The sequence below is a fragment of the Arachis stenosperma genome, chromosome 7 (assembly GCF_014773155.1).
Source record: "Arachis stenosperma cultivar V10309 chromosome 7, arast.V10309.gnm1.PFL2, whole genome shotgun sequence".
Classification (NCBI taxonomy): Eukaryota; Viridiplantae; Streptophyta; class Magnoliopsida; order Fabales; family Fabaceae; genus Arachis; species Arachis stenosperma.
The window spans coordinates 90,715,031-90,847,621 of record NC_080383.1 but is presented as its reverse complement, the minus strand read 5'-3'; the positions used below and the strand labels follow the sequence as shown (position 1 = coordinate 90,847,621).

General features: G+C 32.7%; 16 protein-coding genes, 1 non-coding gene and 1 pseudogene across 29 annotated transcripts; 11 read left to right on the top strand and 7 right to left on the bottom strand.

The window, feature by feature from the left end:
• Positions 1 to 10,670: 10,670 nt before the first annotated feature.
• LOC130941991 (protein ANTI-SILENCING 1-like) lies at positions 10,671 to 13,853 on the bottom strand. Its single transcript, XM_057870652.1, has 9 exons — positions 13,535 to 13,853; positions 13,181 to 13,267; positions 12,743 to 12,892; positions 12,563 to 12,589; positions 12,142 to 12,234; positions 11,699 to 11,777; positions 11,244 to 11,538; positions 11,049 to 11,165; positions 10,671 to 10,947 (listed from the first exon to the last, which is right to left on the bottom strand). Exons 1-7 carry the CDS (start codon positions 13,775 to 13,777, stop codon positions 11,324 to 11,326), a joined length of 894 nt encoding a protein of 297 aa, XP_057726635.1. The 5' UTR covers positions 13,778 to 13,853; the 3' UTR covers positions 10,671 to 10,947; positions 11,049 to 11,165; positions 11,244 to 11,323.
• Positions 13,854 to 13,942: 89 nt separating this feature from the next.
• Positions 13,943 to 15,033, bottom strand: LOC130940130 (protein ANTI-SILENCING 1). Its single transcript, XM_057868178.1, has 3 exons — positions 14,601 to 15,033; positions 14,057 to 14,225; positions 13,943 to 13,956 (listed from the first exon to the last, which is right to left on the bottom strand). Exons 1-3 carry the CDS (start codon positions 14,943 to 14,945, stop codon positions 13,943 to 13,945), a joined length of 528 nt encoding a protein of 175 aa, XP_057724161.1. The 5' UTR covers positions 14,946 to 15,033.
• A 2,491-nt stretch (positions 15,034 to 17,524) lies between these two features.
• Positions 17,525 to 22,655, bottom strand: LOC130941990 (uncharacterized). Its single transcript, XM_057870651.1, has 7 exons — positions 21,957 to 22,655; positions 20,947 to 21,254; positions 20,025 to 20,759; positions 19,648 to 19,776; positions 18,900 to 19,103; positions 18,243 to 18,443; positions 17,525 to 18,111 (listed from the first exon to the last, which is right to left on the bottom strand). Exons 1-7 carry the CDS (start codon positions 22,219 to 22,221, stop codon positions 17,989 to 17,991), a joined length of 1,965 nt encoding a protein of 654 aa, XP_057726634.1. The 5' UTR covers positions 22,222 to 22,655; the 3' UTR covers positions 17,525 to 17,988.
• A 12,050-nt stretch (positions 22,656 to 34,705) lies between these two features.
• LOC130940128 (receptor-like protein EIX1) lies at positions 34,706 to 35,513 on the top strand. Its single transcript, XM_057868177.1, has 2 exons — positions 34,706 to 35,346; positions 35,453 to 35,513. The coding sequence occupies exons 1-2, from the start codon at positions 34,706 to 34,708 to the stop codon at positions 35,511 to 35,513; spliced, it is 702 nt and encodes a 233-aa protein (XP_057724160.1).
• On the top strand, positions 35,278 to 37,768 carry LOC130942069 (receptor-like protein EIX2). The gene is made up of 2 exons (XM_057870747.1): positions 35,278 to 37,305; positions 37,527 to 37,768. Exon 1 carries the CDS (start codon positions 35,644 to 35,646, stop codon positions 36,922 to 36,924), a length of 1,281 nt encoding a protein of 426 aa, XP_057726730.1. The 5' UTR covers positions 35,278 to 35,643; the 3' UTR covers positions 36,925 to 37,305; positions 37,527 to 37,768.
• A 1,184-nt stretch (positions 37,769 to 38,952) lies between these two features.
• LOC130940551 (receptor-like protein EIX2) lies at positions 38,953 to 42,394 on the top strand. 4 transcript variants are annotated; one of them, XM_057868721.1, is made up of 3 exons: positions 38,953 to 39,021; positions 39,235 to 41,772; positions 42,000 to 42,394. In XM_057868721.1, the coding sequence occupies exons 1-2, from the start codon at positions 39,002 to 39,004 to the stop codon at positions 41,753 to 41,755; spliced, it is 2,541 nt and encodes an 846-aa protein (XP_057724704.1). In that variant the 5' UTR covers positions 38,953 to 39,001; the 3' UTR covers positions 41,756 to 41,772; positions 42,000 to 42,394. The 4 variants fall into 4 exon arrangements, with proteins under 4 accessions (XP_057724704.1, XP_057724707.1, XP_057724705.1 ...); XM_057868724.1 differs by having other exon boundaries at positions 38,999 to 39,135; positions 42,000 to 42,391; XM_057868722.1 differs by lacking the exon at positions 38,953 to 39,021 and having other exon boundaries at positions 39,097 to 40,922; positions 41,202 to 41,772.
• Positions 42,395 to 47,792: 5,398 nt separating this feature from the next.
• Positions 47,793 to 49,253, top strand: LOC130940127 (receptor-like protein EIX2). The gene has a single exon (XM_057868176.1). The coding sequence runs from the start codon at positions 47,793 to 47,795 to the stop codon at positions 49,251 to 49,253; it is 1,461 nt and encodes a 486-aa protein (XP_057724159.1).
• On the top strand, positions 49,096 to 50,827 carry LOC130941972 (receptor-like protein EIX2). 2 transcript variants are annotated; one of them, XM_057870633.1, is made up of 3 exons: positions 49,096 to 49,546; positions 49,730 to 50,390; positions 50,611 to 50,827. In XM_057870633.1, exons 1-2 carry the CDS (start codon positions 49,282 to 49,284, stop codon positions 50,371 to 50,373), a joined length of 909 nt encoding a protein of 302 aa, XP_057726616.1. In that variant the 5' UTR covers positions 49,096 to 49,281; the 3' UTR covers positions 50,374 to 50,390; positions 50,611 to 50,827. The 2 variants fall into 2 exon arrangements, with proteins under 2 accessions (XP_057726616.1, XP_057726615.1); XM_057870632.1 differs by having other exon boundaries at positions 49,096 to 50,390.
• Positions 50,828 to 52,752: 1,925 nt separating this feature from the next.
• Positions 52,753 to 56,434, top strand: LOC130941296 (receptor-like protein EIX2). 4 transcript variants are annotated; one of them, XM_057869747.1, is made up of 3 exons: positions 52,753 to 53,003; positions 53,169 to 55,703; positions 55,927 to 56,434. In XM_057869747.1, the coding sequence occupies exon 2, from the start codon at positions 53,425 to 53,427 to the stop codon at positions 55,684 to 55,686; it is 2,262 nt and encodes a 753-aa protein (XP_057725730.1). In that variant the 5' UTR covers positions 52,753 to 53,003; positions 53,169 to 53,424; the 3' UTR covers positions 55,687 to 55,703; positions 55,927 to 56,434. The 4 variants fall into 4 exon arrangements, with proteins under 4 accessions (XP_057725730.1, XP_057725729.1, XP_057725728.1 ...); XM_057869746.1 differs by having other exon boundaries at positions 52,753 to 54,833; positions 54,921 to 55,703; positions 55,927 to 56,433; XM_057869745.1 differs by having other exon boundaries at positions 52,754 to 52,998; positions 55,927 to 56,432.
• Positions 56,435 to 58,536: 2,102 nt separating this feature from the next.
• Positions 58,537 to 60,999, top strand: LOC130940126 (mitochondrial-processing peptidase subunit alpha-like; annotated as a pseudogene).
• Positions 61,000 to 70,898: 9,899 nt separating this feature from the next.
• Positions 70,899 to 74,101, top strand: LOC130940858 (plastidic ATP/ADP-transporter-like). Its single transcript, XM_057869125.1, has 5 exons — positions 70,899 to 71,816; positions 72,176 to 72,430; positions 72,785 to 72,928; positions 73,018 to 73,365; positions 73,452 to 74,101. Exons 1-5 carry the CDS (start codon positions 71,040 to 71,042, stop codon positions 73,812 to 73,814), a joined length of 1,887 nt encoding a protein of 628 aa, XP_057725108.1. The 5' UTR covers positions 70,899 to 71,039; the 3' UTR covers positions 73,815 to 74,101.
• A 238-nt stretch (positions 74,102 to 74,339) lies between these two features.
• LOC130940859 (root phototropism protein 3-like) lies at positions 74,340 to 78,255 on the top strand. Of its 3 annotated transcripts, none has more exons than XM_057869127.1 (4): positions 74,340 to 74,718; positions 75,611 to 75,921; positions 76,005 to 76,433; positions 77,533 to 78,255. In XM_057869127.1, exons 1-4 carry the CDS (start codon positions 74,592 to 74,594, stop codon positions 78,076 to 78,078), a joined length of 1,413 nt encoding a protein of 470 aa, XP_057725110.1. In that variant the 5' UTR covers positions 74,340 to 74,591; the 3' UTR covers positions 78,079 to 78,255. The 3 variants fall into 3 exon arrangements, with proteins under 3 accessions (XP_057725110.1, XP_057725112.1, XP_057725111.1); XM_057869129.1 differs by having other exon boundaries at positions 75,585 to 75,921; XM_057869128.1 differs by lacking the exon at positions 74,340 to 74,718 and having other exon boundaries at positions 74,865 to 75,921.
• Positions 78,256 to 78,485: 230 nt separating this feature from the next.
• LOC130940857 (uncharacterized) lies at positions 78,486 to 81,729 on the bottom strand. Its single transcript, XM_057869124.1, has 7 exons — positions 81,461 to 81,729; positions 81,195 to 81,310; positions 80,972 to 81,090; positions 80,717 to 80,879; positions 80,380 to 80,606; positions 79,921 to 80,245; positions 78,486 to 79,770 (listed from the first exon to the last, which is right to left on the bottom strand). Exons 1-7 carry the CDS (start codon positions 81,617 to 81,619, stop codon positions 78,768 to 78,770), a joined length of 2,112 nt encoding a protein of 703 aa, XP_057725107.1. The 5' UTR covers positions 81,620 to 81,729; the 3' UTR covers positions 78,486 to 78,767.
• Positions 81,730 to 82,931: 1,202 nt separating this feature from the next.
• Positions 82,932 to 90,011, top strand: LOC130940887 (pleiotropic drug resistance protein 1-like). Of its 4 annotated transcripts, none has more exons than XM_057869166.1 (23): positions 82,932 to 83,373; positions 83,465 to 83,585; positions 83,699 to 83,787; positions 83,873 to 83,957; positions 84,049 to 84,208; positions 84,313 to 84,389; positions 84,594 to 84,650; positions 84,769 to 84,859; positions 84,932 to 85,233; positions 85,322 to 85,603; positions 85,701 to 86,178; positions 86,276 to 86,379; positions 86,976 to 87,132; positions 87,221 to 87,337; positions 87,426 to 87,580; positions 87,664 to 87,996; positions 88,072 to 88,362; positions 88,436 to 88,519; positions 88,599 to 88,732; positions 88,854 to 89,081; positions 89,170 to 89,341; positions 89,422 to 89,676; positions 89,754 to 90,011. In XM_057869166.1, the coding sequence occupies exons 1-23, from the start codon at positions 83,042 to 83,044 to the stop codon at positions 90,009 to 90,011; spliced, it is 4,362 nt and encodes a 1,453-aa protein (XP_057725149.1). In that variant the 5' UTR covers positions 82,932 to 83,041. The 4 variants fall into 4 exon arrangements, with proteins under 4 accessions (XP_057725149.1, XP_057725148.1, XP_057725147.1 ...); XM_057869165.1 differs by having other exon boundaries at positions 86,973 to 87,132; XM_057869164.1 differs by having other exon boundaries at positions 84,769 to 85,233.
• Positions 90,012 to 93,141: 3,130 nt separating this feature from the next.
• LOC130940796 (pleiotropic drug resistance protein 1-like) lies at positions 93,142 to 99,485 on the top strand. The gene is made up of 17 exons (XM_057869035.1): positions 93,142 to 93,770; positions 93,869 to 94,202; positions 94,304 to 94,434; positions 94,553 to 95,227; positions 95,319 to 95,635; positions 95,745 to 95,905; positions 96,036 to 96,136; positions 96,247 to 96,397; positions 96,501 to 96,575; positions 96,666 to 96,793; positions 96,886 to 97,218; positions 97,336 to 97,626; positions 97,724 to 97,807; positions 97,896 to 98,029; positions 98,122 to 98,349; positions 98,446 to 98,872; positions 98,964 to 99,485. The coding sequence occupies exons 1-17, from the start codon at positions 93,327 to 93,329 to the stop codon at positions 99,225 to 99,227; spliced, it is 4,278 nt and encodes a 1,425-aa protein (XP_057725018.1). The 5' UTR covers positions 93,142 to 93,326; the 3' UTR covers positions 99,228 to 99,485.
• Positions 99,486 to 100,294: 809 nt separating this feature from the next.
• TRNAD-GUC (transfer RNA aspartic acid (anticodon GUC)) lies at positions 100,295 to 100,366 on the bottom strand. Its single transcript has one exon. It is a non-coding gene; the product is annotated as a tRNA-Asp (tRNA).
• A 14,060-nt stretch (positions 100,367 to 114,426) lies between these two features.
• LOC130941575 (gibberellin 3-beta-dioxygenase 1-like) lies at positions 114,427 to 116,285 on the bottom strand. The gene is made up of 2 exons (XM_057870129.1): positions 115,672 to 116,285; positions 114,427 to 115,323 (listed from the first exon to the last, which is right to left on the bottom strand). The coding sequence occupies exons 1-2, from the start codon at positions 116,154 to 116,156 to the stop codon at positions 114,681 to 114,683; spliced, it is 1,128 nt and encodes a 375-aa protein (XP_057726112.1). The 5' UTR covers positions 116,157 to 116,285; the 3' UTR covers positions 114,427 to 114,680.
• An 8,620-nt stretch (positions 116,286 to 124,905) lies between these two features.
• Positions 124,906 to 127,965, bottom strand: LOC130941998 (katanin p60 ATPase-containing subunit A1). Its single transcript, XM_057870661.1, has 7 exons — positions 127,653 to 127,965; positions 127,061 to 127,568; positions 126,689 to 126,886; positions 126,121 to 126,365; positions 125,786 to 125,944; positions 125,554 to 125,641; positions 124,906 to 125,404 (listed from the first exon to the last, which is right to left on the bottom strand). The coding sequence occupies exons 1-7, from the start codon at positions 127,772 to 127,774 to the stop codon at positions 125,123 to 125,125; spliced, it is 1,602 nt and encodes a 533-aa protein (XP_057726644.1). The 5' UTR covers positions 127,775 to 127,965; the 3' UTR covers positions 124,906 to 125,122.
• Positions 127,966 to 132,591: the final 4,626 nt, after the last annotated feature.

Sequence of the window (132,591 nt, the reverse complement as noted above, 5' to 3'; positions counted from 1 at the left end):
AAGAATGATGGGTGATACCTGCAAAGACATTCCGATACTTAAATCAGCAAGGGATTAAGCAGGTTTAGAGAGTATTGGAACTTAGAGATACCTGAGAGGTGTCAAATATTTATAGTGGTGATCCAATAACCACCGTTGGAGTTGTTCCACTTTTGGAGGTGGATAACCATCCCTTTATCTTAGGGTAGTTGGGATATGTCTCCTGAAAGTGGGTTGAGAGATTTCTGGAGCAATTACTTATTTGAATAAGTGTTACCTGCTAGTTATCCATCGAGCCCGACTTCTTTTGAAAGGAGTCTGTGTCGAATCCAACTTCTTTAGAGAAGGTCGGTGAGCAATGAAGGCCAACTTTTGGATTGGGCCTTTTTGGTTTATTTGGATCTAGCCATAGTGTTGGGTCAGAGTATGAACAGTGCTCCTACTCGAGTCCGATCTCTTTTGCTTATGAGTTGGATTCGAGTATTTAAACTCGGGTTTGTAGCCGACGTGATTTTCTAAAACCGACGTGGTTTTAGATTCTTCAACCATCGTGTCTAATCAAACGTCGCGTCTAATCAAACGTCGCGTCCGTTGGGGTTTCGTATTTACACTTAGGAGCAGTTACATTGGTAACAGCGCGTTTCTTTAATGATGCATCGATTTACAATTATGCCCCTGCTGTGTTATAAATACTTTTTCCTCTCGTTTTCTTCGTTTTCTTTCATCTTCGAAATCTTCTTGCTCTTTCTTACTCACAAGAGAAACACTTTGGCCTTTTCTCCTCGGGGTGCTTTTGCTGCCGCATCTGTTCTTCCTCAGTTTCGCAGATAAAGGTTAGTCCTTTTCTCCTCCTCTTCTACTACTCCTATTTGTCCTTTGCATGTTTAGAGGAGGTTTACATGCTCTTTATGATTCCTTGTTTGTAATGCGCAGTGTTAGTATTTTCGTAAGTCTATTGGCCGATTTAGTGATTCCACTCCTTATTTTGCTTTTCTAGAGAGAGGCAGTTTTGTCTTTGGAAGTCCTGTGTTTGATGTTTTTTATTTTTCTTTGTAGGTCTTTATCGCTTTTATACCTACTTCTTTTGTTGGCAAAATGTCTTTTCATATTCCTGAGTCCCTTTCAAGATGGGTAGACGATACTGTTCTTGAGGAGAAGTCTTTAGTGGATACCGACTATCTTTCTAAACTTCACGTTCATCATAGGATCTGTAGTCTAGAGGAGGATGAACCTAAGTATGAACTGTTGGCCCTGGGTCCTAGAGACCGAATTTGCTGTGGGAGGGTTGCTGATTCTGACCCTCACTTTTTCTTCATGTATGATTGCTTTTTTATCCGTTTCGGGGTTTCTTTAGCTTTTTTCGACTTTGAAATGGGGATATTGTCTCATTGCCGAGTTGCTCTGACTCAACTTCACCCCAATTCTTGGGGTTTTATGAAAATTTACCAACTTGTCAGCCGAGAGCTAGACTTTCGAACTTCCACAAAGATCTTTTTCTATATTTTTCACCTGACCAAACCATTTAGTGGACAAAATAATAAGCAACAGTGGATATCTTTCCGGGCCATCCAAGGTCAAAAATTTTTTTCTATTTTTGACTATTCTTTCCATGATTTTAAAAATTTTTTCTTTAAAATCCAAGATGTAGAGGGTCACCATCCCTTTTTTCTTGATGAGAACAACAGTCCCCAGTTTCATCTTTACTAGTTGGAGGCCTCTCCTGTAGATAAGTATGGCTTGGATGACTTGGACGAGGTTGAGGAGGCTGTATTGTGGTTCTTCTGAGAAGTTTGGGGGAGAGCCCCTAATTTGAATACTAAGAAGTTTCTTCTGGGTTCTCCAAGTTTTGTGCAGACCCAGCTAGGTAGTTTTCTGTAGTCGTTTCTGAAGGTTCTGACTTGTGATATTTTTCCGACTTGTAGACTAATTTCTTGTTTCTTCTTTTCAGAGATGGTGAAGAGTGGATCTAGTGCTTCCTACCAGAAAGTCCAAGATGCTAAGAGAAGAGCTCGGGCCTAGGCTGATGCTGCGAGGGCTGCTGGCGTTCCTCCTCCTCCTCCTCCTCCTCCTCGTGATCTGGGGACCTTTTCTCGCCCTATTATGGTAATCTCTGCCTCTGCCTCTCCTTTTCCTCCTCCTGTCCCTCCAGTCTGACCTCCCTCCGAGTCAGAGAAAAAGAAACGCAAGACCTCGGAGTCTAGTTCTTCTCCTTCTGGGGAGGCCAACTTTGATGGTCCTAAATTCGTTCGGAAGCACATCTTTTCTCAGAGCCAAATCGACATGGATGATGCTTCCCTTCAAAACCATCTTCAAATTATGATTCGGGGGGGTGTTTGGACTGCTGGGGTTTGTACGGCTCTTCTTGATATTCAGGACAAGACTCATTTGAATTCTTTGGGTTATTCCCAAAGGACTGTGGAGGAGCTTCAGGGGAGGATTGTCCTGTATCAAAAGGAAGAGAAGAGGCTTTAGGAAGAGGTTGCCTGGCTGAGGGAGGAGCGGACCCGGCTTCAGGAGAGGGAGAAGAAGCTGATGGACCAATGTGCCATGGCAGAGGGCCTGAAGGAGAAGGCAGAGCAAAACTATGTTAAGCTCTTCACTAAAAATATTGATCTTCAAAAGCAATTGGATTTGAACCGAGAATCCTATCAGGACTTGGAGGATTCCGTAGCGGAGAGCTCGGAGGAGGCTTGGAGGATTTTTAAAAAATAGGTCGGAGTTATTGCTCCTGACTTGGACCTTTCTCCCCTCCACCCCGACAAGATTGTTATTGATGGAGCTATTGTCTCCCCTCCTCGTCCTGCGACGGATTCCGAGCTGAAGACTCGCGGACAAAGGCTTATTGAGTCTTCTCCTCATGAGGAGCAACAGGAGGGATTCTTGCCGACGTCTTCAAAGGCTCCGATTTCCACTGTTGAAGAGATCGCTCTGACCTTTCCAACTCCTGCTTCTGATCCGAGTTCCTCTCCTTTAGATGCCCCCAATCTACCTTCCCAGTGATTTAGCTATGTCAGGGCTCGACTTGTGGGTCCTTCTTTGAAGAATTTTTATTTTTTATATTTGTGACGGTTGCTCTTGACTCTTTTTTCGACCTTTTCAGGGTTGTTAACAAAAAATAGCGTTTTTAATTCACCCTTTTTTGGATAAGGGTTTTTAAGAAATATTTTGCGTTTGTATGCTTTGCTGTGATGTTTATAAGGTTTTTATAAAAAAAGCCTTTTGGTTTTGAAAAAAATCTTTTTTCCTAAGTAGGCTGTTTTTGTCTAAGTTACTATAAGAGTTTTCGAAGACTTGAAACAGCCTTTGCTTTTTGAGGGATTTTCTTATCTCTTTTTGTATTTCTCACAAATTCAATTTTTGCTAATTTGAATTGTTCGCATGATTTAGGTTATTTTTGTGATGCGTTTCCATTCTTCTCGGGTTTCTGACTAGTAGGTTGAAATGTTCCCGAGTTATCATGATCGTCTTTTGTAACCTTTTTTCACAGACTTGTATCTCGTCATTTTATCCTACCGACCACTTAGGTCGGGCATGAGATTTTTACATTTTTTCGAGCTTAAATCGATGCGTTTTGTAGAATAAATGGTAACAGTAGTGGCATTATAGAGAGATAAAATAAATCTTTCTTTATTGATGGAGGTAGTTTTTTATCTTAGCTACTAAGGGATTTTAGGAATTATTGACTCTTAGCCTCCACTTTGATACCTCGTTAAAACCTCCTTCAGGAAAACCCTTTTTTGGAAAAAAACTATGAAGTCGGGAAAAAGAGTACATCAAGGAGTGGAGTTTGCTTATAGCTATAGTACCTCTTTATGTTACAAGCATGCCACAATCTTGGGAGCTCAGCACCACTCAAATCGGATATTTTGTTATATCTCTTTCCTAGGACCTCACTTATCTTATATGGCCCTTTCCAATTAGCAGCGAGCTTTCCCTCACCCGACTTGTTAACACTGATGTTATTTCTAATCAGAACCGAGTCGTTTGAGGTGAAAGTTCTTTGAATGACTTTATTGTTGTACCTGTTTGTCAGCTTTTACTTTAGCACTGTTTCCCTTATCTGGGCTTGTTTTCGGACTTCAGGGAGTAATTCAAGTTCTTTGTGTGCTTGAATGTTGTCGACTTCATCATAGAACCCCACCCTTGGACTTTGCTTGTTGATTTCCACTGGTATCATGGCTTCTATGCCATAAGCAAGTCAGAAAGGGGTTTCTCCTATTGCAGACTGAGGCGTAGTCCGATATGCCTATAGTACTTGAGGGAGCTCTTCAGCCCAATCTCCTTTTGCATCTTGTAACCTTTTCTTTAACCCGGCCAATATGACTTTGTTGGCTACCTCAGCTTGCCCATTTGCTTGTAGGTGTTCCACCGAGGTGAACTGATGCTTGATCTTCATGCTGGCTACCAAGTTTCTAAATGTAAAGTCGGTGAACTGGGTACCATTATCAATGGTGATGGAGTGGAAAACTCTATACCTCGTGATGATGTTCTTATAGAGGAACTTCTGACTTCTTTGAGCTGTGGTAGTGGCCAATAGTTCTGCTTTGATCCATTTCGTAAAGTAGTCTACTCCCACTATTAGGTATTTTACTTGTCCAAGCACTTGAAGGAAGGGCCTGAGTAGGTCTAATCCCCATTTCGTAAAAGGCCATGGAGAAGTTATGCTGATGAGCTCCTCGGGGGGAGCGACATGGAAGTTTGCATGCATTTAGCATGGCTGACATTTCTTTACGGACTCGGTGGCATCTTTTTGCAGGGTCAGCCAATAGAACCCGACTCGGACTACTTTCCTAGCCAAAGACCTTGCTCTGAGATGATTTCTACATATACCATTATATATTTCTTCTAATACCTCTGTCGTCCTTGAGGTCGGGACGCACTTCAACAATGATGTGGATATTCCTCTTTTATAGAGGATATTTTTCACCAAGGTGTAGTTCTGTGCTTCCCTCCGGATTTTCTTGGTCTCTTTTTTCTCTTTGGGTAGGATGTCGAATTTTTTGTATTCTATTAGTGGGTTCATCCATCCAAGATCTAATACAGATACTTCAAGGACATTTTGTTTAGCCTCTATTTTCACAATAGAGGGTTCTTGGAGAGTTTGTTGAATTAGGCTTTTATTATTCTTTCCTGGCTTGGTACTTGCTAACTTGGAGAGGGCGTTTGCTCTGCTATTAAGATCCTGAGTTATATGTTTACCCTTGGTTTTTGAGAACCGCCTAATGTGCTCCAAGGTTTTGTCCAAGTACCTCTTCATATTGGGGTCTTTAGCCTGATACTCCCCATTGATATGAGAGGTCATCACCTGAGAGTCGCTGAACACAATTACTTTGGTCGCACCGACTTCCTCTGCTAGTTTCAGCCCAGCGATCAAGGCTTCATATTCTACCTGGTTGTTGGAGGCTAGAAATTCAAATTTGAGGGAGACTTCTATTTGAGTACCCTCTTGATTGACCAATATTATGCCTACACCACTTCCGACCTTGTTGGAAGAGCCATCCACATATAATTCCCATGCTGTGGAGGCTTCCTCTTGATCTCCTGCGTATTCTGCTACGAAGTCAGTAAGGTATTGAGCTTTTATTGCTGTCTGAGTTTCGAACCTAAGTTCGAACTCGAATAATTCTATAGCCTATTGAACCATTCTGCCCGCAATGTTTGTCTTTTGAAGTATTTGCTTCATGGGCTGGTTCGTTTGGACTTTTATTTTATGAGCTTGAAAATAAGGCCGTAGCCTTCGAAAGGCTACTATTAAGGCATACGCAAACTTCTCGAGTTTTTGATACCTTAACTCGGGGCCTTGTAGGACTTTGCTGGTGAAGTATACTGGATGCTGCCCGACCTCATCTTCCCGTATCAGGGCTGATGCTACAGCCTTGTAATATAGGACGAGTTCCTCTCCAATTTTAGATCGGGTCAGAATTAGAGGTTGGCTTAAAAACCTTTTGAACTCCTAAAATGTTTCTTCGCATTCAGGGGTCCATTCAAACTTGCATCATTTTCTTAGTATGGAGAAAAGTGGTAGGGATCTTAACGCTGATCCTGCCAAGAACCTGGAGAGAGTTGTAAGTCTACCATTTGGCTGTTGGACCTCCCTCAAACAAGTCGAGCTTTTCATTTCCAGGACTGCTCTATACTTATCGGGGTTAGCTTCTATCCCCCTTTGTCTTAGCATGAATCCTAAAAAATTTTCAGCTTCCACTGCAAAGGTGCACTTTGCAGGATTCAACCTCATCCCATGCGTCCTTATAGTGTTGAAGACTTGCGATAGGTCGGTCAGGAGGTCAGCCTCATCCTTGGTTTTTACTAGCATATCGTCTACGTATACTTTCATTAGACTCCCAATGTGAGGTACTAACACTTTATTCATCAGCCTTTGATATGTGGCTCCTGCATTTTTTAACCCAAAAGGCATAACCACATAGCAATAATTCGCTCTAGGCGTGATGAAAGATGTTTTTTCTTGATCCGACTTGTACATCAAAATTTGATTATATCCCGAGTACGCATCCATGAACGACAAGTACTGATATCCCTAACTGGAATCTACTAGGGTATCAATATTTGGAAGTGGATATGGGTCCTTTGGACACGCCTTGTTCAGGTCGGTGTAGTCGACACACATCCTCCACTTGCTATTATGTTTCTTGACTAGCACCACATTTTCCAGCCATGACGGATATTTGACATCTCTAATGAAGCCAGCTTCTAGAAGGGCTTGTATTTGTTCTTCCACCACTTGATCCCGTTCAGGTCCGAGCTTCCGTCTTCTCTGCTGAACGAGTCGTGATCCAGGGTACACAGACAGTTTATGCGACATGAGTTCAGGACCTATCCTTGGCATGTCGGAGGCTTTCCAGGCGAAGAGGTTGGAATTCTCTTGTAGGAGCCTTATAAGCTTCTATTTTAAATCTTCCTTCAGGTTGGTTCCTATGTTGGTATTCTTTCCTTCCCCATTTCCGACCAGTACCTCTTCAGTCTTTTCCCCGGACTGTGGTCGTAACTTTTCTTTAGCTCGAACTCCTCCGAGCTCAATGGTGTGAACCTCCTTGCCATTTCCTCTCAGGTTTAGGCTTTCGTTGTAGTACTTTCTTGCCACTTTTTTATCTCCCTTGATGGTTGTGATTCCCTCTAGTGTTGGGAACTTCATGCAAAGGTGGGGGTAGATACCACCTCTCCAAGCTGATTAAGTGTCGTTCTGCCTATTAAAGCATTATAGGCCGAGCCCACGTCGACGACTATGAAGTCGATGCTCAGAGTCTTGGATTTCGTCCCCTTTCCAAAAGTTGTGTGTATGGGTATGAATCCTAGTGGCTTTATTGGTGTGTCCCCCAACCCATATAAGGTATCAGGGTAAGCTCTTAACTCCTTTTCGTCCAATCCCAGCTTGTCAAATGCTAGTTTGAACAGGATGTCGGCCGAGCTCCCTTGATCCACCAGGGTTCTATGTAGACGAGCATTGGTGAGGATCATAGTAATCACTACCGGATCATCATGTCCGGGAATGATGCCTTGCCCATCTTCTTTGGTAAAAGAGATGGTCGGGAGGTCGGGCAACTCGCCTCCGACCTGGTAGACTTCCTTCAGGTGCCTCTTGCGAGATGACTTTGTGAGACCCCCTCCGGAAAATCCCCATGAGATCATATGTATATGTCTTTTTGGGGTCTGTGGTGGTGGGTCTCTTCGATCCTCCTCATCTCGCTTCCTCTTGCCATGATGGTCTGACCTTTTCATGAGATATCTGTTAAGCCGACCTTCCCTGTCTAGCTTTTCTATCACATTTTTCAGGTCGTAACAATCATTTATCGAGTGCCCATATAATTTATGGTACTCGCAGTACTCGCTATGACTTCCTCCCTTCTTGTTCTTGATGGGTCGAGGGGGCGGTAGCCTTTCAGCGTGACAAATTTTCTTGTAGACGTCGACTAGGAAAACTCGTAGGGGAGTATAAGAGTGATATCTCATGGGCCTTTCAGGCCCGACTTCTTCTTTTTTCTTGGACTCTTTCTCCTTCTCTTTTGATGAGTGAGTGTGCCCAGGTCGCTAGCTTGGCTCTCGTAGCCTGACGTTTTCTTCCATGTTGATGTTCTTTTCAACTCTTTCTTGTACATCACTCAGGGAAGTCGGGTGCCTTTTGGAGATGGACTGGGAGAAAAGACCTTCTCGAAGTCCATTTACTAGGCCCATGATTACTGCTTCTGTAGGTAGGTCTTAAATTTCTAGGCACGCCTTGTTGAACCTTTCCATGTAATCTCTCAAAGGTTTTCCGACCTTCTGTTTTACTCCCAAGAGGCTCAGTGCGTGCTTTACTTTATCCTTCTGGATTGAAAATTGCATGAGAAACTTTCGTGAGAGGTCGTCGAAACTAGTAACCGACCTGGGAGAGAGGCTGTCGAACCACTTCATCGCTGCCTTTGTCAAGGTTGTTAGAAAGGCCTTACAGCGAGTAGCATCAGAAGCGTCGGCTAAGTACATCCGACTTTTGAAATTGCTCAGGTGATGCTTTGGACCGGTAATCCCGTCATATAGGTCTATATCGGGGCTTTTGAAGTTCTTTGGAACTTTTGCCCTCATTATGTCCTCATTGAACGGGTCTTTTTCCCCGAACAGACAGTCTTCTCGGTCACTATGAGAATTTCGACCTTGGAGATTGGATTCCCACCTCAAGAGATTTTCTTCAAGCTCTTTTCGTCGCTCGACTTCTCTTCTCAGGTTCCTCTTTGCTTCTCGCTGTCGCTCTAGTTCTTGTTCTAACTGCTCCAGCCGTCCCTAGTGGCCGTAGAGTAATCCCATGAGGTCGGCAGCGTAAGGCTGCCCCCTTTTTTCTGGTCCGTACACCTCAGAGGGAATTCCCCTGAGGTCTTTTTCACTAGAGGGCCTTCGTGGTGCTGGGCACCTGCTCCGTGCAGGGATACTATAGTCCTGTCGTTGTTGGCTACATCTAACTGCTCTTGCTCTAAATCAGATGCAGTGTGCCCATTCGAAGGCTGGTCATCCGCCATTATTGGATGATCATTCAGGTTCTCCGGAAACGGTGCCAATGTTACGTGGGTAATCTAAAATTGGTGATTTGAGCTTGAAGGATTGGCCCAAGTATTATGAAAAGGTGGTTTCCGACTTGTTGGCGTTCGGGAGTCGCCGTCCGAATTGTGTGTTTGAAGGAATGGGGGTGATATCTGCAAAGACACTCCGATGCCTAAGTCAGCAAGGGGTTAAGTAGGTTTAGAGAGTATTGGAACTTAGAGATACCTAAGGGGTGTCAGTGTATTTATAGTGGTGATACAATAACCACCGTTGGAGTAGTTTCACTTTTGGAGGTAGATAACCGTCCCTTTATCTTAGGGTAGTTGGGATATGACTCCTGGAAGTGGGTTGAAAGATTTTTGGAGCAGTTACTTATTTGAATAAGTGTTATCTGCCAGTTATCCATCGAGCTTGACTTCTTTGGGAAGGAGTCTGTGTCAAATCCGACTTCTTTAGAGAAGGTCGGTGAACAATGAAGGCTAATCTTTGAATTAAACCTTTTTGGTTTATTTGAATATGGGTCATAGTATTAGGCCAGTGTATAAATACTTTTTTTATTTTTCTTTTTTATTTAAAAGGAATATTAGTTAATAGTTAAGGCGATTGCGATTCATTAAATTTAAGAAAAAAAAATACCAACACACACTCAGGTTATAACTTAGTTATATACGATGAATACAGAGTAAATATAATGCACAAGTGAGCTCTGCCAAATCTATAATCTATTAATCTTAACTCTAGCCTCTAGTGCCACTTCTTTTCTCTATGCCTATATTATTTTATATTTTTGGGTATTTAAGTATTTAACTCTATGACTACTTGGCTAGTAGTAACATTGAAAATTGGAATATCATATTTTCTCACTGCGAATGAATTACGTTGAGGTTTGGTTTGGTAAAGTTTTTTTGAAAAGATGTTTGTATTTTTTAAAAATTCAAGTTCTTCATTTTGTGTTTGGTAAATCAAAACTAATTTTTAAATTTAATGCTTATATTTATGTCTATTATAGTATTTTAAAATTTTAAAAGTTATTTTACCAAATGCAATTGTTATTACTTGTGTTTATTAAAAACTATTTTTAATTGATTTGATTTACCAAATATAAATATTACAACTTTTAAAAAACTATCTTTTAAAAGTTAACTTTTATAAACTATTTTTTGAGAAGTAAAAATTTTATCAAACAAATCCAAAGAAAGGTGGAAGCCCCAAACCAAAAATGAAAAATTGAATTAGCCCAATATCTGTTCTGTTGTGGCTTTCTCTTGGGCTTTCCTGCTGGCCCATCTCATAGTGTTGTACATTGTATGTTCATTTTGACTTGGTTGACCAAAATTAGATTTGGATGAGTCATGAGTGGATGCGCAACAAACTGAAACTAATCACCAATGACGGCAGTGGTGGCGGCTGCAACAACAGCAGTTTGAGAATGAGATGACACAAAACACAATGACCTTAAACTCAAGCAGGTAACTCCCCTTCCTCTTTCTAGTTTCCATGCACGATGTATAACAATGTGTACTAATTTCTTTATATCAGGCTTCTTGTTTATTAACTTTTATTTTTTCTGATGTTTTTCATATATCTTGATTCAGCTGAAAAATGCTATGCTTCTAACATAGTGATAGAAACAAACTCTTAAAAAACAAGAATTTGCATGAAGAGAATGTGTGTGTATATATTTACACTTAGTTGTTCAAAAAACAATGAATGTAGTGTCACGCCATCCAAAAAACATATAGCTGATATCAAATCGGTTAGACCCTACAAAAAATGGTGAACACTGTATGCTAAGAAGAATTTCTTGTACTGCAGAAACATGATTAGTACAACATGGTTCTGTCAAACTCAAATTTGTTAGTTGGTTAATAGCTAGGAGGTTTCACCAAAAATTCTGTCCAGTTTAAGTTTGTTCTTCACATCTTCTATCTCTTTCCTTTGTTTCTGTAAAGGAAAAATGTTAAAGCATCTATTCATTATGAACAAAATGCATGGGCAAGCAAAACAGAAAAAATATAGAGCTTTGGAATGTTATGCTAAACCACCTTAGACAATGCTTCCCATGAGACATCATATTTCTTGTATTGTAAGAGCCAATCACTAGCCATCTCATATTCAATTGTATTGGCTTGAGCACAATGTGATGTTGATACTGCATTTCTCTATAAAAAGCAAAGAACATAAATATGGATAGAAAAAGGGAAAAGATAAATCAATCGGCAAATTGAATTTTATGGTACCATTTCTGGGCGCAGCCTTTCAGGTGGGATTCTGTCAATGGTCAAATGACCATGGAATTTGCGTTGCTTGTTGGGTTCTGTTAGAGTTCCGTTTCGGGCACTGACAACCCTGCAAGTGACAGAGTTTTAGGGGTATGCTTTAGGAAGAATAAGATGATATTATCATTATTACAATCAAGACAAATAGAACAATGAATGAATTGCCTTCCATCCCCAAGAACAAGGCATCTCCTATTAAACTCAGACATTGCATACTCAGCTTTATCTTTTGTCTTGAAAATAACCAGTGCTCTACCTGTCATCCAATGATAAAAAAAATCAAATCAAATCAAATCATAAGTTAAGCATCAAAAAAGGCATATTATCATATTATGTATGGGGAGTTTTTTTGTAACCAAAATGAAAGACCAATAATAAAATAAAAAAAATGGTTATATAGTTAAATATGTAAATACCATAGTAATCATTGGATTTCACACTCTGTTCTATTATCCTTGCGTCAACCTTCATTCGGAGAGCAGACCAAACTATGTTCTGAAAAATTTGAAGAAAAAAAAACGAGGACCATCATTAGAGAAAAACTGATAATATAAAATCGACACCCAACTTTACTCCTAAGTGGGAAAAAAATAACTCCCATCTCACTTCAGTTTGTCTGTCATATCCATTCTGAATCTATACATAATCCATTTCCACACACAAGACATAGCAGACTTTAAAAATATGTCATAACAAACTATATCATTTGCTCGTTGGAATTTCCATGAAGTTGGTTAGAAGCATAATTGGTTGAATCAGTCGTCAACAGTTTAATGAGCAATATTGACATTGAAGCGAGATCCCTTCTGTAGAAATATCCAAAAAAAAAAAAGGAGTTGCAAATCTGAATAATATATACCTCTACGTCAATGGAGGCAAAGGATGGATCCAGATTACTAAGCAAGACCAGAGTACCCATCTCCTGTGCGTCCCGCAATCTTTGGTCCCAATCCTAGAATTATTTTTTTATGAAAAAAATGCACAACATTGATTTCACATTATATCTGTATGATACAAGTATACGATACAAACTGTTGTGATGTGTTGATAAATTGTTTGGACTGAATTAAATCCAGTAGCACCGGGTGCAAGATACCAAGATTTCCAAAAAGGAAAATGTGAACAAACTTCCATAAATTCTGTTTTTGTGTTCTTTAGGAAGAGATACCAGCTCCTTCTTTATTATCCAATTAAGAAAAAGATATTTTCCATGTAAACTTAAATGTGCCAAAAGCCTAGAGCCAGGAATCTGTAGCAAGTATTAGAAAAGCAGAACCAACCGTTTTCTTAAACCACCTCCTTCTTTCCTGCAGAAACAACAAAAATGAGGGGGTGATTATTTCTCAGTCTCAACACACCAAGCAGAATAATTAATATGTATCTGATTTGTTTTTCCCAGTCAAGGATTAATCCTTCACATAAGTAGATGAAATATGATAACAGTTACGGATGAGACTTACAGCATCTGGTCTTTCAGTCACCTCAATAACTCCCCCAGGTGTTTTGACTCTGCTCTCGTCCTGTCTGACTTTTGCCACTTCCTTGTCAAATTCCTTGTCCTTAAGGGATTTGTTAGGTTGACTAATGCTCAAACTCCTATTGATCTTCCCCTTTTTAAATGGAAAAGAATGTGATAATGATCCCTTATCATTCAACATTTAAGGAGTGATTAAGGAAGGACTCCCATCATTTTATCCAAATAATGAGGCAAAAAAGAACTTCAATATCATAATATTTACTGATGAATCATACTATTACAATATTTGTGTGGTTATTTTTCTCAACTCAACAAACAAGCAGATAACAGATGTTATAGTGTATCTAATTTCATTTGTCCCATCTGGGTTAGTCTTGTAAGAAAGACATTTATGATGGCAACTATCACGGGTGACACTTACTGGATCTGATCTTCTATTAGTGACCAACTTCTCATCTCCAAGCTTCCTCTTCTTATATGGAAAAGAATGCAATGATCTCTCAGCATCCTACATTAATGAAGAGTAAGTAATAATACTATCATTTTTTACCAAATAATTAAAATGAAGAGGAAACGTGAAGAATTTTGATGATAAACTAATTAATGATCAAAATGGTGAACCTTCCAGATTCCTACAATATTGTCATCAGTATGTTACTCAACAAGCCAAGCAAGCAGATACTGAAGCTATGGTGCGTCTGATTCATTCCATCCATTTAGGATTGATCCTTCAAGAAACAAGTTAAAATTATGTTTGTCATGGATGAACACTTACTGCATTGGGTCCTTTAGTCACCTCAGTAATCTTCCTGCATCTATTGACTCCTTTATCCTGCCTGAGTTTTTCCCCCTTTTCATCTAACTCCTTCTCCATTGGGAATTCGCGACTTGGACTAAGGGTTGGATTTTCATCTTCAACCTTCCTCTTTTTGTATGGAAAAGCATCTGGTGAACTCTTTGGCACAACATTCTCAGACGTTCTCACTTCAGCATTATGTTCAACTTGCTTGCACAACATGCCAGAAGGATCACTCCTAGTGTTGATCAAAGTTTTAGGTCGTGTCTTTGTCCTAGCCTGGAGAGGTTTACTCGGATTACTCTCCCATTTTCCGTTAAAGAAACTTCTAACTGCATGACAGTAACACAATGAATTAATGTAAATAGGAATGTTAATTTTATGCAACTACAGCCTGTGTACTGAATAAATTTAATAATTGTTCCACATTAATAAGCCAAACAGTTTGTAGTTTCTACATATGATTTTTGCACATAAAAATACCAAATGTAAATAACTAACCTTCAATTCCATCTATAAAATCTGGAAAGTTATCAAGTATTGCACGCCTTCCAACATCAAAAGCACAATTGAAAAAGAAATCAGCTGTCTTCAACTCTATTTCAGATGGTTCAGTATTTCTCTTGTCCCTTGATGTGCAAACCACATTGCATTTTCTAATAATTGATTCCTGAAAACAAATTTGGAAATGAGAGGTATAAAAGTAGCACACTTTACCATAAGAATGACAGAGATTATTTCCCCAACTTCATCAAGTAATATTACATAGTGCATGGGTTAAAAAGTTTTCAGAGCAACAACAACAACAAAGCCTTGTCCCACTAAGTGGGGTCGGCTACATGAATCAAACGACGCCATTGTGCTCTGTCATGTATCATGTCTACAGACCGTTTACATGACAAATCATATAAATAGAGCCTAATCTCTTATCAACATAACTGCAAGCAAATGCAACTTCTTTCACTCATTTCTGTTGATAATACTATACTATAGACAATATAGGGAATTCAGAATTTGAGATAATGAAATAATAGTACAAAGTTACCAGAGGAGTGACATTGGAAAGACCTTTGCCTGCACCAGATGCCAAGAACAACTCATTCCAACGAGGCTGATAATCCCCCAAGAAGTTGCGAACCTCGGAGGGACGAAAAAACCAGACAACTTTGAGCACCTTCTCATGTGTTGGTCTCTCATACATCTTCACAAGCTTACCAACAGAAGTTTCAAAATGCTGATCAAGGTAAAAGTAGGCACAGTCATAGAGAAAATATTCAACTCCCTCATAAACAAAGGAATCATAGAACCTAAAATCTTTATTTTTCTGACCATGTCCCGTCTGATTTCCCCACTTAAAATCAATCAAATCTCCAACCTTAGCACCTGACATGGCTACACTCACCAATGCTCAGAAACCTGATATAAATGAGTAAAATTACATATTAGAAGTAAAATGCTAATGCCAATAACTTAGGGATTAAGAAGGCAGTTATTTTTAGAAGTAAATACGAGTCCAGAAGTTGTAGGAAGGGTTTCCATTTCCAATAATAGTAAATACGAGTTTTGAGTATCGTACTCCATTTTATAATGAAGTGAGAGCGAAAATGGAGAGTATTAAGTTGAGGTTACGTTTGAAGGTGATCGGAGCAAAGAAAGGTAGCAAGTGGCAGCAACAGACTCGGAAGGAACCGACCATTTTTGCGCAGAATGATGAAATTGAAGGCGCTGCCTGCCGAAGCTAAACGACAACGTTTTGGGTGATTTGTTGTTTCATATGGTTACAGAAGCATGCAGTATGGGACCAATGGCAATGCGTTTCTTATTTTTTCTACACACTCAAATGAATGGGACTCGGTGGTCAAGGTCAACGCTCCTCTAGTCAAAACTGTTTTTTGCTTGTGTTTTCTTTCCGCCTAATTTCTTTCTTTCATACAAGTAGGATGAATGTTATATTTTAATATTATAATTTTTTTGTATTTTTTAAGAAAATTCTATTAAAGAGTTAATAGAATATTTATACAACGTGTAAAATGGGTTATATAAGTTATAAAATAAATATCATTCATAATATTCAGAATAATCATTCGAGTATTAGGGATAATAATAAAAAACTTAAGTTGATTTTGGTATTATCGAACTCTTAACCTTTTGGATCTAGATTTCTAATACCATATTATAATACCACTCATTCCAAAAGCTTATACTGATAAAAAAAGTAACACTAATAATTATATCTCTAATACTTTCTAAACCTCTATTATACATATTGTATAAGGTGGAAACTCAGGTACAGTCAATTTCACATGGAGTTGATAGCTGAGAGTCGTTAGATGAAAATTTAGTCAAATCAGTCAAATCATCTAATAGCTTTCAACTATCAACTTTACGTGAAATCGACTGCACCTGAGTTTTCAGCATTGTACAAATATTTCATTAACTCTCTACTTCTTCTTTTTAAAATTATATATAACAAAATATGAGATATACACAAATCGGATATTTTAATTTTTTTTATTTTTAAATATAAATTGAAGAAATCGAGTACAAAAATAAAAAGGTTCAATTTCTATATTTTTTAGATATGGAACGATTTGATTTCTACTTTGTATCGTCTTATATTTTAAAGAAATATCATAACAGTCTACAATTTAAAAAAAATATAATTATTAGTCTAATATCAAAAATAAAAAATGACATGCAATTTTTATCTTGTACGTGATAAAACAACTCAACCATTTGTATTTTCACTTTTACGGAAAGATGATTTCGAATTTGATACTACTTGATACATGTATGATCAACCATGAGATATGAATACAAAAATTTGACTGCTGATTCTCTATTTTCACAATTTTTATTTGAAAATATGGTGGTATTTATGTAATTATAGAGTGTCTTTCTTCCATTCTCATCACAGCCAAAGATTAAAAAAAAAAAAACGTATTTTCTCTAAATTTATCTCTCTTTATTTGTTTCTTTGTGCCACTTTTATTCTTTTTATCCTCTGAACTCCTTTTCAATTAGTAGTTGTTCTCCTTGTACTGCCTCCTGCTAATTGCTATGCTGCTTCCTGTCACTATGTTTAGGGTAAATTTTTTTTTCTATGCGTTTCTGATTTTGAGTATTTTGGTTTCTCCCAAATTTTTTTTTCTCTTTTAGCTTTGCGCTGCTTTTTTTTTTTGAAAGACTAAGTTTTGTTTTACTTTCACTCTTATTGCTAATAATTACATGTAATATTATTGATATTAATTACATGTAATATTGTTGATATGTCTTTTTAACTCATATTTAATAGTAGTTGATATTTATTAGTTTCTGACTCATTTAATAGTAGTTAGTATTTATTAGTATAAGATAATGGGGAATTTAAAACTAAAGATAATAAAAAAATGGTCTAATAAAAATAGAAAGACTTTTATGGACATACTGAATAAGTGAGCGAAGAATGGGCAGTAAGAGGGGGTGAAGAGTGAAAAAAGGACAATAACACAGCAGTTTGGGAAGAAATAAATAATAAACTGGTTACAATTGTTGAAAAACAATTAAGAAGAATGAAATGAATTTATGTATGATTATGATATTTTAAAAAGAATAAATTTATGTATGACTATTTATTCATATAATATTATTTTAAAGATTTCAATATATTAAAAACAATCAAACCAAACATGTTTTCAATGTTTTCATTTTTTAAAAAACAATGATCAAAACAAACATTTTAAAATATGAAAATTTGAAAACAAAACCAGTTTTCAAAAAATAAAAACAAAACGTTTCCTCGTACCAAACACTACCGAATTCTTCCCTTTTCTTGTTTTTTAATTTTCAGGACTCGAATGGTTCTATTGGGAATAATATATGTCAACTACATTAGCAATTTAATTAATTGTATCAGTTTAATATATTTATCATAAAATTAGGTTTAAGTTAACAAATCATACACACATCAAAAAAAAAAAAAAAAAAATCTAGTATGAAACATACATGATACATTAGCTTCATGATGAGAAGCAACTGCGCTAAAATATATTCATGATGAATCTGATAATAAATTAAATTTACAAATGTATGCTATCCTCCCCCACCGTCTTTGGCAGTGGGAAATGAGAAGCAGCTCGAAAGGACATAAATATCGACAGCTAAGAAGAAAAACAATAGCGCGAGCAGGGAAGGGAAGGAAGATACTTAGATACAGGTTAAAAAACTCCTAAAGCTACCACGTCAAAAACACCAAAGAGAAGAGATTCCTTTTTTATCCACTTCTCTTTGATATTGCTTGGAAATAAGTGAAGAGGAAACCAAGAAAACTGCAAGGGAAGGGAAAAGGAATAAAGACAGTAAAAAAAAAGTAAAAAAGAACGGGGTCGGGGAAAACCAAAGCCACCAAAATGGATTGACCTATGTATATTTTCATTCAAATCGGAAGAGACCACCTATTGGCTTGGCGAGTCATATACAGAGAACAATCTACTAATAAACGGCAATACAGCTGCAAGCAGCGCATTCGGACACTCCTCATGGGGTAGATGGCCACACCCAGATACTGCAACTAGTCTCTGCAGGGGGAAAAGTATCCGCATGAATTATTAGCAAACTTCGAAAAAGGATGAAGTCGTATGTCTTGAGAAGTAACAAGTGAAGTTCAAACAGGTTGCAACCATTAGGATATAGGGACCAAGATACTTACAGAATTTACAAATTTTGATGCCATTGCTTGGCAGGATTTCAGAGGGACGAGGGAATCTTCAGCACCAGCTATGACTAATACCGGAATGTCTTCCACAGATTCAAGCAACAATTCTGCATTTTGTGCCGTAAGGATGGTTTCAGAAGACAATTTTCCGATCTCGTGAAGTGCTTCATCCCAGCCTTCGACATATAGTGGAGCCTAACATATGTAGAAGCATTATGAGTGAAAGTAAATTAAATATGTCTCCGGAAGAGATAATATAAGCATTATGAACAAACACCTAGTTGGGAAGAAAAAGAAACATAATATATAACAATTTCAGAGCAGAGTTTTCAAATTTGGAAATTTTACCATGACTTGCCAGGATAAGAAAAAGGTTTGCGAAAGAAAAACAATTGAATAAGGCTCTTAAACCTCCCACCAAAGTCCTTCCATAAAAATGTTTAACATAAAAAACAAGAACTAAAGGTTTTTATAAGTATTCTTAGGCATTATAAGTCTCTGATAGTTCATTATACAATATTTATATTTGGTTAAGTAACAAGTTTTCTTTCCATACAAGTGACTTGCTATGAGTTAGCTAACAAAAGCGAAAACATATAATGATGCACCTTAATAAACTTTTGTTGTCAAATCTAACAGCTAACAACATACCTTGTAGAGAGTCAAAACTTCTGCCGTCAGTTTGGTAGCATCATACCATGAATGACGATTCACCACTTGAGTGATTTCTGCTCTTAGAAGAGGACGAACCAAATGTTTCTTTCCAAGCGATGTATGTAGAAGGATTCGAGCAAAGGAAGGGACTACTTCCCTTGACAAGCTCACATTTAGCAATACAACCCCTTTCACAGTAACCTGAAAACCAAAGAGCGGATATGAACACATTTAAATCTATGCAAAGTTACTAATCATTTAGCAATACAACCCCACTATTCCCTATTGATCAGGACCAAAGAACAAGAATCAGTTAAATGAAACGCCATTGTGATCAACATCACAAAAATATGTTATTAACCTAGAAACACACATTAGGTGTTGCTGAATTTCCAGAAAAATATTGTAGTTTTGAAAGAAACCTTGAAAGAGGCTTTGCTATTATCTTGATACATTGTCAAAGTAAAATATTTTACCTAACCATCCAATCATGTGTTCCCATCTCAATAAACACTGGACTTTCACACTCACTGTCACTATATATATCATTAGTAGAAAGCGTATTTATTTCTTTTTAATTTACATTTGATAGTTTATCAAAATTAATCTCTTATAACGCTTCACAAGTCCATTAGTCTTGCTTTACTTTACACACAATTCAGATAAAAAGCTCAGCTAATCAAAGTTATCTAATATGCAAAAGAAAGTAGAGAGAGGAGGGGGAAAAAGAAGGAAAAGTACGCACATTGAAAGAATTCATCGTTGTTTGAACTCTTTGTGCAGCCATCAAAGCAAGCAATCCTCCATCATCATGACCAATTAGCACAACTGAAGAAAATCCAATCTCAGAACAGAATGATAAAAGCAGGTCAACCTGGAAAAACAGAACTCCATCAGATACGTCATACTTAGTTTCCAGAGAGAGGAGGAAACTGAAAAGGCCATTAACTGAATATAAACTGAAAACTAGCCCTTGAAAGTTAAAAAGTAAACCCACCTCTTAAATGGGAAGCAATCTGTTTATAGCTCTGGTTTCATGGCTAATACTTGTTCAATTAAAACTAGAGCGTATAAAACAAATAATTCCTTCTAGTAAAATGACTAATGATAAATAGTAATCACCTGATTATCAAGTTTATAAGGATTTGGAAGTTCTTTTTTCTCCCAATCCTCCCGTCGTAACCTTGAAGTTAAGCCCCAGCCAGGCCTATCAAATGCAGCAACAGTGCAATTACTCTGCTGAGCTAAAGGTCCCAATACATGCCGCCAAGAGAACACTCCTCCACCAAACCCATGGATTAAAACAATGCCTACTTGGCCAGCTGCCTTTAAACTTTGCTCCAAATGCAAAGGATTTGATTTCATTGTTTCACTGCCTTCGTGAATTTCATCTAAATGCAATGCAGGGATATCATCAGAGGTAAAGAGAGAAGTTTCAGGACCATCTAAAAGAGGTGCATATAGAGAAGAGCCATGGAATTGATTGCTATAGCTCCTGCAGAGTTGTTGCTGGATTTTTGGAGTCGCAGACAGTAACTGTCTATTGAATTTCTGCAACCCTCCAGCTGTTGATGAAGTGCTGCAAGAAGTACTAGATTCAAGGAAGGACGATGCTGAGGACAAGCTAATTGAGGGTGAACCAGGCAGGCTGAGCTTATAATGGAGGGTAAGCCCTTGGCAGCTGATGAATAAGCTGTCTGAGTCAGCAAGTAATCTGACAGGCAGTTCTTCATCGCGAGCTGGTCCAAAAGGTCTGCGCCTCATCTCAGTGTCACTTTTGGGGGTTTTTCCCCCAGAAGCAGCAGGAGATCGTGGGACCTTTTGATAGCTAGAGAAAACATTTTTGCATGAAAGGACCTGCATAATTAGCAAAAACAAATAAATAAATCATTTTCTAACATAGGTGTGCCATAACAAAGGAAACAACTCGAGGCTTGTGAATCCAGAAATTTGCTTGTGCTGGAGAATAATATTGCTTTAGAACTACGTAATTCCAAAGAAATCAAACTACAAAAAGAGCATAAAAAGAACTTTAAAAACTTACAGCTTCAGGATCAACTCGATGAAACAGAAGCTTTCTCCTTGCTCTGCAGCTGGTTCTATAGGCAACCACAGTATGTCCAAGGGCAAACACAACTGATGACAGAAACAAGACAGGCATTCCCCATGATTTCTTCAAATGAAGTCTCTTCCTAGTAAGCGAAACCGAAGCTTCCGCTTCAATCTGGGAATTTACACTGAAAATGCAAGCTTTCACTGAAAGAAGGACAATCGAGAGTAAGGAGGACAGAGTCACAGTTCCAAGGTAAGGACCGTGGGAGAGACCGGGAGCATCACAAATGGAATAAACACCTGCACTCACAGGAAAGGGATAAAAAATGCAAGCCCAACATGAGAATGGAACTTTTGTAAATGAACAAATTAACAAAGCCCAATATAAGAAACATCGCCAATTCTGCACGCAAACAATACAAATAATGCAAAATATACAAAGTAATAAAGAAAACGTTTAACCAAAAACCAGGTGAAATAAGAACTTGTAAGTTCAAATTTAACCCCCACAAAACCAATACTTCTATTTTTTTTTTTCTAGAAGGAAGAGATAGACGAAAATAGGAAAGACAAATTAGTCTGCAATTCCTGGTGTATTTCAGCTTTATTATTTATTTGATATATAATAATAATAACAATAACAACTGAAAATATGATTTAGTATGTAAACTTCATGATATTATTAGATGAAGTGTAACATGCTCTTTAATCTGCCAACGAATTTTTCTAACAAAATATATACATGCACCACGGAAGAAGCGCCAGAAACGATACAAAGAACAATCTGAATGGAAAACAAACAAACAAATTGGAGTTTGATAGACAAAGCAAGCAATGTACCTTCAACAATGTATCTTCAACAAAACAGATGAAAAGAAAAAGTGTTCTGAATAAAGTAAGGTTTAAATAAAATGAATGAATCCTTGAAACACCAGCAACAACATAGGGATCTGTATTATCATCATAGCGAAAGCAGAAAAAAGGAGAAGAAACGAATCATACAGATAATGATGACGGATCTTATGATAGAAACGAGAGGAATATCCGTCAAGGAACTCTTGAAAGCGTATAGTCTCAAATGCTCTCTAAAGCTGTAGCACCTGATGCACGTGAAGCTGGATATCAACGTGCAAGGAACAACCACGTCCACCATCGCCACCAGCACCGGCAGCGACGACACGAGAAGAGACGCCACCAATGCCGCCACGAAGAAAACCGTCCGAACGCACCTCCGAAGCTTCTCGAAGCACTGCCCTCCCCTCGCCATCTTCAACAACAACCAAAATTGAACAGCAACGGTTTCCGCCGCAGGCAGTTACACTTTGTTCGAGAAATTAAATACCAATTAAAATCTCTTAATTAATCAATTAATTAATTAAAAGACTTCAAGATCTCCGTTTCCGATGTCCAACCTAAACCCTATCTCAGCTAAAATAAACGGTTTCTTCTGCAGCGGTGGCTCGTCGCCCATTTCCGGCGGCTGAAGTTCGCCGGAACGATTGGATGTGAGACGAGAAGTGTCCACAACGCCTAGGGTTTTCCAGTGGGAACGAACGCAGAGCCAGAACGAAAAAAAAAAGAGAGAGGGTTGAACGATGCGAAAAAAAAAATGCCCTCTCTCTGATTTGAGTTTTGAAATTCCCTTTTCCCTTTCACCTTCTCCAACGCCTCTTTCTTCTATCTTCCTCCTCCTTTTTTCGTTGCCTCCTTCTCTTTATATTTTTTATTATTAAATTTTGGTGACCCCGTTATTTAATTCCAAACTTATATCATATATCAGTTATTTCTTAAAAAATTTAATTTGAATATATGATGTATAAATACTGACACAAGTACAGAATACTATATAATATGGGATATGCAAATACACATATAAACGAATTTAAAATTTTTATAAGATTAAATACGCTAACGTATAATAATATTTAAATATGTCTAAATATATTTAAAAAAAATATTTTTACTAAAATATCGTTAGACACAAGAAACATACGTATTAGATAAAATTAAAAAATATCTATTACGGAGATCCACAAATTAAATAAGTGTTCATATTTCATAAATTTAAATGCGTCTAGAGTATAGGATAATTTTAGATACATATTTAATTATATAATATTATATTAATAAAAATAATCACTTTTAAAAAAATAAATATAATTAAATTATTATATAAAATATTTTATAGTTGTGAGTATATCTAACTTAAATTCTTTTAAAAAATAAATGCTCCTCTCAATTATATATTAAAAAAATTAAATTATATTTTATATTGTATGCCTAATCGCCTATGCATACGCCATTAAACTTAAATAGTTAGGTTAGATTGGTAAAATATTTACTCTTTAAAATCAATTTATCAAATTTAAATTTGAATATTAAAATATAATTTTTTAAAAATAGTAATATTTGATAAATTAAATTAAAATATTTTTAATAAATACAAATAATAATAATTATATTTAAATAAATAATTTTTTAAATTTAAATAGACTAAATTAAACATATATAATAATAAATTTAAATATTTAGTAGTATATAAAGTTGCATATATTAAAATTTTATTTTTTAAAAAATAAAAATTAATTTTTAAAAAATATCTTTAAATATTTTTAAAAATATTCATAATTTTTAAAATTCAAAATATATAAATATAATTTTTTATTTATCAATGCAAATACAAACTGAAGTGTTTGTAATTTGAAAAAGTACAAATACCGCTCTAAAAATCTTTATCAAAATTAAGCCTTATTATATATTTAATTAGGAGTTAAATTATAATAATTTACGTTTTTATAGTCTTATGAATATAGACATTTTGTAATTTAATTTAATCAAATATAAAAGTTTGTTATATACTTATATAATAATCATATACAGGTAATTAAATTCATTAAAGTCATATTTAAAAAAAAAATTAAAACCAACAGATAAAATTTAAAAGATAAAAATTAAAAATAAAAACTAAATTAAATCTGTGTATTATATTTGATATAAAATATATTAAATTGAGTTATTTTTTAATATTATTTTCGGTTAAAATTGTGTCTCTAAATTAAAATATTTAACTTACTAAACACAATATTTAATTTGAGTATCTCAATCTAAGTCTAAGAAAACAAACACAATTTTAAAAAATAGAAAAAAAAATCTAAACTTTCGGGATCCTTAATCTGTAATAATTAATAAATACTGGCATTGTTGACACTTGACAGCCAGGAAATCATGATTAGTTTAAGACTTAAAGTAAAACGGTGTATTATTTGACGTTTTCTTTTGTAACATTAGAGATTAGTGACTCTCAGCCGCTGCAAACTTGGCACCTTTTAGCACGTTAATAATAATTCAATATTTTTTAGGTGAAAATTTATGTGCAGTTGATTTTACCAGAAATTGATATTTGAGAGCTATTAGATGATTGAACTGTTTTAACTAAATTTTTATCGAACGGCTCTCAGATATTAATTTCACATAAAGTCGACTGCATCTAAATTTTCACCTATTTTTTCGTGTTTATTCCATGTCCACCCTACATACCCCGTTCATGTTTTACCAAATTTTTGGTTACACCAATGCTTGTCAAAAAAAATAGTGAAAAGTAAAAATGTTTCGCCATTTTAGTGATTTTATCATTTTACAGTTAATATGTTTCCAATAATGTCAAATATAAATGATTAACCAAATTAAAGCATAAAACTAAATGTAATGATATATATTTGTATTGTTGTAATGTAATAATAAATATAATACTTTATCGAATGATTTACCAATTTGGATTGTGAGGTGATAATATTAATTGAGAGAAATTAAAAGGAGATAAATTGTGTTTCAAAACATAATGCAACTAAATAAGCACATTTAAAAAATACACTACTTAATCAAAAAGTGTGTCAGGACTCAGGAGAAGGGGTGTGAATTAACAAATACATTGTGGCAGTGGTCTTCTTGAGCCCAGTAACGGTCTTAATTGATTATTTTAAGCCAAGCATGCATGTTAACAAAATGTTTATGCATTTTAAAATTAACCAATATTGTTATTTTACGTGAACGCCGTTATAATTAGCTTTTTGCATGAAATTAGCATCAGAAACATATTATTATTATTTGTTGCTATTGAAATTGACGTTCTCTTTTCACCAAAAGGAAAAAAAGAACTTGACGTCCTAAGCTAAATTGCATTTCGTTGTTAAGTTTTTTTTCTTAAATTGTATAGTATATATAGTAATTCCATATATATAAAATTGTAGTTGAATATTAAAAAAAGAAAGTTGAATAGTCTCAAGTAGTTGGTATGCCTTGTCTTACATATTATATTCCTTCATGATTAGTCTGTACTGCAATATAACGAGACTGAGTAAAATTTCTCATATTGGAATAAAATATTTGTTATATTATAAAATTATTCATCTCAAAAATTTAAATTGATAAAAAAATTAATATTAATAGTCATATTCTCTAAAAGAAAGTTTTATTAAAATTTGATCAGCACTTATTTAGTAAAAGAAAAGTAAGTAATCACACATGATTAAAAATACTAATAATAGCCGATTGATAACTACAAATCACAAAATTTACTGACTCTAATATTATGTCATAAAACTATTCATCTTATAAATTTAAGCTGATAAAAAAATGTAATATTAATGGTTATATATCTAACATAATTTATAAACTTTTTTGAGTATTAAATTTTGTTTGGATTGAAAATAAAAATGAAAGAATTAAGAGTATTTTGTTAGGACATAGAATAAAGAAGGGAGCAGCGAGTAGTCCGAGAATGTAACGGTAAAGGCTGAGACAGGTGGTCCGGTGTGATGGACCGAAACATAATATAGATCCGAACCAGACCCCACAGCCATCAGCCTATGGCCCCAACCTAGTACAGTCACTATCACCTCTCGCACCCACACCATTTGCTTGCCACCTGTCACTTTCATCTTCTTTCCTTCCCTTTTTTTTTTTTAATTAGAAGAATGTTATTTCAATAGTGTGGTGTTTATCTTTGTTTTAATTACTAAAGTATCCTCAAGCGCATGTTTTAACTTTCTAACTTTCTTTTCGCGCACAACAACAGACACAAGCATGCGCATTATCACAACCATTTCTTTCGTCTCACCACCCATCACGTGATACCTATATATATATATATATTAATTCTCTTATTAGTTGTTAGCTAAGGTATTGACCTTTAATCTCCATCTTTTGATGTTGATCCAAGCTTTTGCAATACGAGAAAGTATAGGGAGTCAATAAAATATTTGTATAATAGAATACAATAGAAGTTTAGAAATGTTCGATTCGTTAGAATATCAGATGCTTATTATTTTTAGTATGCGGATGGTTATTCCATAGGGATGGCAACACTATCCGAATCCGCGGATACTCACCCCGCCCCTACCCGTTCGGAACGGGTAATTACCCGCACTCGCACGGGGGCGGGTCGGGTTTAGGTTAAACCCGCCCCTACCCGCCCTGGTATATATAATAGATATATAAATATATATTTTTAATATATAATATATGTAATATATATAAAATAATTAGTCAAATGATTAATAATATTGTATCATATTTAAATTTTTACTTTAATTTATGTTATGTATATAAATAATAGTTATATTATTTTTAAAATTTTATTTTATTTTTTGGATTTAATAATTATAAGAGCGGGTAGGGACGGGGCGAGTTAGGGTTTAACATTTTATTATCCGCAGGTAGAGGCGGGGCGGGTTTAATGCGGATTTTTGTTGAGCGATGCGGGGTCGGGTAGAGCAAAAATACGCCTCTACCCGCCCCGTTGCCACCCCTATTATTCTTGTTCTGGATAATATGAGTTTATTGTATTTAAAAAATTAGTAGTATTTTATTTTGAATATTCATTTTGTAATTCATATTGGACCAAATAAATAACTCATTGTACACATTATACAAATACTCCATTAATTCCCTAGCGAGATTCTTGCAACATTCAACACCAACATTATTATCATGAATTACGATTATGATTTATGGTTTACTATCAAGTAATAATGAAATGAATCACTTTGTCACGAGGCCAATCATTTTGTTTAGCAGTCTTTCCTTTTAGAGCGATTGAAGACATGGAAAAAATAACAGTGCATGAGTTGGTTATAAGGTAATTGCAATTTACCCGCTCCAACATGAATCAGAGCTATGCAGCAAAATGACACAAAGCTGAAGCAAGCCGAAAGGGAGAATCCTAAAAAGGGCATTGATGTACCTCCAACAATGTCACAAGCCTTATTTATTACATTGTAAACACTTAATGCAGTTAGCTCTATTTACACAAAGAATAATACCACTCTTAACTCCAAAAAAAGAACAATGCTATTCTAACCTCATTAAAAGGTATTAGAAAAATTTCAAGTATATCAATACACTGATATTTCAATCATTTTTAATCGTTGATTTTTATTTTAAAAAATATATAATATATATAATTAAGATCAACAGTTAAAATTTATTGCTCAACCAATATACTTGAAAGCTTTTCAAAAATATTTTACTAGTATTAGGTTTTGTTTGATATTCCTCTTCCCTTCTCAACAAATTTAACTATTCGATTTGCTTAATAACACCTAAACGAAATTAACTCTATATTAAAGAAAAACGCAAACATTCTAATAATCAAGGTAGAGAAAATCGAGATTTTTTGTGAACTTGAAAAAGTAAATTAAGTACATAAAACGTAAAATCTTAACAAGATTTAAATCGTAAAATCATCAAATCTAGTATAAATTTCGTAAAATCGATTGACTTATTTAAAATCGTAATATTGGAAGATTTTAAAAGTTAAATCGAGATTATAGCTATACTAATAATAATGCATAACACATCATTTTCGTCCATATAAAAAAATTAATCAAATAATTAATCATGGGCTATTGAGTTACAAAATGAACATCCCTCATATTATCTAATAACCATTTTGGGATTCACTAAAGTTCGAACTCTTGACCTGTTAGATCTAATGCTCTAATACCATGTTATGATACCATTCATTCCAAAAACTTCAGCTGATAGAAAAAAAATAACACTAATGATTATATCTCTAATATTTTATAAACTTCCATTTATTCCATTAGTTTCTCATATTTTCCCTAATGATAATAATGGAAGGGGATGGAATTGATTGTTGCATTGTGTAGGCAAGGCAGAGAGTAGGGGGGAATAGGAAGCATAGCAAGTACCAAGGAGAGTTGTTGTGTCAATGGGGGCATTCAACCGATTCTTTTCCTTTTGTCATAATTATTTTTAGGTCCATACACGGAAATGGAAGAAAACAACGAGATTTGGTTTCCCATTTGGTTGTCCAATTTAAACGTCATGGGGAGTTCTGCTTCTCAAAACAACTCCTCTCTCCCATGTGACTCTTGTTTCACCTTCTCAAAACAACTCCTCTCTTCACCTTTTTTATCCCTCCCTTGTTACTCTTCAGACAAAACGGACCGTCTAATTAAATGTCACTTTCTCCCATCACACAATATTATCTAAATCCACAACTATATATATATGTCAACAAATAAAGTATTTGGTGATGATATATATACTTGTATTTGGGGCACATTTAGTCATTCAAACCATGCTGCTGGCCCATATCTATGGTCCTATCTAGTGGCTAGGGTATTCAAATTCAAACCGATCTAAATTAAACTGTTCATCCAATTCAATCCAAATTAAAAACTGATTAAAATTGTACTAATTCGGATTTGATTGGATTCTAATTTTTACAAACCGCTGGATCGGATCGGATTTCGGATCTACTTTTCATAACCGATCCAATCTAATCCAATCCAAACCGCATAATATATTATAATATTATTATTTTATTATTATATTTACAATTATAATTATAACATGTTTAATTTATTATACATTTTTATATTATTCAGTATTATTATTATTTAACAAATATTTTATGTTCAAAATGTTATTTTATTTATTTATTTTAACTAACTTATAATTTTATTTCCATTGTTATGTTATCGTTGGATTTTAAAGATATTGTTAAAACTTGTTATGTTATTGTTAATTATTTAAAATTTGATGTTAAGACTTGTTATATGTATTTAATTTTTTTAATTTACAAAATCGCAAATCCAATCCAATCCAAACCACTTGAAATTGGATCGGATCAGATCGAATTTTTTTTTAAAGTCATCTAATTCAAACCGCACCGCAAATAAAATTAATGTTTGAATCGGATGAATTTTTTACTCAAAACCGATTCAAAACGCACCGCGAACACCCTCCTATCCTCTTGCTGCTTAGTGACACCATCCATTAATAATTTGTTTACTTGGAACAGGGAGGGATCCAAAAATAAATAAATAAATTCAATACACATTATTTATTTGTTTCTGTTGGGAATACTGAAGAGAGAAGAATCTATTTTCTACTTTATCTTCTGTTGTAACTGGCAAGGTAAGGTATGGTGTGGAAATCTCTCTATTTCCCTTTTTTTACTTTTTTTACACTATAGTCTACACTGTACTCACTCTACACTAGGGCCCAATAATACAATTTCAATGCCTGTGTATGTGGATTCCATTACCACCATATATAATAGGAAGGTTATCAGGTGTACCAAAAATATCGGTGTTCTAGTTGTTTTAACCGTTGATTTGAATTATAAAAAATATATATAATATATATTAATTAAAATCAACGGTTAAAATAACCAGAACACCGATATTTTCGAGTACACCTAATAATTTTCCTATATAATATGCTAGAAAATAAAATTAATACACTATCTAATAAGTTCTGATTAAATACCAAACTTGAATAGGCTCAATTTTATGGATATAGAAGACATGGGTGTGCTATTCTCAGATGTAGAATTATGGTGTACAAGACAAAAATGTAGGACAGATTTTTCTGAGCCAAAGATAGAACAACTCGAACTATATGAGTTCTTTGAAAATAAAATTTTACTTCACAAATCGCATGGTCCGATTTGCAGCTGATAAAATTTGAAATCTGAAACACACATCTCGAACCTTCTGTTTTGTTTGTTCTGGCTAAATTTGTTGAGTAAAACGCAACTCAGACTGTCCGTTTTCAGGAACATAACTCGCAGGATACGAGTTCTGGACATTCCTCTGATCTCATAACGAGGTAAAATACCTCTCTTTCTCATATGCGAGTCCAACACCTTCTTTCCTTCCATATTCAAATTAAAAAGCAACTTGAATATCACTATAAATTATTAGAAAAATAAAAATACAGTACTATTAAGCTTGGTGATTTTCATAAAATTTGTGGGAAACTGCATCTGCACAAAATTCAAGCCTTGTAGTTGTAGATAGCGAGCGAGGGACATTGATTTGATTTGGTGTCAGTATGTATTGTGTCATTGTTTGCTTCGGTTATTACCAGAGATTAATTATAACTGCTTAGATTCCCCGCATGATTCGATTGTTTTGTCCATCATAGTTAGCTCACTATTTCATAGTATTCAAATACTGTTTAGCTATCTCTTTCAAAAGTTAATTCTAGCATTACCCTCCCTTGCGTCTATTGATACAAATTAGAAGTTACATTTAAAAATTAAAAAATTGAACCCAATCATATGCTTAATAATTTATACACAGAATATTGAATTTCTAGTTTCGTCTTTTTTTAGGGTCTGAACAAAATATTTCCTTGAAGAAGCATTTTAAGTAGAATCAAAATATCATATTTCGGTGAAATTTAATTAATGAATAAATAGTTAAATTAGTTTTTAAAAGATTTTTTAAAAAAAAATACTATTTGTCTTTTAAATTTTCAGTTTTTAGTCAATTTTTTATTTAAATAATATTATTTAATTAATTTAGGGAGTTACTTATTTTTTATGAAAAGCTATTTATTTTTTAGTTTTTCTCTTTTTTAAAGGCTGAATAGACAATTTTTAAAGATACCTAATTGCATAGTTTTTTAATTAAATTTATTTTTTAAATATTTTAAATTAGTTATTTTAATTCTTTCGTCATTTTTGTAACGTCAAAATTTGTTGATGTAACATGTTAAATAATACTACAACACACATATAGTAGTTCTAATTGACGACTAACATGATAATTTTATAAAATTAGATCAAATCAATCCCAAATTGAAAAATTCCAATGTCTCAAATTCTTCTCTAAATTAGATTTTGATTTGATCTAATTTTATAAATTTATTATACTAATAGTCAATTAAGACTCTTATATGTGCGTTGTAATATTACATAATGTATGTGTCACATTAACAAATTTTTTGACATCGTCAACAAAGAAAATAACAGCAGGACTAATAGGATTAATTTAAAATATTTGAAAAACGAATTCAATTAAAAAAAAATCTTATGAGAACTAATTTAAAAAATAAGTGATTTTTGAGAGATAAATTTGACTATTTACTCTTAATTATAGATACATATAATTCTAATCCAACTCAAAATCTCTAAATTACAGTTAATAAAAAGGACAGAATATTTGTCCTGGTGTAATTATAAAGATGAAAACAATGATAGGCTTTGGTATGGGTAGGTAGGTTGCATGCGCTATATATATAAAGAGAGAATCATATCATGAAATACATAGAGAATCCCTGGCCTTATGTATTCTAGTTCCAAAAGAGATTATTCTAAGTCTTGCTGGAATCAAGCGATTTTTTGAGGGAAAGGAAAAGGAAAAGGCAAAGTCAAATGAGTAGTATGTAGTATAAAAGAATTTTTGAGGTGTCAGAATAAGGAGAGGTTGTTTTTCAACTCTGGCATATCTCTTTTCCACTTCCAAATTAAACTACAAACATGACTGAGCTGTACACATATTATAATCTAATTAGCGACAAAATTTAATTAAACACATATAGATATTGTACTTTTATTTAATTATTTGAAGGTTGACGTTGGGGAGTGCCGGGCCATGTACCTACCTTGCTAGCTAGCAACAAATTGACCACACAATAGAAGGATCTTTGTATTTTGTCCATTACAATGAAACAGTGATTTCCTTAATTAAAACACTTAGCTATCTAAATTAACCACTAAACTTTGGTTTTAACTTTTTATTATTATCTTTCCTCGTGATATGTTGAAGCCAAAACAAGGAGCTTATTAATTAGGATATGCAGGCAACTTGTACAAAGATTATGTCTTTATGGACAAATCTTTTGTAGATTTTAATAAAGAGTTTAATTTTAAGGTGAAAACTCAGCATGTCAAGTTGATATCTGAAGTCGTTAAATGAAAATTTAGTTAAATCATCTAATAGTTCTGAAGTATTAACTTCACGTGAAGTCGACTGCATTTGAGTTTTCACCTAATTTTAATGCAAAGACAGTGTAGTCGTGCAATAATTACAGTTGCTCTCTCACATGAATATAAAAGAAAAGTCTAGGGGCAAACAACTTTATTAAATTCTAGTCAGTATGTAACCAACAAAAAATGAGTAATCTTACATCATTAGATGAAATTTCACACCATTAAAAACATCATTAATAGCTACAAATCACAAAAATTGCTGGCTCTCTAGCACTCTTTGAATATAAAAAGTAATTATTTTTATTAATGTAACGTTATGCGATTAGATACACGTGTAAAACCATTTCATGTTGATAATACATTAATAATATGAATATGTGCCAAAATATTGACACCTATTAATAATTATTTATAAATTAATTTTTAACAAAATTATTTAAAATATACTTTAAATATAATTCAAGAATATATAAAAATGCGTTTAGTTTGTCTTTTTGTTTATATAAAATTTTAAAAATAGAAGATATAGAAAATAAAAATAGAGTCTAAATGTTTTTGCTAGTATTATGGTGGTCCCATGGAGAGAGGCTTTACAGCGAGCTGCATAGCTGCCACGATATTATGATATCTCTCTCCAGTCTCCAGCAGCCAGCAGTGCAGTGCAGTGCAGGCCTCTAGCTCCTTCCTACCACTTTGGATTCTTGTGGTTCGAACCGATTATATTATTCAAATATTCTTCATTATAATGTTGTTAGTAAAAGACACTTGTTACAAGCAATAAAATAATTGCAACACCAAGCTCGTCCGGCTTTCACTTTGTCAATAAGGATTCTCTGCATTGTCTTCATCATCACATAAGCTGTAACATTTTTCAGCTTTTAATTACAAGACAACATAAAAGATTATCAGTAGTAGTAACCTCATCAATTGTCTGGCGTTTTAAAATTATATGTAAATCTAGAACATGTTTGATAAGCTATAAGTTACAATGCAATTAGTCATTGATTACTCATGCAGAGATGCTCTTTAACTTGCTAAATAAAACACCAGTAGCTTAATAGTATTTTTCAGAGTTTTTTAGAAGTTCAATAACGAGTCATAATCAGTTGTTCATGCAAAGTGAAGAACTGAAGACCCCCTTTAATACATCTCAGAATTTTCTTACCACAAAATGTGTTATATATATATATGGTAGCAACTCTAACGAAAATTTTATGATTATTATAGTATGAAAATATTTTATTTTGACTATTGGATGATAAATTATAAGATTTGATTTTTATATGTTATAAAAATATTATCTTTATTTAAAGTATACACTTGTTTAAACAGACTAGTGAACTAATCACTAGACCAACCTAACTTTATTTGACACCTTTATTAGAGTAGTTGCCTATATATAATGCTAGAGCTCAACCCTTTTAGGATAAAAAAAAATGGGATTGTGTTGGTTCAAATCTAAGATAAAAGCAACAAACGTGTTGGTCTTCTAGAATTAAAGAGTGCTTGCCTTTATGTTTTTGGGAATGCATCTCATTTTATTTTATTACTTGCGGTTTACAAAATAAACTGGGGTTTACTCTTTGTTGTTTTAAACTACTTTTGGACGGGCCTAACTATTTTAGTTGGTCAGAAAGGAGAATGCAATTTAATGAACAAGCCTTATGTAAAAGCCCAATACAATAAGAGCCCAACATGATAATACTATCTCCTTTACTTTACACTTTACACCGTACAAGGTTACACCCATCATCCTGTGCTGTGAGTAACAAAGAAGTTATCATCCATAAGGTAGCGTTTGGTAGAGAAACAGAGACGAAAAGACTGAGACTGAGAAGCAGAGATTAAGAGACAGGGATTGAAATAAATTTCAGTATTCTGTTTAGTACAAAATAGGAGACAGGAATTGAAACAAGAATGAAACTCTAATTTAATTTGCACAAAGAATAAAATTGGAATTAATTAATTGAAATGAAAGTATTTTAGGTATAAAATGTTATTAAAGTTTTAGTCTTTATATCTAAAAATTTCAGTCACCTGTGTCCCTACTTTTTGGAAGTACTGAAATACTGAAATTTTAGAGACAGAGACAGAAACTTTAGTATTAGTCTCTGAACTAACAAACACGATACTAAGTCTCAGTCTCTCAGTACAGTACCTTAAAACAAACGTTACCTAATAAAATGGCGGCAACTACTAGAGGAAGAAACTGCCGGAGGAATACACAAGTCAGTCAAGTGTCCCTAAAATTCCACATTGAGAAACACACGTCAGTCAGTCAAGTGTCCCTAAAATTCCACACCGAGAAACACATGTCAGTCAAGTCTCCCTAAAATTTCACATCCATAATGGCTTTCCGACCACAAGAGTCAGAGATATGATTCATTTGGTCTTGCATGAATGACTTGTATCGTAATCGTAATCTTGCTATATATACGTAGCTTAACAAAGAAGCGAGATATGAACCATAATTACAATTTAGCTTTGCTTTGTTTAATCAATGGATAGCAATAATATAATTTGGAAGAGGAAATATGTGTTTGCAATGATGCTTAGCACATTATGCATGATGTGCAGTTGTTGCAACGAGAGAGATAAAGAAATCCTGTTGAAGTTCAAAGAAGGAGTCACTGATTCATCGGGCCTCCTATCTTCATGGAAGCAGGAGCAAGATTGCTGCCAGTGGAAGGGAGTCACCTGTCACAACATCACTGCCAGAGTCATACACCTCGCTCTCTCGTGTGATTATTATGATGCTAAAGAAGATGAAGAATATAACTCGCAGAAATGCCTTGCAGGTGACATCAATCTCTCTCTGTTAGACATGGAATACTTGCAACATTTGGATCTGAGTATGAATGACTTTAAAACTATCTCATCTGATTCCACTGTCAACTCTACAACTCTCAATTATATTGATCTATCAATCAACAAAAACCTTTTTATTACGAGTCTTGAGTGGCTCTCTCGGATTTCCTCTCTAGAATACATAGACCTCAGTAACATTAATCTTCACATGGAATCTAACTGGCTTCACTTTGTGACGGTGCTTCCATCATTGGTGGAGCTCCACTTAGAGGGCTGTAACCTTGAAAGCATAAGTCCATCTCTTGGCTATGCTAATTTAGCACATCACTTGAGGTTATTGATCTTTCCAGAAATTCTTTTCACTCAGAGTTGCCTAAATGGATATTCAATCTTAGTTCTCATGTCCTTAAGATTGACCTTTCAAGTAATCATTTTATAGGCCAGCTACCAAATACATTGCCAAAACTTCATTCCTTGAATTTGCTTTACTTGTCTGGTAATTACTTAAATGGCTCAATTCCACATTGGATAGGCCAACTTCAGTATCTTACCGCCCTTTCCATTGATGTCAACTATTTTTCTGGATCTCTTCCTACAAATTTGGGAAATTTGTCATCCCTAGAGTCCTTGATGGCAGAGGAAAATCTCTTCACAGGGGTTGTGTCTGAAAGAAATTTTGCAAGACTGAAAAATTTAAAATTATTGTATTTGGGATCACCAAATATCATCTTTGATTTTGATCCCAACTGGATACCACCTTTCCAACTTGAGGAGCTGTATCTAGGACCACTCTACCCTACACTTCCTCAATGGTTATACACACAGACATCTCTCAATGATCTCATCATTGGAAACTCAATGATCTCGTTTGAAGCTGATGATAATAATGACAAGTTTTGGAACTTTGCATCCACAGTTGTGTTTCTCCATTTGTACAACAACACAATAGAAGGGGACTTATCACAAGTGTTGCTGAATTCCAGCAACATAATTCTGTCATCAAATAATTTCAAAGGTGGTCTACCTCGACTCTCATCCAATGTTGTTTTCTTCGAGCTACACAACAGTTCCCTATCAGGATCCATCTCTCATCTCTTGTGCCATAGCAAGAAAAGCAACAATAGGTTGCAGTACTTGGACATTTCAGATAATAATTTATCTGGAGGGCTAACAGACTGCTGGATGAATTGGAAGTCACTGGTTCATGTTAATCTGGGAGGCAACAATCTTGTTGGCAACATACCCCCATCAATGGCCTTCTTGTCGAATCTCACTTCACTGCATCTACATGAGAATAACTTGTCTGGGGACATATCATCTTCATCACTTCAGTATTGTCGCTCCTTGTCCATCCTTAATGTCCGCGAGAATAGCTTCTCTGGAAACATACCAAAGTGGATGCCACTAAGTACAAAGATCCTCCAGTTAAGGTCCAACAAGTTTGTTAGTAACATTCCCTCACAGATATGTCAAATGCCTTTCCTCATTATTTTGGATCTTGCATATAACAGAATCTCAGGACACATACCCAAATGCCTAAACAACATCACATCCTTTGTTGACATGCATTATTCAACCAGTTGGATTTTCTATAATTTCTTTGATGGGGAGCTCCCATTTACAGACATAGACAATCTTATATTGCTTGTAAAAGGTCAACAATCGAATTATGATTCGAGTCTGAAGCTGATGCGCATGGTTGATCTTTCAAGTAATAATCTGACAGGAACAATGTCTCCACAACTGTTCAGCCTCTCTCAGTTGCATTTCTTGAACCTATCCCATAACAGGCTAACAGGAACCATACCAAAAGAGATTGGGAACATGAAACAACTGGAGTCTCTTGATTTATCCCAAAATGAACTTACGGGACAGATTCCTGAGAGTATCCAGTTTGTCTTTCCTCGATAACTTGAACCTGTCATTCAATAACTTGAGCGGCCAAATCCCATCAGGGACCCAACTTCAGAGCTTCAGTGAGCTTAGCTATATTGGGAATGCTGATCTTTGTGGACCTCCCCTTCCCAAAAACTGCTCAAATCATGGGGATGACACAAAGGCTTCGGGTGAGAATGATGATGATGATGGTGATGAATCAGATTTTCTGAGCTGCCTCTATATGGGCTTAGGAGTTGGCTTTGCTTCAGGCTTTTGGGGAGTTTGTGGTGCCATTTTCTTCAGTCGCAAGTGCAGACATGCTTACTTCAGATTTCTGTATGACTTGAGAGACCGATTTTATGTCCTGCTGCTCACAAATTTCAACTCCTTTCACTGATATCCAATTCTCTGCAGGTAACCTCTTAATTATGGCATAACTAAATATATAATTTGTATTTTATTATTTTTGTTACCATCTAACATACATATTTAAAAGGTAAATGTTTTCAGTTTTATTTTCTGTTATATATGGAAATGCACTCTTATGAACCAATTATATTTATTTCTTGGATTAACTTGCACAAATGACTTGAATGGGTAGAGATTTTAAAAAAAAAAAATTCTTATCTTTGCAGGTTCTTTTGAAGAACATAATACATAAGATCTCATCAGCTGCACCTGCTATAAAGATCCAGCAGATACTTCATGCAGTGTATTGCGCTTACAGTATCACTAGCTAATTATTGAATCCCAATGTCAGATTTATATTCTAAAATAAAGCGTAGATATAGTTTCTTGGTTTTGATGCAGAATATTGTTTCTCTAATTATTTGTGTAATATTGCTTACTGGTATGTGATGCATTAATTATATATATATAGTAGGTCACAAGGATTTGTTTCTAGTGTGATGGTTCTACATAGATATTCCAAGTGATGATTGTTTTCTTATTAATAGTTTGTGCTTTGCTATAAGCTACTGCTTTGTGTGTACAAGATAATAAGTTAACAACTAAGAAGGAAATAGTATCTCTTAATTTCACACCAGCTAAATGACAGGAAATAAAGAGTTAATATTCTTTGAATGTATGTATAATAATTTATCAACTCAGTAAAACTGTTGCAATTTGCAAAGCACTCCTTAATAAATTCTCATGGTTCAATATTCACTTATATTTATCTTTAGTTATCTCAATCAACTCTTGCAAATTTGGATTATTTCAATCAATTCTTATTTAATTCTATATAAAATGTTAGGAATAAAATAAAAAAATTTTAAGAATAATTTTGACAAAAATCGAAAATATTAAAAATAAAATTAAATAAATAAAAAACATTAGGATAAAATTAAATGAAATTAAATATTAAAAATATTTTTAAAAAAATCACAAAAGTTAAAAACAAAAATTATACTTTTATTTATTTATTTGTTTTTGTTAGGATAAAAGTGAGACCCACTTTAATACATCTAAGAATTTTCTTATCACAAAATGTGTTACATATATATTAATATAATGCTAGAGCTAAACCATTTACGTATAAAAAATGGGCTTGTATTGGTCTAAATCGAAGATAAAAGCCAAAAACAGTGTTGGTCTTCTAGAATTAAAGAGTGCTTTGCTTTACATTTTTTAGGAATGCATCTCATTTTATTACTTGCAGTGTACAAAATAATGGGTGATTTACTCGCTGTTGTTTTAAACTACTTTTGGACAAGTCACCAAAAACAAGAGTACTTTTGGACGGGCCTAACTATTTAATGAAGAAGCTTTCTGTAAAAGCCCAATACAATAAGAGCCCAACATGGGAATACTATCTCCTTTACAGTTTACAGCTTTTCACCTATCATTCTGTGCTGAGTAATTTGTGCATGCAGTAACTCGGTGGCCAACGGTAAATCCTTAAATGGAGCTCAGATTCTCCACGGATTAGTCCTTAATCTGTCGGGTTGGAGAACACCGTTTGGGTAAACCAAAGAAAAAAAAAATCCTGTGCTGAGTAACAAAGAAGTCATCATCCATAATGAATGGCGCTCACTAGAGGAAGAAACTTTCCACAACTGCTGGAGAAATACACAAGTCAGTCAAGTGTCCCTAAAATTCCACATCCATAATGGCTTTCCAACCACAAGAGTAAGAGATATGATTCATTTGGTCTTGCATGAATGGCACCTATCGTAATCGTACTCTTGCTATATATACATAGCTTAACAAAGATGCGAGATATGAACCATAATTATAATTCAGGTTTTCTTTCTTTAATTAATCAATGGATAGCAATAATACACTTTGGAAGAGGAAATATGTGTTTGCAATGATGCTTAGCACATTATGCATGATGTGCAGTTGTTGCAACGAGAGAGATAAAGAAATCCTGTGGAAGTTTAAAGAAGGAGTCACTGACCCATCGGGACTCCTATCTTCATGGAAGCAGGAGCAGGATTGCTGCCAGTGGAAGGGAGTCAGATGCCACAACATCACTGCCAGAGTCATACACCTCAGTCTCCAGTGTGATTATTATGATCCTGTAGAACTTGTAGAACATGATAATTATTATTTGCAGAAATGCCTTACAGGTGACATCAATCTCTCTCTATTGGATATGGAATACTTACAATCTTTGGATTTGAGATTCAATGACTTTGCAACTATCTCATCTGATTCCACTGTCAACTCTTCAACTCTCAATTACATTGATCTATCATACAACAAATACCTTTCTATCAAGAGTCTTCAGTGGCTCTCTCGCATTCCCTCCTTGGAATACATAGACCTCAGTCACATTGATCTTCACATGGAAACTAACTGGCTTCACTTTGTGACGGTGCTTCCATCATTAGTGGAGCTCCACTTAGACGGCTGTAACCTTGAAAGCATAAGTCCATCTCTTGGCTATGCTAATTTTAGCGCATCACTCCAGGTTATTGCTCTTTCCGGTAATTCTTTTTATTCAGAGATGCCTAAATGGATATTCAATCTTAGTTCTCATGTCCATCAGATTGACCTTTCAAGTAATTATTTTATGGGTCAGCTACCAAATACGTTGCCAAATCTTCATTCTTTGATTAGCCTTCAATTGCATGATAATTACTTAAATGGCTCAATTCCAGATTGGATAGGCCAACTTCACTATCTCACCACATTTGAAATTGATAACAACCATTTTTCTGGATTTTTTCCTACAAATTTGGGAAATTTGTCATCCCTAGACACCTTGACGGCACACAGAAATCTCTTCACAGGGGTTGTGTCTGAAAGAAATTTTGCAAAACTGAAAAATTTGAAATTCTTGTCTTTGGTATTACCATACATCACCTTTGATTTTGATCCCCTCTGGATACCACCTTTCCAACTTGACAAGCTGTACATTGGACCACTGCACCCTACACTTCCTCAATGGTTATATACACAGACATCTCTCTATTCTCTCATCATTGAAAACTCAGAGTTCTTGCTTGAAGCTGCTGACAATAACAAGAAGTTTTGGAGATTTACATCCACAATTCAGCATCTAGATTTCGACAACAACACAATAGAAGGGGACTTGTCAGAAGTGGTGCTGAATTCCAGCATCATAGAGCTGACATCAAATAATTTCAAAGGTGGTCTACCTCGACTTTCATCCAATGTTGTTTTCTTCCAACTATACAACAGTTCTCTATCAGGGTCCATCTCTCATCTTTTATGCCACAGCAAGAAAAGCAACAATAAATTGCAGTACTTGGACATCTCTGATAATAATTTATCTGGAGGGCTAACAGACTGTTGGATGAATTGGAAGTCGCTGGTTTATGTTAATCTGGGAGGCAACAATCTTAGTGGCAGCATACCCCCTTCAATGGCTTTATTGTCGAATCTCACGTCACTACATCTGCATGAAAATAATTTGTCTGGGGACATATCTTCTTCATCACTTCAGTATTGCCGCTCCCTGTCCATTCTTAATGTCCGCGAGAATAGCTTCTCTGGAAACATACCAAAGTGGATGCCGCAGAGTATAAGGATTCTCCAGTTAAGGTCCAACAAATTCATTGGTAATATTCCCTCACAGATATGTCAAATGCCTTTCCTCATTATTTTGGATATTGCATATAATAGAATCTCAGGACATATACCCAAATGCCTAAACAACATCACAGCTTTTGTTGACATGCATTATTCAACCAGTTGGATTTTCTATGAATTCTTTGATGGAGGGGCTTTCTTTATATACAGAGACAACCTTATATTGCTTGTAAAAGGTCAACAATCGAATTATGATTCGAGTCTGAAGCTGATGCGCGTGGTTGATCTTTCAAGTAATAATTTGACAGGAACAATGTCTCCACAACTGTTCAGCCTCTCTCAGTTGCATTTCTTGAACCTTTCCCATAACAGGCTAACAGGAACCATACCAAAAGAGATTGGGAACATGAAACAACTGGAGTCTCTTGATTTGTCCAAAAATGAACTCACAGGAGAGATTCCTGAGAGTATGTCCAGTTTGTCTTTCCTCAATAATTTGAACCTGTCATTCAATAACTTGAGAGGCCAAATCCCATCAGGGACCCAACTTCAGAGCTTCAGTGAGCTTAGCTATATTGGGAATGCTGATCTTTGTGGACCTCCCCTTCCCAAAAACTGCTCAAATCATGGCGATGACACAAAGGCTTCGGGTGAGAATGATGATGATGATGATGGTGATGAATCAGATTTTCTGAGCTGCCTCTATATGGGCTTAGGAGTTGGCTTTGCTTCAGGCTTTTGCGGAGTTTGTGGTGCCATTTTCTTCGGTCGCAAGTGCAGACATGCTTACTTCAGATTTCTGTATGACTTGAGAGACCGATTTTATGTCCTGCTGCTCACAAATCTCAACTCCTTTCACTGATATCCAATTCTCTGCAGGTAACCTCTTAATTATCGCAAAACTAAATATATACTCTCTATTTTATTACTTTTGTTACCATCTAACATACATATTTAAAAGGTAAAATGTTTTGAGTTTTATTTTCTGTTATATATGGAAATGCACTCTTACGAACCAATTATATTTATTTCTTGGATCAAGTTGCACAAATGACTTGAACGGGTGGAGATTAGAAACAAAGAAGTTTAATTTCTTATCTTTGCAGGTTCTTTTGAGAAAACATAATACATCAAGATCTCATCAGCTGCACTATCAAAAAGATCCAGCAAACTTGTGCTAGTTTAGCGTGTATCAAGTGTATTGTCATTACAGTATCATTAGTTTATTAATGTATCCCAATGTCACTTTTATATCCTAAAGAGAAAGTAGCGTAGATATAGTTTCTTAAGTTTGGATGTGATGCATTAATAACTAGGATTTATTTCTAGTGTGCTTGTTCTACATAGATATGCCAAGTGACGATGTTTTCTTACAAATAGTTTGTGCTTTGCCATAAGCTACTACCATGTGTACTAGATAATAACTAATAAGGAAATAAATATAAAGGGTTAATATTATTTAAATGTATGTATAATAAATTATTAATTCAGTAAAAGTGCTGCAAACTACTCCTTAATAAATTTTCATGGTTCAATATTTATCTTTTCTCTTTTTCTTTTGGTTTTACACAACACAGAACTCACTCACACACATTACTGTAAGTTTTATATTCCACTTCTTGAGTTTAAGTGTTTAACCTAGGATTCGAACTCTGCAGCTTTTTTAGCCGCCAACAAATTCTCAACTATGCCGTTAACTCAGGTTTTTTAACCTCATCAACTGTCACAACACGTTCTGGCGTTTTAAAATTATATGTAAATCTAGATCTAGAACATGTTTGATAAGCTATATAAGTTACGATGCAATTAGGGCTGGGTTTAGTAAAGGCTTTTTCAAGAGGTAGTACAAACACTTCACTTTGTGTTTAGTAAATTAAAATGTCTAAGTGTTTGTACTTGCAGCTTTTAAAAGTTAGGGTGCTTTTAAAAGTATCTAAGCAGGAACTTTTTTAAAATTGGCTTGTGCTTGTCAAATTTTATTTATTTTTCCGCACATATTTCTCGCTATTATATTGCCGTTGAAATTTCTCGTATATTTCTAACTTCTCATCTTAATCTTCACACATTCTAACACAGGCTTCATATATTTTTTATTTTTTAACCTAATCTTCACAAATTTCAACACAAATACATCTCTATCACATATTAAGTATGAACTTCTATCTATTTATATTATTTTTTTGTGCATTATTTTTATATTTTTTTAGTAGATCTATTATGTTTATTTGTTTTTTATCTGTTCTTTGAGATGTGAAGAGATTGACTTGATTTATAAAAATAAATCATAAAATTTTCCTTGTATGAACAAAATTATAATAACATGTATATACATATGTAAATATAGATATAATCATAAAAGTAGTTTATTTGAGATATGTATCCCATTTTTTGTGATAAGTAAAGGTTAGCCAATATATATAGGTGGGTAATGAAAATACCGAGTACTAACATTGAATTACATACAAATTTTATTATTGACTAATGATAACTCTATATATATTAGTACAATTAAGCTACTGGTGGCTCTCTCGCATTTCCTCCTTGGAACACATAAACCTTGGTTACACTAATCTTTACATGGAAACTAACTGGCTTCATTGGATGACGGCGCTCCCATCATTGGTGGAGCTGTACTTATACAGCTGTAAACTTGAGGACTCTTGAATATGCTAATTCTAGCACATCACTCCAGGTAATTCTTTTCACTCAGAGTTGCCATAATGGATATTCAATCTCAGTTCTCATGTCCTTGAGATCGACCTTTCACAAAATTATTTTATAGGCCAGCTACTAAATACGTTGTCAAATCCTCAATTCTTGGAAACTCTCATTGAATGATAACTACTTAAGTGGCTCAATTCCAGATTGGATAGGCCAACTTCAGTATCTTACCATCCTGTACATTTTTTAAAACTATTTTTCTGGATCTCTTCCTACAAATTTGGGAAATTTGTCATCCCTATACAGCTTCATGGCCACGGGAAACCTCTTCACAGGGGTTGTGTCTGAAAGAAATTTTGCAATACTGAAAAATTTGAAATTCTTGTCTTTGGGATCACCAAACATCACCTTTGATTTTGATCCCAATGGATACCACATTTCCAACTTGAGAAGCTGTCCCTTGGACGACTGCACGCTACACTTCCTCAATGGATATATACACAGACATCTCTCTATTTTCTCATCATTGAAAACTCAGAGTTCTGGCTTGAAGCTGCTGACAATAACAACAACTTTTAGAGATTTACATTCACAATTCAGCATCTAGATTTGTACAACAACACAATAGAAGGAGACTTGTCAGAAGTGTTGCTGAACTACAGCATCATAGAGCTGACATCAGATAAAATAAAATTTGATCATCTAATATTTAGTATTAGTTTAATTAAAATTTTGTATTATTTTTAATTATTTTATCAACATAATTATATAAATAACAAAATTTTATTAAAATAATTAATATCTCTAAAATAATATCGATTTCATTTTATAAACTAATTTTAAATTTAAATTAATTCATTTCTTGAAAATATTAAATGATATTTTATAAACATCGAATTGGAGATGCTCTTACTGGTATGTGATCTGTGATGCATTAATTATATATATAGGTCACAAGGATATAATTCTAGTGTGATGGTTCTACATAGATATTCCAAGCGATGATGTTTTTTACTAATAGTCTGTGCTTTTCCATAGGGCATAGGCTACTGCTTTGTGTCCTTGTATGCGTACAAGATAATAAGAAAATAAATAGTTAACAATGTTTGAATATGTATAGTAATTTATCAACTCGGTAAAAGTGTTGCAATTTGCAAAACACTCCTTACAAAATTCTCATGGTTCAATATTCATCTTACATCTATCTTTAGTTATCTCAATAAATTTCTGTGCTATTTTTTTCTTTTTTTTTGTGTGTGGATAAAGTATGTTTTTTATTGTTAAGTTTGTAATTTTTTAAAAAAATATTTTTAACATTTAGTTTCATTTAATTTTGTCTCTAATGTTTTTTATTAGTATCAAAATTATCCTTAAACACTAATTTTATATAAAACATTAGAGACAAAATTAAATAAATTAAAAATGTTAAAAAGCAAAATTGAATAAAATTAACCATTAAGAATATTTAAAAAAAATGTTAAAGGACAAAAACTAGTTTTTAAGGCAAATCACAATATTAAACCAAATGGTAGGAAAAATTATAGGATTTTACCAAAGAGAAAAGACGTGACAAGGATCACCAAAAATATGTTTCTATGTAATTCGAATTAGAAAACTAAGAATAATTTGAATCACATCAATTCGAATTAATAGAGAATTAATAGGGAAGTGTAATTCGAATTTGATCCCCACACTTGCAACATTAACATAAATTAATTGTAATATTGTTATCATAATCTGAGTAAATCTTTTGGGTTTAGGACGCATGGTTGCTTGCTTTCTTTCAATTCCAAATAATTAGTATAGTATTGTATTGCATTTTGGCAGGTATGCATATATAATATATTACTGGAAGAACCGCATGGTTTAAGTGTCTCTAACGTGCTTAAATGCAGGATTTTGTTAGCTAGCGTTTTTAGGTACAGCTTGGGTAAATAACTTAAATAAGTGCATGTTTGGGCGCCATTATTTTGTTAAAAAAAGATCTTTTTTTAATGAAAAAAGATCTTTTTTTTATTTTTTAACATGTTTGGCAAATTTCTAGTAGTAAAAATAAAAGCACTAGTAAAATCAAAAAAAGATCTTTTTTGAGAAGCTATAATTTACATCTTTTTTTAAAAGATCTTTTTTCCTTAAAAAAAAGATGTTTTTTATGTAATAAATAAACAAAAAAGTACTTTTATATTGTTATACCCAAACATAATTGATAGATAAAAATACCTTTTTACATGAGATATCCAAACATAAAATTACTTTTACTTCTCTATAAGATCTTTTAAAAAAAGATAACTCGAAAAAAGATCTTTTCTTAGAAGCTCACCCAAACAAGCCCTAAGTTCTTTTGGAAAAGGAGCTTAAAACATAAGGACTTTTATTAATAGTAGCTTATAAATAAGTTATTTTGTGTTTGGATTTTTAGTTATAAAAGTACTTATTTTAAAGTTATAGCGTTTGGATAAATAACTCAAAAGATAAATTTTTTTTACAAAAGAGAATGAATATTAAAATAACGATGATAACAAATACTTTCTAATATTGAACGTTAATTTTACATAACCTAATCACTAATATTGTGTATGATATGGTAGGTGAAAATAAAAAATAAATATAAAATGTGTGTCAATGTATATTTTATTGCTGTTTTTTATTTTTTATTTTTACTCCTATTAGAACTCTCTTCTCCTTTATTGAGGTCAAGAACTTGTTATAATTAACTATGAAAATAATAATAAGCTATAAAATTACATATGAAAAAATAAAATTAAAACTGAAATTTCATACCACACTTGAATACAAATTTAATAATAAAAAATAGTGATAAAATAATAAAAAAATATGTAGAAGGAATATATGCAGTAAGTTGTTTAAATGTAATATTGTCTGAAAATGTGGTGGAGGATCAGTACTTCCATCACATGTTTCATTACGTAAAAATGGTGAGACTTGGAACATTGCGTGAGAATGATGGTGGAAGGTCTATGCTTCTAACAGACCTTGTGTGAAAATGGTGATGAAGGGTCAGTATTTTTCATAGAGTCAAGAAGAAAAGTAGATTTTTTTGTTTTAAAATTAATTTTTTTTAAGTAAGTGGTAGAATGACTTCTCCAGAAGCAAGAAGTCATATATTTCTACTTCTTCAAAAAGCTGCAAATTAACTTTTCGAAAAATTAAAAAAAAATTTTAATATAATACCAAACACATAGATTATGATTTTTCATTATCTAAAAATAAAAAAAAGTTGCTTCTGCTACTTCCCAAAGAGGCTCTAATGTGTCGCACATTGGACGGAGTTGCTAGGTTAGAAATTTGATAACGGCTCTACCGGTGAGTCAACTAAAAACGTTGACTGGACACGTTTGAAGAAGGGAAGTAATAATGGAAGAATTGAAGCAATTACGGCTTTGTAGTCATTTCCCTCTTGTTCCGTGAAAGGCATGCATGAGACACAAAATTATAAGACTAAATCTCACTTCATTACTAATGCCCAAAAATATTTCACCATAAAATGTTCAGGGGCCCTGTTATACTTGCCTTGATGAAATATTAATTCTCCTAAAAAATGACAATAACTGTTTTTTCCCTAGTTGAGTATACTCAATTAACACAAATGCACATTGGAGTTACTTATTGACTTTAAAGTTTAAACACCACAAATACACATTTGACTTTTCGGAGTTTCAAAAAAAAAAAAAAGCATTTAATATATACTTCTGAGAATTATTTAGTTGAATTACTATATGATGATTTAATTAATTTTATCATACTTGATTACTATAAGGATTCCCTGCATTGCTTGATAAGCTATAAGTTATAATGCAATTAGTCATTGATTACTCATGCAGAGATGCTGACTTGCTCACGGCGATGCTCATGGTCCATGCAAGGAGACTAAATGGAGGTGGATGCTGCACCATATTTGGGTGCGGGTTCGGGTTTGAGTTCTCGTCTGTGTTTTTAACCTTTTTTATTATTTTTTTTAATAAAAGAAGAAAAAAAAGAAAAAGCATATGATCCACGCTCACTACAGAAGAAATTTTCCACAGCTGCTGTGGGAAAACACATGTCAGTCAACTCTCCCCCAAAATTTCACATCCATAACGAGTTTCTCACCACAAGACTAACACAAGATTCATCTGGTCTCTGTATTAATGACTTGTATCGTAATCGTAATCTTCCTATATATACTCATAGGTTAGCAAGAAAGCCTAAAAATCAGGTTTGGTTGCTTAAATTAACGAATGGATAGCAATAATATAGTTTGGAAGAGGAAGTATGTGTTTGCAATGATGTTGAGCACATTATGCATGATATGCAGTTGTTGCAACGAGAGAGATAAAGAAATCCTGTTGAAGTTCAAAGAAGGAGTCACTGACTCATCGGGATTCCTATCTTCATGGCAGCAGGAGCAAGATTGCTGCCAGTGGAAGGGAGTCACCTGTCACAACATCACTACCAGAGTCATACACCTCGCTCTCGAGTGTGATTATTATGATGCTGAAGAAGATGAAGAATATAACTCGCAGAAATGCCTTGCAGGTGACATCAATCTCTCTCTGTTAGACATGGAATACTTACAACAGTTGGATCTGAGTATGAATGACTTTACAACTATCTCATCTGATTCCACTGTCAACTCTTCAACTCTTAATTTCATTAATCTATCATACAACGAAAACCTTTTTATTCACAACCTTGAGTGGCTCTCTCGCTTTTCCTCCTTGGAATACATACACCTTGGTTACACAAATCTTCACAGGGAAACTAACTGGCTTCGCTGGGTGACGGTGCTTCCGTCATTGGTGGAGATCTCCTTAGAGAGCTGTAAACTTGAAGACATAAGTCCATCTCTTGAATATGCTAATTTTAGCACATCACTCCAGTATATTGATCTTGCCGATAATTCTTTTCACTCAGAGTTGCCTAAATGGATATTCAATCTTAGCTCTAGTGTCCTTTCTATTGACCTTTCAAGTAATCATTTTATAGGCCAGCTACCAAATAAGTTGCCAAATCTTCATTCTTTGACTAGTCTTGCATTGCAAGATAATTACTTAAATGGCTCAATTCCACATTGGATAGGCCAACTTCAGTATCTTACCACCCTTTACATTTTTGACAACTATTTTTCTGGATTTCTTCCTTTAAATTTGGGAAATTTGTCATCCCTAGAAAACTTCGTGGCCATAGGAAATCTCTTCACAGGTGTTGTGTCTGAAAGAAATTTTGCAAAACAGAAAAATTTAAAATTCTTGTCTTTGGGATCTCCAACCATCACGTTTGATTTTGATCCCCACTGGATACCGCCTTTCCAACTTGAAGCGCTGCACCTTGGAGAACTGCACCCTACACTTCCTCAATGGTTATACACACAGACATCTCTCAGTACACTTTTCATTCGAAACTCAAAGTTCTTGTCTGAAGCTGCTGACAATAACAACTTTTGGAGCTTTGCATCCACAATTCAGACACTCAATTTGTACAACAACACCATAGAAGGGGACTTATCAGAAGTGTTGCTGAATTCTAGCTTTATCACTCTGTTATCAAATAATTTGAAAGGTGGTCTACCTCAGCTCTCCTCCAATGTTGTTTTCTTCCAGCTAACCAACAGTTCTCTATCAGGATCTATCTCCCATCTCTTGTGCCATAACAAGAAAAGCAACAATAAATTGCAGTACTTGGACATCTCTGATAAATAATTTATCTGGAGGGTTAACAGACTGCTGGATGAATTGGAAATCGCTGCTTCATGTTAATCTGGGAGGCAACAATCTTACTGGCAACATACCCCCATCAATGTCCTTCTTGTTGAATCTCACATCACTGCATCTACATGAGAATAACTTGTCTGGGGACATATCTTCTTCATCACTTCAGTATTGCCGCTCCTTGTCCATTCTTAATGTCCGCAAGAATAGGTTCTCTGGAAACATACCAAAGTGGATGCCGCAGAGTATAAGGATTCTCCAGTTAAGGTCCAACAAATTCATTGGTAACATTCCCTCACAGATATGTCAAATGCCTTTACTCATTATTTTGGATATTGCATATAACAGAATCTCAGGACATATACCCAAATGCCTAAACAACATCACATCCTTTGTTGACATGCATTATTCAACCAGTTGGATTTTCTATGAACTCTTTGATGGAAGTGCTTTATTTTACTACACAGACAATCTTATATTGCTTGTAAAAGGTCAACAATCAAATTATGAATCAAACCTGAAGCTGATCCGCATGGTTGACCTTTCAAGTAATAACCTGACAGGAACAATGTCTCCACAACTCTTCAGCCTCTCTCAGTTGCATTTCTTGAACCTTTCCCATAACAGGCTAACAGGAACCATACCAAAAGAGATTGGAAACATGACACAACTGGAGTCTCTTGATTTATCCAAAAATGAACTCACGGGACAGATTCCTGTGAGTATATCCAGTTTGTCTTTGCTCGATAACTTGAACCTGTCATTCAATAACTTGAGCGGCCAAATCCCTTCAGGGACCCAACTTCAGAGCTTCAGTGAGCTTAGCTATATTGGGAATGCTGATCTTTGTGGACCTCCCCTTCCCAAAAACTGCTCAAATCATGGAGATGACACAAAGACTTTGGGTGAGAATGATGATGATGGTGATGAATCAGATTTTCTGAGCTGTCTCTATATGGGCTTAGGAGTTGGCTTTGCTGTAGGCTTTTGGGGAGTTTGTGGTGCCATTTTCTTCAGTCGCAAGTGCAGACATGCTTACTTCAGATTTCTGTATGACTTGAGAGACCGATTTTATGTCCTGCTGCTCACAAATCTCAACTCCTTTCGCTGATATCCAATTCTCTGCAGGTAACCTCTTAATATGTCATAACTAAATATATACTTAGTATTTTATTGTTTTGTTACCATCTAACATACATATTTAAAAGGTAAATGTTTTCAGTTTTATTTTCTGTTATATATGGAGATGCACTCTTACGAACCAGTTATATTTATTTATTTGATTAACTTGCACAAATGACTTGAATGGGTAGAGATTTTTTAAAAAAAAAAATTCTTATCTTTGCAGGTACTTTTTGAAGAACATAATACATAAGATCTCATCAGCTGCACCTGCCATAAAGATCCAGCAGATACTTCATGCAGTGTATTGCGCTTACAGTATCACTAGCTAATTATTAAATCCCAATGTCACTTTTATATTCTAAAATAAAGCCTAGATATAGTTTCTTGGTTTTGATGCAGAATATTGTTTCTCTAATCATTTTTGTAATGTTGCTTACTGGTATGTGATGCATTAATTATATATATAGATCACAAGGATTTGTTTCTAGTGTGATGGTTCTATATAGATATTCCAAGTGATGATTGTTTTCTTATTAATAGTTTGTGCTTTGCTATAAGCTACTGCTTTGTGTGTACAAGATAATAAGTTAACAACTAAGAAGGAAATAGTATCTTTTAATTTCACACCAGCTAAATGACAGGAAATGAAGGGTTAATATTGTTTGAATGCATGTATACTAATTTATCAACTCAGTAAAAGTGTTGCAATTTGCAAAGCACTCTTTAATAAATTCTCATGGTTCAATATTCACTTATATTTATCTTTAGTTATCTCAATCAACTGTTGCAAATTTGGATTATTTCAATCAACTCTTATTTAATTCTATATAAAATGTTAGGAATAAAATTAAAAATTTTTAAGAATAATTTTGACAAAAATCGAAAATATTAAAAATAAAATTAAATAAATAAAAAACGTTAGGATAAAATTAAATGAATTAAATATTAAAAATATTTTTAAAAAAATCACAAAAGTTGAAGACAAAAATTATACTTTTATTTATTTATTTATTTTTTTTGTTAGGATAAAAGTGAGACCCACTTTAATACATCTAAGAATTTTCTTATCACAAAATGTGTTACATATATATAATGCTAGAGCTCAACCCTGTCAGTATAAAAAATGGGCTTGTATTGGTCTAAATCTAAGATAAGAGCAAAAAACAGTGTTGGTCTTCTAGAATTAAAGAATGCTTTGCTTTCTATTTTTTGGGAATGCATCTCATTTTATTACTTGCAGTGTACTAAATAATGGGTGATTTATTCTCTGTTATTTTAAACTACTTTTGGACGGGCCTAACAATTTCTTAAAAGCCCAATACAATAAGAGCCCAACATGATAATACTATCTCCTTTACTTTACAGTTTACCCCTATCATCCTGTTCCTGTACGGCTGCCTTTGTTTTGTGTATTCTTTAATACACAGACACAGAGACATAGACACTGAAGACAACACAACAAGACACAAATTTTTTAAATTGTTTGGTATACAAATATAAATCAGAAGACACAAAGCACAATCTTATTAAATTTCAATATTACCCTTATTGCAAACTGTTATCAGTATCACGGCTACATAATCACTATCTCAACCAAACTACCACCATTAACAATCAGCCACCATCACAACAAAAAATAACTACCAATAACAATCTAAAACTAAATAACAAATTTAATCCAACAAATATCAACAAAAAAAATTCAATCTAACAAAATTTAACAAAAATTCAAACAAATAAAAAATTAAATTATACAAAAAAATAGTGCCAAAAGGGAGAATAGATCTGAAACATGGAACGGATAACGGATCTGAAAAGATGGTGAAAGACGAGAGAAAGATCTGAATCGTCGACGAGAAGGGAAGCAGAGGCAACAACTGTAAAAAGTGACTGCGGCGGCGGCAAAGAGACAACCGTGAAGAGACCAAAAAAAAGTGAGGGAGGAGAAAATGGAGGAAGGGATAGGGTGATAGTGGTGGTCTGGGTGGAAGAAAAGGAGGAGAGGCGGTGGTCTGGGTGGAAGAGAGGCGGTGGAAGGAAAGGAGGAAGAGACACGGCGGCAGACTAGTGGTACGATGGAAGGAGAGGCGGTGGTGGTTGGAGTGACAAGAAGAGAAGATGAGAGGTTAACCTCTCTGTATTAAGGGAAAATGGATGAAAGGAGACTGAGGAAGGAGAAGAATTTGAAGGGTAATTATGAAAATTAAATGTTAAAAATAGTGTGTTTATGTTTTAAGTTTAGTGTTTCACCCCTTCCTGATATACATAAATTTTGTGTCTTTATGTGCCTTTGTGTCTTCTCGTGTCTATCAAAATTTTGTGTCTTACTAACCAAACCAAGAACGCGTGCTTCCGTGTCTATGTCTTGTGAAAACACACGCTTCCGTGTCTATGTCTTGTGAAGACACACCCACTAACCAAACGCACGCGTGAGTAACAAAGAAGTTATCATCCATAATAAATGGCGGAATACACAAGTCAGTCAAGTGTCCCTAAAATTCCACATCCAGAGACACACGTCAGTCAATCTCCCCAAAAATTCAACATCCATAATGGCTTTCCGACCACAAGAGTCAGAGATATGATTCATTTGGTCTTGCATGAATGACTTGTATGGTAATCGTAATCTTGCTATATATACGTAGCTTAACAAAGAAGCGAGATATGAACCCTAATTACAATTTAGCTTTGCTTTGTTTAATCAATGGATAGCAATAATATAATTTGGAAGAGGAAATATGTGTTTGCAATGATGTTGAGCACATTATGCATGATATGCAGTTGTTGCGACGAGAGAGATAAAGAAATCCTGTTGAAGTTCAAAGAAGGAGTCACTGACCCATCGGGACTCCTATCTTCATGGAAGCAGGAGCAGGATTGCTGCCAGTGGAAGGGAGTCAGATGCCACAACATCACTGCCAGAGTCATACACCTCACTCTCGAGTGTGATTATTATGATGTTGCAGAAGCTCTAGTACATGATGATTATTATTTGCAGAAATGCCTTACAGGTGACATCAATCTCTCTCTATTGGATATGGAATACTTACAATCTTTGGATTTGAGTTTCAATGACTTTACAACTATCTCATCTGATTCCACTGTCAACTCTTCAATTCTCAATTACATTGATCTATCAAACAACGAATACCTTTCTCTCAAGAGTCTTGAGTGGCTCTCTCGCATTCCCTCCTTGGAATACATAGACCTCAGTAACATTAATCTTCGCATGGAAACTAACTGGCTCCACTGGATGACGGTGCTTCCATCACTGGTGGAGCTCTCCTTAGACAGCTGTAAACTTGAAGACATAAGTCCATCTCTTGACTATGCTAATTTTAGCACATCACTCCAGTATATTGAACTTCACAATAATTATTTTCACTCAGAGTTGCCTAAATGGATATTCAATCTTAGTTCTCATGTCCTTGAGATTGACCTTTCAAGTAATTATTTTATGGGTCAGCTACCAAATATGTTGCCAAATCTTCATTCTTTGACTAGCCTTAAATTGTATGGTAATTACTTAAATGGCTCAATTCCAGATTGGATAGGCCAACTTCAGTATCTTACCACATTTGCAATTAGTCACAACTATTTTTCTGGATTTTTTCCTACAAATTTGGGAAATTTGTCATCCCTAGACACCTTGATGGCACACGGAAATCTCTTCACAGGGGTTGTGTCTGAAAGAAATTTTGCAAAACTGAAAAATTTGAAAATCTTGTCTTTGGAATCACCATACATCACCTTTGATTTTGATCCCCTCTGGATACCACCTTTCCAACTTGACGAGCTGTACATTGCACCACTGCACCCTACACTTCCTCAATGGTTATACACACAGACATCTCTCATTGATCTCCAAATTGGAAACTCAAGGATCTCGTTTGAAGCTGATGATAATAATAACAACTTTTGGAGGTTTGCATCCACAATTCAACATCTCGAATTGCGCAACACCACAATAGAAGGGGACTTATCAGAAGCTTTCTTGAATTCCAGCATCATACTCCTGACATCAAATAATTTCAAAGGTGGTCTACCTCGACTTTCATCCAATGTTGTTTTCTTCCAGCTATACAACAGTTCTCTATCAGGCTCCATCTCTCATCTCTTGTGCCACAGCAAGAAAAGCAACAATAAGTTGCAGTACTTGGACCTTTCTCATAATAATTTATCTGGAGGACTAACAGACTGCTGGATGAATTGGAAGTCACTACGTTATGTTAATCTGGGAGGCAACAATCTTAGTGGCAACATACCCCCATCAATGGCCTTATTGTCGAATCTCACATCACTGCATCTGCATGAAAATAATTTGTCTGGGGACATATCTTCTTCATCACTTCAGTATTGCCGCTCCCTGTCCATCCTTAACGTCCGCAAGAATAGCTTCTCTGGAAATATACCAAAGTGGATGCCGCAGAGTATAAGGATTGTCCAGTTAAGGTCCAACAAATTCATTGGTAACATTCCCTCACAGATATGTCAAATGCCTTTACTCATTGTTTTGGATGTTGCATATAACAGAATCTCAGGACATATACCCAAATGCCTAAACAACATCACATCCTTTGTTGACATGCACTATTCAACCAGTTGGATTTTCTACACATTCTATGGTAGAACGGGTTTCTTTATATACAGAGACGACCTTATATTGCTTGTAAAAGGTCAACAATCGGATTATTATTCAAACCTGAAGCTGATGCGCATGGTTGATCTTTCAAGTAATAATCTGACAGGAACAATGTCTCCACAACTGTTCAGCCTCTCTCAGTTGCATTTCTTGAACCTATCCCATAACAGGCTAACAGGAACCATACCAAAAGAGATTGGAAACATGACACAACTGGAGTCTCTTGATTTATCCAAAAATGAACTCACAGGAGAGATTCCTGAGAGCATGTCCAGTTTGTCTTTCCTCAGTAATTTGAACCTGTCATTCAATAACTTGAGAGGCCAAATCCCATCAGGGACCCAACTTCAGAGCTTCAGTGAGCTTAGCTATATTGGGAATGCTGATCTTTGTGGACCTCCCCTTCCCAAAAACTGCTCAAATCATGGCGATGACACAAAGGCTTCGGGTGAGAATGATGATGATGATGGTGATGAATCAGATTTTCTGAGCTGCCTCTATATGGGCTTAGGAGTTGGCTTTGCTTCAGGCTTTTGGGGAGTTTGTGGTGCCATTTTCTTCAGTCGCAAGTGCAGACATGCTTACTTCAGATTTCTGTATGACTTGAGAGACCGATTTTATGTTCTGCTGCTCACAAATCTCAACTCCTTTCGCTGATATCCAATTCTCTGCAGGTAACCTCTTAATATGTCATAACTAAATATATACTTAGTATTTTATTATTTTTGTTACCATGTAACATACATATTTAAAAGGTAAATGTTTTCAGTTTTATTTTCTGTTATATATGGAGATGCACTCTTACGAACCAGTTATATTTATTTATTTGATTAACTTGCACAAATGACTTGAATGGGTAGAGATTTTTTTAAAAAAAAAAAATTCTTATCTTTGCAGGTACTTTTTGAAGAACATAATACATAAGATCTCATCAGCTGCACCTGCCATAAAGATCCAGCAGATACTTCATGCAGTGTATTGCGCTTACAGTATCACTAGCGAATTATTGAATCCCAATGTCACTTTTATATTCTAAAATAAAGCCTAGATATAGTTTCTTGGTTTTGATGCAGAATATTGTTTCTCTAATCATTTTTGTAATGTTACTTTCTGGTATGTGATGCATTAATTATATATATAGTAGGTCACAAGGATTTGTTTCTAGTGTGATGGTTCTACATAGATATTCCAAGTGATGATTGTTTTCTTATTAAAAGTTTGTGCTTTGCTATAAGCTACTGCTTTTTGTGTACAAGATAATAAGTTAACAATTAATAAGGAAATAGTATTTCTTAATTTCACGCCAGCTAAATGACAGGAAATAAAGAGTTAATATTGTTTGAATGTATGTATAATAATTTATCAACTCAGTAAAAGTGTTGCAATTAGCAAAACACTCCTTAATAAATTCTCATGGTTTAATATTCATCTTATATTTATCTTTAGTTATCTCAATCAACTCTTGCAAATTTGGATTATCTAAATCAATTCTTGTTCAATTCCAGGTAAAATGTTAAGGACAAAATTAAAAATTTTTAAAAATAATTTTGATAAAAATAAAAAATATTAGAAATAAAATTAGTTAAATAAAGAATGTTAAGATAAAATTAAATGAAACTAAACGTTTGGGGTATTTTTAAAAAGAATTACAAAAATTAAAGACAAAAAATATATTTTTATTTATTTATTTATTTATTTTTTGTTAGGATAAAAGTGAAGATCCACTTTAATACATCTCAGAATTTTCTTGTCACAAAATGTGTTACATATATATAATGCGAGAGCTCAACCCTTTCTGTATAAAAAGTAAAAACCGGGCTTGATTGGTTCAAATATAAGATAAAAGCAAAAAACAGTTGTTGGTCTTATAGAATTAAAGAGTGCTTTGCTTTTTAATTTTTTGGAATGCATCTCATTTTATTATTTGCAGTTTACAAAATAAAGTGTGATTTATTCTGTCGTTTTAAACTACTTTCGGACAAGTCACAAAAAAAAAAACTACTTTTGGACGGGCCTAACTATTTTATTATGATTTTGAAGAAGTTGTAGTACATGAAGATTATTATTTGCAGAAATGCCTTACAGGTGACATCAATCTCTCTCTACTGGATATGGAATACTTACAATCTTTGGATCTGAGTATGAATGACTTTAAAACTATCTCAGCTGATTCCACTGTGAACTCTTCAACTCTCAATTACATTGCTCTATCATACAACAAATACCTTTCTATCAAGAGTCTTCAGTGGCTCTCTCGCATTCCCTCCTTGGAATATATCAACTCAGTCACATTGATCTTCACATGGAAACTAACTGGCTTCACTTTGTGACGGTGCTTCCATCATTGGTGGACCTCCACTTAGAGGGCTGTAACCTTGAAAGCATAAATCCATCTCTTGGTTATGCTAATTTTAGCACATCACTCCAGGTTATTGTTCTTTCTGGTAATTCTTTTCATTCAGAGTTGCCTAAATGGATATTCAATCTTAGTTCTCATGTCCATCAGATTGACCTTTCAAGCAATTATTTTATGGGTCAGCTACCAGATACGTTGCCAAGTCTTCATTTTTTAAATACGCTTCATTTGTATGAGAATTACTTAAATGGCTGGTTGATGACAGATTTGTGGGTGGTTCCATTTTTGTTGTGTTTATAGCTGACGGACTACTTGTTTTGTTATTTTGTCATTTCATTACACGAATATCACAAACAACATTGTTCTGATAACACCTCTATTGTTTTGTTTTGACACGATGCATTAATTGGTTGTAGAAAATGGATGTTATATTGTATCTCATGTGTGCATGTGGTGATGTTGTGTGATTGGAACTTGTGAACAGGGGCATGGCTAGTGGTGGAGCTTAGTTCAGACAAGGGGGCCATGGCCCCCCCCAAACTTTTTATAAAAAAATTAGTAGTACTTTTTTAAAAGATAAAAAATAATTCAATTGGTTTAAATACTTTATTATGACTTAAAGTACCCAATAAGTTTAATAAACAACACTCTCTCTACCTTTAAATTTAAATATAAAAAATTAGATATTTTTATTTATTTAATTTAATATTATTTTATATTTTACTATTTATTTAATTTAATTTTTTATATGATAAAAAATAATAGAATATTCAATAAGTATTAATATTATTGTATTTGTATAAATTGATTAAAAAATTCAATAAATATTATAAATTTTAATATTTGTCCTTCTAACTTCTTCTTTATATATTCTACAGGATATATATTCAAATTTTTATATAAAATAATAATAAAAAAATCAAAGAATTGATGATTTTTTAAGAGAAAGGCTAATATTTAAGAAGAAGAACATATAATTTTTACAATATCAACACATGTAGATAATTTTTCTACTTTAATGAATCGCGAAAAAAGTGAGATACAAATTTTAAAAGTTCAAAAAGTTACATCTGATGAGTTTGACCTTAATTTTTTGGAACGAGATTCTGAAAAACGACTTTAAATTTGGCAATATCACCAAAATCAGAAAGATGAGATTAGACGAACTTATCTTAAATGGAGTTTATATCAAAAGCATTTTGACAATTATCTTTTATGTGGCCCCCCAAAATTTTATTTCAAGTTCGGCCACTGGGCATGGCAGAACCTTGGGAGCCACTAGGCTTGCAGCATCAAGCGCAGCAGCTACAAAACCTGCATCAGGAGGTTTGTTTAGTTGGCTTGGTGGGAGTTTTAGTTCTCTTCCACCTCTGGACACACCACTTGCTGGTGTTGCCCTCCCTGATCCACTGCCTGATCGTGTTGAACCAAGCAAGACCAAGATCACTACTCTCCCCAATGGTCTCAAGATAGCATCAGAGACATCATCAGTATGTGCATCCTTTATAGTTAATGGCAATCTATGTTAATATATTGGTAAAACATTTGAGCATGTGTATTAGTCTGTTTATTATGTTGTTTTTACATTTTGGTTGTCAATTAGAACCCTGCGGCCTCAATAGGGTTGTATCTCGACTGTGGTTCGCTATATGAGACTCCAATGTCAAGTGGGGCATCACACTTGCTGGAGTGAATGGCTTTCAAGAGCACAGCAAACCGGAGTCATTTCCGTATCGTGAGGGAAGTGGAAGCAATTGGTGGTAATGTAGGATCTTCGGCAGGGGCGGAGCTTAGTTCAGACAAGGGGCATGGCCCCTCTAAATTTTTATTAAAAAAATTAGTAATATTTTTTTAAAAAATAAAAGATAGTTCAGTTGACTCAAATATTTTACTATGACTTAAAATACCAAAGTTCAGTCTTCATCTCTTTGCTTTTATTGCACAATAGTTTTTAGTTTTAAACATTCAAAACATGTTGGATTTGGAATGAACTGAGTGTATTCGCATTTCACAGCTCTCTATTCAATAAGCAACACTCATTCTACCTTTGAGTTCAAATATAAAAATTTAGGTATTTTTATTTATGTAATTTAATATTATTTTATATTTTACTGTTTATTTAATTTAATTTTTTATATGATAAAAAATATTAGAATGGTCAATAAATATTGATATTATTGTATTTATATAAATTAATAAAAAAATCCAATAAATATTATAAATTTTAATATTTATCCTTCTAACTTCCTTTTTACATATTTTACAGGATATATATTCAAATTTTTATATAAAATAATCATAAAAAAATCAAAGAATTGATGCATTTTTTAAGAAGAAGGCTAATATTCAAGAAGGAGAATATATAACATTTACAATATTAACATCTGTAGATAGTTTTTCTACTTTAATGAATCATAAAAAAAGTGAGATATAACCTTCAAAAATTTAAAGAGTTGCATCTGATGAGTTTGATCTTAAATTCTTTGGAACGAGACCTGGAAAATGGTTTTAAATTTGGCAATATCACCCAAATCAGAAAGATGAGGTTAGACAAACTTATCTTAAATGGGACAAACTTATCTTAAATGGGGTCCATATCAAAAGCATCTTAATAATTATTTTCTATCCGGCGCTTCGGACTCTCGAGAGCAAATGGGCTACGCATTTGATGCTTTAAAAACCTATGTTCCACAAATGATTGAATTGCTAGTTGATTGTGTAAGAAACCCAGCCTTCTTGGATTGGGAAGTCAATGAAGAGGTATGCTGTTTTATATGATTCTCTCTTCTAGGGTCTTTTAACTTTTAAGATAGCTCATGCATAATTTTATAGCAGTTCTCTGATCTTGTTAAAACTTCCATTAGTGCAGAGCTTGGAGAACTTTCAAACAATCCCCAGGGCTTACTTTTGGAGGCAATACACTCAGCTGGTTATTCAGGTGCACTGGCTAATCCACTTTTGGCTCCTGAATCAGCACTAAACAGATTAGATGGGTCGATTTTGGAAGAATTTGTTTCTGTAAGATCTATTATCCTTTTTGATACATCAGATTTATTTGTAGTCCAAAACTAATTTTTCTTGCAAAATATTTGATAATTTGAATGTTATTGTATTTGCAAATTCAGGAGAACTATACTGCGTCGAGGATGGTACTTGCAGCATCCGGGATTGAACATGAAGAACTATTATCTGTTGCTGAGCCACTTCTCTCTGATCTACCTACTTGGAGAACCAAAATCTGTCTATGTTGGTGGCGATTTTCGTCGTCAAGGTGATTCAGGGGTATGTATTGATTTCGTATCCACTTATGCATGGCATATCCTTATTATTCATTTGTCTCTTTTCAAATTGTACTTATCTACTAAGAACTGTTGCAAGGGCAGGGTGCACATGTAGCTATTGCTTTTGAAGTTCCTCGTGGTTGGCAACAAGAGAAGGTGAATGCTATGGTGCATTTGATATTGTATGTAACTTATTAAAAAAGGCAAATAGATAATATTTAATAAATTTTAAATATTTTACTTTTTGTTTTAAATATTTTATTTTTTATTTTTAAAAAAAAGTTAGGCACTATAGTAAAAGGCACCATAGAACTTACCACAAGAGAAAGACGCTATTATTTTGACTGTTTTACAGGTACTTGTTTTTCATTTGAGTCTTTCTGATTTCAAGAGATAGCACGTCTGTAGATTTGCGTAATTTCTTTTTTCTGCGTTCCCCTGCACAAGAAGGGGAACAAAATAACTCTTTGAGTATTGCAGATGCTTATGGGAGGTGGTGGATCCTTCTCAGCGGGGGGCCCTGGAAAAGGGATGCACTCAAGGCTATGTACATTTTGCCTTTGTCTTCTAGTTTTGAACTTATTAAAATGAATGATGGAATTTTTATTGTTGAATTTTTGTTGTTAAATCTTGTTTCCATTGAAAAAAAACTAAAAGGAGAAGAAAGCTTTCACAAACTATAGAATATTAAGTTAAGAGCAATGCTAGGGGGCCAGCAATATTTGTGATTGATAGCCATCAATTAGCCATCAATGATGATTTGATGGTGTGAGATTGGTGTGAGATTTTATCCAATGGCTCACATTTCTCTGCTGGTTACATGCTGGCCAAAATGCAATAAAATTGCTGGCCCCTAGACTTTTCCTTAAGTTAATTCCCACAAAAAAACATAAGCAAATGTCATGAGTTATGCAAAATATATAGACTGTTAATAACCAATAGCATAAACAACTTACATGAATTCCATGTATTGAAGTTTATTAATGATCATGTTTCAGAAATAGAAAGAAGTAATAGAAAGACAAAAACAATAGATTTATAATCTTTAAAAACTAATTTGATTGATAAAATTTTTTAAAAGCAAATTTGAAGAATAATCCATCTTTTAGGGACCAATTTAATTATTAATCCCATAATTTATAAAAATGGGATGTATACTTTATCTTAAACAAACAACATAACCAACTTTTTCATTGTTGAATCGTTACTTATAATATTTTAAATTTGTAACTGTTAATATCATTAAAAGTGACCTTATAATCTTAGCCACTAATATCTCTAGCATCTCATCTTGATCGCTGTTAGATAAAAGAAAAATATAGTGTGCAACAATTTTACAGAGCTTAATTCCGGCTAAAATGGCTCTCAGCCGGATACAAGAAAACTCAAATGCGAGGAATGTTTCATCCGATTTTGCTAGATATTCATCCAGTGTAATTTTTTTCGGAAGAATAAGAATCAGCAGAAGAAGAGGCAGCAAGAAGAGATGGCTGTTTCTGTTGAAGCTGTTCATCTTGTAATGCTTGTTGAATCCCGCTCAACAATCCCTCGAGCGACAGTGCTTTTTCTATTCATATAATCACCTTCTTCCGTGTGTAGTTGATGCAGAGGAACGAAAAATTTGGACAGATATTTGGATCTTGAGACAAGATCTAAATTGAGAGAGAGAAGGTTTTATGAGATTGTCGGAAAGTTGAGAGAGAAGGTTTTATGAGATTGTCAGAGGGAAGTGCAGAAGTACAAGCTTATCTATAATGAATGTCCTTGCTTTGTCCTTCTACTCCTCAAGTTCCAAATTAAGCTTTCGTCTCTTCTGGCGCATTTCGGGCGGTTCCTCTGGTCGTTCATCAATCTTCTTTTTCCCTTTTCTTTCTCTTTCTCTTTCTTCCTCATCATCTTCTTCTATTCCTTCAGCATAAAGAGTGTAGTTCTTGTCCACCACTAGGAGTTCGTCGTTAGGTTGAGATTTCTTTCGAGGTCTTCCGGATTGACTGCCATGTATTTAGTTGTTGTTGTTAGGGACGAAGTGGTAGTTGAATATCACTTTTCTTTCTCTCTTTTTCTTCTTTTCTTTCATTGTATATATGTGGGTATTATTTAAGTTTGGTTGGGTAAAACTTTTACTTTTAAAAGACAACTTTTAAAAAGCCGCAACACTTGCATTTGGTAAAATCACGTTAAAATAGCTTTTAATAAGCACAAGCACTATAATTGTGTTTGGTAAAACAACTTTTAAAAATTAAAAAAATTATAATAACATATTTATAACGAAAAATAATTTTTCAAATTTTAGAGACCAATAATTTAAATATTTATTTGATTTACTCTCTATATTAATATAACCCATTTATATATATTGACTCACTTTTATAAATAACAGAAAATGGGACACATATCTCAAGTAAAATTATATATCTATATTTACATATGTATATATATGTTATTATAATTTTGACTAATGTTCATGAAGTTGGTATAGAAAAATTTTATGATTGGTTTCCATAAATCAGGTCTCCTTTTTTATGTTTTAAAGAACAGAGAAAGACAAACATCTACTAAAAAATACAAAAATAATGCACAAAAAATAATATAAATAGATAGAGATTCATACCTAATACATGATAAAGATGTATTTGTGTTGAAATTGTGAAAATTAGGTTGAAAATAAAAAATATATGAAAATTGTGTTAGAATTTGCGAAGGTTAGGTTGAGAAATTAGAAATATATGAGTATTTCAATAATAATATAATGGCAGAAAATATGTGTGGGAAAATAAATGAAATCTGGTGTTAATAATTAATAATGGTAATTTTGAATATTTATTATATTAGATTTTTTTTTTAATTTTGATAAGCACAAGCCAACTTTAAAAAGTTTTTCTTAGGTGCTTTCAAAAGTACCCCTAACTTTTAAGAACTGTAAACACAAATACTTGATACTTTTTTTTTTGTGACCGAAAATAATATAAAGAAAAAGAACCTAAAAAAAAAAGTAAGATTCCTTTGTATAAACTCTTCATCTTACTTTAAAAAGTTAATTATTAAACTGTCTTAATACTTTTTCTTTCAAATGTCAGTTTAATTTTACAGTGATTCATTGACCTTTTCTAACAACTTTGGAGTGAAAGTAGACTTCTTAATTTTTTTTATACTTATTAATAATTAGACTTATTTGATAAAATTAAATATTTTATATAGTAAAGATAATATTAGATTTCAACATGCTTCTTGTAATAATTTTTACATTGCTTTATTATTACAATCTTCCATCTGTAACAGAAATATTAAATATTTAAACTGAAACTCAAATTATAAAAAAAACTAATGATTGTAAAGGAAAAGTCTTAATTAGACAAAAAAAAAAAAAGTATATTGTAGACTTGCTCCTCTATATTCTTCTAAAGCAAAAGTGTTCTACTCCTTAAAAAGAGAAGTAATTCTTCAAGTCCAATTCCAAAATCATCAATTCAAAATATAAATTGAAAGTTCATCACAAATAATAAGTAACTTATGCTGCTGATTGAAAAATTACATATACTTATATGAATTTAGGCTTCTTCTCATATTAATTGAATTGTACAATAGTAGCTAGTTAACATATTACTGATTTCTTAGTAAAGGAACAAAAAATAATCATAAAAAATTCAAAATCTTTAAATATTGAATATTAAAAAGAAAAAGAAACTGAACTCCATGAGCGAAAAAAAAAAAAACTAATTCACATATATAATGAATAACTTAAATACATATATAACACATAAAAATCATGCTTATTTCTTGAAGAACAAAAGAGAGTATATATTTTAAAAAATAGAAATGTCGCCAACATAAGCAGTGAAGGTCAGCTGTCCAAACAAAAAAAGAAATCAACATTGCAGAAGCAAGTTAGCACTTCTTGAAAGTTACAAAGTTTCGGTTCTCCAAAAATTATACAAAAACAGAAACTCATTGCAAAATTATAAATTATTCAAGAACTCAAGGAGATTCATGGTGTGTGGGGTGCAAGAGGGCACAATAATTTATGTGGTTTGCAATTTTGCATAGATTGAATTTTGTTTTGTAATAATAAAAGTCACCGTTCTCAGCACAAAGAGCATAGATCTTTTTTCCAAAGCAAGCTTATTATCTTCATGCTGCTCTGGTAATAAGAAAAAAAATTGATTAATATCTACTTAAATGAAAAAGAAATAAAAATATTGAAAATCTAATATTTTTTTTGGAACTGACTATTACAACTAATTAATGGATTATAGCATGAAGATATCTAAAATTTATTTAGTAAAAAATCCAAAAGAAAGAATGTCCGTGAAAATTCAACATAAATATTATACAAATAAAAAATTATCATATATTTATGTATAAATATATAATTTTTGTTTAATTTATTTTTAATATATATATTTTATATTTTTTCATATATTTTATGTATTTACATATATATAAATACTAATATTATGTCATTTTTTATGGATATTTTGTATTTTAATATATATATTTTATATCAGTAACTATTTTTTGTGTGTACACATAGTATAATTATATCTTTATTAATTTCTATTTTAAAAATTAAAGTTTCATATAGTTATATATTATCAATTATTTCGATAAGTACAAACAAATTATATTTTTGTTAAATAAAATTAAAATATAAATATTAAAATTAAATGACAGGAAATAAAGAGTTAATATTGTTTGAATGTATGTATAATAAAATATCAACTCAGTAAAAGTGTTGCAATTTGCAAAACACTCCTTAATAAATTCTCATGGTTCAATACTCAGTAGAATTTAGATCATCTAAATTTTGAATTTCACTCGAAAAGGTAAAGTGTGATCTCTTACTATTTATTTTATAAGTGGAGTCAAGAGAAAATATAAAAAAAAAGAACATTAAAAAATAAGAGATCACAATTTATTCTTTAAAATAAAAATTTAAAAATCAGAATTCATAGTATCCAAATTTTTTTAGGTATTTTGGTCAGCTCTTGTGCTCCCTTTTTGTTTTTGTGAAATGGATTTCGGTTGAGGGAGATAATGGGCTTACATCGGAATTGAACAGAAGCCCAAATAGTTGATCCTTTTAGATAGAGTAGCTGGGCTCACTTCCGACCAAAAACGAGAGAAAAAAAAAAGAGTACCCCTTGTATATCTCTTCATAATTTGCCACTTTGCCTTTGTCAATATATAATATTATCCTAACTATATGGCACCCTACGGCACTGTTTGATTAAATAAATTAATAGTAATATTGTTATCATAATCTGAGGAAATCTTTTGGGTTTAGGACCCATGGGTGCTTGCTTTCTTTCAATTCCAAATAATTAGTATAGTATTGTATTTTAGCAGATATGCATATATATTACTGGAAGAACCGCATGGTTGACGGTCTCAAACGTGCTTAAATGGATCCTTTTGTCTCCCTCATGTTATTCACTACTAATAAACTAAATTAGTTGATGACAAGTAATAAAAGGTTGAAGAAATACTATATAACAGGTAAAGTATATATTTTTGTCTTTGAAGTTTAATAAAAATTTAAAAAATGTTTTTAAGTTTTATTTTATTTCAATTTTATTTTAGAAATTTTTAATTTCCATCAAATATACTCGTTAATTTTAAAAATATTTAAGATCAATTCAACAATAATTTCATAAAAATAATCTCTCAACACAAACAAATTAAATATAATTTTTATACATTATTGTTATATTGGTCTTAAATTTTTTGAAAATTTAGCCGTTGAGAGTATATTTGATACAAATAAAAAAATTGAGACAAAATTGAAACAAAATAAAACTTAGCAATATTTTTAAAACTTTTAACAAATTTCAGGAACAGAAAGTATACTTTACTCTACTATAATTCTATAATAATATACCTATAATAGTTATGTAATGTGCACCTAAACTTACCAACGAGTTATAATTCAAAAGACATAATTTTCTCATACGTTCTTAAAAGTTGCGAGTTCAAATCTCACTCCTTTGAAAAAAAAATTGCACCTAAACCTCCAGCATTAATACTCGAAATTTTGTTTGTTATCCATTGTTCTTTATTGGCTGTAAACTTCTTATTCTATCATCATTATAGAATTTGTACTAATTTAGTGCTAACAAAAATTACAATTTAAAGACTACTAATATAACAAGGATTTTGTTAACTAGTATTTTTAGTTTATTGTATCGCACATTGGAAGGAGTTGCTAGCTTAGAAATTTGACGACGGCTCCACCGGTGAGTCAACTAAAAATTTTGACTGGACACGTTTGAAGAAGGGAATTAAAAATGGAAGAATTGAAGCAACAAAGTTTGAAGCAATCACGGCTTCGTAGTCATTTCCCTCACGTTCCGTGAAAGGCATGCATGAGACACAAAATTACATGTTTATGGTAGGTCCCTATATAAATACTTACAAGACTAAATATCACTTCATCACTAATGTTCAAAATATTCCATCATAAAATTTTCAGGTTCCTATTATACTTGCCTTGATGAAATATTAATTCTCCTAAGAAACGACAATAACTGTTTTTTTCCTAATTGAGTATACTCAATTAACACAAATGTACATTGGAGTTACTTATTGACTTTAAACATCACAAATACACAGTCACCAAAAAAACATCACAAATACACATTTGACTTCCCGGAGTTTCAAAAAAAAAAGTATTTAATATATACTTTTGAGAATTATTAATATTTGTTTTTAATTATAAAGTATACTTAAAGTTATAAGTAAATATATTATTTTTATATTACATTTATTTTAAATAAATTTATTATTTAATAATTTTACACTTAAAGTTATAAGTTAATATAAAAATATAAAAAAGTATTTAGAATAAAATAGTGTGATTAAGTGTAATTTACTTAGATGTAATTAAAAAAATTCATATTATATATAATAAAAAATTGATATTATTGAAGGATAAAATTAAAATTTATTTATATGTATTGTTTTTGTCCCCAACGTTTTCATTCTATTTAAGTCTCTAGCATTTTAAAATCGTTTTAATTTTGTCCCGCCATCAGTTCTGTTAACGGATCCCTATCGATAGGATAACATTGAGCCAATTTTAAAACGTTAGGGATTTAAATAGGACGATTAAAATGTTAAGGACAACTTTAAGACTTACCCTAAACGTTGGGAATAAAAACGATACTTTACTCTATGTATTTTATTTTTTTGTTGCTGGTCTTCATTTTTTGAACATAAAAATATATTCAATTTTTTGTATAAACAAAGATTAGTAACAAGTATCTGAACCCTACAACCTAAAATGCTAAACAATAATTTCTCCCAAGAGAGTTTTTCAAAATTTGAAACCCTTTGCTTCTCAAGCCCCAAATTCACAAGCAAAGTTAATTCAGAATAAATTCACATTTTTTTAACAAACCCCCCATTAGGTTTTCATTTTTTTTCTTTATTTAGTATCATAAAAATTATTATAACACATTTTAGAAAATAATCATACTTTTAACTTGAAAAAGAATTAAACGGAAGTCGTTGATAAAATAATAGTCAACTACTTAATAGATGTATGATTCACACAGTTTTTTAGTTCCATCAAATAAGGCGCACGTGTTTAATTTTGAGCATGATTTGACCTTGAATTAGATGACTAAGGCAGGGGATGTTAAGGAAAAAAAAATCATTTTTTATACAAAGGAATTTTACCTTCAAAATATATTAGCTTTTAACACACATAATAAATAATTAAATATGTAGTATAATTTTACTACTATCAAATATTGTGTAGAAACTAGAAAGCCAAAATAACAATTGATAGAGTAACTAAATTCTAAAACAATAATAGAATTGGAGAATCAATGAACGATGGATAGAAATTGAGGCAAATGAATGAGGTTGGTAGAGGTGCAATTTGCAATTTCACTTTTAGTTGGGTGAGTCCGTGATTTTATGTGAGCCGTTGGTTCAAGGAACGAGTTCACATTCCAAGGTTTTTGAACCGCAAATGTTACTTTCAAGTTTCAAGGTCAATCCCATCTTCCAACAGAAGAAAAGCCTTATAATGTAATATCTTATTGTTGCTGGAAACCAAAATTGTTTCCCAAGGTTTTATATATATATATATATATAATCGATTAAATTATATTATTTTTATCAAAATTAGGTTAAATAAATTAATTTAATAAAAAAATAATAAATTAAATTTTAAATTAGTCTAAATTAATATTATTTTTTATAGAAAATTATTACAATACTCTTATTATAAAAAATAACTAAAATACTTCTATTATATATATTAATATATTAATTTTGAGAATCTTAAATTTTAATCATTTATTTTTTGTCGTCATAAGATTAGGATTTAGAGTTTTTGAAATTAACATATATATATATATATATATATATATATATATATATATATAAAATAGAAGTATTTTAGTTATTTTCTATAATAAGGATAATATAATCATTTTCTATAAAAAACAATAAATTTAAATCGGTTTAAAATTTAATTTACTATATTTTCAATTAAATTAATTTATGTGGTCCAATTTAAAAAAAATAATACAGTTTAATCAATTATATATACTAAATTTTAATTACTATAATATATTTTTTAAAAAATATTTTAAATGTCTTTATCTAAATGATTTTTTTTCAAAAAAATGTAGAAATAATGTTGCTTATCATGGGAACTGAATCATTCATAGGCATATAATAATAAGAAGAATATACCATATTTATTATTATTACTATGCAGTAGAGTTCATAAATATTAAGATATTTTGGTAAATTAGGTTGTCCACTTGTACAGAAATATCGTAGCAAAGCAACGTCCTTTATAAACTTTTTATTTTCTTCTTTTAATTGACCATTTCCTACGCTTTTTCATGCACGTCATTTTCCAGTTCACTCGCATTCATAGCTGGTGGGATTCACTTGTGAGTTGTGACCGTATAATCTGTATCTTGGTAAATTTGTTGAATATCAATTATCAAAATCAACTAGTCTTATATGTTTAATATATTCTTATTAAAATTTAATTGTATTATACTATTCAAATATTAAGTAAAATAGTCTACTATGATGGCTATTATAGTATTTTTGTTTAAGACCTAAGTTCGATTCCTTTACAAACCATGTGGATTATATCACATGTTTCAACCTTACTTTTAAAAATTTGTTTAATTCGATCAGTGTCCCAAAATATTGTATATATAATATACTTTGACTTGTAATAAATTATTTTTATGGTATAAATTATAAATTTATCTTGTTTATGAATTAATCTTTCTTAACCATTACCACTTTAGAAATATCAAGTGATTAATTTTTTTAAAATATGAAAACTTGAAAATATTTAATTTGTTCCATTTATTTATTTATTTTTAAATTTTTAATATAAATTAATCAAATTAAAACCACTCAAATCTTTAGAAGTTATATCAATTTGTATGAACTTGAAAAATTGATCTAATTCAAATTGTAATGAGCATTAAAATAATTGTATAATATAATAATAAAATAAAATATTAAATTAATTCTCTATATTTAAATTTAATTATGTATTAGTCTCTAAAATTTAAAGTGTCTTATTTAAATCTAAAAAGTTTCATTTAGTTTTAATATAATCTTAGTGTCCTACCGTGAATTTAAAATTAAACAATTAAGAAATTACATAACAATAGTGTAAGAACAAAGTCAATAATTTAAAGAATATGTATAAATTCGAGAGATACATAATTAGCAAATGCATCTTTGCGAGCCTAATCTTAGTTCAAGCACATAAGGAACATCATCGAAAACTCGTTTTTAGCGAAAAATTCAATTGCAGCAACGAAGATAAGGCTATCATCACTTACACCGCAGAAACTCTCTTTAGCAACTAAGAGATTGGTTATGAATTTTTCAGATTTAAAAACTAAATTTCGTTAATTATTTAACTTTGATTTTACAATATGACTGCATGTCTACATTAACGCTAAATGAAATTTTTTTAAATTCAAATAAAATATTTTAAATCTTAAAAATATAAATAAAATTAAGTCCAAACATAATGAACCAATTTAGTACTTTACCATATAATAATAATAATATTAAATTAAGATTGAATTGATCCTTTTTCCGCATGTAAATATTCTATACATTAATTTAATTTAATTTAATTTAATTTAATTTATTGACTGAACCCTCAGAGGCAGAGCTCAAGGGTTTGGTAGATTCTTATGAGCGTATAATATATAAAAGGGAAGATATTTGTTTCTGTGCCTTCTTCTCTTGTTATTGAGAACATAATCTTCTTCTCTAATCTCCTCTTCTCTTCTCCAGAGCCACCTTATCTCTGCGCTTACGTTCTTATCTTTGTCTCTCTAGAGAGAGAGAAGAGAGAGAGAGAGAGAGACATGGAGGCTGTTCTTCAGACCAGAGGGCTTCTCTCCCTTCCTACAAACCCCAGGAACAGGCTCCTACAAACACCCCAGAACTTAAAGCATCGATTTTTCACTCCGAAGCCCAAAATCATTGGTGGGTTTTCTCCCCTCACAGCTACACCAATCCCAAAACAACTCAATGGATTTGCCTTAAAAGCCAACACCTTTGGCCAAAAGGGCAAGAATTTGTTCGTATGCAGGGCGGAAGCTGCAGCTTCAGCTGATGGGCAGCCACTGTTTGCTGAAAGTACTGAATCAGAGAACAAGCCAAAGATTTTGGGTGTTGAAGTTGCCACCTTGAAGAAGATTATACCATTGGGGATGATGTTCTTTTGCATCCTTTTCAATTACACAATCCTCAGGGACACGAAGGATGTTCTTGTTGTCACTGCTAGAGGTAGCAGTGCAGAGATTATACCCTTTCTGAAGACATGGGTGAACCTTCCCATGGCCGTTGGATTCATGTTGCTGTATACTAAATTGGCTAATGTTTTGTCAAAACAAGCACTCTTTTATTCTGTTATTCTTCCATTTATTGCATTCTTTGGTGCCTTTGGTTTTGTCCTGTACCCTCTCAGCAACTACATCCACCCTGAGGCATTTGCGGACAAGCTTCTCAACATCCTTGGACCAAGGTTTCTTGGCCCCCTTGCAATTATGAGAATATGGAGTTTCTGTTTGTTCTATGTCATGGCTGAATTGTGGGGGAGTGTGGTCATTTCCGTGCTCTTTTGGGGTTTTGCCAATCAGGTATAGATATAATTCCATTGCTTGAATTCTTACCTGATTTTGTTAGATGTTAATTGGTCTTTAGCTTGATTCTGTATCCTGTTACACTGTGCTTGTTGGTACTTAATATCGTTATCATGTAATAATGTTTTGTGATTCTGGCATCCTAAACGTTGCATCTTTTAGTTAGGTTTGGTTGTTGGATTGATTGTCTTATTTTATTTTATTTTTTCATCTTCATGTTTAGCATATTTGCGCTGGTTTTGATTCATTTTCATCTAATAATGATTGATAGGTGGTTGTTTCATATGCATAGAACTCTTTTCTGGTTAGAATGCTATGTGCTAATGAGAAGCTTTTGCTTTTCTTCTCCCCTGCAGATAACTACAGTTGACGAAGCGAAACGATTCTATCCACTATTTGGGCTAGGGGCCAATGTAGCTCTCGTTTTCTCTGGCCGGACAGTGAAATACTTCTCTAATCTGAGGCAAAATTTAGGTCCTGGAGTTGATGGTTGGGCCATCTCTCTAAAAGCAATGATGAGCATAGTTGTTGGTATGGGATTTGCTATCTGCTTCTTGTATTGGTGGGTGAATAACTATGTTCCTCTTCCTGAACGGAGCAAGAAGAAGAAGGTAATTCGTTGAAAGGCCACAATACCTAACAATCTTGTGTTATCCCTTTGGCTATGTCTGGTATCTGTTTCAGTTTCAGGATGGAAATACAGAACATAAAATGTCTCTGTTTAAAAGCAAAATTTGCTCAATTTTACCTCCACCCAAAAACTATGGACAATGAACAGAGACAAAGTCCCAATTTTTTTTTATTAAGTCTGTGTCTTCATTGCCTCGTTTTGTATTTTCTGTCTAGATATAGTATTAAACATAACTTTTTGTTCTTTTATCTTATATATGTCTGAATATAAGAAATTCTGAATCTTTTGTTCGTATAACATGATATTAAACCTTGTTATGCATTTTATTTTCCAGGAAAAGCCAAAAATGGGAACAATGGAGAGCATAAAATTCTTGGTGTCTTCGAAATACATAAGAGATCTTGCCACTTTGGTGGTTGCATACGGAATTAGCATTAACCTTGTTGAGGTTACATGGAAATCAAAGCTCAAAGCTCAGGTAATGTAAATTTGTCTTGCTTTTGGTTTTATTACCGGCCATTTTACTCTGCTATTTCTCTCTCACACTCAACTATGCAAATTGTGCAGTTTCCTAGCCCGAACGAGTACTCATCATTTATGGGTGACTTCTCAACCGCAACTGGAATTGCCACATTCACAATGATGCTTGTGAGCCAATTTATATTTGACAGGTACGGATGGGGAGTTGCTGCCAAGATCACCCCTACTGTCCTGCTTTTGACAGGAGTTGCCTTCTTCTCTCTTATTTTATTCGGAGGCCCGGTTGCACCTGTTATTGCGAAGTTTGGAATGACTCCACTGCTAGCTGCTGTATACGTCGGTGCATTGCAAAACATATTCAGCAAGAGTGCTAAGTACAGTTTATTCGATCCATGCAAAGAAATGGCCTACATTCCATTGGATGAGGATACCAAGGTTTGAACTTCTACACTCAGATATGTTTTGATTTTGTAAAGTATCTGCCCACATTTGATTAACTATTGTTGAATTTCTTGCTGCAGGTCAAAGGAAAGGCAGCCATTGATGTTGTTTGCAACCCCTTGGGGAAGTCCGGAGGCGCTCTTATTCAGCAGTTTATGATATTGAGTTTTGGCTCGTTGGCGAATTCAACCCCATACCTTGGAGGAGTGCTTCTGGTGATTGTTCTTGCATGGTTAGCAGCAGCCAAATCCTTGGACACCCAATTCACTGCCCTGCGCCGAGAAGAAGAGCTCGAGAAAGAGATGGAAAGAGCAGCTGCGGTTAAGATACCAGTGGTGGCCGACAATGAGGGTGGGAATGGCTCTCTTCCAAGCATTTCGCCATTGAATCCGGTTGGTGGTGGTGACACCTCAAGCAGTCCTTCAACCCCTCGCAGCCTTTAAACCAATGCAGTGCTTCTTTCTGTTGAATTGCAAGCAGAAAGAATAAGAAGTAGAACCCTTGAGAAAGTGTTAAGGGGAAAACTACTTGTTGTAGGCTATTTAATTGCCTATACAATAAGTTAGCTTGTCACTTTTATTCAAGTCCCATTAAATTTTTTGGTTCCCATAGGCAAGTGGGGTTGTTCTCTTTTATGATTTTAGTTTTACCAAGCCTTTCTACTTTATAGAATCCGACTTTATTTTTGTGTTAAAAGAAAAATGAAAGAATGAATTTGTTTGCAAGTCTAGCATCTAGCTGTTGAATTTTTCTTCTTTTGTTTTTTATACAATAATTTTTGTCATTTTTGGATGGAATTTCATCTTACAGTTATGGATCCAATGTTGGACTGTATGTTCAGTTTTTGTCTCTTAGTCTATGAAGAACATAAAGCCCATAAAGTTATAAAGTGTGTCCACTTTGTAACATGACAGGCCCAGACAGAGGCTTTTCTTCTTCAGGACCACACTATTAACATAAAATGCTAATTGTAACAATTCACTCACATTTCCAACTTGGTGGTTTATCTTAACATAGAATTAATATATAATTCCCAATTGACAACATGTTCCATTCAAATTCTTGTCTTTAGGCAAATATCCTGACAGTTTTATTCTAAAATATTTGCAAGGTATGTATAATCAGAAATTGGGTCCATGGCAAATTGGCAATGGCAGTGAGAGGGTAGAGTTGTCTTGATTGAAAAGAACAAATAGTGAAGGTTCACGAGCCTCGTTGGGATGCAAAACAAAACAGTAACATGCACCTTTTTGATTGGGAAATGGGACCCTCTCAGATTTCTGTTCCTTCCTTTTAGCTTCCATCATTCAGTGCTCTCACTCTTTTCCTCTACAATATGGTTATATGGTATGTAAATAAATATATTATACACACAACAAAATTTGTGTCTCTTTCAAGTCCTTTTCAACTTAGAGGCTGCATTATTATTATTACTTTTGTTCTTCTCTCTTCCATGCAGCATATATATATATATATATATATATATATATATATATATATATATATATATATATATATATATAACTATATAAGCAATTTGGTGTGTGTGTCTGTCATAAGGATAGAATAAAATATGATACCGGTGGTCCTAATTCTCCTTCCTCCAACAGCTCTTTCTCAATTATGTAGATCAATGCCAATTGCCAAAGCAAGGATTTCATATTTTTATATATAATAATGCAATCAGATTCTTACTTCTAATTTTGACAAACCGTACACTTACTCATCTCACTGTTTTGCACGCTGACTTTCTATTTGCACTTAACTTTAACATAACCACTTCTTTAAGGGAGATTAAATTATGGTGGAAACTCAGGTGCAGTCAATTTCACGTAAAGTTGATACCTGAGAGCTGCTAGATGATTTGACTGATTTCACTAAATTTTCATTTAACGACTCTCAAATATCAACTTCACGTGAAGTCGACTGCACCTGAGTTTTCATCTTAAATTTTACATCATTATTTTTGTGTGTCTGTCACACTCCTTAACTATTCTATCTCCATTACTAATCAAATAATGGTTCTACACTAAACAACAAACCTTGATTTTGTTTATTACTACCAAAGAGAGCTATACTAAAAGAGTATATTTTAATAACTTTAATGCATGGTTAAATTGTCCACATCATTTGTTTCAACCTTGCTCATATCACTTTCATTTCATGGACTATAATAACTATAACGCTTCTTCAACCACTGAGACAAAAACCAGAGCCAACAAGTTCCTTAACACTGCAGTAATGATGAACAATGACAACCATTCCTGCCACCAACATCATGAAGAAGAAGAAGAAGAAGAAGAAACGCATTGCTGGTTTGATGATGCATGCATTCTGGACATGGACTACTTCGTGAAGACCCTCTCAGGAATCAAGCAAAAGGGTGTTCGTTCTGATTTGATAGGATCAATCATAACTCATTATGCTTCCAAATGGCTCCCTGACCTTTCTTCTTCAACTGACATCTTTTCTGATAACAAGGATCGTCTTACATCACCAGAGAGTGTCACGGCTTCATGGCTAAAGAAGAGGTTCTTTGTTGAAACCTTGGTTAGTCTCTAATACCATGTACATCAAATACTACTGTATTGTATTGTATTCAATACTTATTCATATTTGTACATGCAACACAGGTTGGTGTTCTTCCACCAGAGAAAGATTCCATTCCATGCAACTTCCTCCTTAGGCTCCTAAGAACAGCTAACATGGTTGGGGTTGAGGGAAGTTACAGATTAGAGCTTGAGAAGCGGATTTCATGGCAGCTAGACCAGGCTTCATTGAAGGAGCTTATGATACCTTCGTTTAGCCACACTTGTGGGACACTGCTTGATGTTGAGATTGTGATAAGGTTGGTGAAGAGGTTCGTGTGCTTGGACCATGAAGGTGTTAAGAGTGGTGCTGCTTTGGTTAAGGTGGCTAAGTTGATTGATTCCTACCTCGCTGAGGTTGCTTTAGATGCTAATCTCACCTTGTCTGAGTTTGTTGCACTCGCCGGAGCTCTTCCAACTCATGCAAGAGCCACTGATGATGGCTTGTACAGAGCCATTGATACTTATCTCAAAGTAACTTCTTATTCTCTCACTTTTTTTTTTTAATTAGGCACAAATTAATGTGTTGTTATCAGTGGCTGAATTGGTGGGACACAAATTAATTGGTTGATACTTAGACAGTAGAGATAAAGAAAATAAAGAAAACTTGTTCATATATTTGGGTGGACAGAAATTTTGTTTGTCTTAATCTCTTTTTTCAAACAGATTTATCTCTCAAATGTACAAAAATGCAGTGTTATGCATTGTTCTTGTTTTGTTCCGGGATTTGTATGCTCATTATGGAATCTGGATGAATGTCATAACTAGGAAAATGTAAGAAGAGTAAACTAATTAGAAGAGTAAACTAAAAACTAATGTATGAGTTGGCAACATCATAATGCAGGCCAGGGGAGTAAAATTTTTTTGGTAGGGCTAGAAATCTAAGATGTGTGTAAAGAGATCAGATGTGAGTGAATGTGTGTGTGTGACAAGCATTATTCTTAGTGAGTGACTTATGTGGGGCTATAGTTATACATGGTTTAATCAACGTTTATCTCCATTTGTCTTTTCTGTTGTCCAGATAGTACTAAATAGTAATGCATGGAAATAGGTGGATTATTAGAATCTTGTCTTATTCCCCCTTCTTTTTTCTGTGCTATATGAAACTTGTATATATATTTATAATAGTGTTACTCCATTCATTAGTCTCTTCTTCTATGTTATTTGAATAAAACAATCCTTTCCACTTTATTATCAGTACCTACCTGCACTTTTGCTTAGATTGTACTGCATGATACTTACATAATTACAGGTATTGCTCAAAATTATGTTATTACATGGGAGGTTGACTTTTATTGACTTGTAGTAGTTAGTTGTACATGGTGATATATATGTAACAAACATTACCAAATTAGATAAAATCCAAAGACTTTCATAGGTGAAAAGTCAGTAGAATAAAAAAGGAAATAAAGATAAAAAAGTGAAGAAAATATGAACTGTTTTTTAAAGTACATTATATGTAATAATATGGACATTGTGGTTTTTTCTTGCTTTGATCTCTCTCTTTTTTTTGCTGCTTGTGTCATGTTGATGTTCCAATGTTGAAATAATGAACTTGTGTTGTGTGTTATAGGCACATCCAAGTGTGTCAAAGCAAGAAAGGAAGGGTCTGTGTAGGCTTATTGATAGCAGAAAACTCACACCAGAGGCCTCACTTCATGCAGCTCAAAATGAACGGTTACCTGTGAGAGCTGTTATTCAAGTTCTCTTCTCTGAACAAACTAAGCTAAACCGCCATTTGGACTGGAGTAGTGGCTCCTTCAGTGGCCTCAGGAGCCCCTGCAATGGCAGCTTAGACACGCCTTTACGTTGCCTGTCAAAGCGCGAAATGAGTGCTCAGCAGATGGAGATAAGGAAGCTGAAAGAAGAGGTTTATAGGCTGCAAAACCAGTGCAATGCAATGCAAGTGCAGCTGGAGAGAATGGTGGAGAAGAAGAAAGGTTTGTTCTTCAAGTTGAAGAAGTTTGGTATTGGTAATAGAAGCAGCAGCATTGTGGGAGAGGTAGAGAAGATTATGGAACAAGAGAGTGGCAGGTTTGGAAGGGAAACGCCAATGGACTTAAAAAGTGGTGTGTTAGGTGTTATGACTCCTCACAAGTGGAGGAAATCTACCTCCTGAAAATGTTAATAATGAATCTGATAAACATACATTTGTGTTTGTTATATATTAATTAATCTGATTAACTAGTATAGTTTAATGTCCATGTTCTTTTGTTTGACTTAGGCATCAGAAATAAATATTGTAATATCGACTCTGAAGTATATTCAATAAAGATAAAAGATGTGAGCATATCAATATATATCCAGGTTACACATAAATTTCGAGAATCATATGTTTTCAACCAGCTCCATCAAGATTATTATATTTGCTAAGTTAGGTCTGATAAACAATGTATACAAGAACAATCAAGGTCATTTCTCTCTGTAATTCTGATAAAGAGAAAGGTGAATCAAGTAATAGCAGATGTGTGTTTCAACTTTCTATCAGGTTTGTAAGAAAGAGAAATATGAATCTTGTGGCAAAAACAAGAAGCCGTTATACATTCTCACATATATTTGACAACTATGAATAAAAGAATCTTATACACAAATCAAAGTATCAAACAATAGAATGCTTACATTTTTTACAAGTTTTTCTCTCCTTTAATTTCTTTTTTGGGCCACTCACTTATTCAGGCAGCATCACACAAATTGAGAAGGAAAAAAAGAAAAATCAAGTAAACATAAAGGCAACTGCATTATGCATAGACTAACACAGTCAAACATGATCTAAACAATATGTTTTTTGCAGCAAGATCCTCATCATCATCACCACTTAAAGGACTTCTTCCGAATGCATTCGACACCTTTTTTCATCCCAAGAAGCAATGGTGATGATGGGATTCGCCTCAAGGTGCCGGCACTCTCTGATCTAACGAGCCTTTTTCCCTTCTTCTGTTCCTTACTTTCCATCACCTTATCAAAGTTGAGAGTTCTATTTCCTTCACTACCTATGCAAGTTTCTTCAGAGTAATCTTTGTTTCCTGTTGCCATAGATCTTCCAGCTCCCCATTCTGTTCTTTCCTGAGGAAGTTGAAGCTGCTTCTCATTGTCATCAGAATCTGAAACCTTGGAGATCTTCAAGTCCAGTTGTGGGAAAACCTGATTCAACTTTTGGATTATTATATCTTGAGTTCCACCACAAGCATCTTCATTTGTCTCGTATGGTTCCGGATCCGGTGCTTCTGGACTCTTCTCTAAAAGCATTTGAAGCCACTTCTCAACGTTTCCTTTCCCACGCTGCCTCCTGATTTCCTCATCTTCTTCCGCAGTTTCAATTTCATAGACTCTTCTCTTGCATTCATTGATTTCGAGATTCTTAACTCCATTCTCAATTGAGTCTTCTCCATCCAATTCAACAACTGATCCGGCATGCTCCTCCAGCTTCTCATTTCTGATTCTTGCTTCCTCTTCTTTTACTTCTTGCTTTTGTTCTTCATTTGCGGATAAGCCAGCTTCAGATGTCCTTTGTTCCTCTTCCAAGAACAGTCTGAGCTCCTTGTGCAATGGTGTTCTTGGCCTGATCCCAGGCAAATAGAGAGCTTGATTACTATCTCTTCTTCCTTCAAAGTTGGTATCGTCTATTCTGGACCTCTTCCTTCCTTGATCCCATGTAGATCTTATCTGATTCTCTATCTCTTCTTTTTGTCTAAACTTCTTATGAAGCTCTCTCTCTGCAGCATCACAAATCCCCCTCTGAGCTTCAAGTCTAGCCATTAGTGCATTAGTTGCAGCCTGGTTCAGTCTTACTTGTTCCTTGTACAAGACACTCCTACATGAGTAGTAATTTTAATTGTCATTATCATGGCATACAACCATATCATAAATTTTGCTTATAAGAACTCCATATAAGTTATGATCATCCATAGAATAATGATAAAACTGTCTATGGAAAGTATAAATTTTGGTTAGTGTGTCTTACTGGTGCATGGTATCTCTAATCATCTTCTCTAACATGCTCCTATAAGAAGATTGAGCTTCCGCTAACCGTCTGCATTTTTCTGCCTTCTTCCTTCGTTTTATGAGTGTCATTTCCAGGTCTTCAATAACGAGCTTCTCTTCCTCATTTTTGAGCTTCAGTTCATCCACTTCATTATCTAGTTTCTGTATCTCTGTCTGCATTTTAGTAGCTTCTTCTCTTTGCTTCAGAGAATCTCTTGCCATGACAATGGCTTGGTAGGGGTTCTTAACGAATTCCGGGTCTTCATTTTCTTTCAGTAGATTGGCATTTACTTTTCTAGAAGATACTGAAGAGAAATCAAAATTCTTCAATCAGATAACAGTGAGGCATAATAAAACCAATCTAGATCTTCATATTTTGATACTTGGAAAGTACTAATTAACTCAAACTTGTTCCAACAGTCAATGATCATATACTAACCTATTGCTTGAGACATAGGCCTTGCCTTCTTGTTATTATAATCGAGATGTCTTAAAGCCAATACATCGAAAGGTTCCCTTCGAGATTCTACAATTGCAGCTGGAGCAAGGCCAACTTTTTCTTTGAGCCCAATGAAGTGCTGTGGAAAAGAATGGGAATCCACTATTTGTGAAGCATTCAATTCATGGTTTTCCCCTTCAGAGAACAAAAATGAAAATGCCCTGTGCCTGTGGATTGCAGCAACAAATATTATTTATTCATTAGTTACATATCACAATGCTAAAAGAACAAAGTAAGGAATACTTGGAAAAACAAAAAATTAAATTAATGTACCTACCTAAAGTCTGAATTTGAAGAGGCAAAAATGGAGAGGAATTGGTTTACAGAGATACCCAATTGGAAATCCCACCATGGGACTAAGAATTCCAGCTTATTCTTCTTCCTCTTACAGACTTGCCTCTGCAATATCCTTAGATTGCTCAACACTGTCAAACCTCCCCCTTCATAGTTCATCCACAAAAGAAGCAACATTATAGTTTCATACACATTCTTATTAGAGAGAGAGAGAGAGAGAGAGAGAGAGAGAGAGTACTTGAACAAGGAAACCAGTGATCAATGTCCCAGGCAAGAGGAGAGGCTGAGTCAGCATGATAATACAGCACATTGCCATAACCATCTACTCGAATTACGGCAGGGTCAAAACCAGCATTCCTGAAAATTTATCAAATTGATCTAAAAAAAGTTTCCGAATTTTCACTTCAATTTAAAAATTGAAATTTTGCAAAGTTCAGAAACCAAAAAATTGAAGTGCTTACCCAAGATGGCTAAGCTGCTTCCACAATATGCTGACGAAGATTTTTGGCTTCGTGGTTGGCTTAGCTTTCAGATCCATAATCGGAAACATTTGATCTAACTTACTTGCTCTTTCAGCCTAAGAAAAGAAAAACCACATAATTGAAGCTCAATTTAATCTGCCCAATAACACGAAATCATTCAACAAACCATAAACCCATTATTCATTTTCCCCTTAAAGTTCCCACCTTTACAATAATAAAGATAAAAATCCAATTTTTCTGCTTACGTCGTCTTCATGCAAAGCATGAGGGATGAAAGTGAAGGGAGGGCCATGGCGGTAGGGAGTGAAACCACGATCCCTGCAGAGTTTAGCATACGCTTTTGGGTACCCAAGGTTCTCAGTCACAGCCATTTCCTCTTGTGTGAATCCATAATCTTCTGCCATTATCGTTTGGTTGGAAGAAGTTGCAGTAGCTTCAGAAGCAGGGGAGTGAGAAAACAGAGGGGAGAGCGTGTTCTGTTTGATGGAACCAACGGTCGATTCTGTTTTTCAACTTTTTCAGGGTTTCAAACTCAAAATTTTAATTTAATTTGGGAATGTCAGCCTTGTGCACTGTAACGGTTACATAGGATTGGAGTAAGTAAGAATTAATTTATTATAGTATTTATACTCTTCATGCACACTTTTTAAAAAGACCAAATTAACCTTACCCAAAACAAGTGGTGAAACAATTTAATAAAAGTCCCCATTTAAAGGTATGCTTCAGAAAACAAATTGGTGTCAGGTCCCACACACAAAATAATAATTGGAGAAAAATCCAAAATCGCCCCTGATAATTATCTCAAAGATAACGAAGTTTTTGACAAAAAAAAATACTTAATCTAACTCTTGAACTTTACTTTTATGAGATTAATTAGTTTATGTGTCAAAAAAAGTCTATGTTTTATTTTTTGCACAGAGACTAATTAGTAAAAAAAAAAACAGAAGCCAGATTGGATGTTTTATTTTTAAAAGTCTCATTGTCTTTTCGAAATAATTGTCAAGGCCGAATGGGTATTCACTCTATTAATAATTGTTGAACATGCTTGAAGTCTGTTGAAAAATGTTAACATCTTAATTTTTAATAAACAAAAAAATGGACAGAAATTTAAACCTGATTTCTTTAGTAAAATAAAACGAGGATCTTACGTGAGTGTGACAAATGTGCATGTGTGCATCATGCATCTAACGAGGCACGTGCAAGTTTCACCACTTCAAAATGCATCTATATTACTTGGTGGATAATAATATTTACTTACCTACCACCAAATCTTTTCTTATTATGGTTGATTATCAAAATTTTCAAGTCCATTAACTCTTCTGGTTTTCCTTATAGCGAATAAAACAGGTGACAACACAATGTATCAAAATCTAAGTGTAAGAACAAGTAATATGAAATACGAAACATTGAAACAAAGTTGTAATAACTTGACTTGCAAGACATAGACTACTACTACATATAATCGATTACATGCTGACAAACAAGCATTTTGTATTCACTAATCTACTAATCTTGCTTTCACTAAAACAACAAGAAAACAGTGCTTCATCCAAGTAAATTAAATACTGTGATGAACTTAAAGTCAACTACTTGTAGATATTAGATACTGCAGGTAAATACTTTCAACACTATCATGCTACAGGAATCACCCTCCATTTATTCTATAAATTTCAGTTCTGAATTTCACACTCCTTGCTCTTTAAGTGATAATACCATTCTTTGGTTTAGATCAAAGTTTGAAATAATAGTAGCATGGATAAACTAGACCATTATTAAAAGATAAGTAGATTAATTAAGTGAGTCTGAGCAATTTTATTTCTTAGAGAATGGAAAGTGGTGATCTGTATAAAGCTGCAAGCAGCTTAAGAGCAAGCAGTTCTTCAATTTGGAGAAACAGTGCAAAGGACACTATTTTCTCTAAGTCTTCACATGAAGTAGTGGATGATGATGAAGCTCTCAAATGGGCTGCACTTGAGAAACTCCCTACTTACAATCGTTTAAAGAGAGGCTTGTTAACTGCATCCAATGGTGAGGTGAGTGAGATTGATGTCACTCATATTGGAACACTTGAAAGAAAGAAAGTGTTGCAAAGGTTGGTAGGTGCTGCTGAAGAGGATAATGAGAAGTTTCTGTTGAAGTTGAGGGAAAGAATTGATAGGTATATATAATATCCATTGTTAAAGATTGTCTTCTCTTTTATTTTCTTTAACAGTTTTAAATTGCATAACTTTCCTTTGAATATTTTCTAGAGTTGGAATCCATATTCCAACAATTGAAGCCAGGTTTGAGCATCTAAATGTTGAGGCAGAAGCTCATGTTGGCAGCAGAGCCTTACCCACGTTTTTTAACTTCATTGTTAATATAGTTGAGGTAAACCACGTGTGATTTCTAAATCTCTCTTTCCTTTGATGCTTCAATCAAGATTGTTGTTGGTTTTAGTTTGTGTAAGATTTGTACTTATTCTGAAATTTTTAATCTTCCAGAGTTATTTGAATTATCTTCATATCCTTTCAAGCAAAAAGAAGCAAGTCACCATCCTTAAAGATGTTAGTGGAATTGTAAGACCTTGTAGGTAAGAAGATATGACTAATTGAAATCCTGAAGCTCAAACTTTATTCATCTTCCTATTCACCATTACATTTTGTTTTCATTTTCAGGATGACATTGCTTTTAGGCCCTCCAAGTTCTGGAAAAACCACACTCCTTTTGGCTCTGGCAGGAAAGCTTGGTCAAGATCTTAAGGTTAAAGTGCTTCTTTCATTTATGCATCAATCATATAATCTAATCAAATCAAATCACTTATATCCATTTTTTGCTGATAAATATGCTGTAGGTTAGTGGCAGAGTTACCTATAATGGTCATGAGATGAATGAGTTTGTACCTCAAAGAACTGCAGCATACATTAGCCAGAATGATGTTCATATTGGAGAAATGACTGTGAGGGAAACCTTGGCTTTCTCAGCAAGGTGTCAAGGGGTTGGTTCAAGATTCGGTTAGTCAAATTTTACCTTAAATTGTTCTTGTTGAAGAAGATAGCTTCCAAATCTGTAAACTGTAGTCTAAGCATGACTTATAATTACATTTTGCTATGTGCAGACTTGCTTTCTGAACTATCAAGAAGAGAGATAGCAGCAAAAATTAAACCCGACCGAGATATCGATATATACATGAAGGTGAAAGAAACTAACTCCATGATCCACTAGAAAATCTGCATAGCAACTTAGCAAGCATTACTATTTCTCTAGAAATGAACTTCAGCAATTGATTCTATTATACATTACCACCTTAACCATACTCTTCCCTCCTAAGTTCAGTTAAACCATTAATTTTGATTGATACACAACCTTTTGATCTTATTGGCTTTCTAATAATACTAGGCAACAGCATCTGAAGGCCAGGAAGCAAACCAGATGATAACAGAATATATACTAAAGGTGACATCTTCAACTACTTCAAGTAGTTCTGAGTTCTGATTTCTCACAATATTGCATCATCAAAAACACAAATACTGTCTTTATGGTTTCTACTATTTATCTAATTTGTGATTTACAGATCTTAGATTTAGAAATATGTGCTGATACTCTAGTAGGGGATGAAATGTTGCGTGGTATATCCGGAGGACAAAGAAAGCGTGTTACAACAGGTAGTGTTCAAACTCTTAGTCCATCAATTTTGTGTGTAATTCTGTTTCAACTTTTATGTGCATTATTTGCAGGGGAGATGTTGGTTGGGCCGGCGAAAGCGTTGTTCATGGATGGCATATCTACTGGGCTAGACAGCTCCACAACTGTTCAAATTATGAAATGCCTTAGACAAATTGTTCATATTCTAAAGGGAACTGCAGTTATAGCCTTACTGCAACCAGAGCCAGAGACATATGAGCTTTTTGATGACATTATCCTCCTCTCAGATGGTCAAATTGTCTACCATGGACCCCGAGAGCTTGTCCTCGAATTTTTCGAGTCCATGGGATTCAAATGCCCTGAGAGGAAAGGCATAGCAGACTTCCTTCAAGAAGTAGGCCAATCTTTATATTCCTTCCATACTTAATTATGAAATTTTGAATAAGATATGTGGAAATATATGTATCTATCTATTCCTGCAGGTAACTTCTAGAAAGGATCAGGAACAGTATTGGATGCACAAGGAGAAGACATATAGTTTTGTAACAGCTAATGAATTTGCTGAGGCATTTAAAAGCTTCCATGTAGGAAGGAAAATTGAAGATGAGTTAGCAGTTCCATTTGATAAGACAAAGAATCACCCTGCTGCATTAACAACTGACAAGTATGGAGTTAGCAAAAAGGAGCTTCTGAAAGCTAACTTCTCAAGAGAGTATCTTCTTATGAAGAGGAACTCATTTGTTTACATCTTCAAGATATCTCTGGTTGGTCTTACAAAGCCTTAAAATGTTGCTGTGTTTGATTGATTGATTCATTCATTCATTGAGTTTCACCTCTTGTTTTTCTTCTTCTTGCCATTAGCTTGCAGCAATGGCTGTGATTACAATGACAGTATTCCTTAGAACTGAGATGCATCACGATTCAGTGGATCATGGTGGAGTTTACACCGGAGCACTTTTCTTCACTGTAGTAATGATCTTGTTTAATGGGATGGCTGATATCTCCATGACTATTGGGAAGCTTCCAATTTTTTACAAGCAACGTGATCATCTATTTTACCCTGCATGGGCCTATGCTATTCCCAGTTGGATCCTTAAAATCCCTGTCACATTGGTTGAAGTTGTTGTTTGGGTATCACTCACCTACTATGTTATTGGATTTGACCCAAATATATGCAGATTCTTGAAGCAGTATCTTCTGTTGTTCCTACTTGGCCAAATGGCTTCTGCTCTATTTCGTTCCATTGCAGCAATTGGTAGGAACATGATTGTTGCCAACACATTTGGTTCATTTGCAATAGTCACTCTTCTGACTTTGGGTGGATTCATCTTGTCAAGAGGTACATCAATCTGCAAAGTGCAAACTATTCATTATCATATAAAGAGTTGATTTCACTCAAAATGGTTTGCTTTTTGTTTTGTCCCTTAATAACACAGAGGATATCAAGAAATGGTGGATATGGGGTTACTGGATCTCACCTATAATGTATGAGCAGAATGCTATAATGGTGAATGAGTTCCTTAGCAAGAGTTGGAACCATGTAAGTTCCTGAATTATTGAACTACAAATGATGTCTATGTGACTATAGAATAGCTACTAAATTCGACGTCATCTCCTTAATTGATGCAGCGGCCATTTTTGTTTTATTGGTGAATAATTAAGCCTAAAGATTTTGAGTTACGAGAGAAAGAGATAGTGAATCAAATAGCGCAATTCTTCAAGGCGTGTGTTACACACACTTTTCTTGAGGCTTAATTCGCCTCCACCAATATACAATGGTGTGCAAAATAAGTTACTGACGAATTTCCTGTAGGATACAATAAAGAACACTTGACTTGTTTATGCACTCACACAGTCAAAGCCTTACACTAAATGATAATTTACCGAATAATATTCTCTATTCTTTCTTTTGCGTAAAGAAAGTGTTGAGATGGATTGTCTAGCAATAATGAAAACGAGGGACGTACTCAACAGACACAACTTTTCAAATAGTTACAACCTTTCAACAGACATAACTATTCAAATAGTTGCAACCTTTTCACAAGCATAACTTTTGATTAAGTCACAACTCTTCAAAATAGCTTTTCACATATTTTGAAAATAAATCTCACACATGCAATGTGTTTTCTTAAGCAGGCTCTTCCAAACTCAACTGATCCACTTGGAGTTGAGATTCTGAAATCACGTGGATTCTTCAAGCATGCATACTGGTATTGGATTGGGGTTGTGGCATTGTTTGGATTCATTATTCTGTTGAACATCACCTTCACTCTCGCTCTCACTTATCTCAACCGTCAGTATCTTCCTCAATGCTTTAATCTTGTTGCACAAAATGATTACTATAACTTTGTTATATATATTCTATTCTAATGATTCTGCAGCCTTGAAGAAGCCGCAAGCTATCATCTCAGAAGAATCTCTTGGAAACAAGTATGATCAAGAAGGCCTTGAATTGCCACTCAGAGGAAGCACTGCACCTAGTAGCAAGATCAAGATAGGTGAGTATACATGCATATGTATGTGGATTTCATCATAATTCTTATCAAGTCTTTTGGAATCTGTAAAAAGCTTTCAATTATTGTGCAGGTGACAACAGAACAGAAACTATATCTTCAACTTCAAGGTCTGCATCAATTAGGCCAGAGGCTGCAGTTGACAAGAGAAAAAGAGGAATGGTTCTTCCATTTGAACCACATTCTCTCATCTTTGATGAAATCACATATTCAGTGGACATGCCACAGGTCACTAAATTTTCAGTGTAGATATTGGACTAAAGAACTCAAAATACACGTTGTCTTAAAGTCTGGTTTGTTCTACAATGCAGGAAATGAAGAGTCAGGGTGTGATTGAAGAGAAATTGGTCCTTCTGAAAGGCGTTAGCGGCGCATTCAGGCCAGGTGTTCTCACAGCTTTGATGGGTGTAAGTGGAGCTGGAAAAACAACTTTGATGGATGTGCTGGCTGGAAGGAAGACCGGGGGTTATATTGAGGGGACTATTACAATCTCAGGCTACCTTAAGAAGCAAGAAACATTTGCTCGAATATCCGGTTACTGTGAACAGAATGATATCCATTCTCCTCATGTTACTGTCTATGAATCCTTACTTTACTCAGCATGGCTGCGCTTATCACCCGAAATAAATCATGAAACAAGAAAGGTTAGCACTTGTATCACACAAGCCTAAGAGTTAGTTAATAGTTATATAATTATATTTACTAATGAATTGTTATAGATGTTCATTGAGGAAGTCATGGAGCTTGTAGAGTTGAACTTTCTTAGGGAATCTTTGGTTGGTTTGCCTGGTGTGAGTGGCCTCTCTACCGAACAACGAAAGAGGTTAACTATAGCAGTTGAATTGGTGGCTAATCCCTCCATAATTTTCATGGATGAACCTACTTCTGGTTTAGATGCTAGAGCTGCTGCTATTGTTATGAGAACAGTTAGAAACACAGTTGACACAGGAAGGACTGTTGTTTGTACAATCCATCAACCAAGCATTGACATATTTGAATCTTTTGATGAGGTGAGACTTGAAATTTGAGATATAATCATGTTCAACAAAACAAGATGCTACATTTTTTCAAATTTTCTTGCAGCTTTTCCTGTTAAAGCGTGGAGGGCAAGAAATTTATGTCGGCCCATTAGGCCGTCATTCTTACCAACTCATCAACTATTTTGAGGTATGATTTGTCTCAAAAAGCTCAAAGATCATCAAAAAAGACAATTATTTAACTGCTTATAAATTTTACTTTTAATTAGTCTGTTAAAGGGGTCAATAAGATCGGAGATGGATGTAACCCTGCAACTTGGATGTTGGAAATCACAACTCCAGCACGAGAAATGGATTTAAATGTTGACTTTGCTGATATATATAAAAATTCAGAACTTTATAGGTAATATACTTTGTAATCTTACTCATTTTTCTACTAAACAACTTCGATATTCCTTAATGTTATTATAAAACCTGTGTTCTTAACTTCTTATGCTGAAAAATTTTGCCTATATATACCTTAGGAAAAATAAAGATCTTGTAGCAGAATTGAGCAAGCCTGATCCTGGTTCCAAGGAGCTTCACTTTCCTACTCAATATGCACAACCATTTTTCATCCAATGTATGGCTTGTTTGTGGAAACAACATTGGTCATATTGGCGCAATCCTCCATATACAGCAGTGAGATATCTGTTCACTACATTTGTAGCTTTGATGTTTGGAACCATGTTCTGGGATCTTGGATCCAAAAAGTGAGTTATTATATTGATTAAATAGTCTGAATTAAGGTCAAGAAATTTGTAGGACAAGAAATTTGACCCCCTTTGAGTTAACTTGTAGGACAAGAAAACAGGATCTGTTTAATGCTATAGGTTCAATGTACAATGCTGTTATCTTCCTTGGAGTCCAGAATGCTTCTTCTGTTCAGCCAGTGGTTGCCATAGAAAGAACCGTCTTTTATAGAGAAAGGGCGGCCGGAATGTATTCGGCCTTCCCCTATGCATTTGCACAGGTAACTTGATTAATCTTTTGGGAAGTTAAAGAGTTAAGAGTACTAATTAATGTAACCTGATCCATTTTGTTTCACTCCAGGTTCTAATAGAGCTACCATATATTCTTGCACAAGCTGTAACATATGGCCTCATAGTTTATGCAATGATTGGATTTGATTGGGTTGCATCCAAATTCTTTTGGTATCTCTTCTTCATGTACTTCACATTTCTATACTTCACCTTCTATGGCATGATGGCTGTGGCCATAACACCAAACCAACATGTTGCTTCAATTGTGGCTAGTGCATTCTATGCAATTTGGAATCTCTTCTCAGGATTTGTTGTCCCAAGACCAGTAAGTACAAAATGCAATGAACAATTCCATGTTAGGAAATTATGTACATACTAATGGTGTTCTGTTTTTTATGGCAGAACATTGCTGTGTGGTGGAGATGGTACTATTGGGCATGTCCAGTTTCTTGGAGCTTATATGGATTGGTTGCATCTCAATTTGGAGACATAACAAGTAAAATTGAGTCAAATGAGACAGTGGAAGAGTTTCTGAAGAGATACTTTGGTTATAGAAATGATTTTGTAGGAATTGCTGCAATTCTGGTTGTTGCTTTTGCTGTGCTCTTTGCTATTATCTTTGCTGTTTCTGTGAAACTCTTCAATTTCCAAAAGAGATAGAATAGAAATTAGAATACATGCTTTCAAGTTTCAAGTCAAACATTGTATAAATAAAAGACTTGTTTAGTTTTATATTCAAGGAGGTACAGTTTTAACTCTTAGTACTTTCCCTCTGTACTTTAATTTGGAAACCGAAGACTGAAATATTTATAGAAAAGAAACTTATTCTTTACAAATATTTAGTTGTAAGTCGTAATTCTTAATAATTTTTTTAGGTGAAATCAGGTGGAGTTGACTTCACGTGAATTTGATAGTTGAGAGCTGTTAGATAAAAATTTAGTCAAATCAGTCAAATCATCTAACAGTTCTCAGTTATCAATTTCACGTGAAGTGAACTGTACCTGAGTTTTTACCATTTTTTTATCATCAAATTAATTTTTAATTTTTGGTTTTATTACAAATCAGTCATTCATCCCTAAAAATTTGGGCCAAATAATTGTGTTGTTATTTTATAAAAATATTTTATAGAAAAGAAACTTATTTTTTTACAAATATTTAGTTGTAAATCATAATTCTTAATAATTTTTTTATCATCAAGTTCATTTTTTATTTTTTGTTTTATTACAAATCAGTCATTCATTCCTAAAAATTTGGGACAAATAATCACGTAAAAAGTTAATTTGATGTGAAAATTAATTTATTTAATAAAATAAAAAATTTAAAATTAAGTTAATTAAAAACTAAAATTTTCTTTAAAAAACTTATTTAGAATATTACTTTGTTGAGATGTGACAAAATCAAACACATGAAGAAAGAATAATAAAATGAATTTATATTTGTATATTAAAAAAAGAAAAGAAAGAAAGAAAATCAACCATCTAGAAGGATATTTATCAAAAATATTAGGGATGGTAGGGCCAGCGAGTCATGGCATGAGAAAGCAGACCAACATTGATTGAATTTGTTTATTGTTTTTTACGTACACACTCTCAACGTCCAGACCTTAGACTATAATAATTTAATTAACAATCATAATAATATCTAATAAAATAAGCCAAAGCATCAAAATTGATAGGCTACATGTTAATATCTAATAATACTGTACTGAGGGCTGCATTGCTTTGCTTTGGTCTTATCTAGAAGCCCAAGACCATATGAAATATAAATATTAATTATTGGCTATATATGTAATATTCCATTGGGTCAATATTTAATAGATTCAACGACACACCCTATCCTTATTAATGTAGTTGGAATTGAAAGCCAACCAATATTGGCCTCATTCGTAAACAACAAAAGGCACGTCAATTTAGATCCCTTTTTTCTCCCATAATTACCGCTTATCTTGATTAATTAATCTCATCACGATTATTATTGTACTAAACTCTCAAAAAATAATTAAAGGCTTTGAGCCTGTTTTACTCAAGTTGCGCAAGTTGCTAGCTTTTGCAAATTATACTCTAATAATTGAAACTAAAGTTGCATAGTAAATCACACATTTCTTTAACAGTATGTGTTTGGGGAGATAAAAGCGTAAAAAATAAAGTATGGTTGGTCGAGTGGTCAGCTCACTCGTCCGTTTAAGTAAGTATTGGGAGTTCGAACTATGTCTTGTGCATGCAGCAATCCATTGACCAGCAGCAGACCCTTAAATGGAGCTCAGATCCACGACAGATTTATTTTTAACCTGTCGAGTTAGAGGTTACTATTTGAGTAAACAAAAAAAAAAGCTGTAAAGAATAAATTATGTAAATCTAGGCATCTAGAAGCCAAAGATGAAAGATGCGTGTTGATGGGGTCAGTTGAAGCTCCATTAAACGAAGGATGGCGTCCTTGCTGATCATATATGACTTCCAAGATAAGATAGTATCTAATAACTAATTAACATCTTTACACATGTGTTACTTTTTTATATTATTTAATAACTAATTTAACGATTATTACTGATTCACATCATATGCCATATCCCAGGATTCCTGTGAGTTGTGACTTTTTTTTATGGACACCCACTCTAATTCATATTCAATCGGTTATTACATCATTACATGGAACTTTGCATTAAATAATCTGAATACTAACACCAATATTTTTAATAGAAAAAACAAATAATTAGTTGATATTAATTTAAATCTAAAGTGAATATAGTCACCAAAAATCTAAAGTGCAAAAAAAAAATTGATGATAGTTTGATATTTTTTATAAAAAAAAAAAAAATTGCGACTGTTTCCTGAATGGTTGGATTCTTGACTAGTGACTACCCCGGTCAACCTCCTAACGTTTTCTCATTTGAATGGTCTTTTATTTTTTGTGACTACCACTCCAATCTTCATCCATACATCATACATGAATGACTTCCTTAGCCGCCTCGTTTTAATTCAATTATAATATAATATGATACAATATAATATTATAATATAATAATCAACATTCCCCCTCTCTTTTCTCCCACCTTTAAAATATCTATAGTAAAAATAAATAGTTGATTTTGTCCATGAAAAATTATTTATTTTTTAAATTGATTTTTAAAAAATTTTAATTAAATTTATTTTTTAAAAATTTTAAGTTGATTATATTAAGGTAGAAACTTAGGTGCAGTCGACTTCACACGTAAAGTTGATACTTGAGAGCTGTTAGATGATTTAACTGATTTAACTAAATTTTCATCTAACGGCTCTTAGATATCAACTTCACGTGAAGTCAACTTTACTGGAGTTTTCACCCTATATTAATGTCTCCGGAGTTTGATTAATATTTACCCTGTCTTCTTCGTTAATTCACTGTATCTGCTTCAGTGGTTACAGTAGAAATGAAAATACAGTTTTACATCTACATGAGACATTCATTCTAGGGCTAGTAAGTAATGAATAATAGTAAATACTATTTCTAGATGAATGAATTGATGAACTAAGTAACCAGGAAAGTTCCCATTTCATATATCTTTGACAATTGACCATATGCCACAATAATGGAACTTTCTCCCTAACGTTCCCACGCAACCCAAGTTATTTTATTCCTACCTTTTTTCTTTCATACTCGAGTTAATTAAATTCTACTATTTTGTATTGCCAATGACAACTAATTTTTAAGTTATTACCAATTCAACGTCTGACTTTTCAGTCGCCGCCAGTTTTTGATGTCTTAACAACACTCTTCTTCTAACGTATAAATACATCGAGATCTTTTTCATCTCAAAACCATTCTCTCAATATTTTTTCATTCTTTAGCTTCTTCTTTTTCAAACATTAATCTACGTGCAAACAGAAGAAGAACTATTTAACATTTGGCACTCAATCACAAACAGAACAATATAATCTACTTGAAGAAGAGGAAGAAGAAGTTAAATTTGCTGTTGTTGTTTCTTTAACAGAAACAATAATGGAGGGAACTGATATATACAGAGCGAGTAATAGTTTAAGAAGAAGCTCATCGGTGTGGAGGAACAGCGGAGTTGAAGTGTTCTCTCGGTCCTCTCGTGAAGAGAATGATGAAGAAGCTCTCAAGTGGGCTGCGCTTGAAAAACTTCCAACCTACAACCGCCTCAGGAAAGGTTTGTTAACGGCCTCACAAGGCCCCGCCAGCGAAGTCGACGTCACCGATCTCGGTTACCAAGAGAGGCAGAAGCTTCTAGAGAGGCTGGTCAAGGTTGCCGAAGAGGACAACGAGAAGTTCCTCAGGAAACTCAAGCAGCGTATCGATAGGGTTGGCCTAGAGATTCCCACCGTTGAAGTTCGTTATGAACATCTCAACATCGATGCTGAGGCCTTTGTTGGAAGCAGAGCTTTGCCTTCTTTCATCAACTCTGTTTTCAACGTTGTTGAGGTAATTAAATTAATTAATCCATTAACAAAAAATGTTACTCATCATTACTCTCTTTTGCAGCTAGTCTGATCTCGCTTCTTCTTTGATTTTATTTGCAGGGATTCTTGAACATTATTCATGTTCTCCCAAGCAAAAAGAAACACGTTACTATTCTCAAGAATGTTAGCGGAATTGTGAAGCCTCAAAGGATGACACTGCTTCTAGGTCCTCCAGGTTCTGGAAAGACCACACTGCTTCTAGCCTTGTCTGGCAAGCTTGATAAGGGTCTTCAGGTATCTGGAAAAGTGACTTACAATGGACATGAAATGAATGAGTTTGTGCCTCAAAGAACTGCTGCTTACATCAGCCAGCATGATGTTCATATTGGAGAGATGACTGTCAGGGAAACCTTGGCTTTCTCTGCAAGGGTTCAAGGAGTTGGATCTCGTTATGGTTAGTCCTTACTCCTTACTCCTTAGCTTCTTCTCATATTTGTTCCTCAAAATCATAATTGTAGTATAACCTAACCCTAATTTTTCTTTCTGAATCCACAGATATGTTATCTGAGTTGGCTAGAAGAGAGAAAGCAGCAAACATCAAGCCTGACCCTGATATTGATGTTTACATGAAGGCGGTTTCCACTGCAGGCCAGGAATCAAGCATAGCAACTGATTACACACTCAAGGTAGTTACTAGTTAGTTATTACTAATTAGTAGTGTTCGATATATAACTATTCATGTGTCTCTGGATGTTCATCCTTGTTATAGATAGAAATTTAGTTATATGTTGTTGAATTTTGCAGATCTTGGGACTGGATATATGTGCTGATACTATGGTAGGGGATGAAATGCTGCGTGGAATCTCCGGTGGACAAAGGAAGCGTGTTACCACCGGAGAAATGTTGGTTGGACCAACAAATGCTCTGTTCATGGATGAAATATCAACAGGGTTGGACAGTTCCACAACTTTCCAGATTGTGAGCTCTCTGAGGCAGTATGTTCACATTATGAATGGAACGGCGGTTATATCTTTGCTGCAGCCAGCACCAGAGACTTATGAACTGTTTGATGACATCATCTTGATCTCCGATGGGCAAGTTGTGTACCATGGAGCCCGCGAATACGTGCTGGACTTCTTTGAGTCCATGGGATTCAGGTGTCCAGAGAGGAAAGGTGTTGCTGACTTCCTTCAAGAAGTGACTTCAAAGAAGGATCAAGCACAGTATTGGTCTCGCAGGGATGAGCCTTATCGATTCGTGACGGTTACTCAGTTTGCTGAAGCCTTTCAGTCATTCCACGTTGGAAGGAAACTTAATGAAGAGATTGCAGTTCCATTTGACAAGTCTAAGAGCCATCCAGCTGCATTAACCACTAAGAAGTATGGTCTCAACAAGAAGGAACTCTTGAAGGCTAACTTCGCAAGAGAGTATCTTCTTATGAAGAGGAACTCTTTTGTTTATGTCTTCAAGCTTGTTCAGGTTTGTTTTTCTTCTACATGGCCAAATTCCGCATTTACGTTTCCATTTTCATTCTTTTCTGATACTCAAAAACTTTTTTGTTTCTTTGCAGCTAACCATCATGGCATTGATAGCAATGACACTGTTTTTTAGAACTAAGATGCATCACCGAAACCAGGATGATGCTGGTGTTTATGCCGGTGCCCTATTTTTCACATTGATCACAATCATGTTCAATGGAATGGCTGAAATTTCCATGTCCATTGCTAAGCTTCCTGTTTTCTACAAGCAAAGGGATCTTCTGTTTTATCCCTCATGGGCATATGCTATTCCTTCATGGATTCTCAAGATTCCTGTCACAATTGTGGAAGTTGCAGTTTGGGTTTTCCTCACCTATTATGTCATTGGATTTGATCCTAATGTCGGCAGGTAAGATATAAAATCATATAAATGTTTTTACCAAACAGCTTAAACTCTTTGAGAGTTGAGAGAAGTAAAATCTGATGCGAGGTCTTGATTTTTTTTTTTTTTTTTGCAGGCTTTTCAAGCAGTATCTTTTGCTGTTATTCGTCCACCAAATGGCTTCTGCATTATTCCGTTCTATTGCAGCACTTGGTAGAAACATGATTGTTGCCAACACATTTGGTTCCTTTGCAATTCTTGCGTTTCTTTCATTGGGTGGCTTCCTTCTGTCAAGAAGTAAGTAGAATTTAGTTTTACAATGCACACCCACATGTTTGATGTGTAACACAAAAGCAAAACATGCTGCATTGATTCAACCTTATGATCTCATGTTTGTTGCATTTTCATTTCTTTGTGATTGAAACAGAGAATATCAAGGATTGGTGGATTTGGGGTTACTGGTGTTCACCTTTGATGTATGGACAAACTGGTCTAATGGTCAATGAATTTCGTGGCCACAATTGGAATGTAATTTCATGAAACTTGCAACTTTTGGAATCTATATAATTATTATTTATTATATCCACAACATGCAGGCCTAATCCTAACTAACTTATTTTGCTCTTTCCAATTTTCAGAAAAGCTCCAACCCCAACTTTGGAGTTACTTTTCTCGAGAGTCGTGGATTCTTCACAGACTCATATTGGTATTGGTTAAGCCTTGGAGCCTTGGTTGGATATGTGTTCCTTTTCAATGGAGTGTTTGCGGCTGCTCTTAGTATCCTTGGCCGTGAGTATTTTTTATCAGATCATTCATTAGTGATTGTGGTTCAATTCAAGACTCTTATATATGCAACAAATTCGTTACTGATAACTATTTCTTCAATGTGCAGCATTTGATAAGCCACAGCCTACAATAACTGAAGAATCTGAAGATGATGCACAAGAGGTTGAATTGCCACGCATAGGTGAGTAATCTTGTTCGTATCACTCATGAACTCTTAATCACAAGATACCACCTTTAGATGCTCATTTTTTATGTATATTTTTTCATGCAGAAAATTCAAGATCAGCAGAAGATGCTGTTGTGGAGTCAAGCCATGGAAAGAAAAAGGGAATGGTTCTTCCCTTTGAACCATATGCTATCACCTTTGATGAAGTCGTATACTCTGTTGACATGCCACAGGTAAGTCACATTCACTAACACTGTTTCTATATTTAGCTACTTTTCTTTATCAGAAAGCAAATGAAATCATTACTCTTGATTTCAACTTTCAGGAAATGAAAGAACAAGGTGTACAAGAGGACAAGTTGGTGCTTCTGAAGGGTGTTAGTGGTGCATTCAGGCCTGGTGTTCTCACTGCTCTTATGGGTGTAAGTGGAGCCGGTAAAACTACCTTGATGGATGTTCTTGCTGGTAGAAAAACTGGTGGATATATTGAAGGAAGCATAAAAGTTTCTGGATACCCTAAGAAGCAAGAAACATTTGCTCGAGTCTCGGGTTACTGTGAACAGAATGATATCCATTCACCTCATGTTACAGTCTATGAGTCCTTGCTCTACTCTGCATGGCTCCGTTTATCTTCAAGTGTTGATTCCAAAACTAGAAAGGTTTGTAACTGCTGCATTACACACCACTATGGCTAAAATCTAAGATGTTTATTATGACAAACTACTCATCACGTTTTAGATACTAATTGCTTAAAACTTTTTGGCAAATGGTTACAGATGTTCATTGAGGAAGTCATGGATCTTGTGGAGCTAACCTCATTGAGGAACTCACTAGTTGGTTTGCCTGGTGTGAGTGGTCTCTCAACCGAACAGCGCAAGAGGCTAACTATTGCAGTCGAATTGGTGGCTAATCCCTCCATAATTTTCATGGATGAGCCGACTTCTGGGTTAGATGCAAGAGCTGCTGCAATTGTTATGAGAACTGTCAGGAACACAGTGGACACAGGAAGAACTGTTGTGTGCACCATTCATCAACCTAGCATTGACATATTTGAAGCTTTTGATGAGGTGAAGGGTGATAAGATAAAAGTATCTGCATTTCATAAATTTTTTCCCCTCTCCGTTGGACTTGAATCTGACATATCTTGCTTACATGTGATTCTAGTTATTCCTAATGAAGCGCGGTGGACAAGAAATCTATGTTGGGCCACTTGGTCATCATTCTAGTCATTTGATCAAGTATTTTGAGGTAGGTTCCTGCCTAAGTTCAACATTAAACTTCACTGCTATGATTCACAATAGCAATTACTTATTTTCCAATATTTTCCATTCTCCAGAGCATTGAAGGAGTGAGTAAAATCACGGACGGATATAACCCAGCAACTTGGATGTTGGAAGTTACAACAACAGCACAAGAACTCAATTTGGGTGTTGATTTTACAGATTTATACAAAAACTCTGATCTATATAGGTAAGCTAATAATGCATATGGCTGAGGTCTATCTATGCTTATAATATTCTTGAGCTCCAAAATGCTTAGACTATTTTACATGGCTTTCTCAGGAGAAACAAGCAACTTATACAAGAGCTGGGACAGCCTGCTCCTGGTTCAAAGGATCTTCATTTCCCAACTCAATTCTCTCAGTCATTCTTGGTCCAATGCCAAGCTTGCTTATGGAAACAGCGTATATCTTATTGGCGCAATCCACCATATACTTCCGTGAGGTTCTTCTTCACTACTTTCATAGCTTTGATGATTGGATCAATGTTCTGGGGCCTTGGAGACAAAACGTAAGCAATACTAACACACGTTCCATTTTAATTTTACTCATTTTCTTCGCCGCCCTGTTGAACACTTGAGCTAATAATCCCTGTGGTTGCTGACAGCAAGAAACGGCAAGACTTGTTCAACGCAGTTGGTTCAATGTATAGTGCGGTTCTGTTCCTTGGAATACAGAATGCTTCATCGGTGCAGCCAGTGGTAGCCGTTGAAAGAACAGTGTTCTATAGAGAAAAAGCTGCTGGAATGTACTCTGCCTTACCCTATGCATTTGCACAGATACTAGTTGAAATACCTTACCTCTTCACGCAATCCGTGACCTATGGCCTCATAATTTACGCCATGCTCCAATTTGACTGGACAGCTGCGAAGTTCTTCTGGTATCTATACTTCATGTTCTTCACATTGTGCTACTTCACCTTCTATGGAATGATGGCTGTTGCTGTCACACCAAACCACCATGTTGCTGCCATTGTGGCTGCCGCATTCTATGCAATTTGGAACCTCTTTTCAGGATTTGTCGTCCCAAGACCTGTAAGTATTAACAACTTTGAACTGGTGAACAAAACTAAAAAATTATGCTTATGAACATTTTTCTTAACTTGTTTTTGTTATGTTATGACAGAGCATACCTATATGGTGGAGGTGGTACTATTGGGGTTGCCCAGTTGCATGGTCCCTTTATGGATTGATTGGATCACAGTTTGGAGATATAACTACTCCTATGTATGATGAAGGCGGCAAGAATGTTGGGCAGTTCATACACAGTTATTTTGGAATCAAGCATGACTTCATAGGATATGCTGCTGTTGTGGTTGCTGGAATTGCTGTGCTTTTTGCATTTATCTTTGCTTCTGCAATCAAGGCCTTTAACTTCCAAAAGAGATAGAGACACTTGAAGAATTCTTTATTATTTTTTCTTTTCCCTTTTCTTTTTTTTTTTCCCTTTCAATTTCAGTTGACACTTGTTATATTTGTATCTATGGTAGTTTATCCAACTTTGCTTTTAGGAGCAATTATTATTTTCCACCTTCTTGTGCAAATTCGGAGATGTTTTCATAAATGTACAAGCATATGAATAAGATTTTGGTTCTGTATTATCAGTTTAACTTTATAAATGAAAGATATAGTGTGTTCTGATGAATAATCATTTCAATCTTCCATATAAGAAAAGGCTTGATTTTCCTGTTAATTCTGAATCCACAATGTTTTTGTTAATAACATAAAACTACATGCAACTATGCAAGTGCAAGCTCAGTTGGCAGTAATACATTTCACAAACTAATTAACCATTTAATAATAGATAAAGCTGAGACGCAAACGGTGCTAAGACAAAGAATATCTTCTACCAAATAATAATAATTCAGCTACGTGTGTTTAGGCATATGCAGATCATGCAAATGCAGAAAATTTTAGGAATTTTTTAATGTCATGAATCAAGTGAGAACCAAGGGAAGAAAATTTGCTATTCTAACACACTTGCATCCATTTCTTTTCCCTGAAACACACGTTCATCTTGTTCAATAATGAATATCATCCATTAATAATTTCTCTTATTTCTTTCTTTCTTGGTAAATTCTGTCTACCAATTCTTTTCATTTTTTTTTGGTAAATAATTCTTTTCATTTTTATAGTTTTTTTTTTCCGATTAATCAACTTTGCGTAAAGCCCAAAAGAAATATTACACTGCATTATTCTTTTGGACTTGAGAAACTAGACTACATTAATCCTACGGGTTATTTCATTTTGATTTGGTCAGAACTAATCTCTCTCTTCTTTCTTGTTTTTATTTTTTATTTTGTTAACAGACTTATCAAGGCCTAACATGCAAAAATATCCATTTTGGGTAGATTCCATTGGGTTTTGTTATTCTAAATGGGCTATTTATAGTCCATAAATTGACCAAAAAAGTGTGGCACAAAAAAGAAGCAGAGAAATGAATGTAACAGCAAAAAACGCCGTTGCCGGGGATCGAACCCGGGTCACCCGCGTGACAGGCGGGAATACTCACCACTATACTACAACGACTTCGTTGATAGAGTAGCGTATCAAAAGATTAAGATTTCATTTCTTTTGAAAACAAACAAAAACAAAAACTTCATAGGATACCCAGGATTCCAATCACTTTCATGTTGTAGTTCCCTATTCGGATCCATTGAAGATATGAGGCTCCAGTCTTATTGCATGGTCCGTTACACAATTGGCAAAAAAATACAGCTATATCATATATATTTTGCTCCCCTGTTTTTCATTTGAGGGGGTTTGTGCTGTTTGATTGACCATATCAAACATTATTTTGGCTTTTGCTATAAGCTTTGATTGAAGATATCTTAGGCAGCATAGGGCCTATTCTGGTACCTAGGTACATTAATTTGGTTACCTTTAGTTAAGTACTATATGCCACACCATTTATGGTATAGTATGTAGGGAAATTGCCTAGGCCATGTTGCTCTGTCTCTTGCTCTCGTATGTATCCAAGCCTTTCTTCATATATAGAATGCATAGTGATATCTTTTAGCTATGGTCGAATCTTTATGAGGGAATCTGCCAGGCATTGATAATCACCTTCATAGTTGCACCATTCATTGTGTTTGCTTAGCTTTATCAATCACACACATGGACCGTATAATTAATTAACCACTTCTGTGACATAAGGTAGCGTTTGGTGGAGAGAAAGAGATGGAAAGATTGAGACTGAGAGACTGAGAGTAAGAGACAGAGATTGAAATAAGTCTCAGTATTCTATTTGGTGTAAAGTGTGAGACAAAAATTGAAACAAGAATAAAATTTTAATTTAATTTGTACAAAGGATAAAATTTGAATTAATTAATTGAAATGAATATATTTTATGTATAAAATGTTATTAAAGTTTCAGTCTTCATCTCTAAAAGTTTTAGTCCCCTATATCCTTACTTTTTGGAGAAATTTTAATATCAATCTCTAAACCAACAAACATAATACTGAGTCTCAGTTTCTCAGTCTCTGTCTCAATACCTCAAAACAAAAATTACCTAAGTGTACATAGTTTTATATATGTCTACATCTCATGTATTTTATAGAAAATTCATGAGCAAAATTTTGTTAACTAGCCATAAAACATTTAAGTAGACTACTTCTATCATTATAAAAATGATAATATTTAGTTATGACTTATGATCTTATTATAATAGAATGAATATAATAAGGGTTTTGCTAAAAAAAATTTCTATAGTAATTATATATAACATGCATGATATTAAAATTATTAGTAGTAATTTTAAAAACTTGAGTGTTGTAATTTTTGTATATAAAATTTTTCATTAGTAACCTTAGCAAGTGTTCTTATTAACTAAAACCCTAATAATTATTAGCATATAGAAATTCCGAATCTACTATGTAGGGGTCACAAGTTACAAGTCACAGCGTCCATTGCTTCCAATTAGGAGCCAGTCCGTGCGGTACTAAACATTGAAAACGATATGATTTTGGAATTAGTAACCATTTTCTTTGAAATCATGCATAGACCCACGATGGAACGTACCTCTCAATCACACATTCATTGATAAGATTAATTAAGATAACAATTAATGCTGATCTTAATTAGATCTTAAATGTATACTGTGGTCATTCACAATCCGGGAAAAGACATTGACCTAATGAAGATTAATTAAGATGGCCTACGTCCATAGGTTCAATTTGTTATATTTAATAATTTATTATTATTTTTGTTGCTATGAATTGTTGCTCGTGTGGTGGGATCAGAAAGTGATTACTTTAATTTGGACTTTTAATCCACACGTCAACATGATTTGAAAAGGTGAAATAAGAATGAAATGCGTGTGTTGAAAAGTCTGATATATATAAAAGCATTCGTCTTATTATTACACATTGGTGTAAGTAAAACGTCTCATTCACAAAATCTTAATACAAATCTAGCTAGCTACTAGTAACTAGTATCGTATATGCATGATAAATTGATAATAATTAATCTCTATATATATACAGTTGATGTGACTAAGATTTTGATTCGGATAATGATATCCTGGTCGACGACTGATTTTTTTGACAGAAACACTTCAACGGAAAAGGCCTTAATTAGCTTATAAACATACATACACAGTTCAATTAAAACGGGTCAGTTCAAAACTATATAGTAGTTATCAACTCATTTTGTGTAATATAAATTATTATAATATAGGATCTCACTAAGATACAATGGACTATTTATACAATGTGTACAGTGAATTATATATTGAGTTACAAAATGAACATCCTCTATATTATCTAGAATAACCATCTGAGTACTAGGATAATAAACATCTTTCCAAAAGTTTAAACTGATTTTGTGATACATGTTTAGGAAAGTATTTTCGTCATTTTGGAGTTAAAGGGGTAAAATGGTAATCTTGTCATATTTAAAAATCTGAATACTACTGAACAAATTAGAAGTAATTCAATTCTTCTAACAAACTCTAACAACAAAATAAACTAACATAAATGCTTAAAAATTCGAAAATTAATAATAAATTATGTCTTCCATAGTTCCATTGAATTTGAAAAGACAGAAGTAATTCAATTCTTCCAACAAACTCTAACAACAAAATAAACTAACATAAATGCCTAAAAATTCGAAAATTAATAATAAATTATGCCTTTCATTGAATTTGAAAAGTATTATTGGACTTCTTGCTGTCGAGACGGACTCTTGGTCTTCTTGATATCCAAGACTGGCGTAGTACAATTCTTCTAATATTCAGATCTTTGAATAAAGATTACCATTTTGCCTCTTGACTCTAAAATGACGAAAATGCCTTCCTGTATCATTTTAGGGTTCACTAAGGATCAAACTCTTGACATTTCGAATCTAGCGTCATGATACCACTCATCCCAAAAGTTTCAACTGGTGAAAAAAAATAACACTAATAATTATATCTCTAATACTCCCTAAAACACATTATACAAATATTTCATTGATTCCTCGTACTTCCCCAATAATATATTGATGATTATATATCAATATTAAAACACAAGAAGAAAACTTCACCACACACTTAAACGGGTACGTTCATCTGATCTAATTTTTTTCACGGAGTAGTCACCAACTATATATTTGTTCCAAGTTGGGATTTAGCTGTCTTAATTCAATCATTAATTCCCATGATGGTAGGTCATATTCTATTCCAAATCTGCCCTAGGATTCACTCACTAAACTAATCAAGTATCAAGCCATACCTTGTGTCACAAATTCTGAATCATCACGAAATTATTTTTTTAAAAAATTTAAACTGATAGAAATATTTTTAATATATCTTTTTAAATAAGATTTTTGTTTATTTTGTTTGAATTTTTACATAATTTTTTTTATCTATTTTATGCTATTTTTTTGTCTAACAAGAACCAAATTCTCAATCTTTTTATTATAAAAACTCTGATATTATATCATAATCACTTCTCTCAAAATTTTAAATTAATAAAAAATATATATATAAATAATAATATAATTTACTTTCAAGATCTAGAACCTAGCTTTTTCTTGCCTTAGTCTCTTAATCAATTAACAAAACACCTTCACTTTAAGAAAGAAAATACTATACTAATTAATATGCTTTTTGTGTTTGATCTCTACGTGTGTTAATTATACCCACTCGCTCTTCAATTATATATAAGAAAAAAAATCAGTAGTATTTGGCAGTTCTTACCAAACATATATATCTTACATTTTATATTATGTTGTCTTAAGCATATCTGCTTATGTATATAAATATCATGTTCCACGTCCTTATGTCTGTTTGTATTTGTAGTTTAGTTGTCATGTAGTATTATTGTGTCTAACTCCAATTTGAAAATATATAATAAACAATTAATATTGTTCATATCAATCTTTGTCTGCAATAATCCAAACTCCAAGTTATTAATACATACTTCAATAATATTGTTCCATATACAAAAATATATACAAAGCAATAGAAGAGATTAAAAATTTGTAATCAATGCATTCATAGAAGAACTTTTTTTTGCAAGGTAAGCCGATAACTATCATCATCTTGTGCTAATCAATCATGCAACGTGTACTTTTCTATCAACTAGCTAGAGAGTGGTGGAAATCTAATTAAATTAAAGCGAGTGGTGTATCTATCTTATTAACTAAGCTCTCCTTCGTGCATGTCATTTTCAGGAAGTAATAAAGTATTCATTGATCAAATCACTCTTGTATGTATATATGTGCTATTTAAAATTCAATGTCGGTCAAAAGAGAACTTAATTATAATGATAAGACTCACTAATAAGTGGTTTTTCAGTGATTTCATTTGATCCAATCACAATAATATGCATGCTAATCATCACTTTAATAATGGCTTAGTATGTACAACTAATAATCATGAATTGTTCCCTTTGTTATCATAAATTTTCTTCCTTTAGCTAGGACTTCAAAATATATATATATATATTAAATACTTTTTAACTACTCTTTAGGTATTTTAATGTATATAGTTAGAATAAATTTATTAAAATTTAGGTATTTAGTATTTTATGTAAAAATTTATATAAATAATGTTAAAAATAAAAGTGTGTAATTTCATCCTTTAACTGTTTTTTAATTTTTTTTTCAGGTTTTGAATAGAGTTTTGTCAAAACAGTTTATAATAAATTAAATGTTTAAATATAAAATTGATTTAAAGATGAAATAATGTCTTTTTTATTTAGTAGCTGTCTTCTGAACGTATTTTCTATTTTTTATGTATTGAAAGATGGAAAAATCTTAAAGATTAGTACATACTCTCCACAAATCTCACGCATAATTTTTTATGCAACAAATTCTCTCATTTTTTTTCAAGAAAATATATGTTATCCAATGTCTTTTTCTTAGAAAAATCCTAAGTGGGCAACATAATTTTTTATTTTTATATTCAGTGATTGCATTTGATACAATCACAATAATATGTATGTTAATCATCACTCCAATAATGGCTTAACATGTACAATTAATAATCATCTTTTCTTTGTTATCATTAATCTTTTTTTCTTTAGCTAGGACTTCAAAAAAATATATATATATATATATATATATATATATATATTAAAATTTTGGATATTTAGTATTTTATGTAAAAATTTATACAGATAATGTTAATAACAAAAGTGTATAATTTCATCCTTTTACTGTCTCTTCAAATTTTTTTTTGTAGGTTTTGAATAGAATTTTATCAGAACAGTTTATAATAAATTAAATGTTTAAGTACAAAATTGATTTAAACATAAAATAAGTCTTTTCTATACAGCAGCAGTCTGCTGAACGTGTTTTTTATTTTCCATGTATTGGAAGATGAAAAAATATTAACTGAGCATAAGTACGTACCTTTTACACATGTCACACATAATTTTTTATGCAACAAATTCTCTCATTTTTTCTTTTCAAAAAAATATATGTTGTCCAATGTCTTTTTCTTAAAAAAATTCTAAGTGGCCAATATAATTTTTTATTTTTATATTCAGTAATTTTATTTGATACAATCACAATATTATGCATACTAATCATCACTTTAATAATGACTTAGCATGTACAATTAATAATCATGAATTGTTTCTTTTGTTATCATTAATTTTTCTTTCTTTAGCTAGTAATGACTTAACATGTACAATTAATAATCATGAATTGTTTCCTCTGTTATCATTAATTTTTCTTTCTTTAGCTAGGACTTCAATATATATATATATATATATATTAAAATATAGGTATTTAGTATTTTATGTAAAAATTTATATAACTAATGTTAATAACAAAGTGTGTAATTTCATCCTTTAACTGTCTTTTAAATTTTTTCTCTTTGCAGATTTTGAATAGAATTTTATCAGAACAGCTTATAATAAATTAAATATTTAAATGTAAAAGTAATTTAAATATGAAATAATGTCTTTTTTATATAGCAGTGGTCTACTGAACGTGTTTTTTATTTTCTATGTATCGAAAGATAAAAAAATCTTAATGGAGTATTAATATATACCCTCCACACATCTCACGCATAATTTTTTATGCAACAGATTCTCTCATTTTTTCTTTTCAAAAAAATTTATGTTGTCCAATGTCTTTTTAAATCTTAAGTGGCCAACATTATTTTTGTATTCAGTAATTTCATTTGATACAATCATAATAATATGCATGCTAATCATCACTTTAATAATGACTTTTGATGTACAACTAATAATCATAAATTGTTTTCTTTGTTATCATAAATTTTTCTTTCTTTAGCTAGGAATTCAATATATATATATTAAAATTTAGGTATTTAGTATTTTATGTAAAAATTTATATAGATAATGTTAAAAACAAAAGTGTGTAATTTCATCCTTTAACTATTTTTAATTTTTTTTTTTACAAATTTTGAATAGAGTTTTATCAGAATAGTTTACAATAAATTAAATGTTTAAGTACAAAACTAATTTAAACATAAAATAATATCTTTTCTATACAGCAACAGTCTACTAAATGTATTTTCTATTTTTTATGTATTAAAAGATAAAAAAATCTTAATCGAACATTAGTACATATTCTCCATATATCTCACGCATAATTTTTTATGCACCAGATTCTCTCATTATTTTTTTCAAGAAAATATATGTTGTCAAATTTCTTTTTAAATCCTAAATGGCCAACATGATTTTTTATTTTTATATTCAGTGATTTTATTTGATACAATCACAATAATATGTATGCTAATCATCACTTCAATAATAGTTTATCATGTACAACTAATAATCATGAATTGTTTTCTTTGTTATCATAAATTTTTCTTTCTTTAGCTAGGACTTCAAAAATATATATATATATATATATATATATATATATATATATACTCTTTTTAAATACTTTTTAACTACTCTTTAGGTATTCTAATGTACATAGTTAGAATAAATTTATTAAAATTTAGGTATTTAGTATTTTATGTAAAAATTTATATAGATAATGTTAAAAATAAAAGTGTGTAATTTCAACCTTTAACTGTTTTTTAAATTTGTTTTTTTTTTTGCAGGTTTTAAATAGAGTTTTGTCAAAACAGTTTATAATAAATTAAATGTTTAAATACAAAATTGATTTAAAGATGAAATAATGTCTTTTTTATTTAGTAGCAGTCTCCCGAGCGTGTTTTCTATTTTCCATGTATTGAAAGATGGAAAAATCTTAAACATTAGTATATATCCTCCACACATCTCACGCATAATTTTTTATGCAACAGATTCTCTTATTTTTTTTTCAAGAAAATATATGTTTTCTAATGTCTTTTTCTTAGAAAATCCTAAGTGGCCAACATGATTTTTTTTTTATATTCAGTGATTTTTTTTGATACAATCACAATAATATGCATGTTAATAATCACTTCAATAATGGCTTAACATGTACAACTAATAATCATGTTTTCTTTGTTATCATTAATTTTTCTTTCTTTAGCTAGGACTTCAAAAAAAAAAAAATATATATATATATATATATTAAAATTTTGGTTATTTAGTATTTTATGTAAAATTTTATATAGATAATGTTAATAACAAAAGCGTGTAATTTCATCATTTAACTATTTTTTAAATTTTTTCTCTTTGCAGATTTTGAATAAAATTTTATCAGAACAGTTTACAATAAATTAATTGTTTAAGTGCAAAACTAATTTAAACATGAAATAATTTCTTTTCTATACAGCAGCAGTCTGCGTATTGGAAGATAGAAAAATCTTAACTGAGCATAAGTACATACCCTCCACGCATCTCACGCATAATTTTGTATGCAACGTATTCTCTTATTTTTCTTTTCAAGAAAATATATGTTGTCCAATGTCTTTTTCTTAAAAAAATTTTAAGTGGCCAACATTATTTTTTTTATATTCAATAATTTCATTTGATACAATCACAATATTATGCATGCTAATCATCACTTCAATAATGACTTAACATATTCAACTAATAATCATGAATTGTTTCCTTTGTTATCATTAATTTTTCTTTCTTTAGCTAGTACTTCAAAATATATATATATATTAAAATTTAGATATTTAGTATTTTATGTACAAATTTATATAGATAATGTTAATAACAAAAGTGTGTAATTTTATCCTTTAACCGTCTTTTAATTTTTTCTCTTTGCAGATTTTGAATAGAGTTTTATCAGAACAGCTTACAATAAATTAAATGTTTAAGTGCAAAACTAATTTAAACAAGAAATAATATCTTTTTTATACAGCAGCAGCCTGCTGAACGTGTTTTTTATTTTTTATGTATTGAAAGATAAAAAAATCTTAATCGAACATTAGTACATACCTTCTACACATCTCACGCATAATTTTTTATGCAACAGATTCTCTCATTTTTTTTTTCAAAAAAATTTAGGTTGTCCAATGTCTTTTTCTTAGAAAAATCCAAAGTGGCCAACATGATTTTTTATTTTTATATTCAGTGATTTCATTTGATACAATCACAATAATATGCATGCTAATTATCACTTCAATAATGATTTAACATGTACAACTAATAATAATGAATTGTTTTCTTTGTTATCATTAATTTTTCTTTCTTTAGCTAGGACTTCAATATATATATATATATATATATATATATTAAAATTTAGTAAAATTTAGGTATTTAGTATTTTATGTAAAAATTTATATAGATAATGTTAAAAATAAAAATGTATAATTTCATCCTTTAACTGTTTTTTAAATTTTTTTCTTTGCAGATTTTGAATAGAGTTTTATTAGAACAGTTTACAATAAATTAAATGTTTAAGTACAAAACTAATTTAAACATAAAATAATATCTTTTCTATACAGCAGCAGTCTGCTGAACGCTGAACGTGTTTTTATTTTTCATGTATTCAAAGATAAAAAAATCTTAACTGAACATTAGTACATACTCTCCACATATCTCACGCATAATTTTTTATACACTAGATTCTCTCATTTTTTCTTTTCAAACAAATATATGTTATCCAACGTCTTTTTAAATCCTAAGTGGCCAACATTATTTTTTATTTTTATATTCTGTGATTTCATTTGATACAATCACAATAATATGCATGCTAATCATCACTTCAATAATAACTTATCATGTACAACTAATAATCATGAATTGTTTTCTTTGTTATCATAAATTTTTCTTTCTTTAGCTAGGACTTCAATAAATATATATATATATACTCTTTTTAAATACCTTTTAGGTATTCTTTAGATACTTTAATGTATATAGTTTGTTAGAATAAATTTATTAAAATTTAGGTATTTAGTATTTTATGTAAAAATTTATATAGATAATGTTAATAACAAAAATGTATAATTTCATCCTTTAACTGTCTCTTAAAATTTTTTTTTGCAGGTTTTGAATAAAGTTTTATCAGAACAGTTTATAATAAATTAAATGTTTAAGTGCAAAATTAATTTAAACATAAAATAATGTATTTTCTATACAGCAGCAGTCTATTAAAAGTGTTTTTTATTTTCTATATATTGAAAAATAAAAAATCTTAACCAAACATTAATATGTACCTTCCACACATTTCACGCATAATTTTTTATGCGATTGATTCTCTCATCTTTTTTTTTTTTCAAAAAAATATATGTTTTCCAATGTCTTTTTTTAAGAAAAATCCAAAGTGACCAACATGATTTTTTATTTTTTATATTCAGTGATTTCATTTGATACAATCACAATAATATGAATGCTAATCATCATTTTGATAATGGCTTAGCATGTACAACTATAATCATAAATTGTTTTCTTTTTTATCATAAATTTTTCTTTCTTTAGCTAGGACTTCAAAATATATATATACTCTTTTTAAATATCTTGGAGGTACTCTTTAGGTACTCTAATGTATATAGTTTTTTAGAATAAATTTATTGAAAAAGCATAAATTGATTTAAATATGAAATGATGTCTTTTTTATACCGTAGCAGTTTGCTGAACGTGTTTTTTTATTGGAAGATGGAAAAATCTTAACCGAGCATTAGCATATACCTCTACACATCTCACGCATAATTTTTTATGCGACAGAATCTCTCATTTTTCTTTTCAACAAAATATATGTTGTCTAATGTCTTCTTAAGAAAATCCTAAGTAGTCAATACGATCTTTTATTTTTATTTTAAAATATATAAAAAATTAATTTTTAGTTAATTAATATTATTAGCCAATTTTAATAGTTAAATTTGTAATTTAAAATTTAGAATTTAGAATTTATAATTTAATATCTAAATTTTAAGATGAATAAAATAATTTTAAAATTTATAGTTGATATTAACGGAAAAAAATTAATTGCATAGTATTACTATTTTTTTATACACAAAGTAATACTAGTTAACTTTTTAAATTTTTATTAAATGTATTAACATTTAATTACGATCAAATTGTTTTTCTTAATATCAGCCAAATTTTTTAAATTAAAATTTTTAAATTTTAATTCTAAATTTTAAATTTTTTAAAATTATTTTATAATAAAAAAATTTAGTTAATATTGTCTATCCAAAAATTAAATGATAAAAATTAAATATGGACAGAGTGTATCAATAAATACTTATTTTATTATTTGATGTTAAAATACAATTTTACAAGTTTCCAACACCCATCATTGTTTATTTTGTCGATATTGAACTGAAAATTAATAACATATTAATTATTTCTGTTTATATATGGTGACGGTGAAACATAGATCAGGTTTTTCCAATTTTATTCCATAAAGAAAATGATTAAAAAGAAGTAAAAGTTTAGGACCATGAATAATGAATAATGGTGTCACAGACGTAGGGACAGCATGCATATGCAAATTGGACAAACGATGAATAAATCAAACAAGTGAAAACTGAAAACACTGCAAAGTCGAATTGAAAATGAGTTTTGAGGGTAAAATAAGAAGAACAACACTTAGCATTGCTCCATGATATGAACGATAAGGCTGTGATTCTGATGATGAACAAGTTGGACAGCCACCAACACGTGGTTGTTGCAGAGAGACAACACTAACTTTGTGTTCAGAACATTATTGTTTCATTCCCCAAATCATTGCTCTCAAATTGGATCAACTTACCATTCCTTTCAATTTGCTACTCATCACATACATACTTACATACGTATAATTACATATGGTTTATTGTACTTCTATGATCCTTCTTTATGAAAAGAGAAACAAATATTTCTCTATTTATTTTTAGAGTGAGATTAGAACTCCAAAATTCTAGACGAAGATAAGGAAATTATGTGACTTGAATTATAATTCGTTGAGTTAATTTTTTTATCATCTTGTAACATATTTTTAATACGATTTTATGTGATTTCACTAGTAACCGCCCTCATGACTTAAACGTTTTTCATAATTTTATGTGATTTCCATGCTAACCTTAATATCTTAGGCTTAATTGGATCATCTATTTGTTTTATACCTTTCAATTCAAGAGTACAAAACAATATTTGTATTATTATAAAAATATATTTTTAATATTTGTTTATAAGTTTTAAAATTTAGTATTAAATTATAATTTAAAATTTAAAATTTAATATTAACTAAAAAATTAATTCTCTAGCCGGGTAAAAAAAAAAACTTAAAGTCAATCAATAGCTAAAACAAAAAAGTAAAAAACAATGAACACCCAATGACTCAACTCAAAGCACAAGGCAACATACATACCAACTACCAAAAAAATCTCATACAACCAATACTGACACGGTTCAGATTATTATAACGATAGAATCTAATGATTGGTTAGGAAATGCTCTAATTAAATGAGTTTGCAACAAAGTTCATCCATTTATTATGTGAGTTCTCCTTATTATTATAAGTTTATAATTCACTAATTACTACTACTACCTAATCAACGGTATGAAAGACTTCATCAATCACAATTAAGATCCCAAACAATTGTTCAGATCTCGCCTTTTTTTTCTCGTTATTAATGCATTAAATTTTATGGTGATCAGCACACATAAAAAAGTCCTATGGTCTAGATTTTATAATATCAACCATGACAAAGATGCCATCACCATCTAAGAGTGCTTTAAATTAAAGGTGAATTCTGAGTACAGTATAAATGTGAGTTATAAAATATTATTTATATATTAAAATTAATTATTAAAATTAGTTATTATATATTTGTATATAAATATATATATAATTTAATTTATTTTTAATATATATTTTATATTTTAATTATATTATTTATGTATAATAGAATTAATCATTAAAATTAGTTACGAATATAAAATATATGTTATAATATAAATATATATTAAAAATAAATTAAATTATATATACATTTATATATAAATATATTGGTAATTAATTTTAATATATAAATAATATTTTTATTTATATTTTAATATATATTTTACTCTAATAATTAAATTTAATAATTAATTTTAATATATACTTAATATAATTAATAGGTAAATACTCACATATATGATGATGTCTTTTATATTATTATGATAATTATAAATTATTAAATAGTCATTTAATTAAATATGCTAAATTATTTAAAAAATTTAAATTTTCATTTTCACATAAGAATACTTTTGTGCGAGTAACTACTATATTTGCTTAGATGCAGAGATGAATAAAAATGTTGATTTGAGATGCAAAATTGCAATTTCACCAGGACACCATTCAACGAACTTTTTCCATTTCTACCCTTGGTGTTATCCTTTTCAAGTGTCAAGTTTATCCCTCTTCAGTAACCTTAGCAAAACCTTCTCCACATATACACCTCTCTGCACAACCCAATTTCTCTAACAGCTTATAGACCAATTATATTTTATGTGAAAGTTGAAGCTGTTAATTTATATATAATATATAGCTATGATGATTCTAAATTACTCTCTCAAGCAAACACAGTTCATAGATGAGTAAATAAGCAAACATAAGCAATTTGGTACGGCAGGACAATGAAAAATTTGAACAATGTAAATAATGTACTCCACATTTAATTAAATACATATAAAAAATAAAAAATATTTTACAAATTATTTAAATAAAAAAATTTACTCAATTATTCTAAAAAGAAAATCATCACAAATTTTAATTTATCAAAACATTTTACTTCAATATTCTTTTATTTCTCAATCGATTGTCTCTCTCACCTTTATCAATAATCATCTCATCCCATGTCGTTGCTTGACTTGTCATACACTGCTATTAGTGTCGCTCACTCATAGTGAAAATAACCATCCACTTAAGAATAAAAATAACAATCCGCATATCTAATAAATTTAACATCCAACATATTTTAATTATATATAACTAAATCTAATACAATCAAAATAATAATCCACATAAAAAATTAAAATAACTATCTACATACCTACCAAAATAACCATTCTAAACCGTCCATCGAAGTCACTTCACTGAAATGTATGTAGTAGAAGAAATGTAGAATTCATTGTTCATTTAATCTCTTAATTGCATGTCCTTCTCTTAATTTGTGGCGACCATCAATTTGATAATCTATTTCATCAATGAATTGATTAATATAACAACAATAACAAGAAAACAAGATATTGAAAAATTAAAATATAAAAACATAGGTTTGAGATATCTATATGATTAAGTGATTATTAGCCATTTAGCTATATATACCTCTTCTGTTGGACCGATCGATCAAACTCGTGCACATTATTAGTTTACAAATAAAATTTTGGGCAGGTTTGGTATATATATATATATATATATAATAATAATTAACCCTTTGCATCATTCATTATTCATGACCATAGAATTTTATATATATAGATAAAGCTAAATATCAAGTTCCAAAGAAAATAATAATGTTATCTTGTGCGTGCTGTACTGTAAACTGAATATTCAAATAAATTCTACAATCTTGCAACGTCCCTTTCACTACAAAGACAAACGAAACACCAATGAAAGTATGAAACTTTTGTGTTTGCATATTACTTTATTGATTTGATGTATCTTATCTTCTGCATGGCCTTTTCTATAAATTTTCTCTCTCCCATTTAGGGCCAAACAATATTATCTACAATAAGCAATCAATAATATTTTGCACAATTCTCTTATACTTGTTTAGAACTTAGAAGTGTCTCCACTCTCCAATCATCATAAAGCAAATAAATAAATAAAAATTAATAATGGACTTACATTACATTCTTCCAACACTAAATTAAAATATAACTTTTTATAATAGTTGTTATAGAAAACTATAAGATTTTCCTATCTATAATAAGTTCTTCCACCTTTTGGTTGTTTGGCCACAACATCCAAATAGTAGTTCAAGTTAAGAAGCAATATATATATAGATATATCTCGGTTTTAGTGTATGCTTGGTACAAAAATAGACCATGCAAGAGGGAAGGTTCTAAAAGGTGAAAAGCTATGTTAACCCACTTGGACACTATTTTTGTGAGACTCGTTTACATCAAACAAACCGTTTTTAGGTGCACATAGTTGAAAGGAAGAGAGTGCTTTATTGAAGTGCTTTGCTTTGGTGCCAAGGTACTCATTCCAAGTCACTGCCCTATAGAGAGCAGGCCTAGTTGGGCCCACTAGCTTCGCATGTGGACATATCTCCACATTCGATGGGGGCCCATATAGGTAGGCAACCGAAAACCGCTGCTTGCTCCGATTCACCAGAACCCGATGGAGCACACTCGGGTATAACCCGTTTGACAAAATGTGGAAGAGGTCGCCCACATTTACCACGAGAGCACCAGGGATCGGCGGCACCGTCACCCACCCGGTGCTCTCCCGGTGAACCTGCAACCCGCTTATGTTGTTTTGGTAAAGGATTGTGAGGAGGGTGGAATCGGTGTGCGGGGCGAGCCCCATGGCCCGATCCGGATCCGGACAAGTCGGGTAGGAGTTCAATTGCAAGGCAGCGCATGTGTCTTTGAATAATGGGCCCTTATTGGGGCAGGCCCATTTAAGTTCCTCCTTTGAAATGCCGAGAGAGTCCAACATGAGGCCCATTAACTTTCCCGCTAGCTTTTTCATGGTTTCATCATATTCCACGACAATATCACTGAAACGACAAAGAAAGCCAAGTGTTAAGGAAAAAATCACAGCACTGTTGACCAATTAAAAATAGGCTCGGAAGCAAAATAACAAGCAGAAACAAGTGGCGGATTCGCTGCAATAGATCCTCATCACATGCCTAATCTTCTATAGTGTGGGTTCAATAATACTCTCATTATGATGAATTCATTATAAAAAAAAAAAAAAACAAATACCAAAAATTAATTAGCATAATGTGTTTTATTTTGCATATCTTTATGTATCTATACTCTATAGTATTAATGCATATAAATAATATGATAATTGAAAAAGCACGTGGGTGAGGATGTGTGTTTGTTGGTAATGGTAATGGTACCAGTATTTAGCGTAATCCTGGGGCCAGAGTTTTTGGAAATGTTCAAGAGGGGATCCAAGGATGGTGAAGCCCTCGGACCACATGAGCTTGGGGAAGAATGAGGAGATGCGTGCGAGGCCATAGCCGGTCACTCCATCTGGAGAGCGAGCGGCTTTGAGCTTTTGGTGAGTCGAGAGTGAGAAGAGAGTCTGACTGACCCACTGAATGTGGTCAAGGAGGCTTAAGGGCACCCCATGATTCACGACCTGGAAAGCACCCCAGGTCCTGCATGCATGCCCTATAAGCCTGGTTGCGTTTCGGTCAGATAGGTCAATGACCGGAACGCTACCAAAATTGGAAAAAGTAGTATTGATGGCGAGAGCATGATCTCCTGGGTGTGTCCAAGCGTACGAATCCGGTAATTCTTGAAGGGACTTGAAGTCAGGGTGCTTGTGGTGGTGAACCTCCACAGGGTGGGAATGGTAGGCTTCGGAGAGTGAAGGCATATTTAATTCTTAGTATTATATGTATATGTTGTTAGGGTAGGAACAAGATACTAGAGTGTTATAAATATTATGGCAATTGATGGTTTGCTAGTACTTATTGCAATTAGAAAACATAGTACCAAAAGAAAAAAAAAAAAGGATGATGAGGTGAGCACAACATGATTGTGCCAAGATAGCATATATAGAGATCATAGGCCACAAGGCGACAAACTTTCCCCTTACCCCAAACCAAATTATACATGTAGATTAGTAGGTATGAACAATACAATGGGAAAGGACTATCTTGTCCTCAATACATATTGCACACACTAATAAAAGAAAGTGAAATCCAACCCTCTAATGTTATAATTAAGACATGTATATTGTTATTAGATTGTACTAAATATATATACTAATGTTGTAAATAATTGAAATTCCAAGAAAAGAGTAAGGGCCCCTACGTTAACATGTGCCTTTGTCTTGTCCTCAAGTATAAAGAAATTTAAATGAAAGGCTTCCAAGTTGTGTTATGATTTATGATTTATCTCATTCAATTTCGCTATATGACAACACCCACAATACCCCTCTCATTTGGGTTATCGCTCTCATCCCATCCTTACCAAATGTATGCGTATATACATGTATATATACATATATATATAATGATAATAATTATAATAATGTTTTGATTTGGCATGTCACACCATTCAACTCGATCCCAAAACATTCGAATGCTATCACCACTTATTATGATCCGCATCTTATTGGCTATTGCTACCCGCTGGCCGCTAAGGATGCACCTTTTTAGTTTCATCATTCACTTTCTCTTTCTCTGCTCTAGTTCTGCATTCTTCTTGTTCAAGAAACCTGATTTGTTGTAATCTTGACAAAATCGATATGTTAAAAGTGGAAAAAAAAAGTAAAATTAGCCACTAATTAATCATTATATATAAAAATACTTGTTTGACATCTTATAAATTTTTATTATACAATTATAAATAAATTTAATTTTAATCTATTACAGATTTAATTATTTTGTTAATTATTTAGTTAAAAATATATATAAATCAATGTGTGTAAATATACAGAAATACATAATAGTTAATTTAATAAGTTTAAAAGAATGAACAACTTAGTTAATTATAAATATAGTAATTAGTTTTATTTATTTATGATTTAAAATATTGGTTATCAAATGTTTCACCACATTCCAATTAGGAAGAGATACAGTATCATTGCAACATGAATCACGGAAACTGATTCAATTAACTTTCGTCTATTCACCCTTATTCTCTTTCCAAATGACTAAAACATGATAAATCAGAAAACAGAACCATCCAATTTACAAAGAAAAAAAACATCTTAATGCCTAACATAAGTACCATCCACGTAAAAATTTTAGATTCACTCAGAAGCATTTGGCTGATTTTTTACTGAAACCATCTTAATTCTCTAGTATTATTGTTTCAAATATCATGTTAAAATAATTTTAAAAAATTAGTATTTTTTTATTTATTTCTGAAATGTACTTTAAAGATACTCATTAAGAAATACTATATATAGTGTATGTTGATGTCATTGATTAATTGATGATGAATAAGATGATGATTTGGAGGGATAAAGGTTGTGGCCCACCCTGTGGTTGAAAACTTGAAATTGCTCATGACATGACATGCATTCATGGGACAGGCTCGTGTGTGTTCACAATATCACAGATCAGATATCACACATTACATTACTCTTCCTATGATGCACATGCTCTTCACGTGGCCCGGGGACCGATTTGGGTCTCCTACTCAACCCACGGGCCATGGCTTCCCCCATTGATTTGGAATTTTGGATATATAACGATATAACCTAAGGTCCACCATTTCATTTACTTCAAATTTGTTTACCATTACTAGTAACTTATTATGCTGTGTTATATATTATACTACTTCTGGTAAAATAAAAAGAAAAGTAAAGGCAAAACAGTTTTAAGTATACGAGAATTCAAATAGTAAATGAATGAAGAATAATATATGGGGTCCCTTATATATGAATGAAGAACCTCAGTTATCATGCAACGTGGGTCATTTTTTTTTATGTATATTTAAACTTATAATGAACATGTTTAGTGCGTGAGATTCATATATAATTAAGCTAAGCTTGAACATTATTTAATTTTGAGGATAAAATAACATTCTTTAAGTACTAATTAAAATAAGATGGCTTTTATTTGCAGTCAAAGAACATGCATGGTTTGGTGTCTTCCTAAACTGGTAAGGCAAAATTTCTTCTGGAGTCTGTAATAATTTTGACCATACCAATTCTAATTTCAAGACTATGCTCTTCTACTACTACTACTCTACCTAGGTCTCAAAGATTATTACCACATAGGCACATGCATTACTTTTCCTTATAATACTATACATACGTTCAGATATTTGCACTATCTGATACAAAGAGAGATATTTTCAACGGTCAAGAAAGATGCATGACTTAATTAATTAAACTATACTATTGAATTGAAATTATTCTCGTACAATGTGTACAATAATAACCATGATTTTAAGGTTTATTAAGAATTGAACTTTTGATTTTTTGAATTTAGTTTTCTAATACTATATTATGGTACCACTCATTCTAAAAGCTTTAACTGATAGAAAAAAATAACACTAATGGTTATATCTCTAATACTCTATAAATCTTCATTATACACATTGTATAAATATTCCATTGGCTTTTCATACTTTTTCTTTATTTATTGTCCTAATAATTAACTAGCTAGAATTTCATTGAATGTTGTTAATGAAAAAAATTAATAATAACAATATTTTTTACTTATTCATTATTAATTAATACTCTAAGAATATTATAAAATAAAAAAATTTAGAAAAATAAATAAATAAATAAATTCTTCACTTTTAATTTAAAGACAAGTCTCTAATTAATTAAAAATATAAAAAAGTTTCTAATTTTTAAAAACGAAATATCTAAATTATTCTGTCTAAAATATATAAAAATAAATTAGTCTTTTAAAATTTTTTTTTGATATTTTGCATTTTAAAAAATAAAAGACATTTTTTATATTTTAATTAATCAACAAAAATTTTTGTTTTTAAAATAAAAAATTAGAAATTTATTTATCGTTTAATCCACTCCAATCAATTTATGTCATATATGTTAAAATTATATCGTTATAAATATCAATGTATATTATAAATTACACTCAGAGTATTTGATAATTTTTTTCTAACATAAAATAGATGATATAGATCTAGTAGTTAAGATCTTAGTAAATAGTAATAGTTGTTTGATAAAACACTCTATATTATTGAGCGAATGCATGGATATTATTTTGAGGGTTATCTGAAACGTTGATTTAGACCTAAATTTGAGGTCTAAATTTCTTTGTGTAGCAGTGTTTGATTTGATATGTCAAGGTATCACCTGTCCAAGTTTCTCATGAAGAGGTGGGAATTGGTACCTGCAAGAAACTCTGATGCTTAAATTAGCAAGGGCTTTAGGCAGGTTTTTAGTAGATTAGAATGTAAATATATCTGAGGAGTATCAGTGTATTTATAGTAGAGTAAATAACCACCTTTATTAGAGTAGTTCTATTTTTATTGATAGATAACCGTTTCTTTTATCTTGAGAGTTTGTTAGGATCTATCTTTTAGGAAAAATAGAGATAGTTTGAGAGATTTAAAGAGGCAGTTACTTACTTAGATAAGCATAAGCTGTCCCTTTTAACGTGTCTGACCTCTTTAAGGAAGTTGGGTATTCGGTAAAGACCACCCTTTTAGGCGGGCCTTTCATTTGTACTGGACTTGACTTTTGTTTTGAGTCAGTATATGAGCAGTGTCCTTGCTTGAGTCCTGATCTTTTCATAGGTCTGACTCGAACATTTTATGACTTCTGTTTGAAGTTTGAACAGAGTTTGCTTGACTTTAAGTTTTAGCAACTTTGTTAGGTTATGAGTTTTCTTTCCTAGTTTCGACTTCAAGTAGTCGGTCTTTATTAAGTTACTTTTACAATTCATTTTTTATCCGATCTCGTTGAGGTTGTTTTGTAAGAATTGTTTATATAACTTCTTACATTAATTTATACCTCATCGCTTCATCTTGCCGACCATTCGAGGCCAGACAATGATTTTCGTAATTTGTCGAACTTAAATTAATACATTCTAAATAGAAAGTTTCTGAAGAAAGAGATAAAATATTTTTATTAAGAAATTTCTTTACAAATCTGCACCTAGGGGCTTGGTTGCTCATAATTTTCGTGTTGGTGCCTCATTAAAAAATCTTTATAGTTGAAAAAAAGAGTACACTAATACACAAAATTTGCTACTTAGATGTAGTACTTTTTAAAGTTACAAGTGTGTCAAGACCTCGAGAGTTCACCTTTGGAGGTCGTAAAGTCCCTTCTAATTAGGGGCCATATATCCTTCTCCTAATTTATGTATTCCGATGTCATTTTGGATCAGATGAAGTCGTTAGTGGCGAAGCTCCCTTTGATCACCTTTTGGTTGTATCTTAGAGTCATCTTTTGTTTTGGAGCTTCTTCTTTATTCGAGTTCTTTTTCGAACTTTGGGAAGGAGGTCGAGCTCATTTTTCTGGAAACCATCTATCTTTATTAGTGTGCAAACAACATCAAATTCCTTGGCAATTATGCAATTTGTGAGCAACCAATGAAAGATGTGCCATGAAAATTTTCGGTGTTATTCATTGATTTGTTGTACTTGATTTGTGAATCCAATAAAAAAAACTAGATTCATCAATTTATCGTCTGATTGGGTAGCATTTAAATTGACTAATGCTATATTTTTTGGCATAAATTGAAAAGAATGGTTTCATTATTTTTGCCAACAATGTTTTTCATTCTTCCTTCCATTACTAACTAATATGGGACATTTTATTTATTTATTTATTTCATAAAATCTATGTATTTGAAACATGAAATTGCTTCATTATCATGAGTGGGTATTATGATTTTTTCCGTGGTTGTAAGTCAGCACAGATCTCGTTGTCCATCCTATTTCACGAGGAGATTAGCATTAGTCACTTTCCCTTTTCTTTTTTTTTTACGATGGTGATGAATATGTGGCTTCCCATCTACCATGGTTGGTGCCTATGAGTGCATTATTCTCATATCTGTCATTTGGTATATTTAATCCCATTTAATTGTAGAAGTAAAATTATTATCCCTATTTGATATTTTCTGTCTATTGGGAGAAATTTTTACAGAATTTTTGGTATCCATAGAAACTGTATTTCAGTCTCTTTTTAATATGCTTGCATCCTATTTATGTCGGGTGGCTGTCTGACCATTTTGTTGATCATCCGCCATTATCAAGGGTTGAGCTCCAAGTCCCCGACAACGGCGCCAATGTTTCGAGAGTTACCTGAAACATTGATTTGGGCCTAAACGTGAGGTCCAGATCCCTTTGTGTGGCAGTGTCCAACTTTGATATGTCGAGGTGCAGCCTGTCCGAGTTTCTCGTGAAGTGGTGGGAGGTGGTACCTGTAAGAGACTCCAATACTTAAGTTAGCAAGGGTTTTAAGATTTTTAGTAGATTAGAAAGTGAATATACATGAAGAGTGTCAGTATATTTATAGTAGAGTAGATAACCACTTTTGTTAGAGTAGTTCCATTTTTATTGATGGATAACCATTCCCTTTATTTTGAGAATTTGTTAAGATCTATCTTTTAGAGAAGATAAAAATAGTTGAAGAGATTCAGAAAAGCAGTTACTTATTTAGTTAAGCATAAACTATTCTTTTTTAATGTGTTCGACTTCTTTAAAGATGACGGATATGCGATAGATACCATCCTTTTAGACAGGCCTTTTATTTTTTTTTAGTTTGGCTTTTATTTTGGGCGAGAGTATAATATATATATATATATTATACCATGGTGGGGTTAAATTTCCTTCTAACTAATCCAAGATTTTGATTATAATGGTTAAAAGATATACATGTCCTGACTTATAGAGAAATATCCGTACCATACTTAAAGTAATTAAGCATCCAAGAGATAGAGTTCGATGATTGATGTTGCTAACTTCCCCAACATGCACGTGCCATGGCTTAAATTATCACGGCAAAGACAAATAATTATGCATCTTTAATTATTTGATCATGTGACAATATAATAATAATAGCATACACACATAGGTTATATACAAATCGAGAAGCATCATATATGGAGAACCCGAAGACACAGCCATATAATGTACGCGTTTTCCTTCAATTGGACCGTCCTAATTAAACCTGTTTTTTAGTTTGTTTGTTTCTTTTTATCATAATTAAGTGAAATCAAAATTCAAATCTTCCATGACTTCCTTTATTATTAGGTTTATTTTTATAATATAAGGGATAAGTTATAATCTTTGTCTATTGGTCCATTTGAGTAGTATTGCTGAAAACATGAACTTGGCCTTCTATATGTGCCTTCACTACGTAATACGTATATACATACGTAAACCCCGCCGTATGCATGCTATTTACATAATAGGTTGTGACCTTAGCTTCAAATTGAACCAATGAATTTATACAATATAAATTTTAGTGGAAATTCAGCTGTAGTCGACTTCCGTAAAATTGATAGGTGAGAGCCGTTAGATGGTTTAACTGATTTGACTAAATTTTTATTTTACTACTCTCAACTATCAACTTTACGTAAAGACGACTGCATTTGAGTTTCTTCTATAAAAAAAATTGATAAGGATAAACTTTACATGCGTCTGTAACGACAAATTAAACGAGCAACCACATGCTTGAAACTTTAATTTCAATCACACATGAAGAGGCACATACATATTATAGCAAACCAATAGTCTAACACCGTTACCAAATACTATGTAATACGGTAATACCTCTACAGAGCTCAGAGGGTCACTTCATATATTATACAAAGAGCATGTGTATATATAACAAATTTAACTTGATAAAAAAAATCATCACGTACTCCAATGAAGTTAAGCGGTGTGATATTAAATTAATTTTTGCTTTGTTAAATTGGAGGAACTATTTTTCTCGTATAGATTTATGAGCCGAAAAACAAACATACACTAACAAAATTTAATGAAGTTTGTCACGTTATGCAGACAATGCATGCATGTATTTATGTACAAAATAACAAATAATCTCCAAATTAATCGAATAAAAAAGGAAGGAAAAACAATATAAATTATAAATTGTATAAGTTATCCAATGCATATGTCCCCGCTTACAGAGGTGATGTCTACCTCGACATCGATATTCCATATCCAATATCCATATTTTCAGCAGAATACACTTAAATAAATATCTGTCGTCTGTCTCTGCCCCCTCCCCCCTCCACTGTTATAATTTAATATAAACATAAGTAAATTTTGATGCACATTAACCAAAAAAACCGAACACTCATGTACAGTTGTTTTTATGTAAAGTTATTAGTTAAAAATTATTAGATGATTTAATATGTTTAACTAATGATAAAAATTTGAGTACACTCAACTTAACGTAAAATTAATAACTAGATGAAAATTTAGTCAAATTAGTCTCAACTATCAACTTTACATAGGACCATCAAAATGGGTTAAACCCATCGAGCCAACCTGTTTATCCATTTAAATAGGCGAGCTTTGCCTCTAAAATTAAACTCGCTTAAATTTCGGGTTAAACGGGTTGAGCCCAATTAACCCGGAAAAAAATGATGGGTTAAACGGGTGGTCCGTCTATTTTTTTTTTACATTTTTTCAAAAAAATGTTTTTTAGCCAATATTTCTCTTGATTCAACCCGAAAAACCGACCCATCAACTAAAAAAAAATATTTTTAAAGAGTTTTTGACCTAAAAGTAGTATTTTTTGTCAAAATATTTTTCAAAAAATAAAGTAAAAGAATAAACGGATTGACCGTTTAACTCATCGGGTTGACCATAAATAATCCGGACTAAAAAATTATAGTCTGCGAATAAAGTCCGTTTAACAACCCTCACGTAAAGTTAATTTTCACCTAATTAAATTGTTATCTAATATTTCTTAACTAGCAATAACAACTTTACATAAATACTGAATGTGAATTTCCACCAAAAAATAACTGCCATTAGCTATAGGTAAATTTTATATGTCTACTTATTTATATCAGATTTATATATAAACTAAGTTTTAATTAATGTATGTTAACGACTTAACGTAACGATCGCAAAAATTTGGCAGACATAGATCATGAAGATCATTCGTGAATAAACAATTTCGGTTCAACAAAAACAGTTTTTTCGTAAATAAACAATTTTAACTCCAATAACGAAATCAAGGAGTTTTTCTTGGGTCAAAAGAATATGATGTTGGTTTCAACACATAAAACTTACTTCTATACTTACTATTTTTTATTGTTTTTAAAACGGGCCGAAGCCCTACTTCTATAGTTTCTATTGTCATCATGGGGCCGTTCTATTACTAGCTGTAGCCTGTATGTAAGGCAACTTCACGATCAATTGATCATTTGATCATCATTCTTTTCCAGTAAAAAAAATCATTATTCTTTTGAATTTTGATGACAAAAATTTGGCTAGATGTTAACCGTGGGATTATGATTTACGACAGCAATATGGTTATATACATGAATTAAGAACTTTAAGATCCTGAACTTTTTAAATGGTCATTGGTTACAAGGAAAGAAAATAAAACATGGTAATATATATGTATATATCTATCCGTGTGTGTGTGTGTGTTTTTTTTTTTAATTCACAACCTAGAATGCTATGGTTCAACACGATCCTTGGCCAACAAATGAGTTCAGATGTAGTTGTTGAAGTCAATTTCCTTTAAAACAGTATTAGGTTACATAAAATCATTGATAACACATACAAATAAACAATTAAAGAACCCTCCAGCACCTGCAAATTACAATGAACACTCATCAGAAATCAAATAAAATATTGACAGCAGAGTAGGAGCAAATCATGCAGCCAGTGCACAATAGTGGTGGTTAATATGAAATGTCACTGTATTAGTGTTCCTTATGCTGATCCAAATTCAGTAAACCACTTCTCATGACGTTCGATGTCAGCCTGAGAAACACTTCGCTGGACTTTCTTCAAAGCTTCCTCAAAATCACACATAGCAACAGGATCCTTTGAAATCTCATCCTTGGGCATGTTCTTGATCTCATCGCGTGTTTTTCCCGCTATCTTACGCCTCATACCATTCAGGGAAGCATCACGACATACATTTGTCAAATCATCTCCACTATAGCCTTCTGTACGGCGAGCCACGTCATCTATATTGACATCAGGGGCCACCTAGTGCAAAGGCAAAACATGAAAATCTTGTATTTGTTAGATGCTCAATGTCTTTCATTTGAATTCATTGAAGAAATCAATTAAAGGCAATACATAATAATAATATCTTTAAGACTGTGTCATAGGTAAATCACAATGTCCTAACTTGCCTCCACAGTCTTCAAATTGATACGGATCAACTCTTTACGACTCTCAAAATTCGGAAGAGGAATGTATATACGCTTTTCCAGCCTTCGCCTGATTTGATTTGCATCAACATCAAATTGTATCAGTACATTCAAAGAGGTTTCCAAAAGATAGAACTAATTCATCGCATGCTTCTATCACTTGCAATGCAAATTAAGAAGTATAAGAAAAGGATGCAGAAAAGCAAATACAAACCTCAGTGCCTCATCTATGTCCCAAGGGAAGTTTGTGGCTGCCAAAACCATTACTATTTTCCGGGTACCATCTTCATTTGTGGAACTATTGTTTACACCATCAACCTGAACTAGAAGTTCAGACTTCACCCTTCTGGATGATTCATGTTCCCCAGAAGCCCTGATGAATTGAAAGGTAACTCAATCAGAAATCAAATAATCTCAACTGATACTACAAACTCAGGGTGAACCCAAGGGGTAGTTGACAACCATTATCTCCCATCGCAAATAAAAACATGGCATACATGACGCAAAACACAAGATTGTTATGTAAGGAAAAGAACAGCAAAGACTTACCCCCTAGCATTGCACAGAGAATCAATTTCATCAATGAAAATTGTACTTGGTGCATATGCTCTTGCAAGATCAAACAAACACCGCACCATGCGTTCACTCTCACCACGCCATTTGGAAGCTAAAGTTGCGGAAGAAACATTAAAGAAAGTGGTACCGCATTCAGTAGCAACTGCTTTAGCAAGAAGTGTCTTCCCAGTTCCGGGAGGACCAAACATGAGGACACCTTTCCACGGTCTCCTAATCCCCTGTAAGAATCACATATAATGAATTCCACAGGAAAGGTCTTTCCATGACAACAACAATGGGATAGAAATACAACAACAGCCTGCTTAAGGCCATCGGAGCTCAGCATAACAAGAGAATTTGTGTGCATGACTACACAAGCATGAGAGAGTTCCAAGGAAAAACAAGAAACAGTAGCATGCAAGACTAATTCAAATTTCAACATATAGCGAAACAACTACCAAGGGACTAAAAAGCACCAGACATCACAACAATCATAAAGTATAACATTCATCATATACACATCAGAATACTAGAATAGTATGTATAGATAAACCATGAATACCTGAAAATACTCAGGCATCCATAATGGAAGGACAACAGCTTCTTCAAGAAGCCTCTTGGCTTCAGTGAGGCCTGCAACATCATCCCATCTCACTCCGGGAGACGTCTCCAACACGTCCCTTTCGAGCATCTCAGCTAAGTCCGGATCAGGACCTTCATATTGCCCCTTCTTTGTCTTCCCATCATCACCATCACCATTCTATCCATTCAAACAAAAATGTGCACTACTTCATCAAAACACTGAACTATAATACTATATCCATAATACATTATACACTAAACCAATTAACTAATTCAACAAAGATTGCATTTCATCCAAATCAACATGTTGCATTTAATTCCAAGTTCGTAGAGGAAATTGAGCTACACTTACAACTGAATCGGATTTGCTGGATTTTCCAGAAGCAGTGCCTTTCTTGGCAGCGGTTGCGCCCCGGGCTCCGGAGTTAACCCTACCAGCAGCACCACCACCACCAGCCTTAGCACCGCGTGCAGCGGGCCTGGTAGGGCCGCCACGGGCCCAAGCTCCATCCTGCTGGGACTTACGAGTAGGCCCGCGGGCAGAAACAACGGGCCTTCTCCCGCTACCAGACCTAGAATCATCTCGACTGGGCGGTCTCCACACATCGGGATCGTCTAAGGGACCACCTGGACCGCTGGATGAAGAAGTTGGATACTCATCCAACGGCTGAAAAACGAAGTTAGATTTGGTAGAGATCGGAGGTGAAGCAGGACGCCTCCGCCCATTCCCAACAGGAGTTTCCTTAAATGCCCTTCTCTCCGCATCCAGCTGCTTCACCACTTCGGTTTCCTCCGACAGAGCTTTCTTCACGTTCATCCATTTCGCTCGGATTAACGGATCCTCAACAGTGTTTAGGTGCCTAAATTTCCAAAATTAAACCCGATTAGGAGAGCTAATTACTAACTAAATTAGTTGAGTGATTAACGAGGATTGTATGAATTACTTGTTGATCTGAGCAACGGCGCCGTCGAAGAAGATAATGGAAGTGTCGTAGAGTCCTTCGAGAGCGTATTCTCTTGCCAGTTTGAGGTGGTCTTGCAAGCCTGTTAACGAAGCTCCACTCATTCTTCTCTTCTTTCGAGTTTGAAGTGCAGCTGCGGGAATGGGCCTCGCAACGGTGGCGTTTAAGCGGCGAGGAAGGAATTCAGTGAAGGGGGGTGTAAAATGACCGGACAGACCCTGGGAGTTTCTGGTTTGAGATTTAGGCAAAGGTTGGTTTGGGGTTTTAGTGGGCTTTTTCGTGTTTGGAGAGAGTCGTTGGCTGCTGGTAAGTGGTAAGGGGTAACGGACTGGACCCGCAACAACTTTTCATCTCAAAATTTTGGATCTCTGGTTACAACTTACAACCACTCAATTATTCATTTAATTCTTTTATTTATTTATATTGGTATTGAAAATTTTTGTTGCTGAAAATGTTAATCATGATCTAATGACAAATAATTCTATACGATAAAAATATAGATCTTATCAAAATGTGTTTTTTAAATTAAATTTTAATGTAATTTTTTTTATAAATATTATTAGAAAAATAAGGTTATTTTATCTTTAAAATTTGTTACTTTTAAACAATGAATTTTTTATTTTTTGGTGAATGACCCTTTTTTAGAAAAATAAAAAATTTGAAGATCAAATTTTGCTTTTTTTTGTGTAAACATATTTTAAATAATTATCTAAATGTTACAACAAAAATTCGAATCAAATAAATAAATCGTTTAGTAATTAACAAAATGATTTTATTCGTCTATAAAAAATAATATTTTTAACATTCGTGTTTTTTAAAATTATTTTTGTTAAGAATTTATTATTTTAACAATTTATTCTTTATTTAAGTATAATGTTTGGGGTCATAGTTTGAAACCATAGGGGGATATAAACTTTTTTTTAACATTTTTAGTTTTTTCTTAATGCATTTGTTTTTTATTTTGTATTTTTATAATTATTGCTAAAACAAATAAGTAAATTTATATGTAATAAATATATAATTATAGATGTTATATATATAAAATTATGGATATTAAATTAAATATAATAATTTTATATTATTGTCTTCTTAACATTATTTTTAGAAATGTTAAATGACCAAGTAATTTTATAACCAATCTAATAAAATTCTATTATATTTACACAATCTTTTTTTTTCTTTTTCTCTCTTCTTCTTATTATCATTATCATTATTATTGTAATCTCATCTTTTTTTATCTTTTTTTTATCTTTTTCTATATATATTTAACAAAATAAAAATATAGACATTTTAGTCCACAATATAAAAATAATGTAATTACCACGACAAAAAATTAATCAATTTTGTTCAAATCATTCCTACAAATTTTCTCCAAACAGAGAAGTAAGTGTCTTTGAATTGTTTTCGATCTCCAACTATTAACTACTAATTAAAAAAATTTTCATCCACACCAAATACTCTCACCAAATAAGTCATACAAAAATTTCTCACATATAAATTAGCACAAATTACTCATTCGGACACGTATCACTCACAATTTTATTAAACACAGTCTTCCAATGGTCACTTTACTCCCACTCCACCGGTGAATATATTTATAGAATTATTATATTACGGACGATTATTTAGTGGATCTAATATTGTGGAGATATTATTTAATAAATTTAATTATGTGATAACTACTTTTTAACAAGTTTGTTTAGAAAGATTTATGAAAAAATTTTTGTGTTAATCTAAGTTGGCACGTAATTATTTGATTTTATAGGATAAATCTATTAAGAGAGCAAAACACGTATTCTCTACGTACTCCTCATATAATATATGTATATTTAATTTTAAATAGATTCCGATTTATAGTTTTATTTGAGCCGAATTATAGCCAACGAACAAATCAAATGTGATACAGATTGTTGAATCCATCAAAACAATAAATTTTTCAGAAATTTTATTGTTCTCCGCCAATTTCTTCATCTTCGTAACGCACTTTTCTGTCATATCTTCCCCATCAATGTCTGACAACGAGAATATATACAAAGCAAGTAGCTTGGAAAGCTGAATTTCTGTGATAACCGCTCTGATCCGGATCCTGGCAAAGCACGCGAATCAAATGGTAGGCTGATTTCATCATTTTTTTTTGTAGATATTCATTCAGCAGCATCTTCTTAGAACTATGAAAATGGTTGTCAAATGTGTTTTTTTTGTTATCATCATTTTTTTTGTGAAGAAAATTTTATGTCTTAAACTAAGTTGTTTAAGTTGTAATGTTAATGGTTTGATAAACCAAAAGAATTAAAAAAGGGAAAAAAATAAGTTATTTTTATTATTGAAGAAAATAAAAAATTACCTTAAAAATATTTGTTTAGTTATTACACTTTATATATTATGTACTCTTTATGTACTCCCATTAAAATGTCTTCCAATATTATTAATCATTTTTTTAATCGAAAACTATGTCATTTGAACTATAACTCATTGACAATTTATTTTTAATATATAAAAGTAGATGCATGCATGAGTTTACCCACATTATTTTTGACACATCTTTCTCTTTCTACTAATAACATGTCAGCAACATTATTTACTTGGCAAAATTTTAAAATCAACTACTTATTTTTTATCAAATCATCTATTATTTTTAAATCAGCAGAAAATAAGGTGGATAAACTCATGTATCTACTCTTATATTTTATGTTATTTGAAGGAATAGTGATAAGAAATTTATATAAGTAGTTCAAATAGTATGGAATTTGAATATTTGTAACATAAAATTTATTATAATTAATAATATCATTATGACATTTGTAATATAGATGTTTATTACATTTAATGAATTATTTATAAAAATTAATAAATTAATTATTGGCCGTTATAAATTTATTGTATTAATTATAACGGTAAAATATAATAAATATAAGAATATGAATTCAATATCTCTGTAGGTTACAAATTTTTATATAAATGTAATTAATTTTTAATTAATTATTAACTATGATTTACTAATATTACAAGGAACACCTCTTCATGTAATTATAAAAAAAAAATATGATGAACAAATTCAAATATTTGTTACAAGAACGAAAAGTCATAAAAAAATTTTATATATAAAAATTTGTAGCCTACAGAAATATTAAATTCATATTTTTATATTTATTATATTTTACCGTTATAAATAATACAATAAATTTATAACCCCAATAATTAATTTATTAATTTCTATAAATAACTCATTAAATATAATAAACATCTATATTACAAATGTCATAATAATATTATTAATCATAATAAATTTTATGTTACAAATATTCAAATTCCATATTATTTGAACTACTTATATAAATCTCTTGTCACTATTCCTTCAAATAACATCAAATTTAGCACAAAAAATTTATTTTCGAACTACACAACATCTCAAACTTACTCAATGAAAATCATTCTTTGGACAATATCACCAAACAAACAGACAATTAGTTTATCAAAATTCGCATGGTTCGTTTATGTAAAATATTAACACCCATAAATGAAGAGGAGCCTCTTTACTTAAAAATGATTATATTAGATGAAAAGATACAAAATAAACATATTTATTATATTTTTAAATTGATTTACAAAAAATACTTTAATTATTTTTATTTTTTATACTTTTAATATTATTTTATAATACTTTATATATAATTATATTTTAATATCGTTAAACTTAAACTTCTTTCAATATGCTATTCATTGAAAGAAGTATAAATGTAATCAATTTTTAATTAATTATTAACTATGATTTACTAATATTACAGGAACACCTCTTCATGTAATTGTAAAAAAAAAATATGATGAACAAATTCAAATATTTGTTACGAAAAATCATAAAAAATTTTGAAGACAATAATAGAAAAACCAAACCAAAACAATGCCAAGACAAATCTTCAAAGTAGAATGATTTGAAATCAAATAACTATTCAATATCTAATGGCCATACAATGAGAATCTGATGATTAGGTATAACAAAAAAAATTCACAACATGCATCATACATTCATACTTACTCAAATATCATATACCTAATGATAACATAAATTGAATATTATAATAAGAAAAGATATTCATAATTTTAGCAACTATAAACGAAATTGACGACAAATTTGGATGGAACTATGTTAAATGTGAAAAGTGTAAGAAGAAAACATATAAAAAAGAAGACAACTATATTTGTGGCACATGTAATCAAACACCACAGTATCTAACAATAAGGTAACTTTATATACTTTTCATAATCTTATCTATCAAATTATTAGTTACTAATCCAATACTTATTTTATGTTCAAAAATCAATTAAAGGTTTTAGATTAAAGTGCTACAATAACTTTTGTATTATTTGATGGCAAAGAAAAAAATTATTAGGCACAACTGTTTTAAATTTAATGACACTCCAGAAAAGTAATGATATTGAAGCACCAACCCAATTAAAAAATTTGTGCAACCTTACACTTATATTTAAAGTAATAGTAAATTGTAATCTCAGAAAGGTTCTCAACAATACATTGTTACCAAGACATTTGTTCCAACCAAAAATACCGAACCTCAACACCCGTTATAACAAATAAAACAGATAATACTCCAAAAAAAAACTTATTTAAGACATCATTTTTATTTCTAATTTAAATTATCCATTAATTACAGGAATCAACTTTGCCAACACTAATATTATCAGACGAAGATCACATATCTATCAAGAGATTAAGGAGAAAGAAAACTATACAAATTCAAGACACATCTTTGGAAAAATAATATACATGTAAAGATGGAATAAACAACACAATAGAAAGTGCATATAACTCAATAATTTACAAAGAATATTCATTTACAAGAACTTACGACAGAAAGAAGAAAATAACAACTTTAACAACAACTAATAAAGAAAAATGAGGTTAAGC

Bases quoted from the DNA above. Each gene is read 5' to 3' on its own strand.
- LOC130941991 (XM_057870652.1), bottom strand. From the start codon at position 13,777: ATGTTGTGCAAGCAAGTTGAACATAATGCTGAAGTGAGAACGTCTGAG. The intron at 12,590-12,742 runs GTAAGTCTCATC...TTGTTTCTGCAG, and splicing joins TGACTGAAAGACCAGATGCT to GAAAGAAGGAGGTGGTTTAA. The intron at 11,778-12,141 runs GTATATATTATT...CAAATTTTTCAG, and splicing joins TTGCCTCCATTGACGTAGAG to AACATAGTTTGGTCTGCTCT.
- LOC130940130 (XM_057868178.1), bottom strand. From the start codon at position 14,945: ATGTCAGGTGCTAAGGTTGGAGATTTGATTGATTTTAAGTGGGGAAAT. The intron at 14,226-14,600 runs GTAACTTTGTAC...ATTTGTTTTCAG, and splicing joins TTTCCAATGTCACTCCTCTG to GAATCAATTATTAGAAAATG.
- LOC130941990 (XM_057870651.1), bottom strand. From the start codon at position 22,221: ATGGCGAGGGGAGGGCAGTGCTTCGAGAAGCTTCGGAGGTGCGTTCGG. The intron at 21,255-21,956 runs GTATGATTCGTT...CTGTGAGTGCAG, and splicing joins AAGATCCGTCATCATTATCT to GTGTTTATTCCATTTGTGAT. The intron at 18,444-18,899 runs GTATGTTGTTAG...TACATATGTTAG, and splicing joins AAGTTTTGACTCTCTACAAG to GCTCCACTATATGTCGAAGG.
- LOC130940128 (XM_057868177.1), top strand. From the start codon at position 34,706: ATGGATAGCAATAATATAATTTGGAAGAGGAAATATGTGTTTGCAATG. The intron at 35,347-35,452 runs GTTATTGATCTT...ATCATTTTATAG, and splicing joins AATTTAGCACATCACTTGAG to GCCAGCTACCAAATACATTG.
- LOC130942069 (XM_057870747.1), top strand. From the start codon at position 35,644: ATGGCAGAGGAAAATCTCTTCACAGGGGTTGTGTCTGAAAGAAATTTT.
- LOC130940551 (XM_057868720.1), top strand. From the start codon at position 39,158: ATGGATAGCAATAATACACTTTGGAAGAGGAAATATGTGTTTGCAATG.
- LOC130940127 (XM_057868176.1), top strand. From the start codon at position 47,793: ATGGATAGCAATAATATAGTTTGGAAGAGGAAGTATGTGTTTGCAATG.
- LOC130941972 (XM_057870632.1), top strand. From the start codon at position 49,282: ATGAATTGGAAATCGCTGCTTCATGTTAATCTGGGAGGCAACAATCTT.
- LOC130941296 (XM_057869744.1), top strand. From the start codon at position 53,092: ATGGATAGCAATAATATAATTTGGAAGAGGAAATATGTGTTTGCAATG.
- LOC130940858 (XM_057869125.1), top strand. From the start codon at position 71,040: ATGGAGGCTGTTCTTCAGACCAGAGGGCTTCTCTCCCTTCCTACAAAC. The intron at 71,817-72,175 runs GTATAGATATAA...TCTCCCCTGCAG, and splicing joins TTTGGGGTTTTGCCAATCAG to ATAACTACAGTTGACGAAGC. The intron at 72,929-73,017 runs GTAATGTAAATT...CAAATTGTGCAG, and splicing joins AATCAAAGCTCAAAGCTCAG to TTTCCTAGCCCGAACGAGTA.
- LOC130940859 (XM_057869127.1), top strand. From the start codon at position 74,592: ATGCAAAACAAAACAGTAACATGCACCTTTTTGATTGGGAAATGGGAC. The intron at 75,922-76,004 runs GTTAGTCTCTAA...CATGCAACACAG, and splicing joins GGTTCTTTGTTGAAACCTTG to GTTGGTGTTCTTCCACCAGA. The intron at 76,434-77,532 runs GTAACTTCTTAT...TGTGTGTTATAG, and splicing joins CCATTGATACTTATCTCAAA to GCACATCCAAGTGTGTCAAA.
- LOC130940857 (XM_057869124.1), bottom strand. From the start codon at position 81,619: ATGGCAGAAGATTATGGATTCACACAAGAGGAAATGGCTGTGACTGAG. The intron at 81,311-81,460 runs GTAAGCAGAAAA...TTCTTTTCTTAG, and splicing joins ATGCTTTGCATGAAGACGAC to GCTGAAAGAGCAAGTAAGTT. The intron at 80,880-80,971 runs GTACTCTCTCTC...TGAACTATGAAG, and splicing joins TCACTGGTTTCCTTGTTCAA to GGGGAGGTTTGACAGTGTTG.
- LOC130940887 (XM_057869164.1), top strand. From the start codon at position 83,042: ATGGAAAGTGGTGATCTGTATAAAGCTGCAAGCAGCTTAAGAGCAAGC. The intron at 83,586-83,698 runs GTAAACCACGTG...TTAATCTTCCAG, and splicing joins TCATTGTTAATATAGTTGAG to AGTTATTTGAATTATCTTCA. The intron at 85,604-85,700 runs GTTGGTCTTACA...TCTTGCCATTAG, and splicing joins ACATCTTCAAGATATCTCTG to CTTGCAGCAATGGCTGTGAT.
- LOC130940796 (XM_057869035.1), top strand. From the start codon at position 93,327: ATGGAGGGAACTGATATATACAGAGCGAGTAATAGTTTAAGAAGAAGC. The intron at 95,906-96,035 runs GTAAGTAGAATT...TGATTGAAACAG, and splicing joins TGGCTTCCTTCTGTCAAGAA to AGAATATCAAGGATTGGTGG. The intron at 97,627-97,723 runs GTGAAGGGTGAT...ATGTGATTCTAG, and splicing joins TATTTGAAGCTTTTGATGAG to TTATTCCTAATGAAGCGCGG.
- LOC130941575 (XM_057870129.1), bottom strand. From the start codon at position 116,156: ATGCCTTCACTCTCCGAAGCCTACCATTCCCACCCTGTGGAGGTTCAC. The intron at 115,324-115,671 runs GTACCATTACCA...TTGTCGTTTCAG, and splicing joins CAGGATTACGCTAAATACTG to TGATATTGTCGTGGAATATG.
- LOC130941998 (XM_057870661.1), bottom strand. From the start codon at position 127,774: ATGAGTGGAGCTTCGTTAACAGGCTTGCAAGACCACCTCAAACTGGCA. The intron at 125,945-126,120 runs GTAAGTCTTTGC...TCAATTCATCAG, and splicing joins TCTCTGTGCAATGCTAGGGG to GGCTTCTGGGGAACATGAAT. The intron at 125,405-125,553 runs GCAAGTTAGGAC...CCTTTGCACTAG, and splicing joins TCAATTTGAAGACTGTGGAG to GTGGCCCCTGATGTCAATAT.